At 41.1% G+C, this 144,179-nt stretch overlaps 2 protein-coding genes across 2 annotated transcripts; one reads left to right on the top strand and one right to left on the bottom strand.

The window, feature by feature from the left end:
- Positions 1-33,160: 33,160 nt before the first annotated feature.
- Positions 33,161-88,314, top strand: Stk26 (serine/threonine kinase 26). Its single transcript, XM_048450352.3, has 12 exons — positions 33,161-33,294; positions 33,418-33,568; positions 64,608-64,838; positions 74,497-74,553; positions 80,577-80,685; positions 80,775-80,932; positions 81,747-81,932; positions 82,895-83,043; positions 84,080-84,173; positions 84,687-84,749; positions 84,831-84,967; positions 86,516-88,314. The coding sequence occupies exons 2-12, from the start codon at positions 33,527-33,529 to the stop codon at positions 86,538-86,540; spliced, it is 1,251 nt and encodes a 416-aa protein (XP_048306309.1). The 5' UTR covers positions 33,161-33,294; positions 33,418-33,526; the 3' UTR covers positions 86,541-88,314.
- Positions 88,315-89,577: 1,263 nt separating this feature from the next.
- Frmd7 (FERM domain containing 7) lies at positions 89,578-132,819 on the bottom strand. Its single transcript, XM_085684832.2, has 12 exons — positions 132,748-132,819; positions 108,465-108,569; positions 107,585-107,627; positions 105,732-105,810; positions 102,881-102,978; positions 96,959-97,073; positions 96,614-96,761; positions 95,398-95,493; positions 93,847-94,010; positions 92,560-92,628; positions 92,367-92,442; positions 89,578-91,423 (listed from the first exon to the last, which is right to left on the bottom strand). Exons 1-12 carry the CDS (start codon positions 132,802-132,804, stop codon positions 90,338-90,340), a joined length of 2,136 nt encoding a protein of 711 aa, XP_085540958.2. The 5' UTR covers positions 132,805-132,819; the 3' UTR covers positions 89,578-90,337.
- Positions 132,820-144,179: the final 11,360 nt, after the last annotated feature.

Raw genomic sequence — 144,179 nt, 5'->3', positions numbered from 1 at the left:
GTGCTGACAACAAGCCCTCACCGCTGAGAACTGCTCTACACCGTTCTCCTTCTGTCTGTGTTCATGCTCTTCTATGGCCTGGGAAGCCAGTCATCTTCGTGTCCTGACTTCCGCAATGGCCCCTGTCCTGAGTTCTTGGAGTCTGCCTGAACTGAGTGTCTATGTTATTCTAGCTCACTTAGAGCAACAAGAAATATTTACTTCAGAATACCAGGGACTCTAACCTTGACCAGGCCCCCAAAACTGGTGGTTGTCCCAGAATGAAGATGATAAGGGATTGGAGAGTCCTAACAGGTCACTGTCACCCTGTGTTAGCTAGAAGCCTGATCTTCATTATGTGCCTTTAAATACCAAACTTAACTCATATGTGTTTTGTTTGAATTCATTGAGCACAACAGGATCCCCCCCCCAAACCATTTTAGACAGCATGGAAGAATCCTGCCCTTACCGGTCCATGATAAATTGGCCAGTCTGGCCTGTAAATATAATTTGGCCTTTTTAGTGAGTCTCAGTTGCCTGTAGAGACATGTAGCCTCACAGGCCAACAGACACAGCCCAGAGAAGAAACTGGCAGGAAGACAGCATTGACATGGAATGTGCACCTCCACACACAGAGCTCTATTTGAAGGTGAGACTGACCTTTCTTTTTCCCCCGGGGCATGGTCTCATGTATCCCCACTTCCCTAGTGCTGTGATTCCTGGCATATGCCTTTGTACGTGGTTTATGAGACTAGACCCGTAGAGAGAGTCTTGTTGACTCTCGGAAGAAGAGTAGTGATGTGGTATGCTTAAACGAGCTGGCCCTGGGTTAGTTAGAAAACCTACTTGCTACTTGTTTGAACTATGCCAGCTCTTAGCATACACGGCAGACAGTTTTTACACTCTTGTCCTTCATTATCTTCAGAAAACTGACCACACCTTTGACAGATATATATATATATATATATATATATATATATATATATATATCCTTATGCGTTTGTCTGAGGTTCATTTTCACTCCCAGATGAAACATCCCCTTCTTGTTACAATTGTCCCTTCAGCTTGAAATTTGAGCTGCAGGTGGTCAGAAGCCTCTCTCTCTCTGCTAATGGGCTAGCCTAGCCCAGGAGTGGATCTCCTTCACATTATAGTGTCCTTGCAGAAATACATGTCATCACTTGCCTGGCCATTGTTGCTTTATGATTGCCTGATCGACCATCATCTGATGTCTTCCCAAACTCCTCTTCAACCCCAGGGAGTCCTCATCACCATCCAGGCTCCCCTCCATTCTGTTGAAATGATGATAACTCATAAGTAACAGTTGCTTTCAGTCCTATAAAAACATTTCTACAAGCAAAAGGTAGCTAGCCTGTTGATTTCATTGGCTTCCAATATGTTGGCATTTTTATTCAATGCAATCGAATCACATTTGTTAATGTAGCATGACTCTATGGATCGGCCGCAGCAGGGATCCGTGTTGCCTAAAGCATCGCTTCACAGAGTAAAGGGCAATTCAAATTGGATTGGTTTCCTTAGCAAAGGTGTCCATGTTCTCCAGACAGCAGGGCCTGTGAGGAGTCCCCTCCCATTTTGAAGGCACTGTTTGAAAGAAAGGAAAGAAACCTTTGAATAATCTGAAATGTGTGAAATAAGGCTAGTCACCGGATTTCCTGCCCTCAGAGCACACAAACAAACTTTCTTCACTTCCTCTTTTGTTCAATTTAGGCTCACTGACATCGCTGCTTTTGCTCCAGTGGTAACTCTCTTCACCCTGTTACCAAAGGTTACCCAGGGTTGACAGCGCCTGAAGCTCTCCCTCCTTCTCACCACCGCACACAGCACTTACTTTAAAATGCCAGAAACTCTATTATGAATTTACACCCAGGGGACTTGGTTTCCTGCAGGTTTGAGTATTTGCTTTTCTGTGTCTGCTTTAGTCTCCTTATCTTAAACTGCGTCTCCTCCAGCCCTGGCTCTTCCCTCATGGTCCTTTCCCACCTCCTCCGTGGCTGCGAATCCTACCCTCTCAAGGACCTTGTCTTTACCCACTTACACCTTCTCACCCTGGGCTCAGGTTAACCTTGGCCTTGTGTATATGGATGAGGGTTTAGAGATATGCTCATTCCCTAATGTTGTCCCAGGTCCTCAGTGTTTGTTTAATGAATGGAAATAGAAAGTAGATTAATTATTATTCCTTCCAGGTGACGGTATTTCAGGTTACTGGGAATGGGTTTTTCCACAAGGCAAGGGAAGATTAAATCTAGTGGTCTGAGGTTTCAACCCATGAGGAATGGTCTCTGTGCGGCCGTGCAGTTCAGCCCTTAAGATCTATGTGTGATTGTACTGGAGGTATTCTTATTCCGGGTTGTGGGTGACTTTATCCGTGCATTCGCTACTCACATTCCTTTAGTTCCCTTGTCTTCTTTATTTTATTTGCCTAACATCCACTTTGTCTGTGGAGAATTAGCAAAGCAATTTGGCTTTCTCAGAAGACGTTCCTGCGAAACAAAGGAATTCCAAACTGTATACTATGTAACCAGTAAAGGCTCCTTTCCCAGACACATTTCACATGACTGCACAGCTAGAGGCCCCTGGTGGAATCTACTGGGATTCTATCTGCTAAGCATTCCAGTTTAACCACGTGCCTTAGAGGGATGAGGATTCTGGTTGGTTCACCTTTTTTTTACCCTCTACTCCAGGGTGAAACTCCTCTCTTTGATTCTAATATTGGTTCCTGGAGGGGGAAGGCTGTTTTGTTTCACCCCTACATGGGAAACAATGGCTTCTATCTGAACCCAGTTTGAACTTTGCCTTTAATCCCTTCACTACCAATACAACAGCACATTCTCACCACAGGGCCCTGGGAATTTGGCTCTTCACCTTCCTGCTCTAGCTCAAACCATGCTTTACGAACTCTCTCCTGTATCAGGCATCTTCTATCTACAAAGACCCTGCTGTGCATTGTCTGCTGGTAGATACCTAGGCTCTTGCTGTGGATTCTTGTTTTTTTTCCTCCTTGCTTTGCTCTCAAGCAGTCTTTGCCCACCAGCCACAGTCTCTGCCTGCATCTTGCTTGCTCTGTTAGTTTTAGGCTGACGGTAGTGTGAGCCAGGGGAGAGATTTTAGCTCTCACAGGTCACCAGACCATTTTGTAGAAGAGATTGGAGCTGAGGAAGAGACGCTTAATAGGATTTCATTTTATTTTATTTTATTTTATTTCATTTTTGATTTTTCCAGAAAGTTTTTCTCTGTGTGTAGCGCTGACTGTCCTCAAACTCAGTCTGTAGACTAGGCTGGCCTCAAACTCACACACCCTCCTGCCTTTGACTCTCAGGTACTTGGATTAAAGGCATGTGCTACCACTGCCTGACTGCTTAAAAAGATTTTAAATCAACAACAATGGCGAAGAAAAAAATCAATACAGATATTTCAAAAATGGAATCATTTCCCACATGATTAATCATAGAAACTGGATCCAGAAATGACTTGGCTTCCCAAGCAAGACATCTAGGAACTACTTTCATTTATTCCTTGAATTCTATCGTGTACCCCAATGGAAATACTCTGCAAAGGCTGTCTATGTTACCACTTCCAATATTAAGTAAGTATCCCTCCTGATCAACCCCAGATCTGCCACCCATGGACACAACCTCCTCATCCTGCCCAATGAGCACAATAGTCAGATTGGTTTGCATTCCTTATCCCCATCTCTCTTCATTCTCACCAGTCTCCACAGGCCATTGGAGAGGCTTTGGGGAATATGAATGGACATGGTACTCCCCTGCTCAATGTTAGTCCATGAACTTAGGCTACAGAATTTTCAATTCTCCTTTTAGTAGGTATGCTATCATGCAAATGCAGGCTTGAATGTTGGAACACACACAACTGTGTGTGCTTGTGTAGGATGCTACTGCTGTGGCTTCTTAAATATGATGGGAAGACCAAAGCGCTCTGATTTAAAGATCATAATTTTGTCAAGCTGGATTAGGTTCCTGAGAGCTGATTTTGTCTAACATACATATATATTTCTATATAAAAGCAAATTCATCAGACAAAAGCAACACACAAGAACATTCACGATATTAATTTGTAGAGAAAGCAAAATGGTTAAGCAAGTATTCTTGACCTTTTCCTGCCTGTTACATGAATCTGCTAATGTCTCTTCTCTTCTGTCTGTATTCAAGGTTTCTTTCCATTCACTAAATTTAAAAGCTTAGTGACAGGATTTTCCACTCCAAACAAAGCTTCCTTTTCAAGATACAAATGTTACACATTAGCATACATAATAAATCCTTAACACTTAATATATTATTGAGGGAGCTTTTTTCTACAGAATTTGAAAACATAAATTATATACTAAATGTTTATTAAAAGTCTGAAATTGCTAAATATTGGGCATTTATCTTATTTAAAGAATAAATAGAAGAAGAGAATTATTTAAAGAATAAATAAAAGAAGAGAATTATTCTGTGTTTATTCTTTTATTACTGCCTTATTTCACTTAGTATAATGTGTTGAAGTTTTATCCTTGTGACAAATGGCAAGATTCTAGTCTTTTATGGCTAAATAATATTCCATTTCTATATCTATGGGTGTTTAGTTTGTTTTTGTAGTATGAGGAGTGGGCTGCATCCTGCCACCAGGCTGGCTTACACCCCGGCTGGCGGGCTGCTTGTCATCCTGCTTGTTGTCCCAGCCACCCAGCTAGCTTATGCCCGAAATAATCACACGGAGATCTGTATTAATTAAACCACTGCCTGGCCCATTAGCTCTAGCCTCTTATTGGCTAACTCTCACATCTTGACTTCAACCCATTTCTAGTAATCTGTATGTCACCACGAGGCCGTGGCTTACCGGGAAAGATTCAGCATGTCTGACCTGGCGACTTCATGGCGGCTCTCTCTGCCTGCCTTCTTTCTCCCAGAATTCTGTTCTGTTTACTCCGCCCACCTAAGGGCTGCCCTATTAAAAGGCCAAGGCAGCTTCTTTATTCAACCAATGAAATCAACACAAATACAGAAGGACCTCCTACACCATGTTTTCATATCTCAGTGATTGTGGATGCTCACCTCACTTTGAGAAAAGGGGTTTGACTTTCCAGACAGACCCCTGGTAATAGAAAGAAGCATTAAAAGAGACCATGCCCCATTCTTACAGGGGACAATAGGGAAGAACAGAACAATCAATGGGCTATAGAACATAAATGTGTTGGCAGTGTTATACTATACTCTGCTCAGTAGGTAGCATTAAATCCCCACTCTCTTTTCCTCAAACTGCTTGGTTAAATGTAAATCCGGCAAGCTTTAGTCTGCCCATCAGAGGGAATAAGTACGAATGCTCTTAATGAAGATATTCTGATCATACCACATCCCTACTAGCTAGCAACCTCTCTCCCAGCACCAGGAGGCACTTAGTCTTTATTTCTACAAACTTTCCTTTACTCACTCTCTTGAGGGGTGAGTTTCTCCCTAAATAGCACAGAGTACTTTCTCCATTAAAAAACCTTGGGTTTATTAAATCTGATTTACAATGAGTACCATGACAGTTGCCAGATTGTCAATATTCAATTGTTGTTGACTGGTCATAAGTAATCGCTGTGTCTGAAGTTGCATCTCTAGTTTCCAATCTTCTGAAATACTATAGACTTTCTCAGTTCCACACAGTCCGTCAATTATAAAATGTTTTATGTGGTTTCTTAGCAAAACAAATTGTGCAATTCTTTTTCAGTAAAGCTTGGCCCTAGTACCTCACTAAATTTCATGAGGCTGGCATATAGCACATCTTGATTGCTGGTTCGATTTGAAGTAGTTGATACAGTTTTTTCCCTAACTATTGTGTTGCAAGCACAGTGCTAGGCAAAAACCACTGTACTTTGCATGAAATATGATTTTCACTATTATCTCAGTCTAGTGAGGCAAAGGAAGATGTAAGTCAGTAATTACAATTAAATCTGTTAAGTACACTGCAGGAGTTTAATGCAGATAAATGCAAGCTCTATATTTCAAGGTGACAGAAAAATCTTACTGAGGAAGTACACATTAGGCTGTTCCTACATAATAAGGTAGAACACAGGAGGAAGAACCTTCTCCCATCAAATGAACAGAAAAAAAAAACATGAGATGTTCAGGGACAGGAGTATAAGTTCTTATCAACATAGGGCACAGAAGAAGAAGAAAGGGGGAAAGGACCAATGGGGCCATGCTCAGGATTTTGAGCCTCATCCAGAAAGCACTAGAGAGTCACTGAGACGTTTTCAGCAAGGCAGCATCATGCTCTCATTTGCATTGCTAAATAGGCCATGGTAGCAGGCTCAAGGAGCACAGATCCAAATACCACCAACAGACCAATAGCAGGCTGTTACTACCAAAGGTAGCCTACACTAGGGTTCCCTAAGATACTGGAAACTTAATAATAGTTATGAAAACCATGATAGAAGCATTATAGATAGCATCTAGTGATCAACAGAAGAATGCACTTTCTGCACCAGCTTGAGGAATTGAGTTTGAGTCGCAGTACCTGGAAGCCCAACAGCGTAACCCCAAGCACTGTGGCATGCGGAGATACACAGGGGACCGCTGGAGCTTACCGATCATATACCAGTGACCTCTGTGACTTCAAGGTGTGGTAGTACACCCCTTTAATCCAATGCCTGGGAGGCAGAGACAGAAGGATCTCTGTGAGTTCAAGGTGTGGTAGCAAACACCTTTGAGCCAGCACTAGGGATGCAGAGACAGGGGGATCTCTGTGAGTTCAAGGACAGCCTGGTCTACAGAGTTATTCCAGGACAAAGATATACAGAGAACCTGTCTCAAAAAGGAAAAGTAAAAATAAAAGAAATAGAGGTTAAAATAAAGCTGCATAAAGATGGAAAATACACAGAAAATCTTGATACTGTATGCTATTATGCTCTTTTTGAATTGTTTGAATGCTGAGGAAGGAGCAACAGCTGCTAAAAGACTTTTGTTTATAAATGCTGCTGAACTAACCCAAGATAGGTATTTTGAAAATACCTTGGCTTCAAAACTGAAGTCAACAGGTGTGTTACTTAGGAGAAGAGATTTTGCTTGTGTTTCCACAGAAAATGAGAGGCTGTGGATTCATTCTGAGTTAAGAAAAATCAGGTTCGATAAAGAAAGACCACCTGAGAAATCTCCAATAGGAACAGATGGCCCAGATGACAGAATTCTACATCCAGAACTGATTCAAGACTGCTGCCTGACATGATCGAGACTCACAGGATACTCCAGTCAGGACATGATTATAACTCTAAATTTTCCTTAGGTCCCCATAAGATTATCAGCGCCCCCAACCAGCAGGAAGTAGCCTGAAATACTATGCCTACATTCCCAACAAATGGACTATGGGTATTTTCCTTTGTTTTTTAAAAAAAAGAGGGAAATGGTGCGGGAGAATTATCTGTATTCTGTCAATCATGTATTTTAATAAAATGCTGATTGGCCAGGCAGGCAGGATAGGCGGGAAAGCCAGACAGGAAGTAGAGGTGGAGCAAAGAGACTGGGAGTATTCTGGGAAGCAGGAAGCTCCCTCCGCAGTTCTGCCCAGACCACCGGAGAGGAAAGATGTAAGTTGCCCAGCTGAGAAAGGTACTGAGCCGTGTGGCTAACGTAGATAAGGATAATGGGGTAATATGTGTTATAAGAGCTAATAAGTAGCCAGAGCTAATGGGCCAATCAGTTTATAACTTTATGGAATCCTGTGTGTGATTTTCCTTGGGAGTTGCTGGGTGTGGGGTACCGGGTGGGACAGAAACCCCAACAAGCCGGCCCTCATGTTACATGCCAGTGCTCCATGTTTCAAAGGAATGGGGAAGAGATTGATAGAGCAGGACACCTGAGGATCTCCTCTGGCTTCCACAAGTATGTGCACTACACACACACACACACACACACACACACACACACACACACACCACTCACACACAGAGAGAGAATAAATTAAGTCAATTTTAAAATGTTAGACTGGAAATTCTGATCAATGGCAATAATGTCAATCAACATTAGGTGTGCTATCAAGAGCCTAGAATTTTGAATCCAGGCTGGAATGTTCACCGTTAATTAGTCATGAAGCTTGGGGCATGTCTTCTTAACCCTGAAAATACTCTGTAGGTAAAATCCAGATAGCATGACCTACCACAAGAGGTCTGGTGTAGGAACTGAACACATGCACATAACTGTATATTATATGTTAGAAGGCGCTGAATGCAAGTGTTGACCATTATTCCTTTGACTTGAAGAGTTGCCCTGCCTCCCCCCACCCATGCGCGTACATGTGTGCACACACACAGGCACAAGTGTGTGGTACTGGGAATGCAACCTGGGACCACACACATGCTAAGCTTCTTTAACTGGCCTAGCCTCAAATCCCTACAACCTCAAATTTCTTGAATTTCCTTAGAATCTGTCTTTAGCAACTAAATTAAATAGCACTTGCATAGGACAGCAAGGCAGAAAGGGTAACAAGGAGTCGAAATGCCAAGTCAATCACCCACACTCCCCAGCTGCCTCCCTACACTGCTGAGCAGGAAATGTCTATCGGGAATTATTGTGCAGGTGACAGTGAACAGCAAACTTTCAACAGTTCATCAAAACTGGGAGTTTGGCCTGTTTTAAGTCACTGACGTAAGGCCTCACTGCGGCAGTGTGACTCGGTGATTTGAGCTTTGTTTATGCCTGCGAATCAACAGACTTGTGGCAAGAAAAATGCTCTCCGGCTCATGGACGGAAAGAGATATGGTATTTTTGCTAAAGTTTTACAGAAATAAAGATGAATATGATCGTTTTGAATTGTTTATCAGGGAGGCCTTGCCCTCAGACCCGTAGCTTGAAGGAACCACACACTTTATCCACTTCCACTGAAGTAGTTTTCTGAAGGACACTACATGCTGGTTTGCACAGTCTGATAAAAAAAATCAGACCTCAGGGTGTAGGTAATGTTTGCTTCTGCTTCCAGCTCTGTTCCATCTGTAGATGCATCTGGAGGCTGTTTGTTGGGCTCATGAACCTTCGCTGCACTATTTTCCCTTCTAACCACACCAGTCAGATGTTTTCTGTGGGGGTATCTTTTAAATTGAACTTTTAGTTGGAAGGGGTGGGATGCATTAATTCTTACTTCTATGTTAAAGACTGATTATTTGCTGTTCCTTTCAAAGATATTTGCATATTAACAATGAGTTTGTCTAAGTCTTAGAAGAAATAAGCAGAGACCTGAAAATTCCAGGTAAGAGTCTTTTCAGGTAACTTGCAATGCCAACTGTATAATAAGTTTGAGCCTGATACTCACCAAATGTCTGCCTATGAGAAAGCTGGTGTAAACCAGACAATGCTGCTTTATTCTTTCAATAGAGAATGTAGAAATTAATAAGCAAAATTGTTTAGTGTTTATCTGAAACTACATTATTGTTAATTAAGTTTTAAGTACCAAAGGACACATTATTAAATTACAATTTCCTGACTAGAAACCCACTCCTATATTTGATATGTATTTGTAGGGTCCTCAGAGAAGCATTCTGAAGAACTCTATGTTATTTTTTTCTGTATACAATCATTACTAAAAACCTCTTTGGGGAGTTTCACATGCAGAAACCAAATAGAAACCTGAGGACCTAGCACTTTATTTGCAATTTTGAATAATAAGGGTCAAGTCACGGAATGGATTTATCTTTAGTCCTCCATACGAATTCCACTGAGTCCTGCAGTTGTGAAAGAGCTGACTGAGGTTAGGGTTACAGGTTATGGCCCTGAAACTCGATGAAGCTAAGTTAAACAAATGGGAATTGACCCACCAACTTTGACCTCAGCCACTGCGTGGTCTAAACAACCGAGCCGTGCTAGCGTCGGAATGAGACCTAATGACTAAATTCTCTGGCACTGAAAGTTTGATTTTGTTTTGCTTTTAGAATTGATCAAACACGTTTCATTTTTAAAATCACATCTGTCTTGTACACGGTTTACCATCTGCTATAGCTAAAAGGTACACAGTCCTCAAATACAGAAACAAAATGGTATGTAAGCCATTTAGTTTTAGTAAAACCTTCATATTAGCTATGAAGCTATTCTAAAGTGCAATCCACATGCACAAGACTACTACTGTTCTCAGTAGAAAAATATATATCATAGGAAATCCTTTCATGTACGCGACAGGAAAAAGGCTAAGCAGGACAGTCCCATGATCAATTCAGCATCCGCAAAGCTTCCAGTGCTGGGGGTATAGAGGATGGATTGGCAGAGGGTGAGAGGCCTGAAACAGTGTCAAAGGGAAGAACTTAAGGCAGGCCCCTAGTTTTTCAGAGACCATGACAAACACTTCTAAAAACTAAAGATGGATTCAAGGGATATGTGAATAGAGTTTAGGGTCTTTCTCAGTTGGTCAAGTATTTTCCTCGCAAGTGTAATGCCCTCAGTGCATAGCCTGCACTTCACAAATCACCCGTGGTAGCACACACGTTTTATAATCTTGACAGTCTAGAGGTAGAGCTAGGAGGATCAGAAGTTCAAGGTTATCTTTAGCTACACACGAAGTTCAAGGCTATCCTGGACCACATAAGACTCTGTTTGAAAAGAAAATAAAAAAGATATATGGACAACATAATCACTATGTCATGGTCATTAATCAATGGGGGTTTTGCTGGGGAGAGTTGTATAGGAAGAGGGTTAAATAATAATAATTTTTCCAATTGAAGAAGTAAAAAGTACTAAATACTATATGTATTTATTTGTTTTTAGAATGTGCAGGATTTCTATGTGCATATAGACCCTAAGTCAGGCGGAGCAGCCCGTGTAAAAGTGTTTCATCGCAGGGTAAAGACCATTTCTTCTGGACTATTCTCCCATGGGTGAAAGCAGTGTAACCAGGCAGGGATTGGTGATTGGCCCAAGAGAGTTGCACAAGGTTCAAGTCAAAGAAGTAATCGCAAGTGCTGGGTCCTAGGGTGAGGTAAGAGAGTCGAAAGAAAAATGAGTCACACTGTCAGAAACTTTAAGAGGCGGCGGGAGTTAGGAATTGGAGTCTGAGATAAGCTGGGGTGAATGGTTCAGGATAGAAGTCATGAATTCTGGAAGAATGAGGGGGGGCTGTTTTCATGCAGCGTGGGCAGGTTGGTACAGGCAAGTACCTGATAGCTTAACAGCACTGAGCAGGCCCAGACACCCCGTGTGGAATCCCTAAGCCAAATTGTCTCTGCCTGCGGAGCTGAAAAAAAAAAGTACATTCTTATAATTAGAGCCGAGTTTCATGTGTGTGCTTCAGTTTCCCAAGATTTGCCGTGGAAATATCTAACCTCATTAAGAGGCAAGATTCCCCAAATCCTCTCCACCCCCTTGAAATGCATGGGACAGATGAGTTCCGATCCTGAAGTTTAAATCCAAGACCATCTTTCTCCTTCTATTTAATGACTGTTTCCAAAAGAGAAATCCCCGAAGCTGTAAACACAGGCTGCTGCACTGATTGTGTTTAGCAGGTAGCAGATAGGCTATCAACAACTGCCAGGCAGTGGCTTAGAATGCAGCCTTTTCTCTGTGAGTTTGCTGTCATGTGATACACAGGACACACTTGACCTCCAGAGAGATGGCTAGTTTAGGACGATTTTTATTTTTGGTCAGACAGCCATCATCTATGCTATTGTCTCGGGCTCCCCACAAAGTACATAGTGGCCTTGTGCTGGGAACAGACAAGAGCACAGGGAGAACTCCAACGTACAGTGGCTTTTGCCTGTATCCATCGCCAAATTTAGTCGTAGGAAAAAAGCAGAAAAGGGTTAAGGAGGAAAAAGCTTGGGAGAGGAAATCCAAGGTAGGAAAGGGTCGTAATCCCAGCTGTCTCTTGCCATTTCCAGTCCTGGATTGACGCTGACCTTCATTCTCGCCCAAGCCCTCTCCCAAGCCTTCCTGCCATCATCAACCCTGACTGCCTATAGTCCTGTGAGTGCCCTAATGCTTGTGGACTGGTTATAGGCAGCAATACTCTTTGTTCTACCAATATAACACGAGGATTTTCCAAGCAGATTCTTATAGATGAAGGACTATACAAAGGCAAGGAAATTCTGTTGGCTGGGACTGAAACCCTAAGATTTTTGGTTCTGAGACTAGATTTCAAAGAACACTTAAGAGATAGAGCACCAGCTGCAGCAAGCAGAGACAAATCCTTAGGCTCCACCCTAGACACACTGAGTCTGAATTTCTGGCCTAGGTTCTAGCCATCTTTGGCCCCATGGGACTCTGATGTTTGCTCTAGTTTGAGAACAAGCAACTTGACTGGTCTCCTCCCACAATCCCCATGACTTTCTCCCCTCTCTGTCAGCCATGTTTGGTTCAGCTTGCCTTGTGGCAGTTACAAGTGACCTCCTCTACATCTGGCCCAGTGGACTCCATGTCCTAGAGTAGCATCCGTACCAAGTGCTACCACTAGCAGTCTTTCTAGTAACTGGCACATGCTTACCTGGTTTCCATTGTACCTGCAACACTCCCATTCTTCCCGTGCATAAGCCCTCTGGCGCTTACTGCTTGGTTCAAGACCTCTGCCTTATAAATGAGGCAGTCATTTCAGTTCACCCTTTGGTTCACAACCCTTACAGTCTGTCTAACATCCCTCCTACCACCGCCTACCTTACTGTTCAGGACCTAAAAGATGCCTTCTTTACTGTCCCTTTACACCCTGACTCATACTTCCTCTTTGCCTTCACCTGGGAGGACCCTGACTCCCGGTCCTTCAGACAGCTTACATGAACTGTTCTCCCTCAGGGTTTCCAGGACAGCCCCCATTTCTTCGGCCAAGCTCTTGGTGTAGGAGGTCCTTCTGTTTATGTGTTGTTTTCATTAGTTAATGAATAAAGAAACTGCCTTGGCCTTTTGATAGGGCAGAACTTAGGTAGGTGTGGGAAACAGAACTGAATGCTGGGAGGAAGAAAACAGAGTCAGAGAGAAGCCATGGATCCTCCACCTGAGACAGACACCCATTAGAATCTTTCCTGGTAAGGTACCTCCACACGGCCATATACAGATTAATAGAAATGGGTTAAATCAAGAAGTGAGAGTTAGCCAATAAGAGGCTAGAGATAATGGGCCAGGCAGTGATTTAATTTATACAGTTTCTGTGTGGTTATTTCGGGTATAAGCTAGTCAGGTGGCTGGGTAGAACAAGGGGGCCCTCTTCCTGTAACAAGCTCTGGCTCGAGATCTCTCAAACTTTGATGCAGGTTTTAGCACGCACCTCTAGTATGTGGATGGCCTACTTCTCTGTAGTCCTACATTGTCTCTGTCCCAACAGGCCAGCTCTGTGCCCCTAAACTTCCTCGGATCCCTGGGATATCGAGTCTCACCAACTACAGCTCAACTGCACTCTCCTACAGTGGTATTTTTGGGCATTTAAGTCAACCCAGGGTCTAAAACCCTCACCTCTGACAGGGTTCAAGCATTGCAGGATTTACAGCCTCCAACCACAGGGGCTCCGATCCTCTCAGTTTTGGGTTTGTTGGGGTTCTTTTACCATTGGATCCCTAACTTTTCCATTACAGCCAAGTCTCTGTACCAGGCAGCCAGAGAGACACCCACAGGGCCTCTCACCCACCCGGCCAACCGCCACTTCTCTCTACTGTGGGATACCCTTGTAACAGCTCCTGCCCTTGCTCTTCCAGACCCCACAAAGTTTTACCATCTCTATACAGATCAGGAGTAGCCACAGGAGTCCTGATGCAACAGGCTGGGCCTTCAAATCAGGCGTCACCTTTTTATGCAAACAGCTGGACCTAACCATCTTTGGATGGCAACCAGGCCTGAGAGCCCTGGCAGCAGCAGCTGAACTCACTTGGGAGGCTCTCAAGATCATCTTGTCTGTACCAATTATGGCATATTCCACCCACTGCCTCTCAGACCTTCTGAGTCCTCTCTCTCTCTCTCCTTAGGCCTTCTTGAGTCCAGGCTTTTCACTTACTGTTTCTAGAAAACCCCCAAATTACTTTGGCTTCTAGTTCTGCCCTAAATCCCACAACTCTCCTTCCTGTCCCCTCCCCCTCTGGTACCTCCTCTCACTCTTGCCCAGAGGCTATAGAGGCTTTAGCCTCACCCTGGCTGGGTCTTATAGACCAGCCACTTACAGATCCCCAACTCACCCTGTTTGTTGATGGAAGTGCCCTTATAGATAAATCAGGAAACCGCCAGGCAGCGTATACAGTGTTGAAGCAGCCCGTCTGCCAATGGGAACCTCCTCACAAAAGGCCGAATTAATTGCCTTAACTAGGGCACTCCAAATAGTCATGGGCCAAAAGGCTAATATCTACACTGACTCTCAATATGCCTTCTTAATAGCCCATACCCATTCTGCACTCTGGAAGGAAAGGGGCTTCCTTACTACCAAGGTCACAACCATAGTTAACAGACCCATTATAGCCAACCTTTTGGAGGCTCTCCAGCTCCCTGCAGAAGTAGCCATTATTCACTGTCAGGGACACCAGTACTCCAAGGGCCCAGTGGCCTTAGGCAATGCCAAGGCTGACTCAGTGGCCCGGGGGCTGGCCTCCAGCTCCTCAGACTCCACAGAACGTAGTTTGTTCTTAACTCCCTCCTATTAGCCCTGTTACCAACCTGAAGAGACGAGCTTATAAAAAGGGGGGCCACAAAAACAAAGGATGGATGATTCTATTTAAATAACCATCTCATCCTTCCTCAAGACCAGGCATTGTCAATCATTTCAGACATCCACCAGACCTTACACATAGACCCCAAAGCTTTGGTCCACTGCTTGGAGCCCCTTTTTGACCCCACCCATCTCCGAGATTCTATTTTACAGGTTCACTCCTCCTGCCAGACATGTGTTTAGGCCAACCCACAAGGGACTCTCCACATACGTCAGTCTCTACACCAGCTTTGCAGACACCAACCTGGCGAAGATTGACAGGTTAATTTCATCCATATGCCTACTCATAAAATACTCTGTTATCTCCTAACACTTGCGGACACGTTTACAGGATGGATAGAAGCGTTTCCAGCCTCCAGGGAAAGAGCAGATGTGGTGGCTCAGGTACTCCTGGACCACATCATTCCTCGGCTTGGTGTCCCACGGACCATCCAGATGGACAATGGGCTAGCCTTCACTTCCAGGGTCATGGAGCTCATGTAAGAAGTTCTCAACATCTTCTAGAAACTCCACATCCCCTACCATCCATAGTCCTCGGGAAAGGTGGAGGGGGCCAGTGGACTCATCAAACAGCAGCTAACCAAGCTCTCCATTGAACTCAGGTTATCTTGACTTTCTCTTCTTCCCATGGCCCTGACTTGCCTCAGGGCCACCCCACATTCCCCTACAGGTCTGAGCCCTTTAAGCTGTTTTATGGCAGGCCCTTTCTCCTTAACCATCACCTCCCAGTCCAAACTCCTCCACTGGTGGGGTGCCTACCGTATCTCTCCCTTCTGAGGTCCCCTTTCCATTCACATGCTGACAGCTGTCTACCTGCCTCACACCAGTGGACCCTAATACCCTTCCTGAACCTGCCTCGCTCTCCCCAGGGGACAGAGTACTCCCCAAACAACTAACTCCTAGGTCTCCTGAACTTCGATGGACAGGACCTCACATGGTAATTCTCACCACCCCCTCAGCTGTCAAGCTCCTGGGACATCCATGCTAGTACCATCTTGGAAAACCGGAGGGTGGAAGGTCCTAACTGCTGGACAGACCAAGTATCCAAGATGCCACAATAAAGAGCTTACCTGATCTTCGTCTTGGCACACTCATCTCTGGTGATAAAAACAAGACGGGTAATAACAATATTTTTTCTCCTAGATACCTGCCTTTTACCTCCCTCAAGAAACAGATGCCTGGCATCTCTGGGATGAGAGTGAACAGGATGCCTTTCCAGTCACACCTCTCGCTGAGCGTGAACCCACCAACACCCAGCTCTTCCCTCCCCCACATCACCCCATGCCCCCAGGAAGTAGCCAGAAGTGAGGCGACACCCCTTTTTCCAAAGAGAGCCTAAATGTTGGTCATAAATATCACCTCAGGCTGGGTGGTGGTGGTGCACACCTTTAATCCCAGCACTCAGGAGGCAGAGGCAGGTGGATCTCTGTGAGTTCGAGGCCAGCCTGGTCTACAAGAGCTAGTTCCAGGCCAGCTCTAAAACTACAGAGAAACCCTGTCTCGGAAAACAAACAAACAAACAAATAAATATCACCTCATCTTCCTGTCACCCCTTATACAAACAGTCTGGAATGTAAATTCCCCAGCCTCTGGCCTCCATCTTAGGAGCCTCCTCCCTTGTGCCCCTCGAACCTTGACCCCTCTCCAAGGAGGGTAAGGTGGCTCATCAACCTTGATTCCTCCCCAGGAAAAGTCAAGACAACTCCCTCAGGCTAGTTAAACTGCTCCCCAAAATATAAACACGTAGTTTTCCCTTTTCCTCTCTGGTGGTCGCCTTGGCAACTTTCTGTTTCCCTCGGGGGCAGGAGCTCAGGTGTCTAATTAAACCTGGATATCTTTTAATCTGGTCTGATTTGGCTTGATTGGGATTATTTTGCACCTGTGGAGAGGCTCGGTTAGGAAAATATTCCTAACATCCATATGCTCTGATTTTTACTGGACACATAATACTCATCATTTCACTTTATCCTCATATGAACTCAACAAAGTGACCTTCTTGTTGGTTAGTTTTTTAATATAAAATATTAGTTTTTGAGAAGTTTACGCAATATATTTTGAGCATATTCACCTCCCCCTCCCTCAAACTCCTTCCTGCAGTGTCATAAGTACCTACTACAGAGTTCTGGCTGCTCTTAGCGCTTTTCACTCCCTACCCTTTCCTACACGACTCCAGTCTCTGAGCTTCCATTCCCCTTCCCCAGCCTCTCTTTCCTATAGAACTCCCATCTGCTCTGTTGGTCCTTTCGGCCTCCTCCTTTCTCTTCTCTCTTCCTGTCTCGCTCTCACTTCTCTCTCCCCTCTCGTGGCTGCTCTGTTCTGCTGGCCATGCTCAGTCTTCCAGATGTCTCTAGTTACTCTCTCCCTCATAAAAATAAAACCTCCACAACCATACCTTTGAGCAGTCACGTGCTCATTTTCATTCACTTCCATATCTACCCCCACTTCTCTACCCCGTAGCCACCCTCCCTAACTTTGTGTTCCCTCTTCTGCCTTTCACTTGAGTCCAGTTTGTGCTGTCCATATGCTCCTGGCGGTGGGACCATCCACTGGAGTGTTAAACACACCAGAAAACACACCCTAAAAGTCATCAAGTGTACTTAGTTCCTCAGCTAGGATCAGGGACTCGTGAGCCCCTCCCACATCAACGCTGGAGTGTTGACTGGCTTGGTTTTGTGCAGGTATTATGCAGGCCGCCACAGCTGCTGGGACTTCATTTAGGGCAGTGATCTTGTCATTTCTAAAAGGCGTCGTTTCACTTTTTTCCTTTCTGACCTTTTCAGAGACTGACTCTGAACCTTGAAGGTGGGGGTGATCTAAATATCCCATTTGTGCCTGAACCCTCTTCAGTCACTTCTTTCCACTGTGATCAGCTGTGAGTTGCTGTCTGAACTACTGTTCATTGCATAAAGAAAATTCTCTGATGAGGTTTGGGAGCTACATGAATCCATTGGCAAGGAGATACGTATTAACAGGCAGTTTGATACTATGTCCATTTAACAGAATAATTATAGTAGTTTGGCTTCTGGGTCTTGTGAGCACCCCAAACCTGAGTTTGTGACCAGATTTTACAGTCATGAGTTTCCTCCCATGGAAAGGGCCTTAAATTCAACCGGAAAGTGTTTGCTATCCTCATAACATGTCTGTCACTATTGTGCCCATGGGAGTACCTTGCCATGCTGAGTATTATTGCAGTGTGCAGGAGTTCCATCTGGGCAAGATTACTGATGAGCTATTCCCCCGAAGCCTACATAACACTTTCTGGTACTAGAAAAGTTAGGCAACTTGATTCCTCCATGTCCTGTGACCTAAACGTGTGGTGTTAAAGCAACGTAATTATCCTCATGTTCCAAATGAGGAAATGTAGTCTGAAGAGGAAGGTTTGCACAGCGTATCCAGACTCAGGATTCCTACCTAGATTTCTGGGGCTCCAACATACTCCATGAAGCCAATGGTTTATGTGCCAGGCACCGTGACTCTGTCAGCTTCTCTAGATCTATGCCAACTCAACATCTTGAAGGAACAACTCTCCTCATAACTGGCCTTTTGTAGGTTATCGCAAGGAAAGATTTTAAATCTTCAAGAGCGTCAATTCTTTTGCCTGTAAAATGGGAGACATAATTACCACTGAGAGTGATTTCAAGAGTTAAATAGATGGACATACACCCAAGGATTCTAAACTATGTTTTTTGTTATTATTGCTTTTGAGGCGATATCTCATGTTGTTTGAATTGGCTATATATCAAGGGATGACTCTGAACTTCTGATCTTGCCTCTTCCATCTCCCACTTTCTGATATTATAGGAACATGCTACAATGCCGGGTTTTTTTTGGTTTGTTTGTTTGTTTGTTTTGTTTTTTGAGACAGGGTTTCTCTGTAGCTTTTGAGGCTGTCCTGGAACTAGCTCTTGTAGATCAGGCTGGCCCCGAACTAACAGAGATTTGCCTGCCTCTGCCTCCCGAGTGCTGGGATTAAAGGTGTGCACCATCACCGCCCAGCTACAATGCCTAATTTTTATGTGACGCTGGGAGTCTAACCCAAGGCTTCATGTATGTTAGGCAAGCACTCTACCAACTGAGCTACATTCCCAGCCCCTAAGCTCTAAGGAAAATAAAAGGCATTGTCTACAGTTTTACAGATGAGGAAATACGAGTTCGAAGTGGTGAGCTGCCAGACAAAACTGTTCACTTGGCTTATATGAGAGCCAGAAGAGATTACTGCCCCCGTGCTATCGCTACTTGCAACTTCAAAGAAGATACAATATTCAGTAAGTATTAACTTTTAAAAAATGATGATGGAAAGGTTCTTAGGTCAAGGTCACAAACAGGAGGAACATAGATACATTTTGATCAAATCAAGGAATGAGAATGGTCTACAGTCAGACTAAGAACTTACTGGCTTCCATGTGGGCTGGGAGAAGTTGACGAGGTCATAGAATAACATCAGTTAGCTTCATTTGTTTCTGCTTGTGGCCCAGATACCTATCCCAGCATTTGAATCTACGTTTAGTTAGTTACCATCTCTCTTTTAAAGCAATTGAAAATGTTTAAGTATAAATATCTTTATAGAACGAGACTGTCTTCACTTGTTCCTTTGTTTCTCAGCTCTCCTCGTTGTTTCTTTGCATACTTCCTGCCCATTGATAGGAGAAGCTGTCTGTGAACTTGGTGGTCACTGCCAATCTGTCTTCTCTTCTTTGCTCACATGCATGGTGTACCCAGAGCATATACAGTGTTGCAATTAGGGTAGAGGTCATAAAAGTCAAGGAAGGATTCTGGGACATTTTTTTTCAAAACCAGCAGTGTCAGACTTATGGAACAGAAGACCTTGTGAATGAGGGCTGGTGCAACGGAAAAGCCACTATGTAAGTTTTTTATGGGAGACACTTTCTTTTAAGATTATTTCCTGATGTTCACTTGAAATTATTTCCTTTCAATGGATTTTTTTTGTTTTAAAAATCTAGACACAAAACAAACCCAAATAACTGTTGACTTAGACATTAGATGCTAAAGGAAAAATATGCCTCTACTTCTTCTTTGGGGGACAATGCACCTTCAGTAGGTTGTCTTTACAGAGGATTACATGTCTACAGGGTGTAGAGCTTTGTTGGAAATTGGAGTTTGTGTGGTTTATGCTATCAATTAAAACAGAATCAGGCATAATATAAATGACAATCACCCTGATTACAAGAAATTGCTGTGCCATTTCATCACTTACGTCATAGTTTAAGAAGAAAAGCCACCATGTGGCCAGAATTTGGATCCACATAGCCCAAAAGTTTTAAATGGAGCTGAGGGGATGTATTGATCATAGCAGCAGGGAGTCAGCCTCAGTGACAATCTCATAGGTTGATAACAATTTACAAGATTCTCTTATTAGCATGTTCTGGGTTTTAGTTTCTACAAATGTAAAAATAGCAAATGTAGTCCAAATCCTTCTTGTATCATGATCTACCCAACTTCTGCTGTTGCTGGATGTGGTGAGCCCAACAGGTTTTACTGCCCACTGTATAAAGTCTCACTTCCTTTTGTTTGTCTTGGATTTGACTCTTTCGAGTTTAAAGGTCTGTGCTGAGCTCTTGCCTGTTGATAGCTTTGATCCTTATTTACTCTGACCATATCCTTCATGATGCCTTTACTATGAAGTCAGCTGTGGAATCTCCTTCATAAAGTGAATAGATACTGAACGATCCCGTGTCTGTTAGGTGCTTAGATGTCTGGGACACACAGAGCATGTCCTAAGTATGTGGTCACTCTTAGTGGTTCTGGGAGCCACATTAACTTTGACATTTCTTGTATGTCTGTCTTTTTGCGGGTAGTGAATGGCAATACTTAGTTGCGGTCTCTATATAGCTTCTCCTTAGCCAGTCTTTGCCACCACCCATCTGCTCGCCACTTCACACTTGATTTGTGACTCCATGAACCAAACATTATGTTCCAGACACTGCAATGGAGTCTTAATTTTTTCCCCCCAAATTAGATAACATGCAATTTTATTTCTAGTTTATTTTCTATCATTGCACAGAGTTTTCTTGGGCTTCCTGGCCAATCCAGCCTAGTGGGCTGAATTTATTCCAGAAGTAGCTTTCTCTTCCTAGACGGCTCTCCAGATTCATAGTTAACAGGAAATTCAGTTGCTACTATTGTGTGGGCTTTGCTTTTCTAAATGCTTTACCTTAGTTGAGTTTGGTCCGCACATCTGTAATCCTAGCACTGGGGAGAAGGTGCAGGAGGGTCACAAGTTTAAGGGCAACCTGGCTGCACACTGAAGACCTGGCTAAAACAGTGTTTTCCCTTCCTGAGATAACACATTGTTTTTTCAACTCCCCCTACTTTGAGACATTTTCTTGTCATTTACCCCACAACAGCCTTGCATTTCATTACTGAGAAGAGCTTAGTGCAAGCTACAAACACAGAAATACCACTGTGTATACTGCATTGCACACCGATTATTATATTTAGTAGGTATGGGTCTGGGAGAATCTTGGCTCTGACACACCCTCACCCAGAGAAGCACCCACTTTTCCCTATCCTCTAGTTAGTTCTGCTAGTTAGCTTCCCTTCCTCCTGAATCCCATAGGGACTCATTTAAAAATAACAAAAAAAATCAACAAAAGGGGATCTTGCCAAGGGCTTTTTAAAAAGTCTTTATAAATTCCGTCCACGGCTTTCTCCTGTCCCTCCGGTATTTGCTCTCTCTAGGAGCACTGATAGACCTGCCAGACGTGATTTCCTCTCCCAGAAATCCCTCTTTCTTTGGAGAAGACATGTTGGTCTGTGACTCTGGGTTTACTAATCAACTATACAATAATCTTTGGAAAATTTCAGATTCTGCTTCTTTGTTTCAGTAATGTTGTCAGGAGTCAGCCAGTTAGCTCCGAGGCTAATGGTGATTGCGGCTAAGCCTGATGACCTGAGATTAAGCTTCAGGACCCAAATGGTGGAAGGGGAGAATCAATAGGTTGTCCTTTGACCTTCACATGAATGCTGAGGCATGCGCACACACAAATACACAAACACACGCACACACACGCTTGCATGAATGTGCCAAATTATTAATTAATATGGAAAAGAAATATTTTCATAGAGCCATTAAATGTCGCAGGCGGCACATGCAGTCTCATTAATATGTTAGTCTAGACAAGACTTGCACTAGGACAGCACCTGCTGATATGTCAACAGGTATGGAGAACATCTCAAAAAGCCCCACCTCCAGATGAAGAGCTAGAGGCAACCAACGGCTGTTGAGAGTGGGGCAATCAATCTTCTCTGGGGACAGATCCCCTAATAGATTCTCCAATCCCAAGTGGCCAGTCCTGAACACATACACAGAAGAGCAGCGCTAAATGAACACAGCAGGCTGTGTATGTAGGGGTAACAAAAATAATTAAAGAAGAAATTGTGGATCTGCCAGGTCGTGGAGGGGCGTGAAAGGAGGTGGAGGGAGGAATGGGAAGGGTGGAAATGATACCAGTATAGAACACACATACGGAATTCTCCAAAACAACAAAAAAAATAAATTTAAGAAAAAGTCAGTGTTGGGAATTGCATTTGAGATAGCCGAATTCTCTTTGTTCTGAAGCGAGAAAACTGAGGCCCCTGCTAAACTTATTTTTTAATCTCTCACTGAGTTAACAATTTCAGAAAAGTGCTTGCCCTGGTTATGTTGAAATGTTTTGTAAGATACAATGGGTGTATTTTTTCATTGAATAAACAATGAATATTATTTATGGAAGGAAATTTGGAAAACTCCAGCCTACAAGAGGCTTCTCACACTTAGCTTTATTGTCAGATACATTGCTCTCACCTCACAAAGTTTGCTGTTTGTTTTCTTATCCTTTTCACAATTCTATCCAAGCCGTAGGATTTTTCTTATCAAAAGCCAGCTGCCAACTTTATTTAGTGTCCACTGTGTGCCAAACCCTGTCCTTGGCCTTTTGTTGTAGAAAATTCAAGTGTGGATTTACAAACTTTGGAGGTGAAGAGAGCAGCTTTGGGCCGAGGTGACAGTACTTGGATAAAGATGGCAGCTAATTATAGGTAGACTGCTTCCTGTTGACCTGAATGATAAATCACAGGACGATTGACTTTGTAAAAATTCTGAGCTATCGAACACTTTAGATGTGTGGAGCTTTCGGTAGGCATGTCACAATTTAATGAATGTTTAAAGAAAAAAGAATCTTCATTTGTAACTCTAAATCAATTTGAATATATATATACACATACATACATACAAATATGTATATATATATATATTTGAAAATTATAAAACCATATCACAAGCTAAAAATACTTAGTTGAAGACCACAGAATGCACATAAAAAACAAACTAAGATTACCACTAAGTAGCGTGGTTCCAGAATCTTTGCTCTAAACTTGTATCAAATATACCACCTCTCGGAATTGATTCCTTTCTTTGTAGTAACTTCTCACTGTCTACTCCTGTGCTAACCTTTTATCTGACTCTTTCTGAATCTGCTTCTGTATAATCCCACATCGTATATCATCAGCCCTCAATTAAATACAAATGGACGTTTGGAAAACAAAATGAAAAGGGAAAACGCTTTAATGACATCAGTTCCCTGACCTTGTCGTCTTCTTTGCTGTCCATTAAAAGAAAATAAGCTACATAAACCTAAATTGCAACTCTAAGAACATTTTCTATGGCTTCTAAAAGCCACTCTAAAAATCCTTGCAACCTACCTCTAAGAGCGGAAATTACACTGTAGAATCTTCTCTATCCTAATCATGACACGAATTCAGAAAATCACACAAGGCAATGGAGTTGAGTTAACTTGACCCTTGATTTTTATGTGACTTTGGGCCAGGCAAACTTTGATAAATAAGGATTATCCTCTTAAAGACTCCTGGGGGCTTGCTAAGAGTAGTAGAGAGAAGCTCAGGAGAAGGAACAAATGAACAGAAAAGTAGAATAGTACTTTTATGAGTTTTCAATTCTTTATCAGATTTTATGTTGCAGCAGATTATGTTACTTATCTCATTTGGCCTCCACAATTGGATGTGGCTAGTAATCATCTCCATATTGCACAAGAAGAAAACAAGACTCAGACATTAAGTTCAGACAACTAAAAAGGTCCAGCAGGCCCTCCAAAGATGGTCATTTTTTTTTCCTTTGGAAATTATACTACCTTTCATCGAGTGAGTATTTCTGTAGTCTATTTTAGAGTAGAAAGATCAGAAGAAAATAAGATGGCATAATACTTTCTATCGGCAGTACAAAGCTACACTCTGTTAGAAGCAGAAGGTGATTTGAACAACAGTACCGACTAGCTAATTCTGTTCATTACAGTGGATCATGAAGGTCAATCACACTTATTATTTTAATCTCTCCATTAGAGAACACAGAAGGAAAAAAGTTAATTAATAGTATAGACCTTATCACCTTGGAAACAAAAAATCACACTAAAATGTTGTTATTAAAAGATACTAATAATTACAGTAAATTCTAATAAAATGAAAGTTATTTCAAACTCTTGATCCTATGAGGCTTATCTATTAGTTACAATTGTTTTTGGTACTCCACATAAAGGCAGTGCGGCCCTCTGCCCTCTATTCTTGTAACCAGTTTAAATGAATGTAGTGGGATAAAGTTTGAATTCTGATGCCTTATTCCTTGGCTCCAATTCTCATTTCACATCTTAATAACTATTTGACCTTGGTTTATAAGACTGTCTAATGTGCAAATAAAAGTTATAGTTGAGTTTCAGGTAGATGGTATTTTTCCAGTATAAATATGTATCATACAGAATTATGCATCATTGATTTAAAATTCAAATTGAATTGTCATTCTATATTTGTCTTAGATAAGTGATTTAATGTGTTCATTTTTTTGCTTTCTTCATCTGTAAACTGTGAATCGTATTCCTACTGGCAGTGCCTAATTCATGGAGTGCTGATCAGGATTAAGCAGAATTTTGTTGAAATTATAGTCCTGTCTGATAAAGAGTAAGGGCCTCAGAAATGACATCTATTATAATTAATTCCCTCTAGTTACATTAATTTAAGCTTGGCTTGGGCTTCTGCTTTATGAACAGTGGAAGAATTACTCTAGGCAAAGTAGAAGATTGAGCGTGTAACATTTGCTTATGCACACTCACTTTGGATAGCTTACATTTTGCTGGGAAATATATTCACTAACCCAGCACTTTACAATCCAGACACAGTTTCTTCTGCTATTGGTCATATAAATGACCTTTCCATACAGCAATAATCTTTTATGCTTTTAGAGTCTGGAAATTTTTCTTTAAAAAAATCTATATACTTCATAAACTATATCCATTCTTCATAAGCATCTATTTCAATATTTGCATGGCAGGAATCTGTGTGTTGTCAGATGCAAAAGAAACATTAAAATTTAAGAGCTGGTATACTTGAGTTTCTTGTAACATGGAGAAAAAGCCCAAACACATAATAAAATGTGGTATACAAAACATTTAAAATACAATCTATTTGTATCTGCTTTCATGATCTCATCTTGTAAATGTCTACCACTATTTTCACAATTTATATGGGAAGTGTGATTTATCTATGTTAATTTCGAGCTGGCAGCCAGCCATCTGAATGCTTACCTTCCTATATTGTAAACTACAGGAATGTGTGAAGTCTCACATAAGGTCACTAGCACAGAAAGTATGAAAAAGCCAAAAGACTATGAATGATTCTGAAAAATTGAAGAAACGCTAATAAGTCACCAGCCACTTTCAAAGCAAGCAAATGTGATTTTGCCTGTAATCTGTGCTTTAGATTGCAATAAATTGTTCCTGTTTTTCTTTCCATTGTGGAAGACACTAACTTGGCTTCATGAAACCAGACACGCATGTCATCTCCCACCTCATTTTCTTTTGAGTGTAGGAGGGGAAATATAATACAAACTGTTCTGGTGCACAATAATCTATTTTACAGTTGCATGCAAGAAAACCATCCCAGAAATTCTGGCAACATAACATTTAGATCTCTTTACATTAGTTCTCTCTTACTTCTCTTGTTTATTATCAATACTATGTACTCAAAAAACAATTTATCTATGCAAGCACATGGTAGAAATATTTAATAACAGCCCTATACACATGATATTAACAAATTTCTATTTGAAGAAAATAGTATGTTTTCTGCAGATATGATGATATATAGATGTGACGTCAGTAGGCACAGACAGCATTTGACTGTCCCCAAACATAGACCAATTGTTTAAGAAGTGGTTTTCTAAATGGGAAGTGAATGTGGTTTCTATTTTTTATGCTCTTTATTGACACTTTGCCATAGGGTTATACAAGATTTATCTCTACAATCATCAAATCTATATTTGCAATCTGATTCCTTGGTATTTTCAGCAGTATTCTGGATCTTTCTTTCCACTTAGGTGCCTTATAGGTACCTCAGATTCATGGATCCCAAACTGATTCCCTTATCTTTTCTCCAATCTTGGTGTCTCTTTTATGTTTTCAGGCATCATTTATCCAGTCCCTTAAGCTCTATGTTTCTGGCACATTAAATCTCTTCCCTGGTAATGTCCATGTCGAATCAATTGAATGCTGCTTATTTCACCTTCAAATTGTTTCTGGAATCTATCCCCTCTTCTTTATTGTATCAGCCATTAATTTAGTCCATTCACTCTCTATACTTTTATGATGATAACCTAATGGTCTCTTAATAGGTTCCTTTCCTTCAACTTTATTCTATATCCAATTCTTTATTTGTGGTTTTCTTTTGGAAAAAAAAAATCTGGTTCAAGTCTCTCACTTCCTTAAAACACTTTGGGCCTTGTACGAGCCTCTGGAATCAAGTCTAAATGGCAGAAAGGCAAACCAAGCCCACAGTCTGCCCCTAACTTCTCCCACCCAGCCTTCTTGCTGGGATGCCTCATAGACTCTGTTTCTGCCTGCCCAAAAGTAAACCCACAGCTAGACCACAAGGACAGTGTGTCATTTCTCTAAGCTAGCTGTTCTTAATAGAGTACATATAAACAGAACCTCAGAAAAAAATATACAAGTGTTCTTTCTCTATTTGAAACCTAAAAATTCACAACCTGTATTCATGGATGACATGATCTATATTTATCTAGAACAGAGGTGATGTGGGATGTGTGTGCCTGACTTATGAGTTTCTTCATGGCTTCCCTTCTTTTTTGAATGCCCCCTTTGCTCTACTCTCTCTCCTCAGTTCTCTCCTGCTTACTGACCACTCAATTTTCAAGGTTTTACTGAAGTTTTTCCTCTATCTATCCTTCCAGGACTTACACAGGTAAAATCAATTGCATGGTACTTGCTGCTCTCCTTTACTTTTTGTTTCCTTTAAGACAGAATCTCACTGTGTAGTCCACACTGGCCTCAAACTGGTGGTGATCCTCCTGCCTCAGCCTCCCAAGTGATGATGTTACAGGCTTGTAGAGGTGTGCCTGGATTCTAGCATTTTTAATGGATTGCTATTAAAATCACTCATTCCCTTGAATGAGTTTTGTTTGTGACATTCTGCTGAGAGAAAGCAAACCTTTTGTTTATCTTGGTATTGAGTACACTGCCTGGCTTTGTGTTCAAGAAATATGTCAGAAGAGGAGGGCAAAGAAGAAAGGCAAAGTCGTGCAACGTGGGCAGTATCTAGGGTCAAAGTGAAAGTACAAATGAGCATGGCGTCTGGTTCTTAGCACCAGTTCTCTCTCAAGCAACTGGAGTCTTCTCAGCAGCTGTTATCGATGGCACATGGACTCTTAAAACATCCAAGTGGCCTTAGGGAAAAGGTTGTGGAATAGGAGATTTACTTGTTTTCAATGTTGAGTTTCTGTCCCTCAGATACTTCAGCGTGTTTCTGATAATAGCCTTGCAACTACATCTGTCATTACTGTACTCTGTTCATGACCTCTTAAGTATAGCCGTAACAGAACCATGGACGTTTTTCTACCACAATGTGACAGAACCTCAGCTGAGCCAGTTAAAGGTTGGTGATTTTACACAACTGCCTTTCTTAGAGGTCCTGGCAACAACTTCCTTTTCCTCAGTGTGAGCTGAGGGCATAGTCACTTCCTATTTGGTTTCAACTGCCAGTTTTTTTCCTGTTTTTAACTGCCACCTTTGACTAGAGCTGTTCACTTGAGAAGACTATGAATTAAAGAACAAGTGGCCAATTTAATACATTTTAAAAAGTCAACTCAGAAGGGAAAATATCACCTAGAATGTCAGTTGAGCATCACTTCACGGTGACACATGAAAAGGCTCTCCTGTACCTAAAGTCTGCACTCCAAGGAGCAGAGAAGCTACCCGAGCTAATGACAAAGAGCCCAGCTTCCCAAATCAGTCCTCCCAGGAAATGCCCTTCAACATTCTTCACAGAAATCTCTCCTCTACCCCTATCAAGGCAACACTGCCATTACGAGGTGACCTGTGCAGCAACCAGTGTTTCTTTTTGGCACCAGGAGAGCTGTGAGTGCTCCTGTCCAGGTATCTGCAACTCTCCAGCATGATTTTGCCACCGAGGAGGGAGAAGGTAGCCAAACGGGAACCAGGGAAGAAGCTATTCTACCTTTGGATTCAGAAATACACACGTGTGTGCAATGGTCCAGACTGCATTGCCCTCTCTCAGCTCTGGAACCAACTGATGCAAGCAGTGAGCTCTTTACGTTTGGTGCCCAAGTGAAAGCATTTCAAAGGGCTTCAGCACGCACGTAAAGAATGCTACAAGCCGGAAGCTGCTTAAACAACATCTGCTTCCACCCACCTAGTCTGTTGCTTTAGTCCCCTCGGTAGCATCAGGAAGTAACGCTGCTGACAATATTCTGCTGTGCAGAGTCTTGCATACTTTGCTTTTCTGTTACGAATGATACCGTGGCAGACTACTGTGCAAGCCCCCAAAGGTCAAAGGCTATTCTGGAGAATTCAGCAATTACACAGACTTAACATTCTCTGACTCAGAATGGATTCCTTAGGGTTTTGCTCAGGACACTTGTAAGAACAAAGGTTAGAGCTATTATAACATGCTTTCCAATCTGCTACCCACAGAGAGCAGAGAGAAGATTGGAGATATCAAACATGCTTTTACAAAAAAAAAAAAAAGCCTGCTGGATATGGTGTTGCATGCTTTTAATTTTAGCACTTGGGAGGCAGAGACAGGCAGATCTCTGTGAGTTTGAGGCTAGCCTGATCTACACAGTGAGTTCCATGCTACCCAAGACTACACAGTGAGACAATGTCTCCAAAACACTCAAACAATCACAACAACAAAAACAGAAAGATCCTTGAATACTTTACTTCAAAATATCAACTCAGTAGCTTATAGCATGAATCCAAATATTCATATCACACTGATTGTAAACTTCAAAAATAACCCAAGTAATTTCCTTAGGTTGAATATATTTCAATCATTGAATAAAATCCAGACAATTGTATCGTCTGTCATTACACTTTGCACATTTTAAATAGTTCAACATATACATTAGGCTTAAAATATGAATATTCATAATGTGAGGCCCTTTTTAAAAATTTTGTGGACTAAAGGCTCACATTTGTCTTGATAAATTATTGTGTTTTAAAGCTGTTAGATAATGCCTGACATATTAAAATATGCTCAATGACTATGTTTAAAGCAAACCAATATTTTCTTTAACCTTTTCTGTTTGACATTATTTTGAAGTAAAATATGCAAGTTTTGTGTGTGAGGGAGAGTGGGTAGCAAACATTGTATTTCTTGCCATTATGTTCACATTTTGGGGAAAGGTGTTTTGTGGTACAATGATGACATAAATAGCATTGTTTTGTTTATAGGGCTCACTTGACATGGTTTCATATGATTTTTTTTATTACAGACAGCACACTGGGCCAAAATACCCAAAGAACACGGATTCCCAAGTGTCTCACTTGATTAGTAGTGCCTCTAATAAAGACTGTAGGACGTGGTTTCTTAAGTTTTGGTACCACCGACATTTCAAAGGAGATAATTCTTTGTTATCCACCCCTTGCCTCTACCAACTAGAAAGTGGTAGAATTTCCTCATTATTTATTATACCCAAATATTTTCTGTCAGAGGTAAAAATTGACCCTAGTTGAGAACCTATATATTTGCTATGAATCAGTCCATCACCTAAATATTTATAAACATGAATAAAGTTAAATATTTAATATTGAAAGTATGATAAATATCAGCAAATTCAATCCCTAGATGTTACATTTTATTTAGTTATTTATTTGTGCGTCTTTGTGCGCATGCATATGTGTAGGCCTGCCCTTGCCATGCCATGCAAGTGGAGATCAGACGCCAACTTTCTCAAGTTGGTTTCTCTTTTCACCATATAGGTCCTAGGGGTTGAACTAATGTCCTCAGCCTTGTTGGCAAGTATCTTTAGTTGCTAATCCATCTCTCTGGGGCAGATAGATGTTCAATTATTTTATTTTTAATTTTGGAGGGATCATGGATACTGACATGAAATTTATTTGCTTCACTAATTCGTCACATAATCTTCATTTAGCATAGAAATAAGGTCATATGTATCAAGCAAGCACTAATTTCTGTCTAAGGTGCTCTGTTATAACCTATGAGGCTACCAAAAATCATCACATCTTTTGTCTGTCCTCACATGGAACATTTTCCATTGAACTGTGGTAATACATTGTAACATACAGGCTGCTGAGGGGCCCTAATCTGAAATCCAAAATGCTCTGAAATTTTGAATATCAATCTGATGCTTGTGTAAACAGCCCCATATTTGAAAAACTGGATCTGAGACACTCCTTGCAAGCACTCTGATGAGAGACGTTCAACCTGTATTATTAGATTCTGGACAGACATCTTGAAATAAAAGTCAAACATTGTGTGTGTGTGTGTGTGTGTGTGTGCATGTAGATGTGTGATATTGAAAGCAAATTTTAATTTGCCATTTTACTTTAAAATCATGAGAAATAGTGTTATGTGTGTGAGGGAGGTGTCCTCGTACTCATGATAATTGGATTATTTTCAAACATACCTTCAAAATGTTTTATGCACATGTTCACATATAGCACACATGTAATATAAGAAAAAACATAAATAGCACCATAAGAAACTCTAAGGAAATTCCCAAATGTTCTTTATCAATAACAGCCATAACGAATGGCTTCTTCATCAAGCTCCGCACACCTAAAGTAAAAACACTCATCAGTGTCATTCAGAAACTGTCTCCGTAGTCTAGATCTCAAAGTTTAGTGTTAATTGTCCCGTATTACTACATCATTCTAGGCTAGCATGATGTCATTTCTCTGATACGTTTAGAGTTCACTTGTTTACTAGAATCACATGATATTCTCTTAGGTAGTTATGAAATTTAAGGAATGAGAGAGAACACAGTAGGCCAAAATTGAATGGTACAACATATAAAAAAGTGACCAACTTCAAATTTAACCAAGAGCAGTGCCTACGAGTTTACCCTGACAACAATATAATAAAATACAGTGTCCCCAGAATGTGCCTAACAACACCAGCAAAGCATTCTAAGGAGTGCATTCCCCCAATCAACAAATATTAGTGAGGACCTACTCTGTGCCATAGAGCATTCTAGGCTCTGGGAATACAGCAGTAAACAACAACAAAGAGGCATCATTCTTCTTGGATAATTTTCATAGACGAGAAATTGGATCTCTAGGGTTGGTGGGCAAATAAAAGGCCTTCAATGCCTGACATACGACGAAACAGCAACAATGTTAGCATTGCTTCCATGCACACACAGTAGGAGTTTGAATGTTCGCACAGAGCAGTCATGAAGATTGGAAGGCGGGTCTAAAAAAGTTCAGTGGACTTACTTGAGGTGGGTCTTTAGTGATGGAGCTGGAGTCACATGACTAACTCGAAACCTGATCTAAGAATCTCACCTGTGCCATCTCACAGTCTCAGATCTTGCCAACAGTGCAAATTCTTGGGCTAACTCTAAACTTGCAGATTCGAAACCTTTACTTTAAAATAGCAGTGCACACCTTTAATCCCGACTTTCAGGAGGCAGAGACAGGTGGTTCTCTGTGAGTTTGAGGTCAGTCTGGCCTATATAGGGAGTTCCAGGACCGCCAGGACTACACAGTGGGACCTTGTCACAAAAAAAAAAAAGACAAAAAGTAAACCAAGAAGGAAACTCCTTTGAGATCTCTATGGACGTTAAAGTTTAGGTGGCATTGCATGCTGCTGGGTAGGCTATTAGAAAGTGTGTGTAAGACTAGTGAGAAATAGACACTAGATTAGGGGCCTACCATTGGGTAGAAATAAAGAACACTTAGACTCGGAGAACTGTGAGTGAGGAAGCGGCAATGCTATTGTTTAACAATCTTCCAAGTAAACAGAAACTACACAGAAGGTAGTAAGTAGTCAGGGGGGACCGCGACTGGAATTCTCTGATGCATCACTTTTTAATTGCATTATCGGAGCCAAATATTTACTTGGCTGAGCCTTTTGCTCTATTTGTTCAATGGGGGAGAAAACAATGTGACCCAGGTGAGCTCTTGGCACAGTAACTCATTCCAAAACTCCAAGCCTGAACTTTAGTGGTCTCTGGCCCAAACCGAATGAACTCATTAGTAATAGCTGTGTTAGTAGTAAGCAGCTACTTTCCTTAGAGAAAAGTTATAAACGAAGGTTAGCATTTGTGGGGCGTCTACTTAGAGCTTCTGCCCAGTGCGTTGGATACACAACCTCGTAACAAACTGGAAGGTGTGTCCTCATTTTAGTCTGGCACTTGACTGTTAGCCCCTCCTATGTACACAAAAGAGCTTCCCTGGATTGCTGTGAGGGCTACTATTAGCAGTCACTGTTGATTTGGGGTTCCCGAAAAGGGGCTTGCCTTGCTGCTGGAGTTGAGCTTAAGTTGGAAAAGAGGCAAGAGCTGCAGAAGTCACTGCTGTGTGTGCTGAATTCAACTGTCTGCACTGCCAAAGATCTAATCTCATGCCCCTAGCCTCTGTTATCCTCATTAATTTTCCTGCCAATAGGTGATCCGTTTTCCAATCGCCTCTCTTTTACACATGCAGAAATTGTGAGAAGTTTCAGCCAGGTCATTCCTCAACTGATAGCCTAAGGGAGGGGCAGGCTCAGGTTAAAGTAGGGGTAAGAAAACTGGAGAGCGAGAGGGAAGGAACCTATGGCAAGAAGGAGCAGGTGTCTGGCTTGGCGGCCCCTCCCTCGTCCAGGTGGGGGAGCCAAGCAAAACTTTTGCAACTCCAGACCTCTGGGAGGCTACACGCACCCCAGCTCTGCAACGTGGCCGCGTTCATCCGGGTCGCCCTCGTATCCCCCACCCCACTCCCTCTCTCTCAAACTCTTCTGTTCTTTCTCCAGGCCCAGTCGTATTCCAGGTTTCTCTATTCAGGGCTTCTGTTGCTCCCCCCAAATTCGGAGAGCCTCCTGCTTCTCTGACTCTAGCTACTTTAGCCAAACCCCTTTGCAGCCTGAAGCCTCCTCTCCCCCGACACCGCCCGGCAGCGGGGTGGAGGCAGGGCCAACTGGGGAACCGCCCCCAACCGCCTCCCAGGCTAAGCGATCGGGCGGGTTGCTGGGGCGCCTCCACCTCCTCTTCCTAAAGCGGCGAGGCGCAGCCGAGCGGCATCACTGGAGCCCAGGTCCCAGCCACTGCCTCACGTACAGCCCTGCATTCAGGAAGAGGAGCAGCACCGCAGTTGGCCACGACCTCGGCAGGCGGGCATCTAAGAGGTAAACTGAGTCCCGGGGAGCAGTGCCGCGAACCGCTCACCTCCCAGGAAGGGTGGGGGGCGGTGGGAGAGTGGAGGCTGCAAGCCACCAACCCACTAACTCCACTTCTCTGCGTTCTTCCAGGCCCCGATCGAGAAGCCTGGGAGAGCAGCCGAGCTACCCCCGTAGGAGGAGCCAGTCTGAGCCCAAGGCGCCACCACCGCAGAAGCAGCGCAAAGTAGCACTCGCCTCCATGGCCCACTCACCGGTGGCTGTCCAAGTGCCCGGGATGCAGGTGAGAAAGCCCAGGCCTCCTCTGCCATCCACGTGACGGCTCCGGAGCCCCGCTCTGGGCACCAGGGACCAGGGGAAGCCACCGGGTAAACCTGAAGGCAGGGCCGGATCCCTCTCCAGGTGACCCCGAAGTAAAGTCCGAGGTGTTTCCTGGCGTCCGGGCTAGAAGGTGCTTTGCACGGGAGAGATTGGGACGACTGGGGCGCGACCGTAAATGGGGACTGGGGTTGTGGGGAGGGGGGCACGATTAAAAACAAGCCAGAAGATTAGGCACCTGTGCTTGTTGGCACTTTGATTGTAGCATGGTTGGGGACTGAGGGTGGGGGGGGGGGGGGTGGCCCAGAACTTAACCTAGATGAGACGGAGGCATCTTGGGATGCGTGGGCTAAAACACCCCAGCGTTGCCCCCCGCACGACACACACACACAGAAGTTGGGGCGGAGCAAGACCAGGAGTGGTGGTGGCATTGAATCGGGTTCTTCCTGTGTGCAGAGAGAGAAGAGCTAAAAGACTTTTTTCCTCTCTTGTGCCACTTAAAGGCAAACGTGTATCTCGCTCCCCCACCTGGCCCAGGGGATAGTGCTGAGAGGAACGCAGGAGCCTATTCTGAGTACCTAGGTGATGACTTCCCAGGCCCATCTCCCTGTCTCTGAGAAAGTGCTGAGCACATGTGTTGAAGCTTTTGTCCAGTGCAAAGGACTGCTACTGAGTGGGACCCAACTTCGTATTCGAAGTCTGTGCAGTTTCCCCCATTATATTATAATTTTATTAGACAAAAGCCTTGTCAACAAACTTTCTACACATCTTGTTTATTTTTCAAACCACTATAATATTTTAAACCATTTACATTTGACCCCCGCCACCTGGTAGCCTAAACAACCCCTTCATGAATAATAGGTCAGAGGCTAAAAACACTGAAACGGATTCCTTGTGATCTTCTAAATATGCTAAGCCAAACAAACAAACTTTTTTTTCAAGTTAGAAAATGTCTGGAACTTTTGCATAGCTTATGCTTCTAGTAGGAATCAAAACTTTGGGAACTGGAGATTCATTTTACTGCCTGCTGCATGCGATTCAGCTTTTGCCTTGGAAATTGGTCTCGTTTTATCCATGATCACAAAGGTGATTAAAAAAAAATCCTTTCTCCTCAAAGAGGCCATTTGTGTAGGACATACAGCTACCCTGAATTTAGACCAGGTCTCGGTCGAGACTCAGGAAGTTTGCCTATATTTAATAAAATTACAGAAGGGGAGGGAAAGAAATGTGAAATAGGAAATAGTAGGGCCTTTTATGGTATTAATCCATTTAAGCTTTTCCCAGGGCCCCCAACTTTTTTCTCATGGTTCTCCTTCCCTAGCTCTCTTTCCCCTAACTACTCTGCCCCACACCCATTCATTCAGTTCTACCTTTGCTTGTTTCTGGAGAAGCAGACATTTGCAATAGGAGCTACGGTTTTTCTCTGTTTGGTCTGGAACACAGTGTGAACTTTCCCCTGCATGCTCTTCTTGCTATGATGTGGAGAAAGTAGAGCTTTACATCCGTAATGTTTGTCGCTCAGGGACTCCATGCTTCTCTATCCATTGTGTGCAGGCGCCTGCCAGCGCGCATCCTTACTGGTGCCTCTCATTCATCAACTCTATGATTCTGGGGGACTCTGTGTGCTCAGGAGAAAATGGTTTCTGGTCTTTATTTCATTTGTCTTGACTTTATTTGATTTATGTGGTTTCTGGTCTTTATTTAATTTGTCTTGACTTTATTTGATTTAGATGGTTTGCAAACTGCTTGCTGTTCAGCATTTTTGTATTGCTCCTTGCTTTGTTTAATTATCTAAGCTGGCTTTTTCTTGGGTTTTCAGTTCTTACTTAAGGTGGGTTAAAATGGGAATCACATATTTGAAATGATCAACTTTGCCTCGCATGGTATGCCTACTCAAAGTTGCTGTTATTTTGTCAAACTGTGGTTGCATAGGGCAGGCATCCCATTTCTAGCCAAGACACAATGATTGTTGATTTGCTACTTTCTCCATCTAAATGAAACAGTGGATTCTTCAATTATTTTCATTTTTCTTTCTAGATGTGGTTCTGAAGTACTTGCTGTAACATAAAAAACAACAAAACTTTTTCCATACTTGAAATTATACAGTGACCTAAAAAATTTCACAGCATTCAGCATGACCCTTTAGCCTAGAGTATTTTTGTTTTCTTTTGCAAAAATATGATGTGGAAATATATCCTGGGATCATAATAGTCTCCTAGAGTTTTGATAGAGTTAGGAACAAGCAACTTTTAGGTTGTTTAAGTAGTCAGAAGACTTGATTTTTCCATGTGTTCTTTAAATTAGTGTGGAATATTTCCCCAAATCAGGGTGAAGTGACTGACCAGCCTGTACGTTTTTAACTGTTTATGTTGGAGAGTTATGAAGATTGATGGGAAAAATGAGTTTTCCAGAAATTAAACGCAAAATTACTTTCTCCACGATGTTTTTCTCCCTCTGAGGAGTGACGAGGAGCAGAAGCCAAGCTACCTGCTCTGTCACTTAAGATTCAGCATTGCAAACTTTTCAAACAAAGACATTTCTGTTGCCACTGGTTTAAAATAGAAAAGAAACTTGGAGTGAAGGAAGAAAACTCAGGATTTGGTCCAATTCAAACTCATCCTTTATGAAATTAGTTCCTCAAAATTTAGATTGTTATTTCTCAGTACTGTAGTAATAAACAGTTTTGTTCTATTACACCCAATGCCTATGATATGACTTTTCGTATTTGACTTGTGCACTTTTTTAGGTTTTGTAACTAAAGAAATTTTCCATTCCAGGAACTGTACTCTTGAACCACATTTAAAGTACAACCTTAAAAAAAAACCCAATAAACCTGTTTCTTTCCACCCAAATATTTACTCTTCCGTGATTTAAAACCTGTTTTTGTCTTTAAAGTTGTCAGTTAAAAAATGACATTTGAAAGTATAAGATATTTCCCTTAAAGCTTGCATTAGTGTTTTTAACGAACTATGGAAATGATCCTTGAAAGTATAGTCTTGCAGTAGTGTTTTTAAACAAATATGCAAAAGCCATTTTCAGCCTTTCATAATGTTTAGGGGAGAGGAAAAAAGTTAGATGTTCAACTGAGCATGAGTTACTATGTTATGCTTTGTGCTATGTCTCTCACTAGCAAAACAAATTTGCTTACTTATAGAACTCTAAAATCAGCTCTTATATACCTTTACATGTGAAAGGGATACTGCAGCTTAACAGTGGCTGCTTGAGATACCAATGGAAATGAAATTTTAGTATTAATGACTACTTGGAGAACTCTTAACTAGGGAGTAAAAAGCATTACCTGTCACTGGTGAACTTAGTAGTGGCCTCTAGGAAGCACCAATATAGAAACACATGACCTACCGTTAAAGAACTATCAAGCAATACGAATTCTGTAATTTTACCTCTCTACGTATAAAAAGGGGTTATGAATAGAAGAGTTGAAGGCTCAATTGAAGGTCAATTGACCCTACAGTATTGTTAGGACTTAGGATAGACATTTCCAAATGTCTTATAGCTTACCTCTTAGCTAAGGTATACCCTGACATATAGCCAAGGGCCTGCCTGCATGTTTAAACAGACGTGCACACATACACATACACCTTCTGTGAATGTGGAATAAAATCATTGGGGTGAGATGAAGCTTTTCTCTAAAGAAATAATAAATGATAATTTTGGAAAACTGGAGTGGGACCGGATCGTGGTGGCCTTTGAATGCTATGGAAAGATGTAAGCATTTAAAATAGCCCTTGAGCATTTCTTTATAATGGTACTTAACAACCACAGCTATGTATAGGGGAGAGAACTCCATACTGGATGAACGAATGTACTGGGGAGTTACAATATTTAAGTCCGTTTGATCTGCAGAGGCTCTTTTGGTAGGACAGTCATAACTCTGCAGTTAAAATGGGCCTTGTATTAACAGGTTGCCTTGCATATCTCTGGGTGACTTAAAGAAAAGAAGACATCGCCTGACTTAGTAATTAGTTACAGGAGGAGAAGTGATATACGTACAGCACAGCTGGAGGAAATAAGGATGTAATGCAGACGAGGCAGACCTGGCAGGAAGCCGGTGATTTCTGTTCCATGCTTGTGAATTTTGAAGTAGCAAAAAGGATGGCACCATACGACGTCCAGCATAGGGTTGGAGATGCAGAACTGGAGCCTTAGCTCTTCAGTAATTATTTACTGAGCATCTGCCATGTGACCCAACATTTTACTTAAAGATAGAAAGACGGAGAACCTTTGCGATGAAAGCGGGTCATAACTTCAGTGAGACTGTGGAAATGAAGGCCCTCGTGAGACAGGAAACACAGGTTGTAAGTGAAAGTGCACAAGAGGATGAGAAACTCTGGCAAGATAAAGAGGGAGTGATTAGTTGGGACAAAATCTTTATTAGCTGTCACCCAGAAGCCTGAAGTGACGGGATGACTTGTGGCATCAGATTCCAGTATGCGGTGTTGCTGTCTCCTCATTTCTTTCTCATTGGTCAGTCAGGTTTGCTGTGCGATGTAGCAAGAGGTTGGAAGCATTACCTTGAACTTGGGAACCCTGTGTTGAGTGGTTGAAACTGAAGCATTAGATAGAATAACAATAGCTGGAACAAAATAATCCGAGCCAACTTTATCTTGGAGGAGCAAGAGTAGGTGCAGTTTGAAGGCTCGACACTAGGGTCTGTAGGCTGGGGGATACTGGGATGTTGGGGGAAAACAAGTGGGAATTGGGCAGAGCATAGCGTGTGATGTGAATGGTAAGGAGGCTCTAGAAATGGTACTTGAAGAAAAGAAGATTCCCCCACGCACTTCCCATTCTTGAGCCGTAGGAAATGCGAGCTTATAATTTGCCTGGTGCTTAGGAGCCCGTGAGCATTGTGGTGCTGGAGTTTTTTATTCTTCCTTTTTTTTTCGATTTAAGGTCATCTTTATTTATGCAATTATGCTCTCATGCTTTTAAAATGCCAAAGATTACATAAATGTTCACATATGCATAAAATGGCTGAAAACTACACAAAGCTGTTAACACTGTTACCTCTGAGAAGTTGTTAAGGGGCTGGGAGTAGAGAAACTTATTTAAAAACCTCCTGTCCTCGCTTCTTTTTTTTCCCTGAGAATTACTTGCTTTTGCTTCTCTTTGCTTTGTGGGGGGAGTCGCTCAACTCACTGTGGTTCACAGAGTAGGATTAGCTACTCTGATTTTGTGCGACTCCCTTAATTTTACACATTAGGAAATGGATCCAGAAAAATGGAATGGCTTATTCAGACACAGCCTGTGCTAGTCTGAATCTGCCTCTCTTTCACTCAACAGCCTTGTACAAATTGTCTCCAACACTGGGAATAATGAAAGCTGCATTTCTTTTGCCTTGAGAGCTTGTTATGATGGAGCTATCTGTGGAGTATACTTGGAGCTCTCTTTGGCTTGATACCCCAATTTTTTTTTCAGTGAAACCAAATCCTGACCACTCCACTGCTCCCAGTCAGATTCAAGCCCTATGCTCCGTTTCCCTTCTTTTCTACCTTGGGCTACTCTCGATAATAGCTCTAAACTCAGTTTAACTACTTCCCACCAAGCAATCCTATTTGATCTGCTGTGTTAGTTCCAATTCATTAATCACCGCTTGACCAAACCTTACCTGACTTTTCAGGTCCCAATCTTACTTTCTCTATGGACTTCCTGAAAATGTACCAAGCTGAAGAACCTTCCATTTTCACACAATTTGTGTCTACTGTCAGAAGCAGACAGTGTCCAATTTATATCCTGTCTTCGATTTTCTTTAAATGTGTTTGTTAGAGCTAGAGAGATGTTTCAGACAGTGGGCAAAGTCTTTGTCACCAGAGGACTTCAGGTCACAGCCCAGCCCCACATAAATACCTGGTGGGTCTGACTGTGAGGTCAAAAGTGTTTGGGACGGGCATACATACACATATGGAAAAATAAGCTGTGTATGTCTCCAAAACTAGGTTGTAGATTGTTGAAGTTCTGGACCATTCCTTTTACTTTTGTTTATACTATTATCTAGGAGCTTTTAAATAGATAAAATTAAAATATAAATGATAGTTATTAAAAATACATCCACGAGTCTTTATACATAGAGTTGGCAACGAACATACTATAGACTATTCCTGCCTTTTAACCTTCTGACTGATTTTGAAGTAAGTTGTGGAATGCTTATGTTGTGTGGACCATAAAGACAAATTTATATGTGTACAATAGAGACTTTGCACTTGTTGAAATAATTTATTGAATAATATGCTGTGTAAGCATGATGTAGTTCAGAACAATTCAGCTATCCACACTCCGACACTGGCATCCACTTGTCTTCCTTGTCTTTGTGAGTAAATGAGAGTCTCACGGATTTCCTTCTAAGTGGGACTGTTTTCATGCAAACTTTTGTCTTTGGGGAAAATGACTTCCTCTGTCCTCATCTCTTCGCTTTGCCTTTTCGTTTGAGCTGCCTTTCCATTGCCCCTGTCAGATTGTTTGGTGATTGGGACCTCCCACCCTCTTTGTGTCTTTGTTCTGTTCTCCTGTTGCCCTATGCTACTTTCTGAGGCCTCTTTATTTCCTAAAACCAGCTATCACAATGGAATTTGATGGTTTCATCCATATCAATGTATTTTTAAAAATATTTATTTTTATGTATGTGAATGTTGGCCTGCATGTATGTAAACATGTGTGTACCACATGTGTACCTGGTGTTCAGAGATGGTAGATTACCTGAAGTTAAAGTTGGCTGCAGAGCCTCCACATAGGTGTTGGGAACCAAACTGAAACAGGGTTCTCTGAAAGAGTAGCAAGTGTTCCTAAGTGCTGAGTACTTTCTTCCTCCTGTATTAAGGTCGTTTTGACTGAGAGTTCAGTGTGTGGATTCTCTTGTAATAGTTACATTTTACAGGGACTCATAACAACTAAATGGAAATTTCATAGTAGAATTTCAAGCATCTTGGTGCTACTTTTTGATTGAGTTGTGCCTTCTGAAAGAGTGGTGGTATAGCTGATTCTATTTGTTGCTAGAAAAGGGAATTCAGAGAATTAAAAATAACATCATTATTAGGTGTGATGCAACAAACTCCATTTCATTTCTCATAATTATGACTCAAAGTCTTCCTATACACATATAAAACAATGTCTTTGGAGGAATGTCATGAATTTTATTAGTATGTCATGAATTTTATTAGTATTTATATATTCATTTAATTTCTACAGCACTTGTGATAGAATCCATGGTCTTCTGCATGATGTCTGCTCTAGAACTGAGCTACATTGCCAGCTCCTAATTTTAAAATAAACAATAATTAATAAAGTACCCACGGCTAAAATTTACAATCCGTGTTAGATACATATTTCTTACTTGGTCATCTGCCTCTTTAAGTAAAGTATTGTGGTCATAGAAATCAGATATTTAAGATAATAACTAATTCCCATCAAAACTCTTATGAAATAAAAGGAGTGCTTGAAGGAAAATGCATTCAAAATGGAATTTAAATGTAGAAGGCTGTCATCATAGCCCTGGCTGAAGGTCTTCCCCAACCTTCATTACAACAGGCAAATCACCTGATACGAATGTTTAGAAAAACAGGCAGGCTTATTTCCACAGCAAGTCCTGCCCTCTATTCCTGCCTGCCTCTTCATAACACCTCAGCAACATATTCCTACTGGGGCTGGAGAGAGAGGTGCAGGATGCTGCCAAGAACGCTCCTTGGCCTGCTCTGGACTTGTTCCAGCATTCCCCTGGGAGCATCCTACTGACTTTTCTTCTCCTTCATTTCTCCTAAGATCATGAATTTGAATGATTCAATATCCCCACATATCAGATTAGCCATTAGAATGGCATACTTTTGGATACTCTGGCAAAATTAGAACACAATTGTGGCTCATACTTCCTGAGCCTTAAGGGAAAAACTGCAGACAGCTTAGATAAAAGAGATGAAAGATTTGTAAACATGTGTGTGTATTCCCCATCCCCATCCCCCCCCTCCCAGTATCAGTCACAGTGCCTAGTAGGTGCTAGACAAGGGTTACACCAAGGAGCTACATTCCCAGCCTCTGATTATGTTTTCACTGCTAGACTTTTACCTATATGATCAAGTTCCTTTCCTAATGTGTTGTTGAAAAAACAAGGCGCCATGATTTTGTGCTTTCATCATAGAAAATGTCTACAGAAAAAAAGAAAAAAAAACTTTTCAACTCTTTCTCTGTGGCCCTTGGAATAGGGATTGTGTGTCGATGGTGTTTTCCCTTTCGGTGCACCACCTGTTAAGGAGAAAGTTAGGGGGATCTGTAAGACCTTTCTGAATTAAAATTCAAAGTACTGAAATAAGTGAGGTTAAAATCAACCATGATGACTTTAAAAATGTGTTTATTAAAGAACAATAGGGTGTCTATCCGAAGAATAACCATTGCTTTGGATTATAGGAGCAGCTTCCTAGCATCAACGTAATGAAGTTTCAGGGGAATTTGAAATGTAAACTGCACTGGATGTGTTCAGTCATTTCAAAGTATGCTGGTGAATTACTCTACCAGATTTCAACAGTGCCTGGTAACATAATCCTAGGAGTGAATTTTTGGCAGGTGGAGGAAATGCTTCAAGGACATCTAGAAGCATCCAGAGTTTTCTTTGAAAATGCATTTTTGAGCTGCTCTGTTCCAGCATTTTTTTTTTAAAAAAAAATCCCTCCCCTAGATTTCCATTAAACCACTGGATTTGGGACATATCAGTTTACAGCATGTCTATTAAGCTAAGCTTAGCTATTTGATGCAGTAGCGTTTGAATAACAGAGTAACAGGTGATGGGGGAGGGGTGAGCCACATAGATAATCAGGTGGGGTGTGGGGCGGGTGTGATTAGTGCAAGGATATTGGAAGAAGCTGAACCAGTCGAAACCATTAAGTCAGAATTTCTTCCCAAACCCTCTGCCCGCTAGAGCTGGGAAAGTTCTTGGATTCCTCCGTCTCAATTTCCTGCTGCCTGCCTTAACTTTAAGCAGAAGCACAAAAGAAACCAACCAGGAAAGCATGCACACATGCTACTAAGTATGGCGATAGCAAGTAGAACTTTGACCTCTTGTGGTTAAAAGAGACTATAGTCAGAGTGTCTAGCCGCCCTGGGGAAAGAAACATTTTTCAGATGTATGCTTTTAAATGCTACTGACCCCGTGGGGAAAAGGGTTAGCAAACTCATTAGCTCAGTCCTATTTACTTCTCCAGTTTACATCCAAATCCTTTGTTTGAAATGAGCTCAGAGCCTTCCTATGTGCCACCCAGTAAATGGTAACATATCAGACTTTCCCGTGCTGGGCTCTGCTGCCCCAGGTTTAATGTTTTTCTATTCTCTTCAAGACCTAACTGGTTCTGAACTCAGGTAGAACGGCGTTATCAGCTCTTTCCAAAGCTTTTGATTAGGGCATAGGACTTTGTGCTCATCTTTTGAGACAGCAAACACAAGAGATTTTCTGACTTCAAGAAGTTCATAAACTAGAATGACTTTGAGAAATTTGACAGGGCAGATTGAAACCAATGCATCTTAAATGATATAGATTCTGCTACAGACGCATCCCAGAGAAGATAGGTTATGTTGAATACTGCCATTTAGAAAAAAAGAAGTTTACCAAAGAAGAAATGAGTACATCAGAGGTTTGAGGTAGGTACTAGTTAGAATGAACTGTTTGGGACACATTATACAAAGCCTTGAATGGCAGACTGAGACATTTATTTACTTGGTTAATCTTTAGTCAGCTATCAGAAGTTATTTAGCAAGATGAGTGTTTGTTTGGAAGTTCGCTTAAAACTTCAGAAATATGCAAGAGGCTGGATGGAGATAGGAAAGGTCTGAAGGCTTTAGTTGAAAAGTGTTTGTTCTAGGGCAGTGGTTTTCAACCTTCCTAATGTTGTAACCCTGTAATGCAGTTCCTGGTGTTATGATGATCCCCAACCATAAAATTATTTTCGTTGCTAATTCATAACTGTAATTTTGATGCTGTTATAAATCACAATATTGGATATGCAGGATATCTGATATGCGACCCCCATGAAAGGATCATTTGATCCCCCTCCCCACTAAGGGGCCAAGACCCACAGGTTGAGAACCACTCATCTAGGGCAAATTCCAGCCTGCTTCAAAAGCACCTGTAGGGATTGTTAAAACCGAGGCTGGTTCCATCCCCTTCGTTTCTGATTCTGGAGGTCCGAGTCTGGGAATTTGCATGTCTAATAATTTCCCAGCTGTTCTGTTGGTTTGGGGACTCTTCTGAGCACCACTCAAGGTATTTACAGACCTTGGTGACTAATTGAATGTGGGAATTGGAGAAGCATGATGAGAGGGTCAAGAATCAGATGTCCAGCTGAGTCTTGAAGAGAATCCGCAGACGGCCAGACTTGAAGTGCTGGTTCACACAGCCAAGCAGAAGCAATCAGTAGCCGGCTTGTTCAGGAGAGAAAATGGAAACAGGGAGGGAGCTAATAGAAGATAAATGTGTGGGAGATGAAAATAACAAGATTTCCAGTTATCCCTCCAAGGAAGGGAACACAACGGTGTCTGAGTCCTACACCTTCAGAACAAACCAACGAACCAAACAACAACAACCTCTCACTCCATCTATGATTCGTTTCCTCTCTCGAGGTACGTTTGCATCTTAGAGAATGCTCATTGTCATTTGTATTGATCATTGACTCATGCATGCTCTAAGTAAAAAAATTCTGTTTTTAATCTATCAATTGATAATTTAGATTTTGTTATGTAATATATATGTATATATACATATACATATATATATAAAACTTTTATATGGGAAAATTTTTTCACTTAGTGACAGTTTTTAATGAGGCCTGGTGTCAACCTAACTGGTTTCAATGGTGCCATGTCACAGAACACTCTTGCTCGGGGTAATTCTTTAGGTGGGAGATTCTTGCAAATAGAAACTTTCTGTTGAATTGTGATAGCATGCCCAACTTGGTTCTGTACTCTCTGTAGTAAATAGCTCAGCAGATTCTCTTAGTTAGGACGCAAGCACTTATTAAGAACATAAAATCTGGCTAAAATGAGGTAGAATGCCATGATTATAAATGCCAATATTTTCCCCTAAATAGGAGATTTTTAAAGCCCTTCCACAATTTTCATAAACTGCATCACTTTTCGTTATCCTCCTCCGGCTTGCTGTTGTACACCTTTCTACCTACATGAACCTCAACAATCAAACAGACTGAATCTAATGTATCTAGGCTGCTATTAGAAAAATGTTTATTCATAATCATGCCACTCTGAAGCCAACTTGTGATTAAATATGTAAATTTCCGGAAGGGAGAGGAAGTTAATTCTGAATCATTAAGGAAATATCAAAGCACTTCCTAAATGGCCTTTCTGCTTTGTAACACATTCCCTAGACCTGCCAGGTTAGTATGTTAGCACTTGCCAACAGGTACCATGTAGGAAAACCAGAGTCAAGTTCAAACAGAGTATTAGAACTGAAAACAAGGGAAGCAAATATTTAATGAGTTTGCCGGCTCCAAACAATGTGAACAAACGCGACTACCCGCTGTACCAGTTTTGTATTAGATCATTTTCCAATTTTTAAAATGAAAGCAAGTTAACAACAACAACAAAAGAATCCATCCTTCAGAAATAAAAATTGACCACCCATGATATCCCAAACAGCACATACAGCAATTTCTCTTAAAGTATTTTAATCTATGTTTATTCATCATTAGAATATAATCAACTGTTGTCCCTTTATATAATACTGTTTCTTAAGCTGTCAAAGTCTAGTTAACCCTATCTATACCCCATGCTTTAGGGAACATCCATTAATTAGAGTAAAGATTGTTAACTTTAATTTGTGTTGGTGAAAATGATTGAGGGATGCAGCATACATGGGTGTACACACACATATATACATATGTATATATATTTACATGTACAAGGGTACTGCACAGGAAATACAGTTTTGCCTTTGAAAACACTCTATTTACAAAGGAGGCTCAGCCTAAAGTGGACAGAAGATGACTTGGTTCCTAAGTTCAAGAAACAAACAAATATGACTGATAATGACATTTAAGAAGGTCTGCATGGAATGGAAGGGAATGAAGGTTATGGCAAAGTTGTGTATGTGTGAAAATTTGTGGCATTCCTGGTGTTAGCAAATGTTTCTGTCATTTGAAAATATCTAGAGAATACAGACTGTCATTTAGAATGTTCCCTGTAAGGTAGGGCATATGTGTATACATATTTCTGCTGAAATGCTGGACACTTCATTGTGACGCATGTTAGTTACACTTCGATCATGGCTGGTTCTCCCTTCCTCATTTTGTTCTCTTGCTATTTAAACTCCCATGATTCTTAAAGAAATTGCGCTCACAGCAGTCCATTCCATACAGATCATGAGAATTGACTTTGAAGGAAATTCAATGCCAGTGTTAAGCAGTTTTAGAGAATTCGAATTGAACATTACGTGGGATTACATTTATCAAGATTTCCAATATTCTGCTTAATTTCTCCCATAGAACAGTCTTACAGAGAATCGCTACATCGAAGGAACTGCCTTTGATAAACACAAATCTGTCACCTGTTAGTAAAATCAGAGATCCTGGGCAGTATGCAAATGATTTGTAGTTGTCACTGTCCAAGCTAATTCTGAAGCTAAATGTATTACAGATGTTTCGATGTTTCACACTATGGATTCTAAGGTGAAGGTGACTGGGAATGGAGGGAACCAGATACTGGAGTCTGACTCAGTCACGAACAGAATCTTGAACCAGGAAGCTGCTTTTTCTTCCAACTATTTATTTCTTTATGAAAAATAGTGACTGTCACTGAAAGATTTTTTTTTAAACTCTGCCACCACCTTCCCAAAGGGCACATAAAATGAAAATGTGGGTTTCAAGTAGTTAAGAATGACTCAGTTTTGAGAGTTTAGTATAGATGACACCTCCATGGTTGTCTTTTTAGACTGTGATCTCTGATAATAACACGTGGAAAGGCTATTCCCTTTCTTGCACTGGGTTGCCTATCTTCTGAGGTTCAGGCATCGTTTTTGGAAGCCCTGCTTGGGGAAGGTAGCATTTCCTAATACCAGAGGATTACTGCTGTCTCCTGAGCAAACAGAAAATATAGGTGAAGTAAAACGGTGCTGGAGTCGGGGAGCTCAGAAAGACAGTGTTTCCAAGGAGGGGAAAAGTAGTCTTTTGCTTCAAAGACTGAGAATTTTGTCTATCTATTTTTTTAAGAATGGGAAATTTCCCTCCTTTCTGCAGAGTGGAGAAAAAGCTAACAGAAAAGGAGATTGAGGAGGTAATAGTAATTGTTTTTCTAATTGTTGCTATGACTTCTATGATGAAAGTTATATTTGCAGAATTGATTTGTAATGACAAGAAAATAGCTGTAAAGAGGATTTTGGGGGGCTTGAGAGAAAGCTTGTGAGAGACTGGGGGGATAAGTGAGGACAATAGGGTGGCGATTTTAGCTGCTTTCTAATTAAGGTGTGCAAGTTTAGGTGTATGCATATCGATCTAAATAATTGCTTCTAGATACTTGTAATCATTTCAGGTGGTCCTGTCCTCATGTCATATTCTCTGCAGACCCACTATCCGCACCTAAAGGCATACTTTCTATTTAAGCAAGGAAAGATGCCAGAATAGGATGGATTTTATTTAACTCATTCGGACTGCTGTTTTGTGTGGAGGAAGGACAAAAGAATGAGTCTCACTTTCAAATGATTGGGCTTAATGTAATGGTTACATTTTCAATAGGCTCTGACATTTAAGGTCTCCCTGGAGAAGGGATTAGAATAGTTATTTGGCGTGCTTCAAGACGGAAAACCATCTTTAATTTACTTTGAAATAAGTTTGCATAATGACTGTTTGATTCGTGTTTTGGCTGAGAAAAGAGTTCACACTAGTCATCCAGGTTTTGTTTGGGGTTTTTTGTTTGTTTGTTTGTTTCTGGATTTTTTTTCTCCCTAGGAACTCCTAATGGATATTGAATATTCTATTGTTTTTATTACTGATTTAAGTCTGTAATGGTTTAGAAGGTATAAATGTCTTCATTCTTTGCAGAAATAAAAAGATAAAGAAAGAATTGAGCCCACTTGTTTCTCCTAGGGGTTTCAGTGCCGGCTTCAGTTCTGGTACAGGGAAACTTCTCTCCTGTTGCTCACCTACATTCCTCTCTCAAGCTGGATAGCAAGAAGCATTTTAATCTGATTGCTTGGCTGTACATTTTTTTTTTGATGACAGTTTGACATCCAATTACAATGTCAGGGATCAAATTCTAGTTGATAGGTAAGGCACAGTTTTAGATTTGCTAAAGTACTCTGTTAGCTGAAAAGATGTGTTCATTGTGAAAAGATATTCTTGGTTAACATAACCAAATATTTCCCAAGCTTGAAAATTGGATTTTTTTTAACCTCAGGAGGTTAATAGGTTGTTTCCTCTTAACCATGAGGCTGGAGAATGCAGTGCATTCTGTTTCCCTATGCTCTAGCATCTGCTAAACTACGATATGAGGAGACTACCCGAGTGACTCTCCAGGTACGAGTTTGGGGGGAGTAGGAAATAGGACCGAGGCATTGTTGTTGTTGGTTCATCTTAGTGGGTTTTGTTTAGTTTCTTCTGCTTTAGTTAATTTGGTTGTGACACAGAATCTTGAAACCTAACTCGGAATGGCCTGGGACCTGTAGCATGTCTCCTGCCTTAGCTTTCCAAGAGCTGGGATTACATGCCTGATGCACCGTGTCTGGCTTAGTTTTTATTTGTACAGCAGAGGCATATTCAAGTATTTAGATATTGGAGAGTCTGTATACCCATTCCAAACAAACTTTGAATGAGATGTGAGATATTTTCTGTGAAAGCAGTTTATGTACAGTTTATGTCTTGACTGAGAAATCAGCTTTCTTCTAAGAGGTATATAACGTTTGACTAGCAGTTGAGACAAAGGAAAGGGGCTTGAAATTGGACAATTTTACATTCTCCCTTGGTAAATATTTAGGAATGACTGTGTATTTGGTTTTGTATTTTTGAGGCAAGGTCTAGCACTATAGCCCAAGCTGGCCTCTCATTCACAATTCCCGTGTCTACACCTCCTGAGTGCCCTACCATGCCCCAGTCCTTGACTGTATTTTTAAAACATTTATCATTCACCTTACAGTGGAGCTTTTGGAACTTTCTCAAGAAGGACTTTGTTATCTGAATCATGAAACAAGAAAGGTCCCGATTCTCCTTTGAAGGACACATGACTAAGGCTAATTCTCTTTGCACTCTAGAGCAGTTATGACTGAGTGTGTGTGTATGTGTGTGGGCGCGCGCACACGCCCGCACACACACACACTTAACATATAGTGGATTCCTGATGGCAACAATTAGCACACTATAGCTGAGAGCCAAATTCTGCCTGCAAACTAAAATAATATTAATACTTGCAATAGTAATAATAATGAATATAGCCATGCTGAGGTTGGAACCAAGCACATTCCTTGGGAAGCATTTTAACACTGAACTCTGGCCCCAAGAAGGAAGAAAAAAATGATCCTTGTTATGTTTTTAGAAAATAGTTTATAAATATGACACTCAGGGACTGCAGTCTTCATTTGATTCACAAAGTCCCTTTTAAGAAAATGGTTCCCAGCTCTATCTTAGGACCTTGACCCCACTAAGAATTGCTGATCTAGAGAAAGTAGGGTTTTATATCGTTTCCTATAAAGGTAGATGTATAGTGTGAAAACTGAAATTTTCTCTTTGCCAGACACCTGATTTATATGCAGCCCTATTATTAAAATAAATCCAAGGAAATGCCTCAGATTATAGTAAATGTAAACTTATTTTTCTTCACTTCTTAAAGATAAATTTTAGCCATCGAAGAATATAGAAAGTTGGATTGATAGGAATAATGAACATAAAACATGTGTGGTTTTTTAATGGACACATTTAAATTTTTTCTCAATTATAACACGGAAAATAAAGGAATGTAATGGAGGGCAGAAGATAGCATTACTTGCGTTTATTTGTATTTTAAATTAAACAGCTATATCTATTCAAGAAGGGAATTGAATAGCGAGTGTTAAGTGTCAGAAATAATCACATTTGTTTCTTCCTTGTACTGCGTAAGTGTCCTCTCCCTACAATTAACATCTCAGGGTCCTCGTCAGCAGGACGGAGAAGAATACTTAATCAAAAATGCATTAAAATTATTAGATCATAGCATGTGAAATAATCAGGCTCTATCAAAAGCCACTTAACCGCTTGATTTTGTGGGGGAGGTGACATCAGCCATAAAACATGTATTGGCGAATCACAAAATGATCGAGACCAGCAGGCATTATGTATAACCTGCTGCAGATTTCCTTTCTCTCCCCATTTCGTTAATCACGAGGCTCTATCAGCATTTTCCCCCCTGGAAAGTGTCGGATATCATCCTTGCTTTTTATCATGCCCTTCTGGATTTTGTCAGTAACTCGACTCAAGGCTGTGTGCAGACATGATGGAATTACCTGAACTACAACATTTATTTTAGCCTTCATCTGCTGAAAACTGTCAGTGGCTCCCTACCAGCCCAATCAGAAATTCCGAGGAAGGCTAAGCCAGTCCAAACTGTTGAAATGATCAGGAAATCATTTCGCCATAGCTGAGCTGCCATTAAGGTTGGGTATGAAGAAGGGAAAGAAAAAGGAAGAAAGAACTTACCTAAGGCAAGGAAGATCAAAGAGACTTCTTCCATTTTATTTCTAAATGATTTTTTTCCAGTCTTTTTGGGATGGGCAGTGAGATTCCCTTGGTGAATGGCACTTTCTGGCTAGGGCTCCAAAGTGAAAAGCTGAAATTCAGCTAAAATTGGAAATCGCCGATCTGAAAGCATTTTAATTGCTTTGAGTCAACCTTTCAAGATTATGTTGATGACAGCAGAGATGAGAACTGATTAAGGAACTTGATCATCGGTGTTCAACCTGGGATCACTTGTTTGTGAAAACCCACTACACCATCCTCCCACCTAGAAACTCACTATGAAATCAAAGGGGCAAGTGCTTTTCAATGTTCATGTCTGTTTTCAATTCCTGCCCCTTTTCAAAAGCTATAAATAGACCATATGGCAGTTTCTGAAGGGAGAAATTTTTGATTCCTATGTATATAAAGCTTTGGTACTGGCTATTGCTTATTCTAATTGGAGAATGACAGTTCTGTTGGATTGATTGTTAAATAGACCAGGACTACAAGTCTACAAACATAAAATGGCTTGCATTTACATTAGTATATATAAGTCATATTTGTAGAGAAAACACGGAAACAACTTCTTGCTTATAATATTTGTAAAAAATTTAAAAAATCAACTCATTATTATGTAACTCAGAACTTAGTGATATTTTCCCTTTTATTTTTGACATTTAATCTATCCACAGATTTAAATTGTGCTTTGGCAGTAGGTACCAATTTTGGTTATGTCAGCAAGACCCATGAGTCTAAACACTGGTGAATCTGTACCTGTGGGGAGAGACATTTGATGTCTGAAATGCTAATTACAACTGGGATAACAATGGGGGTTTTGAGTGGGATTAAGATAAGTTTGAAAATTTTCAGTTCAGGAAATGTTGGTGAACTCACAGCGGAGATTAATTTAAAAGAAAAGGTAGAAGAGCTTTCCTAGCCCCCTTTCTTTGGGAAGAGGTTTAATATTTTTCTTAATCAATATCATTCCATGTGTTGAGAAAATGACAGTAGTAAAGTCATCATTAGAGAGGATGCTGGCATCTAGCCAGCCCTGTCCCCGTAAAGCAACAACTTATACACGTTACATGCGTGACATGCTGAGTGCACACATGTTTAGTTCAGTTCTACTAGTACTTAGTCTGGATTTTCAGGCATAGCCCATTTATTTTACTTGGTTTCTGAGTGTATTCTTTTTCGAAATCATTTTTATTGTTGTTTTTTTTGAATTTCATATATGAGCACAATGTATCTTCATCATATTCATACCTTCCCCATCCAACTCCTGCCGTGTCACCTCACATTCTTCTCAAATTTATTTTCTCTTCTTCCATAATCATTTTTGTTATATATCTGCATTTATATATCTGCATATAGGCATGTGTTTATCTGCATATAGACATCTGTATGTAAAACCTATGGAGTCCACTCTAAACTTATATATACAGAGGCTCCAGTGGTATTTGTAACTTTCGAGAAGTGAAAATGAATTGCCTATCATATTGGAAGACTATTCTATTTTAGTTTACTATAATCTCCCCCTCGACTCCATTAGTAGTGTTTCCCATGATTAAAATCATTTGTTGTTGATGTCCTCAGCCATCAGCATCATTTTCTTCTGATGGTAGAATGTTAAATCCAGCAGGACCCAAGAGATCATTTTCCTGAGTCCTAAGATTCCTTTGGGCAACTCCTTGCAAATACTATTTGATTAAATTCATTCCAAGGATAGATTTGATTAAGGAAGAAAATGTTGGCAGGGAATTATTCTACAGCACTTTTTCATTAAGAATGAAAAGGTAAGGCTACAGAAAATTCCACTTTTTCAATCAGTGTTAATTTTCTAAAAGAACTCACGGTGTTAATAATTTAGTGCTGTGCTTACAAGCTTCAAATCTATTGATTTTAATTGGAATTCTGTATCTAAAAGGAAGCCAGGGCATGAGCAAATCAATTTTGTTTTAATTCAATGCATTTTAATAAGTGTGCTAAAGATTCATCATAACATTACCCAAGACAGCTCAATATCTGCTCTAACGGGCTGCTGCCCTAGGTGCTGAGCAAAGATGCCCATCTCTGGAAGTACTAGAATGACATCCTTTTATTTAACTCTGATATGGATGACAGAATGAGCCTCTCATTGTCCGTCACTTTAAAGTGCACTGTGTGGGTTTGATGAAATAATAGCCTGAATATATCAGGCTATCTATTTGACCATTTATATATTAACAGATCCCTGTCTTTCCTTCACTGTGTGGCCCTTTCCTCCTTTTTGAATGAATATTTCATAGTTAGGGTTTATTGTCAATCCCAGGCTATATTTATGTAACATCCTGTCTAGTCAGTAATAATGCCTTTCATTTTAACATTAATGCTCATGATTCAGCCTGACCCTAGCTGAATTCTGTATTTTTATGTGTTTAGCCAGGCTTAATTAGAAGAGATGCACAGCACAGTGATAAACCAAGTCCTGGTTCTTGAAGCCTCCAATCTTTACATTATAGTATAAAATGGCAAGACAGCCCCAGGACATGCAGGAGTCATGAGCTTTGCCTAATTGCTGTGGCAGATGGGCTCACAGAATCAGATTTATGTATTCTACTGATAGGAACCCTGGTGTTTGTGGCTACTCCCAACTCTTCCTTGGCTGTAGATTCATACTCTTTTCCAAACTACTGTTTTCCAAGTCTAATGATGTCTCCCATTGAAGAAAAAACTCAACCTTTAGGGAAAAGTTAATCATATATGAGCACAGGGAGTACCTGAAAATTCCATACCTATTTTAATACCCTTCAACTTATTAAATGTAATCTCCCTTGTACCAAAACCAGCAATACAACTGCAAATGAGGGGATAATCTGATGCCAAGGATTTCTTCCCTAGGTGGTCCTTAAATGAAACACTTTGTAAACAGTCAAGGACTACAATGTAGGAAATATTGTACTGGGGTCCTGCAAAGCATCGCTGGCACCAAGGGAAAGAGAGCCCTACCCTTTAAATTAACTTAGAGATGGAATCAAAAGGTCCTGGCAATGAACGGGAATGCAAGCAAAATACAATGCATGCTCTAATTGAGGCACAAAGAAAGGGTACGAGAGGACAGAGGATGAAACAGCGGCTTCCGCTCGGAAATTGTGAGTTGGGAGAAAGTATTGTCTTTATTAAAGATAGGTGATATCCAGAGACAGAAGAATGGCAGGATATTGTTCATTGAGAAAACTGCATGGTTCAAAGCCTCGAAAATAAAAAAGTAGAATCATAGGCTACTGGAGCATTGCAGTGAAATTTGTCTGTCTAAGCGACTAACACTGGCCTTGAGATATGGTAAACTATCCCGGGAACTTTCCCCTTGGTGCTTGGTTTTGTTGGATGTTACTGTTCTATTTCTGGTCAGTATAGCTGTGTTACCTTTTTGAATCCTTTTGAATGAATGTTCTTCACAATTAAGAGAGAAGTTACTTTTAGGTTCTATATTTTTTCCAGTCCTGGATGTCTTGATGTCTTTGGGGACAGTCATTTATATATAATGGTGAGGGGCAGAAGTCAGTATGCATAGTGATTCACTGTATTGCTCTTTCTCTATCCTTAGCTCTGGGGTCTGCATCACTGCGCTGCTCGGGAGTTGGGACTTTGGTACAGTTGGCTAGTGATACTGGTCTTCTTACTGGCACATAGTAGTGCATGCTTTTCATTTCACTCACTATGTACTACTATGTGATTAATGCCAGTTTATCCCTTACTTATTTGTGTTTAGAAACCATGGTTGGTGACTGCTAGTGAGAAAGGGAAAACAAAGGAACTTAGCTTCTAATACTTCACAGTTACCCAGCATCTGAACAGTACGGAATCTAAAGATCACTGAATCCACCCACTCTTCCTCACCAGACAGATGGACAAGCTGACATTTAATTGTGGATATCTTGTAATTTGCAGGATAAGCAAAATTAAGCCAATTTTACCTGACCTCGCTGCACTCTTTACCTCTAGAATGCTAGGAGACCCCAGACCCCCTTTTTCCTTCAGAATGGAGTTAAGGTCAGAGAGAAATGAGCTAAATGATGCAATGGAATTTGCATCCAGCGTTTCTTGTGATGATAGCCTTGGCTTTTGGTTTATCGAGAAAAGAATGTGATTGTTTGCAGAATCCCTCTTTCCCCTTCCCTATGGCTATAATTAAAGGTTTCAGGAACCTTGGATCCCACAGTTCGGAAAAAAAAAAAAAAGACAAAATTAGTTATTTCCTTTCATTTACAACCACTTTAGGCCCACAGATGATTAACTTGGCTGGACAAAATAATCTGAGACATGTCCATTAGAGTAACAGGGACGCAGAGACCGCTCTATCTGGGAAATGGAGCGAATAAAAGTGCTGCTTCTTGGCTTTGCTTGCTGTGTGAGCAACTCAAAGGTGGGATAAGTGTGGTAAAGTGCTGCCCATTATTTCTGCATTTCATCTTTCCTTTAAAACACATGGAAATGTGACAGGAGACTACAAGGTTTCACTCTTCCTCCCCCCACCTTTGCAAATTGATCCGTCTCACAAACATATGGAAAGAAGCTCATTTTTCACATCTCTGAACGTGTGTCCCACTCACTTTTCCTTTTTGTGATCTGAGCCCTGGGGAAAGAGCAGAATGCAAGTTACGGGTAGAGGAAGCTCTTCTCTTTCCTATCCTCTCTTGAGTAGGCGGAATTAAGATGAAGGAATAATATCAATTATTCTTTTGTTCTTAAAAGATAAAGTAGACTCAGAATTACTGATCACGGGAAACTCCTCCAACTGCTGTGGTATGCATGCAACTATGTGCAAACCTTTTTAAAATAATTTTCATGAAGTTATCTTTACCAATGTATTTACACTCTCACTAGTTTTGCTAATGAGATGCACTTAAAAATGGGAATAATAAAATAAGAGGGAGATGAAAAAGTACTTAAGAATTTAATTGTATTTCTGCTTTATGAACGCATTTTTCTTGTTGCTAAGCACAGAATTGCTGAAAGTTAGTGCTTCCTTAAGAGTACAAAACAGGGCTGCTCAGACCTCTGACTCCATGCTTTGCCACTAAGACCAAGGTTTCCGTGCTGGCCTCATCCATCTCTACACTGGCTTTTAAGTGGGTGTACAAAGAAAGGGCCTGGCCTGTGAGTGATTAAATGCTTTCTAATGACCACGGGGAGGCTCGGAGTTGTTGGAGCTGCATTTCTGACTACATTCCATTTATCTCATTGCACACCCGTGAAAGATGGCGATTGAAGCCCTGCTTTATTTTGCAGAGGCAAGTTTAATAACCTTTGAGAGAGACATAAAAATGTAAGTACACTATAAAAATAGATAAACTAAGAACATTTTCTTTATATACCTACATAAATATTTTGAAGTCTTCTAAACGTGGAAATGCAAACTTCAGCAACTGACCACCTAAAGGAATCTGACCTCGAGCCAAATTCCTTATGTTTAATTAGAAACATACTTAATTTTGATTTCAGTTCTTATTCTGTCATATGTAAAATATAGTCAGGCTAAGTATTTTACTTCAGAAATATAAATCACGGAAATCTCTTAAGGTTTCCATAAAATTTTATCAGATCCTTGTAATATGATCCCGAGGTTGTGCACAGTAGAAAAATGTTCCACTCACAGCACATTCTTCAAGAGTTTAGCAAAATTTATGGAGCGTTTGTTTACGCTTTTCTCATTACTGAAGTGATCTGAAAACTTACACAGTCATTTAGACCATTCTAGACCTACACAGTACTTAGCACCAGCTTAATAATGGATAGTAAATATTTTAATCTTGGATCAATTCATCAGTTTGTGGGGACTGTTTATGAACTGAGCTGAAATCCGCAGTAAATCACTGATTTGTGCTGTTGGCACGCTGACATTGGATCCTACGGGAGTCATGAGAGAGACTGTCACCATTACTTTGCCTTCCACACTCTGGAGGTTAGCTGCTTTCAGCCTCATTATTGCCATGGGAAAAAAGCAACCAAGTGTAGTAACCTTGACAGAAAGTCAAGATTATGGGATCATCCCCCCCCTTTTTTTATAGATTCTAAATCGGAACATATGGTAGTTGCATATATGTATAGGAGTTGGTCAGGGTCCGGCGGATTGGTTCAGAGATTAATATAATAATATAAGAATAATAAAAGAATTTATATTGTTAACAATATCTCCTTGATAGCTACCTCTACCCTCACCAACTCTCCCAGTCCCCAGTAACCATTCCTCTCCACACTGATTCTGTGAGATCAGTTTTTTAAAGTTCCACATATGAATGAGGTATTTTTGTCTTTAGCTTTATTTCACTAATGTCCTCTAGGCTTTGCCATGCAGTGAAAGTAATTGATGAAAGGCTACACAATTTTAGTTAGCTATAAGGAATAAGTTTATGAAATCTATTATACAGTGTGTTGACTGTTAGGATCAGGCGTCTGTACTTACCCTCCCTTGGGGTTCTGACAGGATACATACTCAGCTGCTGCCATAAGAGTCCCTCCTGTCCACATTCACTGTGTCCCTTTTAAAAGGGCCCTGCCCACCTCCCATCTTTCTCTCTTTCTCTATGTTTCATGTTTCTCTCTCTCTCTCTCTCTCTCTCTCTCTCTCTCTCTCTCTCTCTCTCTCTGTCTCTTTCTTCTGCCATTCTTGTCCCCAAGGACCAGTCTCTGCCCCCCCTCTGCCCTCCTCTCTGCCCCTTCTCTCTCTCCTTCCAACAAACCTCCCATCTTAGCCCTGTTGCATGGCATGACTTCTTCCACAATGTTTTTTTAAATTACAATATTGACTCTAGTTATCAACTATACATTGTAGTCTTGAAAGTTGCTGAGTAGACATTACATGTTCTCTGCACAGAAATTATAGCTGTGGGAGGTGGTACATGTTCATTATATAGATTTAATCATTCTAAAACATATATGCTTTAAAACATTTTAAATACATGATAAATGTGAAATTTTATCAATTTAAAATAAAAATTTATAATATGAAATTTCTGTGTTAAAAATTGAAAACTCTTTTGTTTAATTTTTTAATCTCTTTAAATGATGAGTTATTACAAAACTGACATTGGCCACTTGTTTGATCTATTCATAGTGGAAATAATTTCTGGCTTTATGGCAAAAAGGGAATACTGTTTAAGTTTCATGTAAACTCAAGCTGTAGAAAGAAAACTTTGGACTTAATAGTCAGGAACTCTGGGTTTAAGTTTGACCTTTGCCACTAGCAAAACATCTTGTATACTTAACAATTTATCATCCATCTAGGCTGTGGTTTGCTGCACTACAGAGAGGTTTTGGCTAAGGCGTCTTACTAACTTCCTATTTATCTCAAAGGTCTTTTCATTCTTTTCATCCCAGGATTTTGTATAGCCTTTGGACTCTCACTGTCGCTGCCACACCTTAGACAGTAGTTTAGGACACAGCAGACACAGCACAATCCCCCCCGCCATAGTGTAGATGGCGGTGATAGGAGGAAAGGTTTTGTGACCTTTGCATTTCCTGCTGGCCCCAAAAGCCTGGGACTGAAGCAGAAGCCAGTTGTATTTGCATATGTTCAGTCCTGGCAAAAGATGGTGATCTCTGAGGCCTATGCCTGATCGTCTTCAACCAGTTCTTATCAGTGTCTTGTATAGGAAATCCACTACAAACTTTTTTCTTTCACAATGTTCACAGAGAAAATGAAACATTTTAGCATGAGGGAATAGTAATTTAATTGAAGGCTCACAAAGCCAGTGGAGAATGGTTTTTATTTCTGTGCACCTTGCTTGTTAGGTGACAGGTAGCAGCTATAGACATGAGAGTAATGCAGAAAAGCCCGTCACTTTTAACTTAGAAGAGATCATCTAGTAACTGTGAGTTGTTGGGCTTTAACATATTGTTAGGTGCTGTAAACACAGATGCCCCTGTTGGCTGCACACCACTTGAGGCAATAAAAGGTGTCTTTACTTATCATCCTATTGGGGAGACCAGTGCCAAACCTCCTAATGCTGTGACCCTTTAACACAGGTCCTCATGTTGTGCTGACCCCAACCATAAAATCATTTTGTTGCTACATTGCAATTGTAATTTTGCTACTGTTATGAATCATAATGTCAAGGCTACCGCTGTGGGGTCAGGATCCCCAGGTTGAGAACCACTGCCTTAAGTGGTCAACATTACTCGGCCTGGTTATTGAAGACTCTTTAGAACACGCAAACTTAGCCATTCCTACCCCACAACTGAGAAATCTACCCAATTTACTTAAACTTCTTATGATTTCACTCTTTTCCCCATAATGGCAATCTTATTTAGCTACCTCATTTTAGCTACTGCATATTCAAAGAAGTAGATAATATTTGATTTTTTTTCTTTTTTTTTCCTTCTAGATTTCTGTTCTGCTAGGACCCAAAGAATATTTCTAATTCTTTCTACAGTTTTTTTTTTGCACCCATTCTCAGTATCCCTCTTTAAGAAATTGGAGCCATTTTCTACTGCCTTCTAGATCAAAATTTTATTCCTCATTGTTGGATTTTTAATGCAAATACTATCATCAATTACAAATCAAATTACTGTGCATCCCAGAGACGAGGTCAGGTAAAAATGATGTTTGAGAAGAATTACAGGAAAATGGTGGTCTGTGCTGGACAAATACTTTGATGTTGGTAGTCCTCAGGGAAAAGTACTGATTTTTGAGCTGCGTCCTTAGAAGTGTTTCAGACTTCATTTTAAAGTCTAGGTACATGCATGTAAGCAACTCAGTGCTCTTGCTTTTGTTTTTGTTTTCTTATGGTGGTGAAGATGGAGCCTCAGTGTACACATGCTAAAAATATCTATCACTGAGTTACACATAAACCTCCTCAGTTTTAATCTCTGAGTTGTTCCCTTTAGTGTGCATAAGTTGATGAGACCTATATGCTGGCCCAAAAAACTAGGGACAATGAGTTCTCTGTACCCAGTGATGTAAGCTTCGCTTCTTTGTGCTCAGTAGTTCCCAAATTCTGGTCTCAAGACTCATGCCAAAGTGTCTTTGCAAGAATCATTTAGGATACTTAAATATATATATTGATGGCAAAGTCCTAGTATCAGGCACTTTGAATCAGAAGCTCTGGGATGTGTCCTAGGTGTCTGCATTTCTTAAGGCTGTACAGATGATCATGGTGTATAGCCAAGATTGGAGCACATTCCAAGAGATTTTCCAAATTGGACTAGCCCTCTGTCTCTATAGCTTGGGAATTCAAAAAGCCTTCTTCCACATATCATTGTGAAGGTGGGTTTTCATTGCATTGATTTAAATGCTTGCTATTTATTTATTTGACTTTGCCTACATTCTAAAGACAAGAAAGAGTTGGATATGATTGCCTACTCCCCCAGTCTCAACACTCAGTGGGCTGAGGCCGCAGAATCCCTGTAAGTGGAGGACATCTTGGGAAACAGAGATTCCAATCCTGGTCAAGATAACATTGCAAACCTCTATCTAAGAAAGAAAAAAAAAGGAAAGAATAAAAATAAAATGATGATAGAGAAAGGCCTCTGTGAAAGAAAGAATGAAAGAAAGAAAGATGTAGAGAAAATGATGATAATGAAAACAAAACCAAGCAAATTGTCAAGAAGGAAATCTGTCTTTGTACGCTTGGAAATCAATATGGTGATTTCTCAGAAAACTGGGACTCAATCTACCGTAAGATCCAGCGATACCCCTCTTAGGCATATACCCAAAGAATGCTCAGTCATACCACAAGGACACTTGCTCAACTGTGTTCATAGCAGCATTATTTGTAATAGCCAGAACCCGGAAACAACCTAGATGCCCCTCAACTGAAGCATGAATAAAGAGAAATTTAGAAATTGGGTGTTGATCCAGAGGGCCTTCCGAGTGATCCTGCATCTGACGAAGGATAGCGATACAGTCGGAAACCCACATTGCAGCACGGGACTGAGCCCCCCGAGGTCCAAATGAGGAGCAGAAGGAGGAAGAACATGAAAAACGAAGTCAGTACTGCGAGGGATGCCATCACCCACTGATACAAGGGAACGGATCTGATGAGAGTTTACCAAGGCCAGTTGGACTGGGACTGAAAGAGGACGTGATCTAACCAGACTCTCCGAATTTGGCCGGATTCTCTGACTGTGGCTGACCCGAAGTCTTTCTGAAAAGCCATTGACTATGACACTGGGACCTGTTTCCTCTACATATAATGGATTTTGGGGATCCAGTCTGTTTGGACACTCACCTTCCTGGACCTGGAGGGAGGGGGAAGGAACTGGAACTTCCCACAGGGCAGGAAACCCTGACTGCCCTGGGGGACGAAGAGGGAGGAGGAGGGGGAGTAGGGGGAGTGGGAGGGTGTTGGGAGGGGGGGTGGAAATGGAAACTTTTATAATTTAATAAAATTTACTAAAAAAAAAAAAAAAAAAAAAAGAAAGAAAAAAAAAAAAAAGAAATTGGGTGTTATTTATCGAAGATTCAGGAAGTGGCAGTGAGACAAAGGTCTCTACCTTCCAGATAGTTAGGAGAGAGAGGTTACATACAGTAGAGAAAACCCTTTGTTTCAGTTTTCTTCCACTCTGAAACTCAATGTTTTGCAGAAATTGTAAGCCCAGAATTAGAGTTGAAGGATAATTACTCTGTAAATGACAGCTCTGTCTGTTTCTCTGTCTCCAACTTGCTATTCCTCAGTTGAAATTCTTAAGCTATATGGATAAGTTAGGATTCATTGCATAGCCTCCTTAACATGTGAAATGTGACTTGGTTTTAAATCTATGATTTACATATTTGCAGGAGCCCATTTATTATAGAAAGCAGTGAACAGCTGTGTCCTCCCTAGGGTTAATAGCTTCACTTAAAGCCCCTTAAAACACCAATTAAGAAGAGTAGAATTTAATTTCTGTTTCTTATTAAGTTCTTATTAGGAAGTTAGTTATTAGTATACTCCTCAGAATGTATTATGAGACAGTACATCCAATATGTAACCAAGTCTGTGTTTTCCAAAGTTCGGATTTCTTTTGTAAGTATATATAAAAAAAGACCCAAGGGGTTGGGAAGACGGCTTTATTAAAGTGCTTGCACTGCAAGCATGAGGAACCAAGTTTGATCCCCAGAACTAGGGTGAGGTGGGTGAGGTGAACACATACTTGTAATCCTTGTGCTGGGAGGTAGAGACAGGCAGACAGATTCTTGGGGCTTTGCTGGCCAGACTGCCTAGCCTACTAAATTAGCCTCATGTTCCAGTAAGAGACCGTGTTTGGTTATTTTTGTTGTTGTTTTATTTTGCTTTTTTGAAAAGGGTTTCTTTGTGTAACAGCCCTAGCTGTCCTGAAACTCACTCTGTAGACCAAGCTGGCCTCGAACTCACAGGGATCTGCCTGCTTCTGCCTCCTGAGTGCTGGGATTAAAGGAGTAACACCCAGCTGAGAGACTTAAAATACAAGGTAGGGAACAGTGAGATGGCTCACCAAGGTAAGATGCTTGCCACATAAGCCTGGTGATCTCAGTTTAGTCCTTGGAAGTCACATAAAAATGAAAGGAGAGACTACTCTACAAAGGATGTTTTTACACATATGTACTGTGGCACTTATACCAAATAATAATAATAATAATAATAATATTTTTTTAACTTAAAAACACAAAACAATTTGGGCAGTTCGTGAAGACTGACACCCAAGGTTGACTTCTAGCCTTCCCATGCAAGTACACACACATGCACATGTACCTGTACTCAAATGTGAACTGTCACACCCATTCACATACATGTACCCATATACACCTAAAAGAAAGAAAGCAAAAACTTGACATCAAATCTTTTTCTAAGTTCTCTAAATTTAAGAAGTTATAGTGAGGTAAAATCATCCGCATATTGTTTCATGACTATTTTCAACACAAGCTACTACAATGAGAAAAATTAGCACACAAACTAGGAGGAGGTAGCTGTGGGTTAGCCACCATACATATGGTAGTAATCACAGCACGGTGCTGGCAAAAGGCTGCTCCAAAGGAGTTGTGCCCGGTTGTTCACACCTCTAATCCCAGTACTGAAGAGGTCAGAGGCAGAGGATCGCCAGTTCCAGGGCAGCCTGGGCAATGGGTGGGAACAACCACAAACAAAAGCAAACCAAAAACAAGAGAAAACACCAGTGCTCCAAAGAATCTGTAATTGTGGCAATCGAGTTGTTGGGAAGAAATGCTAACAAAATGTGAGCTTTGGAGCATCACTTATAGCCACTAGAAGTGTGTTACAGCTCCTTCAAGAAGCCCTATGGGAATTTCCAGGTGTATTGGTTGGTTCCATGTAGAGATGCACATTGGAGATGGTCACTAAAGGTGGGTAGGGACTCACACTAATCTTGAAATGGAAAAAAAAATACCCCGAAATGGAGAGTGCATCTCCGAGAAAAAGAAAGTTAAACCTCATCGAGGAGAATATGTGAAGACTGGAAGGTCAATAGATCATGCGCTTAGCTTTATTTTTGGGTAAGATGACAAAGAGAAGTTCAAATCAAAGAACTTGGTAGGAAAACTTCAGCGGCTTCTTTGTCTAATGAAGTGACACACAAACGACATGCAGACTTTAACTGTCTCCTGATGTAAAAAGGAGCGGCGGGCTGTGTCTCGCCACCTGGCTCCCGGCAGACTCTCCTACATCATCCTGAAATCCATGTTGAGATGAAACTTGGGGAAATGATAGCAAATGAACTCACAGTAGATTTAGGTTTAGTTTGCAGATTTGATTGAGTGACTAGAACTAGGTACTGTCCTTTTAGGTTTTGAAGAAGCTCAAAGTAAAGTTTTGGACTAACAGGTCCCTCAAGTATACTTTAATAATGTCCCGTTTGAAAGGTTTGAAAATCTTCATTTTCAACTTGATCAGCAGCATCTCTTTAGCCATAGCAATAAGAATATAGAATGGTTATCTCATGGGACCAATTTTGCATATTTTAATGCAAAACTGTTTCTGTATCAAGAAAGGTCAGTATGTTTATGCATTTAGGTTTTGCTAATGTACATATTTATGCTTAGTTCTAGATTGTATCGTGTTGTCTAATTCTAGTTCCCTTCTGTAAGATGACTTGAAAAATATTTTATATTTTTCTTTAAAATTATTGTAATTATGTACATGATGTGATAATTATATTCATTATGTGATAATTCGATCCACACAGAACAGTGTGTAACAATCACCTGGGGTAGTTAATATTGATACCTCCTTAAACATAAAAAATTAAAGACACATAACAGTAGTGCATATTTATGTGGTGTGATATAGTATTTCATGTGTATACTCTATGTGCAGAGCATATCAAGGTGAATGGCATCCCTATCTATTTATCATTACCTTGTGTTTGAGTTCTCATTCATAGAACATATTAGTTTATTGTGAGCTATACTCCCTGCACACACACACACACACTGTATACTGGAACTTATAAACTCCTCTCTGCTGTGTTTGGCCACCTGTCCTCCAACCTCCCCCATGCACTCCTCCCACACTCCAGAACCTTTAGTAATCATTATTATATATATCAATTGCCTTCTTACAGCATTCTTATGTGAAAGAGTATGCAGAATCTGTCTTTTTGCAACTGTCTTACTTTATGTAACACCCTCTACCTCCTTCCATTTCCCTGTAAAGGATACTATACTAATCTTTTGATAGCTGAATAGTATTTTATTTGTGTGCATGTGTCTCTATGTCCCATTTTTCATATCTAGTCATCTCTTGATGATCCCTAGACTAATTCCCTATCTTAGTTATTGTGAGTAGTGCCTAACTATTGTAAAAAAGCATGAGAGTACACATGTCTCTGATACAGTTACTTCTTTTCCTCAAAAGACAAACTCTAATGTGTGATACCTGGATCAAATGGTAGGTCTCTTTTTGATTTTCTGACCCTACTATTCTCTATAGTGGTTATATTCATTCACTTTCCTATTAACTGTATGTAACAATTCCTTTTTCTCTATATCCTTAGCAACATTTGATATATATTGGGGGGATAAAAAGTGAAAACTTACATGAAGTGGTCTATATTTAATCTGATTCATTTTTCTCTATTTAGAAAGTTTGATTCATGCAGCTGGAGAGATGGCTCAGCGGTTAAGAGCACTGGCTGTTCTTGCTGAGGACCCAGATTCAATTCTTAGCACCCACATGACAGCTCACAACTGTCATTAACTTCAGTTGTGGAGAATCAAATCCCCTGTTCAGTTCTCCATAGGTACCAGGCACATGTGTGGTACACTCACATACCTGCAGGCGAATAAAAAGAAACACACATAAAATAAAAATAAGCCTAAAAGAAAAATTGATTCAAAGCATTTGTGTTTCCTCTCTACTTTCTTCCCCTTAGAATAATATAGCTGATCCAGAAGAACTGTTCACAAAATTAGAGCGCATTGGAAAAGGCTCCTTTGGAGAAGTTTTCAAAGGAATCGACAACCGTACCCAGCAAGTGGTTGCAATTAAAATCATTGACCTTGAGGAAGCCGAAGATGAAATAGAAGACATTCAACAAGAAATAACTGTTCTGAGTCAGTGTGACAGCTCATATGTAACGAAATACTATGGGTCCTATTTAAAGGTAATGTCCTCATTATGTATTATATTATATACTATTTCATATTGTGTTCATGATATATTATTTCATAATGTGTTCATGATATATTATTTTATAACGTGTTTTCATTATATACTGTTTTTTGTTTTCTTTTAGTTCTAATTTTGAGAGGCAGTATCTTTTTTTCCTTTTTTTTCTTTTTGAGACAGGGTCTCACTGTGTAGCCTGACTCTCCTAGAACTCACAATGTAGATAGAACAGACCGGCCTTGATCTTATAGAGATCTACCTGCTAGAATTAAAGGTGTGCACCACCACACCCAACTCAAAAGGCAGGCTCTTAAATTAGCACTTGGTAATCTTTACCGTCTAGGCAGAATCCAGCTCCATTTATGATGTCAACTAAACCACTGTTAGAGTTAACAGCAGCTTCTTGCAAGTATTCCAGAGCTCAGCTGCTCTCTTCCATCCCTGAACTTTTGGGACAGGGGAAGAGGAAAAAGGTCTCTGGTCTTTAGGCCACATTGCCACATAATAGCTGTACCCCTGGCTTTCCATGTGCTATTCTTAATAGTCTAATCGTTCTCAAACTCAGAGTGGAGGGTGCATATAGATAGCATCGAGCTATGGTTGTTACCTATGCATTTCTCTCCCAAGGTTGTGAGCACATTGATGACAGCTTAGCTTAATTTTTCCCCGTTTTTATATCCCTTAGTTCAGCTTATGATTCATACTAAGCTTATGACATAGTTTACCTGAACCATCCCCAGGTTCTTGCTTTCTTCCTCTACAACACTAAGATCTATGTGATCAAATCCTTCACTCACGTAAGATGGTGCAATATTTGTAGAGACACTTCCCAGCCCACCTAGAATGATGTGTTCTACCCCAAAGCGATAGATGTCAAGTGTGTTCATTTATTCAGTAACTCACAGATGGAGTCTTTAATAAATAAATCCTTTTCTTATTGTCAAAAAATAAAAAAAAATAAAATAAAAGATAAATACAAAAGAAAGAAAAGGAACTACTCCCAGCCCAGTATGAGCCCGATAGCTATGGCGGTAGTATAAAATCTGAGTTATGATTGGCTACATTGCCATGGTATAATGGATTCACTGCATGGCTTTACTGCCATGGCATAACTTTGCGTTAGAGACAGGAGTGCATGTCTGGAGCACAGACACGTGCAGAAAGGTTTCCGGCTCTGTGCATATGAAAGTCCTGGTTTGGTATGGTGATGCCTGGGTTGTCGGAGATATGGTGAAGACAACATAGCCATTAAGACATCTAGCCTCCAGAGTGCTTGCTTTTCCTTGTGGCCACCAGGCTAGTTAGTGTGTGCAGCCCAGGTGCACACACAGAAATTTCAGTTTCACCCGAGTGTGAGCTAGGGGTCTGAGGCAGTGACCCCACTTGGCAGTGACATGTGGTTGGATCCGGTACAGCTACAGAACCCAGGTCTGGACTGTGGACTCTCACGGAGCAGCCATTAATCCAAGGCTGAGGAACTGGCATGGTTTGGGAGAATAGAGAGTCCTTTTCCCACTGCCTCAGCAACTTTTGGCTTCAGGAGCAAGGTTGTGTTACTGTGCCTGCCCTCCCTGGAGCTCCCTAGGAAGTCTAGCTGTTGAGCACTTCAGCAGTTACAATGTCAGTATCCTCTGGAATAGTTCATTTGGAACCGCGGTGGTTCCTACTGCATGGCGATATTGATAGCCTTCCTCTTTCTTCTTCATTCATGGCCATCTCTCGGCTGCATGGGTATGCCATTCTCGCCAGTGACCCTTTCTGTGGAGAGATCCTGTTTCCTTTGTGTCTCCTGTGTTGCTACAGTTAGGGCTAGTGAGTTATTTTGGTTTGTGGTATGTTCTCTCTCATCTTCTCTCCTTCCATCCCACCATGTGCACCCGTCATGTGTGCGTGCATGTGTGTGTATGTGTGTGTGTGTGTGTGTGTGTGTGTGAGAGAGAGAGAGAGAGAGAGAGAGAGAGAGAAAGAGAGAGAGAGAGAGAGGAAGACTTGTGTCTTCTATGCCTCCATCTTGGTGACCTAGGTGTCATTGCTTTCTTGATCTTTATGTATTTATATTAGTTTATGTTGATATGAATCATCAATTTTACCGACTTTACAAAACTTATTTTATTTGCATATTGCATACATTAGATTGAATAGGGAGTGAATTTGCTATAGAGTCATTCGACAGCTAGACACTGTGTCATACGGTGTACCAGGTGCTGGAGATAGAAAATGAATAGCATACTCCTGTAGTCAGGGAGCACTCAGTCCAGCATTACATAAAAGTACTAATTTTATGATAAAAATATATAGATACTTATTATATTTTATAATATCATACTGAGTATCTACATAGAGCAGATTACAGATGAAATCTGTAATTTCAGGCAGGAGTGTAGCTCATTGACAGGGAGTTTGCCTGGCATGCTTGTCTTACTGGGTTCCAGTCATAGGACTGCAAAAATTAAAATCAAACAAAAGCTACATATTAATAACTGCAAATAAGCAAGTGCTTACTTGTGTATTTTTCATCAAGAATAACTCAAAGAAGTTGCCTCAAGGAAGAGGTGATGAGAATGGAAAATTCCATCTAATTTCAGCATTTATTCCTAAGAGTTAGCTGTCATCGTGTTTTACTGCATATGAAAACTTCTGGTTCTTTGTAGCATAATATTTTCTTTCATATTCATCCCTAAAATATCTAACTTAGAAGTTCATATAGTTGTATGAAATTCTTTGGAGTGATTGCTCCATCTCAGTGCCTGTACGTTCTCCTCCTAATTCCTATGGTGGGCCTTGTTGTAGGCAGCCCTGGGAAATTTCTGATCATATGTATTATTGCTCTTTCTGGATTGAGTAGTGGTAATTCCAGACTCTCTCTAGAGCAAACCTGAACCCTTGTTATTTTTAGGCACCTAGATCAGATAAGCTATTTTCGGTGGCTGACTTAAAATATTCAATAGACTCTATTTAAAATATTTTTGAATACTTTCTTCTAGCTCAGCAGTAGCGTGGCAGTGAGGATTTCAGTAGTTGCTAAGAACCTTTGTTTCCTCATGGTTTTTCCACGGACGAATGTGCTGCAACTGCGTGGGTTTCTATTTGTAAGAGATTATATTTCAAAAATACTGCCTTCAAACCCAGCCTAGTAGGATCTACATACTAGTCTAGTAATTACTTCAGCTGTTAATAAGTACAAACTAATGCTTTATTTTGTTCCAAATATTGACTGTGGAATTCTTTAGAGCATTCCATGGTAGAACACTAATATCCAAAATATTTGTTAAAATATAAAGCTGAAATATTTTCATCTCCTTCAGCAATCATTAGTGGAAGTCCTGGAAAAGAGTATTTGAAGAACCTTTTTCCTTCATGATAAACTCTATAAATACAGTTAGGGGTAAATGGCTATACATACAAAATGTAGGATTCTTATCTGATTTGAAGTCACTTCCTCTCTGAGTCGTGTGTGTGTGTGTGTGTGTGTGTGTGTGTGCATGTGTGTGCGTGTGTGTGTGTAAGGATGAAAGCCAGAGCCTTGCTCATGGTTGATGTTTATTAACACTAAGCTAAATTCTAGGCCTAAAAGTATAATCCACGCTGGCCCTGAACACATGGTCCTCCTGCCCTTACCCTGTGCAGCTTTTGGATTACTATTGTTCACTTCCATGGTGGGCTAAGTATTTTACTGAAATTAACCAACTCATTATTTTCCATTATACTCTCATATTGTGATTGCATAGGCATGCGTTTTTTTATCATAAACTAAAACCACATCAAATCTAACAGCGTTCTGTTTAAAGCAGTCAGCGTAACTTGAGACCACGTCCTGTTAGAATCATGAGGGAATGACTTTGTCAATTGACTTGGATACATATTGGGGGGCTGTCCATGCATCTCAGATGGCAGTGGAGTTTGTGAGTCAGCTGAGTTGAGCAACATAGGATCTGGGATTTACACAGGCTATCATACATAACCAAGACTTTACTGTAAGCTGGGGTAAAAAGTGACTTTACTGTAAGCTAGCATAAAAAAAAATGACTGCATTTGAGAGAAAATTATATGTTCTCTCAAACTGTGTGCAGTTGTAGCGATTTCCTTCAGACATGCAAAAATGTACTAGGTATTCATTTTGACTGAGCTCACTGTACAATTCCATCTTTAAAAACAAGAGTAAAAAAACCAGACAAACACATCAGTGTGACCACAGTGTTTTCCTTTCGTTTTCGTTCACTGCTGTTTGACAAAGTTAGTCTTCATGAAGAGTACTGGGAGTGCACAGACTTTCCTTTTCATCTCCTAATAGTGCTAGAATCTTTTATAATCTTTAAATATTTTGTTAGTTCAATGTAATTTTTTAAAAATGAAACTCATTCAGGCATTGAACAGAATTTGAGTCATGCCTTTCTTTGCTGCTGAAAGTGCCTTTAGATTTCTGTTTATGTTAAGGGAATGTGGTCCCTCCCATAGGTTCGCGTAGACTACAACCAGCATCTGTTTAAAAATTGAGTGAATGAAGTGAAATATTCCAGAGCAAAATCTATAGTTGTTTGATCTTCGTGCTATTTTTCATCAAACTTTGTGGTTTTTTCTAGAGTATATTCAATGCTTCTGGAATATTTTTTATTTGAAAATGTGTATCATGTTTTCTTATAAAGCTTGAAGTCCATTTCTTTCTCCTTTGTAAAATGCTCTTTTCTCAAAATGAAGTGGTTTTAGGCTTAACATAATCCATCTCTAAGAATCCCCATCTTTCAACAGACATGTATTCATTGAATGCCTACTGTGTGCATTCATCTCATTTTGCTTAATTTGTCCAGTCAGTCTCATCCACTTTATTCTGTCAGCTTCAAAATCCAGCCTCCCTCCTCAGCTCCAGGTATGTTTCAAATTTGTTTCCTCTTACCTACTTAACTAGAGTATATAGAGGGCAGGAACACTAACACTGGGGAGCAGCATTTGAACTCCTGGAGGTATGACTTTGTGAGCATGGGCTATGGACAAAAGATTCCCAACTGGAGCAGAACCCTGTAGAGGGCATAAAGTTTCTGGCCCCATTCTGCATGAAGCTATCTCTACTCTCCTTTGTAATTAATTCTATAAAATCGTTCATGCTACGTTTTAAAATCATGGCAAAAAAGAATATAACTTTACTATTTTAGCCATTTTCTGTATTCATTTTAATAATGTTTTTATTTTTTATATTTTCCTGTCCCCATAAGTCCTTCCCCACCTCCTTATCCCTAACCAACTTCATGTTCTTTCTCATAAAAATAAAAACAAAACATGGAGTCCAATTTGTGTTGGCAGACTGTTCCTGGGCATGGACTCTGCCCAGGAGAGTAGTTGATATGCTCAGTATCCATTTTAAGTGTGCCATTTTTGCGTTGTTGTTCAACCATGACCGCTATTCATTTCTAGAATGTGTTTACCAATTGAAATTCTGTACCAGGATATAATAATTCCCTGTAGCTAGCTTCCTTGACATCCACCAACCTAGGGCCTACTTCTATGATCTTGACTGCTCTAGGTACCTTATACAATGGAACCATACATTAGTTACCCTTTTGTGACTGGCTAATTACAACTCTACATTCTAGTTTATGTCGTTAGTGTAACAGGCTATTGGAGTAGACCACCCACTTGTGTTGACTTGTATACAGCATAAATAATGCTTGTGTGTGTGTGCGTGTGTGTGCGTGTGTGTGTGTGTGTGTGTGTGTGTGTAGTGGGTATCTTGAGTACTTTTTGTATGAACAGACAAATTCTAACTTTATAGTTGCATTTCTCCCCACTTTGCCCAAGTATCTGCTTTAGTAGGAGCACAAATTAGGGTCCACAAACCTCAAGGGGTAACCGAATTGATACTTCAGACACCAGTAATTTGATAATACTAACTTTTTCCCACTAACTAGTACAACTCTACAGTAGCCCCTTATTTTCCACTAACTAGTACAACTCTACAATAGTCCCTTATTTTTACAGTTGTTTATTTATTTTGTAAGGGTGTAGGTGAGTGGTGTCTGTGTGTGTGTGTGTGTGTGTGTGTGTGTGTGTGTGTGTGTGTGTATGCCATGGTGTGCATGTGCAGGTCAGAGAACAGCTTGTGAGAGTCAGTTTTCTTCTGCCATGTAGATTTGGGAGATCAAACTGAGGTCTTTGGACTTGCAAGAAAGCGTCCTTACCACCCTCTGAGCCGTTTTGTTGGTCTTGGAGTCGTTTCTTTTCGTGTGTTCTAAATTTGGGGACAGTTTCCTATAACAAATTTTCTCCTTGAAACCATCATTCAAATGCATGGCTTCTTTTATAAGGGAAGTGGAGGTTTTCCTACAGAGATTTCCTGCCCTTAACAGTGATAGGTGTATGGTTATGGATAATAATCACTTGGCACTTTTGGAGTTGTAAACCAATATATGGACAGCATTTTAATTTAGCACATTTATTTGCATTCTGCAACACTAACCTCTGTTATCAGAAATCAAATGCAAAATCTGTCTTACCCCCCCAAAAAATATTATTTAGGTTATTTGGGCTTCCGTTATTTGTGATTGACTTTTTTTACGGACCCTTTGGGCCCAGCTGTAGACAGCAGATTCCCTGTGGGACAAGCTTCCTTGGGCAAGCTTGCTTTTTTTTTTTTTCTTTTTGATGGTGCTCCTTCAGACCTTTCCCTGGCTCATGCCTTCTTAGCAGGAAATTCAGATGTCCCCCAAACCCTCCTGTAAAGCTTAACTCTAGAAATGGACAGATCTAAGGTAACTGCAAAAACGTATCAAGTCCCCTGGTTGTTTCAAAGTTCCAGTGAAGCAGCTTACTTACTGGTAGGAAGCCTTATTTTCAGATGTAGAAGTTACTTAGTTGGGACTTGAGACATCTCAGCCATATAGCCTGTTCTGGAAGGTCACCGCTGAAGCTTTCTGTGCATCCATTTTGGTGACAGTTGGAAAGCTTCTATTTAGAACTGGTGCAAATAAAATGTCACACGTTGTTTTTTAACTTGAAAAACAGGTGCTTTTGTTCATGCAGAACAGCAAAATAGAAACATATTTTATAGGGACTTTCTTGTAAATGTCAGGCACACAAGAAGCATTCTGAGTTCATGTGGTAGAGAGAGTATAGTTACTTATTAGGAACAAGTTTGTGGCAAATGAACAAATCTTAATGTATCTGTTAGAGGAGGGCCGCTTGTTGGTTCCCTGCGCTAGCTTACACCTGAAATAATCACATAGAAACTGTATTAATTAAATCACTGCTTGACTGATTAGCTCTAGCTACTTATTGGCTAACTCTTATATTAATTCAACCCATTTCTATTAATCTGTATATCGCCATGTGGCTGTGGCACATCTGTCTCCAGAAGCTTCATGACTTCTCTCTAACTCAGCCTTCCTCCTCCCGTGCTATAGGCCAAGCCAGTTCCTTTACTCATTATCCAATAAAAGCAACACATAGACAGAAGGACCTCCCATACCATTTATCAGTAATTATAAGAACTTTTTCTTCCTCATGAAAACACTTAAAGATGCATCACATTCGCCGTTGTCGCTGTCTCAGTGCCCAATTGCTCTACATAAAAGCAAGTTGCATGAACCATTCCTAGATCTCTACTTTCTCCCCTACTATTGTGGGCACTCATATCTTCTTTTCTAATGTAGACATAGGGCTCCAGGTGCTTTGCTTCCTCAGTTCAAGCTGGACTGCTATAGCAGAACAGAATGGATGTCAAGATTACTGGAGGGGCGTGAAGAGGATAGGAAAAGCTTTCTTTTACATAGCCCACATAGAAACAAAATCAAGAAAAGGATTAACAGGGTTAGGGAGGTGGTTTACAGGTAAAATGCTTGACTTGCAAGCAGCGGGACCAGAGTTCAAATCCCCACAGCCCATGTACAAGTTCTGCAAGTGCATCTGGCCTATAATCCTAGCCTGTAAGAAGCACAGACAGAGAATCCCTAGAGCAAGCTGGACTAGCCAAGACTAGCCAAGACGGTATGTTCAAAGTTCAGTGGAAAGAAACCAAAAAACCTGCCTCTGTATATAACGTAGAAAGCAATGCTGGAAGCCATTCAACTTCAGGCCTCTATATGCATTCACACACATGAAAACAGGAATATACATATGCATATCATACATATACATATGCAAGAGAAAAGACATCCTTTGTGTCCCATATTGATATAATGTGAATATTCTCTCCCTAATTCTTAACTCTAAGCTACATCCCAGTTTTCCTCCTACAGTGTTCACCCAACTCTTGATTCGTTAGCCTTCTGTCATGAGTGTTTGTATCTCTGGAGTCCGTTTCCTGCCATAATAAAGCTCCAGGCTCATGGGAATATTGCAAATTTTAAATGAAACTCCTGAACACTCCTGAGGGCGTTTAAGAGTATGAGGGCTAGTAGCAGTGGCTTGAGAACTTTCATCTCGCAACTGGGCCTTCAAGTGACAAAAGTAGGACTTGTGTCATAAGTTGAAGCACAGCAATGACTGTATTTTCCCCTAGAAAAAAAATGGTTAATGTATAAAACTGTAGGCCGTGTCTCTACCGCACTTCATGCTTGCTACTGTGGATGCACTTATGTTGAAGTTGTCTTTGGAAGCATCTATCCACCGCCTGCCTTCCCCTGGAACCTAGGTATTATTTTAATGAAGAAATGCAGGTTTCAAAAACTTAAATATTTTACTTGGAAATGGGCTCACAGAACACAAATCATTCACGGTGTGACCTGCTGTCAGCCTTGTTAAACCTGCCTTTCCACCTCGAGTCGGTTCTGTGGTCTCACAAAGTTTCAGCAAATACCTTTCATGAAGTACTGGAGAGAAAGGAGTGTTTCAAGCTATGTCTGAAAGAAAGAGGAAGTTGGTGATTTATTTTTAAAAGGTTTTATTGGGAGGGGGAGGCGTTTGGTGCCTCATAGGGTCTAGGCAAGCACTCTGCTGTTGAGCTGTGTTCCTAGTCATCCAGTGTTGATCCAATAGAGCTACATGATGTGCGTGTGTGCGTGCATGCATGCGTGCATGTGCATTTTATGGTGCATTTCTTTATATCTCCCCTATAAAATGTTTTCTTTTCTTGTTCAGCTCACAATGAAGTCCTAGGTTTGGAACTTAACTATCTGCAGTGGTCATATTAAACTATATACTCTCTCCCCCTTTTTTGGAGGGGGATAGTTGCTTTTTTCCTGGATTCCATGTGTGTGCAAAAATATCTATTAATCATGGCTGGAAAAGGCTCTAAAATGTCTTAAAACAAATGGAACAATGCAAAATGTCTAGTGTCTTCGAACTCTAAAATTACACAGAAAACATTCAAAATTGTCCACTTGCTCTTTAGTTTTTAATGTCATTGTACTTTTCCTTCAATATTATTCAAATAATGACTTCAAGTGATTGTTCATTTTGTGGATTTTATAAAAATTGGTAATAGTTAAAGTGACACGTGGTGCTTGTATGTGGTTAGCTGTATTTAAGTAGTTTTACAAGAAGTACAGGATGAGAATCTGACTTTAATTTTCTATGAAAAACAGTCTATGGTCTGGATCCCAAAGAACCATGTTAAAGTCTGTATTTATAATCAGTAGACTAGTTACTCTGCAAGTTTTAATTTTTTTCTAGTGGGTTATTTGGGGCCAGGCATGTAATTATTAAATTGTTTTGTGTCTTTACAGGGTTCAAAACTATGGATAATAATGGAATACCTAGGGGGAGGTTCAGCTTTGGATCTTGTGAGTATTTTAAAGCAGTTATATACACATACAGAAACTTACTTAACTCTTTGAAATTATGTAAGCAGTAGCTTTGGGGCAAGCTAAGTTATTCAGGTAAGACTTAGCTTTTAATCTTGTGTGCACAAACTGCATTGTAGATTTGTTGTGCTGCTGAGAGTCTTAAGGTATATAATAAGTGCAAATATCCCAGAAGACAAAGTCCTGACGTTTAGAGTGATTGTTTGCCAATTGCTGTCAGTTTGACATTTTTATGCATGTCTTAATACTGAATATACTTGGACTTAAAAAAATACATTATGGGGGGATGGAGAGATGGCTCACTGTTTAAGAACACTGGCTGCTCTCTTCCAGAGAACCCAAATTCGATGCCTAACACCCACATAGCCGCTCACAGCTGTTTGTAATTCCACTTCCAGAGGATCTGATGTCTTTTTCTGGCCTTCACAGGCTCCAAACACATAAGTGGCACAGGGGCCTACATGTATACACACAAAATAATAAAGAAAAACTTTAAAATACTTCGTTGAGATAGCTGTCACTAACAGTGATTATGAACCAAAGGTCTGAGTCTTTGAAAACTCGTGTGTCACTACCCTGCCTCCCAACACGATGGTATTAGGAAAGGTAATGAAGGCATGCGAGTGAAGACTTCAGGGATGACAATGGTGTTCTTGTCAAGGTGGCCCTGGAGGACTTTCTAGCTTTCCTTCTGTTATATGAGGATACAATGAGAAGGACTATCTGGAAACCAGGAAGGTGGTCTCAGGCGATACCCATCTGCTTAGACTCCCCAGAACTGAGAATCGGTGTTTAATATTTAATTCACTTTGTCTGGGATGCTTTGTTACAGCAGCCTGAGGTGTAGGAACGTGTTACTCTCATTGTTTTATTTAAATTTTGTAAATTGTCTTTTATTTGTGTTTCTTATGAGGGTGGAGAAGGGGTGTATATAGCCCATGCTACACGTAAGAAAGTCAGAGGACAAGTTCCTCAAGTCTCTTCTCTCCTCCTACCATGTGGATTCTGGGAAGCAAATTTAGGTCATCAAGTTTGATGGCAAGAGCCTTTACTCGCTGAACCTTCTGCTGGCCCCTTTTCTTAGGCAAATATTACAGTGCTAAAATCTGGTGCTGTGTAGGAAAAGTTCCTCCCAATGAAGACATGTTCACATGGAAAACACCTCTGAGAAAAACTGATCGTTTTTTCCTGTGTTGCTGTGATGGTATCAAAGTTGATCCCTCCCTTGAAAAATTATGAATGTGCATTTCTACTTAAAATTCAATACAAGTTATAATAGTCGACTTGTTCTAGATTGACCACTGGGTGACCATATAGCTGTTTGAGGTTCTCCAGCTGGCTCTAGTCATCAAGGTCTATGACTTTGAAGCTTTGGACTTGAATATCCTATAGCACACAGAACTTATACTAAGTGCTTCGAAGTTCTCTTACAGCTTTAATAGTATGTGATTTGATGGATTTGGGGGTTTTGTTTTATTTTTGAGGCCCAGGATAACCTGGAACTCATAATCTTCCTGCCTCAGCCTCCTGAGTGTTCCATCCTTGTTTTGAGGCAGGATCTTCAAACCCTCCCATATATCCCTTCTTGCTCTCTTTCAGATTCATGACCTCTTTTTTCATTAATTTTGTACATGTATATACATATATATCCCTTAACTATAAGCTCCATCTTCTACCATTGTCCGTTCCTTTCTTCAATATTTAAAAAATTTAACTGTAGAATTCTTTTACACCCTAAGTTAGGTATATAAATTTCAAAGTATTTTATGTCTTTGAAACAATTGTGAATGAGATGACTTCTCTAGTTTCTCTCTCAGCATGTTTGCTATGGTATATAGAAAGGATGTTTATTTTTGCATGTTAAATTTGTAGCCTGCCACAAAAGTGGTAGGGCTGGAGAGATGGCTAGGTGATTAGGAACACTGATTGCTCTTCCAAAGGACCTAGGTTTGATTCTCAGCACCCACTTGGCAGCCACATGGGGACCAAATGTCCTCAGTTCCAGGGGATCCAATACCCTTACACAAACATACATGTAGGCGAAACACTAATGCACATTAAACATAAAACAAAACAAAACAAAAAGGCCTTAGCCCTGACTGCAGATGACTTCAAATTTCAGCGAATTTGATGACTAGGAAAGTATCTGAGAGATTTTCCTTGGTGGAGTAGGTGGTCCATACATAAACTATTCCAAAGAAATGGCGATTAAGCCAAGAAAACCAGCCTACAAACCACAATCCCAGAGAACCTAGACAACGATGAGGACACTAAGAGAGACTTACATAGATCTAATCTACATGGGAAATAGAAAAAACAAGATCTCCTGAGTAAATTGGGAGCATGGGGACCTTGGGGGAGGGCTGAAGGTGGGAGGGGAGAGTCATAGAGTGGAGCAGAGAAAAATGTAAAGCTCAAAAAAAATCAATAATAATAATAATAAAGAAGTGACAATTAATCTCAATGGAGAGCCTCACCTAGGAATTCATGGCTAATTCTTCCTTGACTTTTCTCTTTTATCTCAAGTTCAGTCTTTATGTCTCTCTCTCTCTTTTCCAGTGAGGCAATTTCTTATAGAAAAATCTTCATGCATGTGAGTTTAATCTCTGTTCTTTTCTCAAACTGAAATGAGCTTATTTCTATAGCACAGGGTCTCACAGCTGCTCTAGTCTACCTCTTCCATTCCTTCAACAGTGATAGCCCTTTACAGATTCACCACTTACTACGTCACTAATAGTAATGGAGCCATTGACTGCTGACATACTTCCAGCTAGCAACCCTAATCTGTATCTGATACCAGTAGTTTGTCCAGTTTAATGTAATGTCTGAGTCAAACAAACATATTTCCTTTACCTCTTTTTGCCACCCACCTCATCATAATAAGACAAATGGCAATTAATGTAAACTTAATAAGTTAAAATGTCAGCACTCTATTGGTTAAAAGTCTAGTCACCTAATCCCAGCTCTACTGAATGGCTCAGGGATACTGAGCATGCCAGTCACTCTGTAACTTAATTTCCTCACATGTTAAATCAAATGAAAAAAAAAATGGGTTAGAAATGTCTAGTTCTGCTTTTCTAGCTAAAAATAAAATTGACACTGCTGTGGCTTAATTATGCAGCCCAGAAGATACTGAGAAAACATCTTGCTCCTTTTCAATGTATAGTCATCGACAGATGAGTGCGATTGATTTTGGTTAAGAATTTGTCGTATTAAGAGAAAGCAAGATGGCTTCTGGGCAGAATGTTTCTCAACTCAAACTGGCACTAACTGACTAACACGAGACTATGAATTCTGGTTTATAGTCAGGATTATACACTGTACACCTCAAGAGTCTTATTCCAAGAAAATCATTCATTACAGTTGAACAGACTTTGACCATTTTAGATGCGATGTTATGAAATTTATTGTTTACTGCTTCTTTCTAAAACAGTTACGTTGTCTTGCACAAAGACATCTGATAAGTAAATAGTATAATGCATGAGCACTATAGAGAGAAGCCTGGAGCCGTGCACTAGTTAGAAAAGAAGGCCTACTGTAGTAGGCAGCCTTGCGGACTGGCAGGAAGTAAAAGGAATGTAGGGAAAACCCATAAACCCACAAGTGCAGAGTCTTTAAAAGAGCAATTGTCCCTCTTCTGCATATCCTTATGTTCAAAACCCAGGCAGGTTATACAAGGCAGGTATGTTGCCCTGGGCAGAGGCTTAGAACTTTGCAGAGAAGTTTCAGTTAAGCATTCCAAAACCTTGGCATTTTATCTCCCAAGGTTGTATTTGAAATTTTAAAAAAGCAAAACAAACACTTCCTCTTATATTGCATCTTTGCGACATTCCCTTGGTTCCCCGTATGCTTTGTCCTCTTTTTCTCACGACTGCCAGCGCACTGTAGGAAACATGTGTACTACAAGGTTTGAGGCCATTTTTGATATGGTAATGGTCCAGAAAAATCCACCCACACCCACCGTCCCATATCCACTCCCTCCCCCCTCCCGCCACCACCACAAAATAGTCCCTCCCGTCCCTTTTCAGCTTCTAGCTGAATTTTTACTTTGAATTTTCAACTAATCCTAAAATGCATCATATGGTAATGGACCTTCAAGACCCTTTTTGTTGTTCGTACTGACCTGTTTTAAAAGTTCTATATTAGGAAGTGGATTGAGCTATCTATCCCACACTTAGAAACCCTTCAAAATGATAGTGGGTGCCCTGAAATTGCCCTTGCCCAATTTCTTAAGTAAGCAAGAGTATGCCTCTGGCCCTACCAATGCTTTATGATCATGTACTAAATTCTAGTCTTTGCTCATATGATGTATGTCCTTCGGTTATTTGGTAGTTCCACGGAATTTCTTTGCCAGCCATCAATAAAATAATGTCTCATTTTCACCTTTAGAATCACGTTAATCACTAACCTTTAAATTAAAAAGAAATTGAGGTGGAAGTTGATAGATTTGGAAGTTAATAGATAATGTTACCTAGGAATGGGATCTATTGAATTACAGGCATCCCTAGAGGATACAGTAAGACCACTCTTAATAGCGAATGGTGAAACCAAAGTACAAGGTCTATTTTAAGCTGTTAAATTTTGACATAAAAGTGCCCTTTATTCGGTATAAATATGGCATTCATGCAAAGATGAAATACACAAGGTGCCAAAGAGCTGTGAATCCCTCCCAGTGAGGCAGAATAGGCACCTCCCCCTCCTTCCAGCAAACGGAGCTCTGCCTCCCTGTGCCTCCAGCTTCCCACCCTTCCTGTAATAACACTGTTTGTGCTTTATGAGGTACCAGAATTTTAAAATGACCATTTATTTTAAAGGGATTTTTGGGTGTTCCATTACAAGTTCTCCTGAAACCTAATGATTGCTTTCCTTGTCTTCCAGTTGGAATGACTGGCTTTGGTACAGGGGTGGGGAAAGAAAGGGAAGTGTGTTACATTTATTTGAAAAATATTATTCCTCCATGATCTGAATTTTTTACAATGAGAGTCTGAATGGTTGAGTTATTATATTTCTGGCTGAATTTAGATTAGGGGTGTCTGATTAAAAAACCAGTTCAGTGTTAATATGCAGTGACTGTTTAAAAGCAAGTGCATTCTGTCTTTATCTTGTCATTGTACATGGTCTAGTGTGACCTAAGGACACTGCCATGCACACACATATATTATACTCTAACTCTATTCCCTTCATGCCCTAAACCCCTGCTTCTTAGTCTTCCTGTTAGTCCGTCGTTCCCTTGGAGAGGTTTACTCCCCAAGTAACAGATTCCTTCCCCCCTTGGCCCGTGTGGCAAAAATTCCACTGCCCTTTGCATAGTTTTGTTAAATCTTGGATGTAAATTTTAGAGCCCTCAGAATTTGGAGCTAGTATCTAGGTAAAAAAATGCTTAGCTGAGCTTTCAAGATAAATCATTTGTTTATGTGTATATGGGTGGCTTGTGTTTAGGCAGGATCTCATAGAGCCCCAGCCGGCTCTCTTGTGGCTCAGGCTAGCTCCAAGCTGTGCTTGTAGCCAGAGATGAACTTAAACTTTTGACCCTCCTGCACCCATCTCCCAAGTGCTAGAATTACAGGCATGTGCCTCCTTGCCCAGTCGATGAGTGCTGGAGTTTTAACTCAGGGAGAGCTAACTCATGTGCCTCCGTGCCCAGTCTATGGGTGCTGGAGATCTAACTCAGGGAGAGCTAACTCATGTGCCTCCGCACCCAGTCTATGGGTGCTGGAGATCTAACTCGTGTCTCCGCACCCAGGATTGTGTGTGTTAGTCACATGCTCTGCCAGCTGAGCTAGATCCGCATCCTGCAATCTAATTGTCTAAAACCCTGCACAGCCATTTGAAATGACTTTTACTACCTTTTCTCCCTTTAAAGGCTTTTTCCTCATTTGTTCAAATGTTGGTTTAATAAGCTATTTCAGATAACTAAGTGATCCAAAATGTCAAAAATACCAATTTTGCATTTTCCCCCAACCTTTTAAAGTGTGTGAGTGTACATGTGTTTTCTTCTTAAGCTGCGCGCTGGTCCATTTGATGAATTCCAGATTGCCACCATGCTCAAGGAGATTTTGAAAGGTCTGGACTACCTACATTCTGAAAAGAAAATTCACCGAGACATTAAAGGTATACAAAAGTCAAATAGAAACCTGAGAAAAACAGATTCATTTTGGAGAAGCTGAGAGATATTCATTTTGTTTTTCTTTGCCCTCTAGCCGCCAATGTCTTGCTTTCAGAACAAGGCGATGTTAAACTTGCTGACTTTGGAGTTGCTGGCCAGCTGACAGATACACAAATTAAAAGAAACACCTTTGTGGGAACTCCATTTTGGATGGCTCCTGAAGTTATTCAACAGTCAGCTTATGACTCTAAAGTAAAGTATTCACTGTCCAGATGGAATTCATTGGATATAGCCTTGTCGATAAGCTTTTTAATTTCTCCTTCCTTCACAAGTGTTTCTAAAAGAAATTATGTTCCATTGTGTTCCTTAATCATTTGTCTCATCAGTGTTGGAAATATTTGATCCCTATTTATTTCAATAGCTTTCCATCCCACTTGGAATCAAATCTAGAGTCCTTCTAGTCACCCATAAGGCCATTGGTGATCTGGCCATTGTTTGTCTGTCTGCCCCGATCTTCTACCCCTGTCATTTGTACTCTCTTTGCTCCAGCCATTATGGCCTCATTGTTCCTCAAACACAAGAACATTTTGACCTCAGGATTTTTCCTTGCTTTCCCCTTTGTGTGGAACAACCTATCTCTAAGCTGTCTCCCCTGCACAGAGATGTCTCTCCCAACCATCCCGCAGACACCTGTAGCTCCTTTCCCTACGTTGGTCATCATTCCCTTTTCTGCGCTTTGCTTCCCCACAGAACTTGGTCCCATCTCACATAATGTTACTCCTTCATCTGTCCCTCTTAGTAGAATGTAAGCCTCTTCAAGGCAAGGACTTTCATCTGGTTTATTTAGCATTCAAGTAGTATTGTGCCTGTACAAAACATGAGATTTAAATTTTGAATTCATGAGTTCCATTAATTAAAAATATTTTAATTATTATATGTTATATAATACTATTATATTATTATAATTCACCATATTTATTGATATGCCATTGCAGGGATTTTTGGGCAGCATCCTAGAATGGAGTTTCAAGGTGATAAACAGTTTTTGTTATTGTTTCCTTTTCAGGCTGACATTTGGTCACTGGGAATTACTGCTATTGAACTTGCCAAGGGAGAGCCTCCAAATTCTGACATGCATCCAATGAGAGTTCTGTTTCTTATTCCAAAAAACAACCCCCCAACTCTTGTTGGAGACTTTACTAAGTCTTTCAAGGAGTTTATTGATGCTTGCCTGAATAAGGATCCATCGTTTGTGAGTATATGGCATTACCGCTGTTGGTTTCCTATTGTTCCATCTACTTCTAACTGAGACAGTGTTTCCTATGGCGGAGAATACAGTGTGTGTGAAAACGTCTGTGATCCATTTGTACTGCTAATTCCACTCTGTTCTTAACCAGATCCTTAGTCCTTTTTCTCCTCCCTGACATCATCTTCTTAGTCCCCAGCTACCCAATCATTTCCTATTTCAAGGTTTGGAGAAATAATTAATTTTCTATTACATATTCCTTAAAGTACATGTGTACCTGCTAGTGATGGAATTGACTAAATTTATTATACGTTGTAGTGTTGTTAAAATAACCCTCCTTTCCACTCCTGATGATTAGAAACCCATGAGCACTTTTCTAAGCTAGATGTAGCTATGTTTATGTCGACAGTAAATATTCCAATAGTAATGAAATAATGAAAGCACTTGGTGTTTGCGTTCATATACGATAAGAATTAATGTTTGAGAGAAAAGCATATGCTACAATGTGGGCAGATAATGACAAAATCAGGGATTCATAAGATGTGCAGATAGCAAAATTACAACAATCTTGCTCATTTGGATGATTTTTAAAAAAATTACAGTCAGTGTAATAAAGTGTCTTAAAGTGTTGTTTTGACATTTTAGATGCTTGCTTTCTAAGTCCCACTCTTTCTGAGAAGGCTTTGTTGGCTGGCATGCTGGTGAGGTAGACCAGTATCAGCTTACTGTTGCTCTTTAACAAAGGAAGCTGTTAAAGCAGCGAATTTAATGTGCTTACCTTGACCCACCTCAAATAATCAAATCGTCAGCTTTCCTGTTACATTTTAACCGTCCTTGTGTCCGTAGATATTATTTTGTAGATTACAATTTAATAATTCATATGACGTTTTACCACCTACCTCTCTCCAAAAGATCCTCAAAATAGTCATGAGTCCTTCTTTCTTTGTGTGTGTGTGTCTGTTCCTTAGCGCCCTACAGCTAAAGAACTTTTAAAACACAAGTTCATTGTGAAAAATTCCAAGAAGACTTCGTATCTGACTGAACTGATCGATCGATTTAAGAGATGGAAGGCAGAAGGCCACAGTGATGATGAATCTGACTCCGAGGGCTCTGACTCGTAAGTACACATCGCTGCTGTTTTTATGTGGGCAACCCGTTCTCGTATGCTCTGCCTTTTTGCAATGACCTACCCTGCTTGCTTTAGACTAAGTTAAAAATCGCATTCTGAGGGCTCACTTCAGCCCCTCTTTACAGTCTGTGGGATACAATGAATTTGGATATATGCTTTGGAAGTGAAAAACCCTGCTTTTAAATGGTCTCGGTCTAACCCCTAGTGGATACTTGAGTACATTACAAAATTTTGGAATACGATTTGATTAAAGGTGTTCTATTAGTTCACAAAAAAAAAAAAAAAAAAAAAAAGCAGTAAGGAACTATGTTTTATCGTACTGCCGTGGCAACCTGTAGAACCCTTTGGAGAATTGTTCTCATGACCTTTCCTACCTCCTGGTCTCCAATCAAACTGATCAGACTGATCTGTGAACTGCTATACCTAGTTACTTAGGTATGATTTTTACCCTGTGGACAAGTTAGTCTTTTTGAAAAAAGACAGTGTTTGCATTAATAGTTCTGCTTCTTAACTTGTGCTCGTCTTAACTTGAGTAGAGGAATCCAAGGTAGGTAAACCTCTACAAAGGTAGTACCGAGTAGAGGAATCCAAGGTAGGTAAACCTCTACAAAGGTTTACCCCGTGTCTTCACACAAGATTCTCAAGCACCTGCATTTAGGAGAAATTGCCCAACATTGAAATGAATAAAATATATCAGGATAGTTTATACCAAATCTAAGGCTTGTTAACCCTAACTGCCCATGAAAACCTCTTGATGGAACTTTAAAAACACAAGGCATTCTGCTAGGGAGCCTGGTTCAGGCACAGGGGATGGCAGTATTAGCATATAGGGCTGTGCACATAGGATTTGGGTGGTCAATTAGAGCTGAGAAATGCTGCTGGTCTTGAATAAAAGAGTATCCACCTGAAACTGAGGTCAGATGCGGTATTGTATGGCGACTTTGTAAACACTGACACCGTAAGCTCTTCAGATTTGGTGTGTTTTGCCATGTCAAATTACTTAGTATCTTTGGTATTTCTTTAGGGAATCCACCAGCAGGGAAAGTAATACTCACCCTGAGTGGAGTTTCACCACTGTGCGCAAGAAGCCTGATCCAAAGAAACTCCAGAATGGGGAGGTATGTATATGGAGCTAATCATATAATTTAGAATAGTAGATTGCATCATATCATCTTCATATACATATCATCGTAAGTTTTTCTCATCTGATCATATCCTCCTTATAGGGTTTTTAAAAATAGTGTGATGAGATTATAATGTGCAAAACTTTGAGAATTTAATACTGTTGCATGCTTGTCTGCCTCCCTCTCTGCATAATAATGTTCATTTATCATTAATTGTGACCTAATTTAGTCATAAAAATCATTTAAATGGCCACTGTTACTTTTAAAATTCATTTCCATGTAGAGATGTAAACCCAGGGAATCAGATGTCTATTGGAGTCATAGACATTAGGGGGCTTCCACTGATGGTTGCGAATCTGTGACAGAAAGGAAATATGGGGACTAGTCTTATCTTGGGTCTTTTGAAGGGAAAACTCAAATTGATTCACATTTGCTATCAAATAAGTAAGAAAAGCCATGAATGATTATTTTAATTCCGTGTGTGTAATCTGTATCATTTCTTCAAAGGAGCAAGATCTTGTGCAAACCCTGAGCTGTTTGTCTATGATAATCACACCTGCATTTGCCGAAGTAAGTGTGGGTTATTTAGCATCCGCTATCGGTCTCGAGTGGCAGGATAGTCTAAATGTTATAGCTATCATTCTTTTCCAGCTTAAACAACAGGATGAGAATAATGCGAGCCGAAACCAGGCAATTGAAGAACTTGAGAAAAGCATCGCGGTGGCTGAAGCTGCCTGTCCTGGCATCACAGATAAAATGGTGAAGAAATTAATTGAAAAATTTCAAAAGTAAGTTTTAAGTATCGTTTTCAAAATTATGTTAACATTTCAGGTGTTAATTTATGGTGGAATATGGGTGCATTGATGCAGTCATTTATATTTTCCCCTATAGAATCACTTCTGAAGAGTTGTATACTTGAAAACAGCTTTGTTTCTTGTTTCTTGCCCATCTTAAACATTGCCTTTTGTGTGTGGGGTGGAGAATGGAGGGAGAGTGCTGCATATGCCTATCCACATGGGTATGTGGGTGAACTGTTTTGCACACGGACCTGTGTTGGAAATACATCAATATCAGATTTGTAACCCTATCAGTCTCCACCTTACTTTTTGAGGCAGGGCCTCTCACTGAACATGGAGTTTGCCCTTTTAGTAAGGCAATCTATCCAGTGATGCCCTGGAATACTCCTCTCTGTCCTCCAATGCTGAAGTCATGGGGCTGAGTCACACCTGACAACAACACGGGCACTAAAAATCTGAATTCAGGTCCTTGTTCTTGGACCTCAAGCACTTTACCCACTGAGCCAGTCCAGTAGTGCCCTTGAACTATTATATTTAGATATGGAAAGGCAGTTTTCTACCGAACCGAACAGCCTAGGTTTTTGCCCTCTTTTCTTCCATTAGCATTGAAATTTGGGCACATGTAACATTATGCATGTTTCCATTCCTAACAGTACTCTTAATATTTGCAGAAACACCACTAATCTGATTATTTCCAGTAACAAAGTTCTTCCGCTTGAGCCCTTATGAAATGTTGATTAAAAGGTGCAGAGAAGACAGTCCACATCAGGGGATCTCAACCTTCCTAACATGTGCGACCCTTTAATAAAGTTCCCCACGTTGTGCTGGCCTCTAACCATAAAATTACTTTCATTGCTACTTCATAACTGTAATTTTGCTACAGCTATGAATAGTGATGCAAATACCTGGGTTTTCTAATGGTCTTAGGTGACACCTGTGGAAGGGGCCATGACCCACAGGTTGAGAACTACTGCTAGAGCCAGTAATAGAGGCTTTGCTTGTGTTCAGTTTCTGCCTTGTTGCCTATTAACTTGATTTTGTTCAAAAAAGTTCTTACAGTTAATTTGAAATTTCTTTTCTTAAACAAGACTTTTGTATGTATACATACATATTCATAGCTTACGTGAGTTCAAACGTGATTGTACAGATCATAACTTTAAACCCATCATATCTCTTCTGCTTCCATCTTTAGATTTCCCTGTTCAACTGAGTTCAAGGTGAAACTAAATATGTGGCCTATAAGATCCCTCTTAATTGTCTTTCCATCCAATAAAGCCTACTGCTGAGGATTAAGGAGCTAGAGTAGTCTTAAAATCCCCCAGATTCTAAAAAAAAAAAAAAAAAAAAAACCCTCCCATCTCTTTTCCTGTTTACAACCAGATCCATTGCAAGTTAGGAGAGCAGATGCAGAGGAATTTTGGACCATCTTTGTATCTTTTAATATCCATCTACATAAGAGTCAAAGAAAAGAATTTGTCTCCATTTGTTGTAGAGTTCATGAGTGCGAAATATTGATTTATACTGTTCTTAATTTTACAGATGTTCTGCCAATGAGTCCTCTTAAAAATGTGTTGTTGCTATTGCTGGCTTCGGTTTCATACGGACCCAGAGAAACCCACCAAAGCTATGTCAACCTTAATAATGCTTAACCCATGAGCTCCAGGTGCCTTTGGATCTTTGCGACATTGAAGATTTAGGAGAAGCTTTCAAGTATTTTGTGATGGTGGCTATCATTTTGTATTTTAAAGAGATTATTTTGTAAGGAATAATTTTAATACTATAGTTTCACCTGTATTGTAGTAAATGTTGAGATACAGTTGTTTTTTTTTTAACGTTAGGTACCATTATTTCTTATGTTACTAGAATGAATACTATTTGGTTTTCAATCTTTAGTTAACTGTACACTCATGAAACATACAGGTCTTTCAAAGTCATCCTAAATATTGAACGTCTGTAAATCATCAAGCTTCAAAAAGTATTCCTTTTTTTTATGCGAACATTCGAAAAATGACTATGTGTAGGGAGGTAGAAATAAGTCATACCTTCTTAAAACAAATATTTGTAATAAGCTCTTGGAAAAAACACCTAGAAAAGTATTAATTTTTCTAGCAAGGTGTTCTGGATTCCAGGCAGCTCCATGTTTATCATACTTGAGAACCTTGTGTTTGAAGCACCATTTCCAGGCAACATGTAGCAGAAGAAGTACCTCTTGGTATTTTTATCTTCTCTTTAAGATGGAAGAAGCGGTTAACCCTTATTTACCATGGTTAGACGTTTAAAGTAATCTCACTTAGCCAAGGATGAGGGTTTGGTTAAACTGGAGGAATTAGTCTGGCTTCAACCTTCAAATCTTCAGCTCAAATAATATTGTACATGCTTGGATTTAGAAAAGTTTTAGAGACCTTGTTGTCTTGTGAGTAAATACCTGATTCATAGTTATGAACATAATGACACCAGCATCTTTTGTCATGGTAACTCAATTTTCGTAGAACTATTTATATATTTTTTCTTTATAATTATCCACACATAAGCATAGTGTGTTCAGTTTTGAAAAGGTATTTAAGTGAACATTGTCTAGCTCATATGAAAATACCATAGGGCATGAACATTTCTCCTCATACAAAGGTAAGATAGACTGTACAGTTAATTTTCAGTTCTATTTATGGTACTGTTAAGTGGGTAATATCCTTTTTTAGCCCTATATATATATATATACTATGTTTGCCTAAGTGCTGAACTGGGGCTATAGTTTCATAGCTGTAGGCTTGTTGGCACTGATTAATTTTGACAGTTATGATTTTCGTGTTTGTATCTGCACATTTGATTTTTGCACAAATGATTTTTAAAATGTCTGGACAACTGCCAAATATTAAGAGAAAGATGTTGTGTAAGTAAACAATAGAGTTTTTAGTTGAAGTGGCCATTACATGCCTTCTTTCAAAAAAGAAATTCAAACACTTGAGAAGGTATAGTGTTATATGTCATGAAAATTCTTTGCATTGGTGCCTGTGCGCTAACAGTTGCTCTTACTTGATTATATTTTGAAGTCATGATTCGGTTAGAGTTTTCATCAGTTCTGTAACTGAAACTCAATTACACTTTGTTCTCCACAGTGCTCTACAAATACTTGTGTGACTTGAATCATGGATTACATTCGTATTTTTGTCAAAATAAAATCTACCAGTTCATAAATTGATTATGTAAAACCTTACCACATAACTGCATCCCAAATACAGCTTGTATTGCTTGCTCATTGGAGCTTTTGTCCTATAGACTGTTTCTAGGTAAAGCATACTTCAGTGTTTGGGGGATTTTAAAAAATAAATATTTAAATGTTATGATCCTTGATGCTTGTTCTCTTGAGGGTAGGTCTGATATGTTATTCTAATTGTTTTAAAATAGTTCTCCTTTTCCTTCTATTATTGGAACATAACCAAGGTTTCCATTGAAACTAAAAATTACCAAGAATTGATTCCACTTACAGCTGAACACATATATCCTGCCTCCTCCCTTAACAACATTATTAAGTCCTTTCAAAAATGTCTTCAGACAACCAACTCAATGATCTCCCTAGTTACTATTTTAAATAAAAATCACATACAGATTTGAAATTTATAGTTCTGAAGGAAACTGTACATTTAGCCAAAGTGTTTAGAAATGAAGATGAGATAAGAAAAACCGTATAAAACATAAAATTTTAAATTTCTTGTGGGGAAAAGATTACAGGTAATTTTAAAAAATAATAAAGATCTATATAAATTACACCTAGGTGGTCAAGCTTCTGTATATTCATAGTTTTCAATAACTACTGTACACTTGTGACTTAGTGGATTTGTGTCCAGGAATAGAAGAAAAGGGGTGGGTTGAAGCACATAAAAGCTGTTTTTGCTGAGGTAGAGAATAAAGAAATGTGTTATCTAGCTTTTCACTTATTAAATCACATATAAAATTGTTTATTCTATCACTTCACTTCCTTGAGGATTGGTAGACAAATATTGAATGAGTCAAGAATAGAATTTTGAGGGTTGGAGAAATTGCCCGGTGCTTAAGAACACTGGCTGCTTCAGCAAAGGACCTAGGTTGGGTTCCTAGCACCAACATGGTGGTTCACAAGTGTCTGTAACTCCCATTCCAGGGGATCCCACCCCATCTTCTGGCCTCTACAGGCAGCAGGCACACACATGGTATGCTTACTCATACACATGACGTTTTTGAAAAAGCAGTCAAATTGAGCTTAACACCATGTTACATCGCTGTAACCTCTAGCACACTGCAGGCTGGGGCAAGAGGACCAGGAGTTGGAGACCACCCTCAGCTTCTTGAGGAAATTAAGAAACAATCACACAACAGAATTTTTGGTCCCTTTCAAAGCCTGGTGGTGGTGCTCTCTCTTTTGATCTCAGTCAGTCTTTGTCTCCACATCACCCCAGACATTCATTTCTTCCTGTCTCTATTCTTTTTCCATCTTCTAACTATCCTATTCTATAGATATAGGCCACAACCATCTACTTCTGAATTTTATTAAAACAAAAAGAAAGTCATACGTCTAACTTCTGTTTGAGTGGATCTTCCATTGCTCTTTATTAAAATAACACCTCAGATCTTTGCCTACATGCATGCAACCAAGGTATGGCAAAAATGTACTCCAGCAGGAGAAATTAATAAACAAACTTGCTTGTTAACATTGATTTCCACCATATATCATAAGTAGTTATGAAGAGAGAAATTAGAAGTCAACACCATAATGTCTTCATCAGGCACACATCTGACATGAGACATGGGCCTAATCCAAGAACCTCCAGCATTGAGAATTCTGTTAAATCCTCTATTAATTCTCTACATGTTCTGCTGAGGGGAACTATGCCACTCAATTACATATATTGAGATTCTTAGTATGTAACAAGACTGTTCACTGGGTCCCGAACAAGTCATCAGGAGAGAAACCATAGTTTAGTGTTACATAAGCACACACACACAAACCCAACATAATCATGGACTACTAAATCACCACGCGACATTAGGAGCCAGTCCCATACACCAACCCACATCATTGTTCTTCAGCTTTGAAGATGGTCTTCATTGATAATATCTGCTCAAAGAAATGTAGAATGGTGATGGTGTACACCTCCCTCTCACTGCCATAGGAGAAGGCATGTTCCAGAGTCTGCTCAGAGGAAATAAAAGAACGAAGTTCATAGATGGAGACAGTGACTTAATCTTTCATAAACTGAGTGCCTGCAATGAGCAGACTCCATTAGCATCAATTGAGATGACTAAGGAGAAGGTGTACGGAAAGGCTCTTAGGTCTTACCTAAGGCGGTAACAGGGAACAGACCAGGAACATTCACAGAGTTCACTCTTCTAAGCTAAGAAATAGTTGCACGGTTTTAGCAAAGTCCTATCTTCAGCATCTGGCATGGTGAAAGAAATATCTTCATCTTCTTCATCTAGCTGCAGACTACCAGAAGACAAGCGGATTCGGGCCCTGGGTGACTTTGTTCCTTTGCCATACAAAGAGTAGTAGTCTGGTTTAAGAATCTCTGATTCTGAATCACTGGACTCACTAACTACGTATCTTTCTGCCGAGCTCTGATCCATTAGAACTGTGGGGAACCCCTGCTCTGCGAATGTACATGTAAAGGGATCTGTTTTACGAGTCAAAGCAGGACAGGGCCCTAAAGGTCTAAATTCTGACCCAAAAGGAAAACGGATAGTTTTCATGTCTGAATGGCTCTGAGATCTTTTAGGAGTTTGCTCTTGAAGGTTATATGCAAAAGCATCATCCAAATGTGGGTCTTCCTCCTCTAGGTCTACATTGATATTGCTCCTCCCACTAGTTCTAGCCATAGCTTCTTGGAGTTCTTGAAGGTCTTGCTGTAAACTTTTTATCCTGATATTCCTGGGGCTCCTTTTGACTGGTTTTACTGCACCAGGATCTAGATAGCTGTCTGGTCTGACACTTTCCTCTGCCATGATTGGAGACCGCCTGGGTACCTGGGGTGGCTTGTCCACATAAAAAAAGACTTGAGGAGGCATGATATCTACCTGCTGGCTAGTACAAGGAATATAGGGCACATCGGTGTATGTGAGCTGCCTTGCTGGACTCACTTTGCTTGTGAAAGCAGGAGATGTGCTGCTTATGTGATTGTCCACACACTTCGAGCTTGTCTGGAAGGAGCTTAGAGGGCTCCGTTCCTCAAAAAAGTCTATGGGATCAGGGTCAGTGTTGAAGACAGGATCTGCGTAAACAAAGGTGAAAGAGGAACTGCTTTGGGATGGATGGAGTGATGTGGGATCTGCCTCTGGTTTGGACCGCTCCAGCTCGGCTGCAAATGTCACCTCAACCGCTGAGTTTCTCCTTCTCTTGTCTAGCATAGGCTCAGATGTGTGCGCGCCATCCACGTTTCGGTAGTAGCCACTGCCATAGGGAAGTCTCAGGTCTTCCACCTTGAAAACCCAGATACGTTGATGTCAGATGGGTTAGGTTAGATATGTAAAGAAAGGTAATGCCTTACACCATGTCCCAAGTTATAGGTGAGAAAATACATGTGGCACTCTTCATTCTCAGTGACATCTCATTTATAGACTCCACGTTTCATGGGTCCTTCAGGTACCCTTCTATTTCAAGCAGTTCATTTCAGTAGCTATGTCAGAGAAGTAGCAATCCTACCCCTATCTGCCTTTGACTAGCATGTTCACCTTAGACACCACAGTCTAGCATGTGCACCTTAGACACCACAGTCTTACGTTCCTACTCCAGCCTCCTCCATATTTTGTAGAAAAGAGAGCTGTGGATGGCCTGAGAGATTCATAATCTCCATGATCCCTTTCACCAGTCTACATCTGATGCCTTTTGGATAAATGCCATCTGTGATTTGAGTGAAGGCATGGGAGTTTATGGCGCCTGCAATTAACTTTTGTAGACAGAAAAATGATCAACAATTTTCCTGACCTAAGTCTCAAATGAGGCGATCATTTTACAGTTCCAGGGGTGTTACTGTATCTAGAAATCATGTTATCCAATTAAGCAACACCGTATGCCTTTCTTGAAGTCTTATGGTTTCCACTGTTTTTTTTAAAAGACCTTTTAAATTTAAAATATGAAGCCTTACAACTGTATTATTATCTTATTTTTAAAGATGTTGATAGTACAGATTGCAATTTGAAGGTACACCAGGGATTTCACTTATACACAGTACACAGTTAGTTGTAGTTTACAAAATGGCCTATTAGCAGGAAGGGCTGGCTGTGCCAAGACCTCCCCAAGGGACTAACCCTAGACGGAGTGACCTTGGGACACAGTAGGTAGATCTGGCAAAATCAACTCTTGGAAGCATTTGAAGACTGGATGACTTATACCTAAAGAAGTAGGGCTTTTCCGAAACCTTACTTGTTTGGACACGTCTGAGAGGATGTCTGGGGATGACCTGCAGTGCCGTTCGTGATACTGAGATGGGTACTGTTTCCTGCAAGCCCCAAACAGAGAAGTCATTGAAATGCCCGTTATGCAAATTATAGGCTGCATAGACATTTCTATAGTCAACTTCCAATCGGCATGAGAAGAGAGAAGGAAAAGGGTGCACCTTTCAAATGGCAGGCTCTTTAACCTCCCCTTTTTCCCATATTCCAAAAGTTGCCTTTGAGTTCTTCCACTATCGTAAAGAAAAGACAAAAAAATCATTAATTCTGTCATAAGCCTATATGCCAATAAAGCCCGACACCCTCACCTTTGACCCTTAAACTGTCTGGATGAGTGGCATACATTGTGACTCTCAGTCATGTTGATTCTATACCTACTTCTCTGGACACCAAGAAGAGAGCGATTTCATCTACCCAAAAAATAGGCTTAAAAAAAACCTGTAAAATACAAATACCAAGTGACTCTTACTCTACATACTCGTTCTATGGAGGCTAATTAGATTCCCAACCCAAGGTGGATGCAAAGCAGCTAACAAAACAGTAAAATAATGCTGCAGGTAGGCTCATACCAGTAAAGATATCCAGCTGAGTGCTGGGAGGAACACAAGAGACAGGAAGAAGTCACAAGAATAAGAAAACCCAAAATTTCATTTAGCAAAGGGCAAGGCCTACCATTCCATCCCTACCTAAGGCTATCACTGCACAACGGCCTGCAAAGGCTAAGAAGGGAGTTTTATAAGAAGTCGGGTCATTAAGAAAGAGCAAAATGCGCTCAATATCATCTGTTTAAGAACACAGGGATTTGTAGAGTACACTTTGGAAACATTCCAACAAAAATATGTTTTTTTAATATCTCTATTCTTACAAGGCAGGTTTCCAGGGTCTGAAAAATTCCTTATGTGGAAACATTGTGATTAGAATTATTTTTGTAATCACTAGAGTTTTGTAAGCCTCTCCCTGTGGATTTCAAGGCTATGTGTGTTCAAACAGAAACAAGATCTCAAGTCTACCTCTCTTCAATTCCCCTAAGGTGGTAACTGTATTGAGAAGCCTCTAGTGCAGGATTGCTCCATCTTTCAAACCTCTTGATCCCCGTCCAGTGTTTTCTCACTCTATCTTTTCCCTAAATGCCATTAATGGATATGGTTGACCTTTCCTTCCACATCCTGCATATAAGCTGCCTTTCAGGGAGACAGTAAGTTTATTGAATACAATTTTTCAAGTACCCTCTGCTACCCTACATCTTCACTGTAATTCTGACCCAACCCCTTTGGTTAGTAAATACTGACCTAATGCAATGCACCAAGAATGAACAGTAAGGAATATTTATAATCTTTCAAGTGACTTAAATGGATTCTTTATTACTTCTGGAATTCTGACTCCTCCCACTGTTTCCCATGGATTGAAAAGAAGCAGTGTGCATGGTCTTCCCATGCACAGTGTGTAATTACCTGTAGCGGAAACTGGAGCCCTTGCTGCAGAGAAGGGTCTTGGGCTTTGACTTGGGCTCTTCGGAAAGCCTGAAGAAAGCATGGTACTCCACACAAGTCTTCCAGAAAGCCTTGCACGCGTCTCGGCTAGCCATGGTAAACTCCAAAGTGTCTTTGCACAACACCTGTATAAACCATTTTCTATCAAGCAAAACATCCTGCGAGAATACCAGAGACCTTCCGACCTTCAAAACTGACAGTCCAGCAGCCCATGAAGTGTCTGGTTTTCTGTTTGGCTCCCCATAGGCTCCATAGTCACTGGAACCAAAGGAGTAGCAACCTCCCAAAGATCAGACACTGCATCCACTCATACGGTAAGCCTTGTCTCAGAAGCCAGGCTTGCTTCACACACTCCCCTCCCTTTAAATGCTGTTCTGCCTTGCCTCTTTGCTGCCAGAAACATTTCAGGAAGCTGTAAATTAGGTTAAAATGAATATCAAAAGGCTTCTTTTTCAAGGTGGCAAGAAGGTATAAATGACCAAAAGGCAAGGGGAAGGGGGGAGATTTCATTCCCACTGTAAGGATGATTGAATGAATAGGAGTGTTTTCAATGACCCAGCTAGAAATACACCTTCCTCTATATACTTTCTCATACTGCAGCGCCTTGTATTTCTCTCTTGGCGTAGTCCGTATTTTAATGTGTCCTAAGGGAACTTCGATTTACAGTTCTAAAGTACAAGCTTTTCCTATCTTGAGTCACCGTGTACACCCATTGGCCCAAGGCTCTATGGAGGATCCCAGCTGTCTTTTCACCAGCTCCACCAGCAGTCAGAACTGACTGCCCGCTCCTCTCATTCCTTGTCAGGTTCCTGCATATAGCCCCTGAGGCTTCCCATGAAGTTCACACTGGTTGCATGAACTATTCAAATGAACGCCTTTACATAACACCAAGATCTAGGCAGTGTAATCCAAACTTGATCTTCTGTAGGTCCAAATTAGTTGTTCTTCTATAGGCCCAAATTAGTTGATACACATATAGTTTTTCCCCTCATGGTCAGTCATTAAAACATCCTTCCTAACACCTTTTTTCTTACCCCATGCAGTGAAAAATAACCTAAGAATGACTTATTTTGCTTATATGAACACCTACTTCTCACATTCTGCTCAGCCCAAGCATGTAGTTGATATTTGATAATTTTCGCTTAAGGGAAGTGTGTGAAGATACTTTATAAAATATAAAAGAGAAGGTCAAACAATTACTTCTGTCTTAGATCTGGTGGCCCCCATTTAACTCATCAGATCCTCAACGACGCTATCCACAGAGACTTGCCTTTCAGCCCAGCTGCCTCATTTTCCTATTGCATCATTTGTTCTGAAGTGCAAATCAGATGTCATAGTGTTTTGCCTTTAGTTAAAGCATCATTAAATCTCTGCTCAGTTTATATAGAAGACAAAGAGGGACCCATGACCCCTCAGGACCAGGCACCTTTCACCATTTATATTCAAACCATTTCTAGAGCAACAGCAAAACTCCAAGTGAACAGAAATGCAATGTATTAGAAACCTACTCACCAAAATATTAGCATGAAGTTTGATGAGAAAATGCTTTCTCTTAAAACTCAACTTGCGGATCTTAGCCCAGTTGAAAGTATTAATCTTTGTATTTCCCTATAAGGAAACACATAGCCAGTTTCAGAACATACTTGCATGCGTTGGGTTGTGCCACAGTAAAAGTACGATGGAAAGTACTGTTCATGAATAAGAGCCTGCGGAACTTAAGCATTGCAGGTAGGGAACACGTTCCTCCAGTATATAAGCAAGAAGGAGCAACAGGGAGACTTTTAAGGCAGTACAGTGAGATCACAGCAGAACGGATTGCTATAATGCCTTCTGCGATCTCACCCCTCCCTGTCTCCACATAACACGTGCTAAGAGAAAAAGCCCGTTTATCCTGCCGCCTCATTTATTCTAATAAATCTTCAGCAGTTCGTTGCTGGCCACATCATCAAATGTGGGCGGGGTTTTGTTGCTCAATATACAATCATCTCTCCTACTGCTTGTTACTTCAAACTTCCGTCTATACCTGTACCATCATTCTTGTGACCTCTTCATTCTCCCTTGCCCCAAATGCCTCTACCAGTGCAGATAGCTCACTCTCTGGGACATTCTGACAGTAGCTCATTTCTAGCTCCTCTAAGGAATTTTCGTTTTAAGCAGAGCAGGAAAACCAAAATTGTCTAGCGGAGTTGGGGGGGGGGGGCGTGATGGTAGAAGACAATGGCACTTCAAGTTGATTTCTAACTTGAAATCCCAAATCCCAGGGAAACAATGGTGTGGGAAATGGCAACAGTGGCTAGTAAGATTCAACATTAATGCCCTACCAGCTGACACCGGTCACACCCAATGCAGAGTTCTAAGAAAGAGCACATCACAGTTTGGATCACTCGGGGTGACTCTTAACCATTTGGCAAATACTAAAGCCTAAGGTTTTGAGTATCTGAATCTACAGTCAAAGAGTCCCTAGGAGCCTCTTGATTTTTCTCACTTCACCATGCTTGCCTAATCTGAAGTGTGATGGTCTCAAAGCCCAGACAGTACATTACTGATCGCACACAGAGGCAAATCACATTGTGGGGAGAGGGCTTTTGTACACCATTTATTAGCTCTACTTCCCTTGTAGTTGGTGGTATGACAAAGCCCTATAACCCTCTGGGGAACAGATATTCAAGTTGAAGTCACGATAACCACTCCCAGCACACTGAAGGGCACTCAAGGGAAGAGTTGTTACCCGTAACACCAGTACTCCCATGTGAGCAACCGCCAGGTGGATCTGCATCCCTTCACCATCGCTGGCAGGCTGAGGTCTGATGCCATACATATCCAGCTTCCTAGCTATGTCCAGTAGCAGAATGTCTGATTCAGCTGGGCTCCGGCCACTGCAACGGGAAGGGATTCATGAGCCCATCAAATGCAGCAAAACTTACCCCGTCCCTCAACCTTTTCACCAAGAGATGCACACGGACTGAGCGTGTTCTTGGGACTGAAGCTTCTCAAATGTAAAGCCTGCTCTCAAGAGTCTGTCCTAACTTTAGTGTCCTCCACTGGGAAAGCAGGGGCCAGGGAACGTACTTACATGTGCTGCTGATGAAAGTGCATGATCTTGCTCTCTAAACAGTCTTGGCTTGGTAAATACTGGGTTTGTACCAGGTGCTTCCTAACTGTTTCTTCATGAAAGTCTCCTAATTCTGCTGTACAATAGAAAAGTGACAGTTTTCACATTTCCATTAAGAAATTAATGTACAACCTAAGAAACCTCCCGTTCGGCCCCCAAAAGCCTTTTCTCCGCAGCTAGTTTGGCCTAATCCTCCATCACGCCCCATACTTTGAGTATATTTCTGTCTGTACAGGGGGAAGTAATGGACTTGTTCTCGCGTCGCAAGCAGTGGGTTTCTGTGAGCTCTCAGCTTGTATTGCGGGTTACACACCCAGAACAGACATTAAAAGCTCCAAAATCCATTTTAAAAGAGGAAAGCCAGGCACACAGGGATTCTCAGATGAGTACACAGGAAAAAAGATGACATGGGGACACAGAATGAAGACTGCCTTCATCAAGATGATGAGAGAGGCTTCGAGCTGAAGGAAACCTTCCAAGGCCTTCATCTTAGACTCCAGCCTCCAGGACGGTGAGGAGTCATCTGTCTCATTAAACTTCCCAGTCTTCGAGATTTCCCTGTTAGGAACCTAGTAAAGACTAAGATATCCCAAATTTCCTTCTACTATGACTAGCCATTGTCATAAGCAGAGAAGAAAAAAATATTAACTAGAGTGCACGCTAACTACAGCCTAGTCATCAGTCGGTCCTTGGGGAATTTAGTAAATCCCCAACAATTTGAGTCCCTGATAGACAATTCATCCTTTCCAAATCACTGGAAGTTTATCTATGAGGCTGATTTACTCTTTTTCAGACATTTCCAGTCTTGTTAGAGACAACTACTACAGGATAAAGTCTGCCCTGGCAGCTGCACACTTACGATTCTCTGCCCCTACTGTAAATGCCCTTTGTCTTTTTTGTTTTCTTTCGAATTGTTATGTTTTCTGTGTCTAAGATTCATATGAGTTGTTTTCTGATTATTTTTTCTCCTAAAGTCAACGTTTAAAACACTTTGTTCTCCACTGTTGCTTTTAATCTAAGATAACTGGACAAGAAGAGATATAGCCACACTTGTTATTCACATGTTCTCTCTCTCTCTCTCTCTCTCTCTCTCTCTCTCTCTCTCTCTCTCTCTCTCTCTCCTTATAACTTAACCACAACATTTCTCCCTTCCATGTCCTCCCTCCAAAGCCTTACATGTACCCTTCCCCACTGTCCTTCCAATTATGGCCTCCTTTTTCATTAATTGTTATTGCATGCATATATGTATATACATACATACTGTAGGCCATATATAGTGCTTAAGAGTAACACACTCTTTGTGGAATCCTGTGATATTCTCATTTTGAGTAAAATACATGTACTTGGCTAAGAACACTATATAAATAAGGAACTAAAGAAACCATATTCAATCTGATAAAAAGTTCTCTATGAAAATAATCTGTGGCTAACAATATATTCCATATCACATAGCGAGAGAATAAAGATTTTCCCTTAAAGGCAGGAATAAGATAAAGAAGCTTGCTTTGGCCACATCATCCAGAATTGTACTTATGAGCATAGTAAGTGCAAACAGACCAGAAAAAGATACTTGAAAGTTTTGTAACGTAAATGAAAAGATAAAATTGTCTTCTGGAGATATAAAGATTTACAAATTTCCAGTTTTTACAGAGTTACAATATTTACAGATTTCCAAGAAACAAATAGAGAACAATGAAGCTTAAATGAAAAGTCAAGAACTAAACTCTCAGAGTTCTTTTTTACAAAGCTGTCAAGATAATGCAGTGAAGAAATAAAAATCTTTTTAATGAATTGTTCCAGGACAAAGGGAAATCCATCTGAAAAAATACAATACAAACCAGTTACAGTTAAATCATCACTCTGTCTGTCAAGAATCTAGCATATACCCAGCAATGCTACCTGAATTTCTTCCAGAAGAACCCTTCTGACCTTTCTAAATAGTTGGCCGTTTATCTGTGACCTCATGCAACACACCACACAAGTGCACTGGAAGTGAACTCAAAATAGATCAGAGGCCTACACCTAAGGGGGTAGGTAACCTAGGAAAGAACTAGAAGAAAACTAAGGAGAAGATTGTCTTGTGGCTATCAGAATTTTTTTAAAAAAGAAACCATTTTAAAATTCAATGGTAAGATAAAACGTTTCAAAACAGGCAAAAATATTTCAATGAGCATGGATCAATCTCATTCTCTCTCTCTCTCTCTCTCTCTCTCTCTCTCTGAATAATCACATGAAAAGGTGTTCAAAACAATTGGTTGGTCATTAGAACGATGCTAGTTACAATTCTTATGTTTGTACCCACAGTCCTGGCCTCTTAACCTTGACCAGAGAGGCCTCCTTTTGCATTGGACTGCTGTCAATACATTTAGAGACTCCTAATTGGTCAAAGTACTGTAAATAGGAGATTAAGCGTTCAGCCCTAAATGGAATAGCCTCACCACCAAGCATAGTTCAGGAAACAGAAAAATAGGGGCAAGGAGGCAGAGAGAATAACAGGGCTGGAGGATGGGAAGGATTGCTGTGAGATGCTGTCCTCTGAACATAAGCCAGTGCACTATGAACTCACAGCAGCTGTGATTACCTGCACAATTCAAAGGAGCCAAAATTCTGGTATAGATAGGGGAGGTGGTCTCTGGGCCCCAGGCTTTAGTGTGGAGCTACTGGCAGTTCGTAGCTGCTGGAGAAGGGAGAAAATCGCTCTTCTTTGAGTGGGTAACCACTGGTAGATTTCCTGTGTTCCAGGGAATGGTCCCATAACAATGCACATGGGGGCAGTACTAACTGGACTTAATGGGTTATCAAAAACAAAACAAAACAAAATAGAAGGTATGAAGTTGGGAGGGGCATATATTGGGGGATACAGAGGGAACTGGACTGGAAAACCAGCGGGGTCTGACCATATTTCATTGTAGGAAATATCAAAGAATGAGAATAAAGAAAAAAGCTAGTTATGCAAGTAATAAGATATTTCTTTCTACCTACTAGGACAGTCATAATTCCAAGTTATATCCCCATCCCTGAGAGGTTTCTGTTCACATTATAGAAGTGTTCTAAACTGGACTGTAGTCATAGCTGGATGGGCATGAATTTACTAAAACCCATTGGTTTGTGCATTAGAAATGGGCAAACTTTACAGCATGTAAATTATACAATTGAGTCACTTTTTTTTAGAATACAGCACACACTCACACACATCATATATGAACATCTTTCAGGTTCCTTAAGAACAAAACCCTTTAACGACCATCAGGAAAATGTAAGAACACAAGACACTGTTAATTTCCTCTCCATGTACTTCTGTGACAATTTCACAGGAAAAGTGGTATCATCAGTGGCAGAAACTGTCAGCTGCTCTGTTCAAGTGTTAGGCCTTTCTGGCCCAACTCCTATCACCTTTCCTTAAGCTCTCCTCTTATGGTTCTGCCTACTACCACCATTCTCTGCTAAGAGCAAGAGTTCACCAAAGCAGTCAATATGGTTTCCTTAAAACTTAATTCAGATTGTGTTCTTATATTTAAAACAGCGGCCAAGAATTCCTTCTGATGGAAGTGCTTCTGATGATGAAAAGGAAAAATGGTCTTTTTTCTCCTACCTCGGTCTTCTGTCCCATGGTTCCTGTCTCATTTAGAGTTGTGTTCTAGATCTTCAATGTACTTGGAACTCTCCTCTACTTACTCACTAAGGATGCAGACATTCACAAAGCCTTCTTGATGTTTTTTAAACACACCAGGCATGTCCTCCCCTCTGGCCTTTTCCACAGAGTTTTCCCTATGTGTGGTCCTCTCTGTCACTGGACTTGGCTCCTTGGCTTACTTTTGTGTCTCCTACAAACTATTGTTCAGTTGTCACCTTCATGCTAGGCTTAACCTCCCCACTTTATTGAAATGCCTAGCACCCACACCTAGAATCCCCCATCTCCCTTCTATGCCCTATTTTTCTTCATTGCTCTCATCCCCTCCGAGCATTCATATGATTTTTTTGTTGTTATTATTTTGGCCATTGTCTGACTCTCTTGCACTGCTAAAATGTGAGGTCCATGAAGACAAGGGCTGTGTCATAGCTCACTACTGTGCTCTTGATGCTTATAATAGGATCTAGCAAGGTGGCACTTAGCCCATATTTTTGTTGTTTAATGAATGATGAAGAAAGATCATACTATGTGTTTCTAAGAAGGACTATTCATCTAAATTATGCAAAGAATGTTTGGTAGGGACTATCTGGCTACAGGTGCATAAAAGAGATATAAGTACTAAAATGCCAATTCCATATGTTTGGGCTCTTGAATGTCTAGCCTAAAGCAGGGACTCAGCAAGTACTGGACCAGTGAGAAAATAGGCAGATAAATAAGCAATTGGGCTGTGATTCTGTGTGTGACCTTGAGTCTTCTGAGTCTGACTGGGATTGACTGAAATGCTAACTCGCTAGACCCACACCTTTTGCTCCACAAAATCAATGTCTTTTGACCACATACCTTCTGGAAAAGCCTAAGTAGTCTGTACTTCACGTGAAATGGTCATTGGGCAATGCCCAACTCTACATGGAAGAACTGTTAAGAATAAAATTGGGCTCCCCCTGCCCGCAGAGATCACCTGGAGCCCGACCCTCTCAACTGCTTTCTAAAGAGGTAACTGATGGATAGGAAGCTCCTCCTTGCTGCTCTATGCCATGCATCATATGTCAGTGCCAAGAATGACACTGGGCACGTGGCTCGTGGCTTCATTTGTCACCATGTCTCCTAGATAAAAGCTATTCTTGAGTTATGTGTGGTCATTCTTCATGCCCTGTATACAATGCTTCTTGTGCCATCACCAATTTTATGCTGTTTTCTCAGCCCATCTTCACATTCAATTCCCGTGTGTTCCTTTCCTTTAAGCCCAGTACAGAATCCACCTCCTCCATCAACTTTCCGTGATGCCTATGGCATTTTCCATCTGCTGCCTCTTTGAGAGTCCGGAGCTCTCTTTTCCTAGCTGGGAGTCCCTTGACACACTGCCTAGGATGTAGTGCCGATCCAAGCACTTCACTGTGTTGCTCTTAGCAAAATCCGAAGTCTACCATTTATGGACTGGTAGAAAGGTAATGAACAAAGGTCAGAAATGAACTTACGAAATAAACAAAAAATAAACCCCGAAGTTATGATTCTGCAGGATTATCAAGGAACATTGTATTCTTGGGAGGCTTCTTCAAAATAGAGAAAGTCCAGCTGGCCTTTGAAAAGATGTTATCTCACACCGCCTAGACCCTACCCTCCAGACTGAGGGAACAGCATGGCCTGGCCTGTGTAATTTCCTCCCAGGCAGGCCCCCACGCTTCCCCAGGCTCCTCCATTCTACCTTCACTGTTATTGCTAGTCCAACTGCTAGGCTGCTGACATGCTAGGAACACTGGCCTAAGCCTGGTGACTTTCAGTCTCTTTCCACCTTCCCCACTCCACGATTTACTCTCTGCAGAAAACATGGAGATATAGCCTAGGGCAAGCAGAGGGAGCAGGGACTCCTCCGTTAAATCCATGGCAAGAATTATTCAACCCAGTTCCTGGACAGCAAGTCAAGGGATGGTGACAGCAGGGTAGGTAGACTGAAGTAGGATCAAACCAGCACTTACTTTTACCCATCAAAAGCACCTCCATGAGATGGCATTCTTGTCGCTACTTTAAATACAAGAATGTCAGGCTCAGAGAAATAAGGGAGCTTGCTTCACAGTAATGACAAGGGACAAGATTTCATTCGGATCTCAATGAATGTGATGAAGAGCCACTTCACTGTCTCTGAACAAGGTCTTCTTTCCTCTTAAGGCTGAATGAATACAGTGTCAAGCAGGCAAACTGGAGGTATTTAGCTCTGTCCCTGGTGAATGGGAAAGACGTAGAGTTTTGGTACTTACATTGTAAGATGTGCGACACCATTAATGCTGTACAGTTGTCACTGCATGGAAGCCTTCCCAGAGCCAAGTCCTTCTTGATTTGAAGAGTAAACAGATACCTGTAAAGGATTGGAGGAAGAGATCTCGACAAAGAAGCAGGAATACAGAAGGAAATTTTCCTTTCTCCAGACCCAAGCTAATTCTAAGAATGAACAGCATCAGAGGCCTTTGGGCGGGGGGTGAATCATACATAGGCTTTGCTTCAGAACCAACCCAATCCCAGCCCACAGCTGGCTGACCCAGCACATTGGCAGGTTCCGCAACTGTTAAGAATTGCCCTGACTGTAGCCTGCCACCAGCTTGAGGGGCTCGGCCAATCCTCTGCTAGTGCTTTCTACCAGGGAAACCACCACATCCGGAGCTAGAGAAGCGGGAGCCCCAGGAAGCACGAACAGACTCTGGGGGACACCGAGAGCAGCCAGGTAGGTAGGGCCAGGGGAGCAGGAGCAATCACCCTATTTTAAAATGACACCAAGCTCTTATGAGCAGGCTGTAGCGCTAGGATACTGGAACCCGTGCTGGAACCTAACATCTGCCGCGGAATGTAGGCTACCTACCCAAAGAGCAGATCTCAGGAGTCAAGGCAATCAAGCCAGGTCTGTGCCCACCTTATTCCCTTGTCTAGATTGCCATGGTACCGCCAATCAGAGCCCATCTGAGTACATTACAAACAGTAGGTGTACAACTAATGGCTGATGAACTCGGCGATGTGGAACCTTAATCAAGGACCATAAAATGCAGGTTTGTGTGTAGGGTTCTGCCGAATTGGACTTAAGGCTTTAGGAAAGAAGAACTCACTTTTGTGTTTGCACATGCGTGCATGTGTGTGTATGTGTGTGTATGTGCTTGTTCATATGTGTGTGTACAGAGGTCAGAGGACAACTTTGGTTATCAGTCCCTGCCCTCCATCTTATGTAAAATAAGATTTTGTACATTAATTTTGCTGGCTTACCAGCTTCTAGGCATGCCTCTCCTCTCAGTGTAAAAACACTGGGATTATGCCCCATGCCCAGCTTTATTTGGGTTTCAGGGATTTGAACTCAGGGATTCACTCTTGTGTGGCAAGTGCTTTTCTACATAACTGTACTCCAGTCCCAGGGCCCATTTTTTTGGTGAATAAGTGTATAAGAAAGACTCCACTGCTTTCTTGTCCAGAGCAAAAATCAGTACAATATTGTCTTTTATGTGCAAGCATTACCTATTGTATTTCCCTATATAAAATAAAATATCCTAGATTAAATTCTATGTGAATTTTTCAGTGACTAATGCCCTGAAGGCAATGTAATACAAGATAACTAGTTGCAGATGATAAATGAAAATCTGGTCTGAAGAATCTTGACAAGTGATCATTTAGTCCATGGAAGCTTTAACTATTATGCCCCTTCAAATTGTAGTGCCTCTAATGCCCTAGAAATGATTCAGTCAAAACAGTTATTTTTATATAATATTCTCAGAAGTCCATGCATTGGTCCCAAACAATAAGGTATACTTTTAATCTCTACAACATGTAGGTTTTATTCCTTTTAGTTATCACTGCCGGGTTGTGTGTCTCTTTGTTTGTTCTGACAGGTTCCACTTTGTAGACCAGGCCGGTCTAAAATTTCCTACATATCCCAGGCTACCCTTGAATTCACAGCAATCCTCCTGTCTCAACTTGTGGAGTGCTGCAATTACCAGCATGAGTGATCACAGCCAGCTAAGTTAGGCAGTCTTAAATGGAACAACAAGGAAAACCTAAAGGAACCCTAACATTTACCATTGCCTGTTTTCAAATATAGTTGGCTATGCTATTAATCAGTCACTATGCAAAAGCGAGAGGGAACTGAAGTTTGTTCTTAGCGAGGAGAAAGAAAACCTTTTGTCGTTTGATTACCCCTCATTGGGACGAAGGCAACACGCTGCTTCAGTAGCAACAGGTGCCACCCATGAAGGCAGCTGCCTGCTACAGATCCTTACTCTGAATAATTGATGAAATATTTATCATCACATTAGTTTTTCTCGTATTTTTGAGAAAGTTCATCCCCATCAAAATTGGTCATAGTGTAAAACCCGGCTACCAAGATTTAGTGAATGCAAGCTAGTGTACACAGCAAGAAAGCGAGAGTGGTGGACAACAACGAAATGTGGAGAGAAGCAGAGCAGGGAAGGCAAGCAACTGTGCAAAGAGCCCACACCAAAGCAGCAAGTCAGTCGGCCCCCTGTGGAAGGGAAAGGCGCTAGGGATATGAACGCTCAACAACCTGCAGTTTTTAACTCAGTCAGCTTTAGCTTTCGGGACGTGCTTCTTATTTGTAATCAAAAAGACCTCGTTCCTTTCTATGAGTAGTGTCAGTGTAGAAAGCAGACTGTGTTTTGGGGGAGTGTTATAGTGGCAATGTCATTTTGCCGAAGTAGGTTTTCACTGCAATTACCAAGAGCATTTCTCATAAGTATATATCGTCATTACAGAATGTTTCCCTTTCTGCCTATGGGATACCGCCATTCATTTCCAATGATCACAAGCATTGACTGGCTCCAAAGCTATGCTGATTGAAACACAGATGGCATAAAACAGCATACTATTGTGGCACTTAACAAATTAAGCCTTGAATGCCACACAGGTTTACCACTCATCTATTCTTAGTTCTGAAATTTAGAGAGATTAACATTTGGAGGGTCAGCCAGATCTTCCCTCTTTCTAGCCCTTCACCTTGTCTCACAGAGTGACTTAAACCCAAGCCATGCAAAAGGGAACCAGAGTCCCTTCTCAATAGCTGGAGAATGGATATTCTCAAGTAGCATCCTTCAGCATGCACACAGTTAAACACTTTACCTTGTGAGTTCTTCCCGAAGGTGTCCAGGGTCCACTGGGAAAAATTTCACCATAAATTTGAAAACAACCTCCTTAGGATCTTAAAACACAATATCTCCATAAGTTTTCTTAAATGTTCATTACAACAGTTAAGATTCTCTCTCTCTCTCTCTCTCTCTCTCTCTCTCTCTCTCTCTCACACACACACACACACACACACACACACACTCATGCATACACACACACACACACACACACACACACACACACAGAGTGTTCTATTTCCCTCCCCTCTCCATTACCCCTTCCCATAGACTTAGTTTATATTTCGGGTTTTCACATGTATCTTGTTATCATTTCTGGATTGTCTGGATTGTGACCCCCATGTGTACAGCAGTTGAGAAAGTCCTCCAAATCAGCCCCCCTTCACACCCTTTCTCCCTTTGGGTTTCTTTTATAAAGATATGTCCACTGGGGGCCTACTTTGTCTTTTCTTAAGAAGTGAGTTATTCAGAAGACTATTTACAGCTCACTGTCTGTGACTGTCCAGCCACGCATGAGAAAAGGGCCCAGGTTCAGCTCAAGCACATGAATGGATGTCCTAAGGGTTTTGTAAAAGGAATGAGAAACAATGCGGGCCAGTGTCTCTATCTATCTTAAAATATACCCCTGAGAAACCTCATTTGCATATTTTCACACCTACTTGCATTTGAAAATGAGAAACTTGAGGCTGGGGTGAGCTCACTGGTAGGATACTTTGCTAGCATATACAAGGTCCAGGGTTCCATCCCCAGTACCAGAAGAAAAAGAATAAAGTTTGTTAGATCAAAAGTAACCCCACACAAGTAGGAACAGTGCCATCCATTCAATACATCACTTCTGGGTGCTCTTCACTGAGGGATACTATTCTAAGCAGATACTGTGGGTATTAAAAGATACTCAAGTTCTCCCAGTCTTGATGGAGAGACAAATAATTAAACAGACCAATTTGAGTACCACACAGCCTCGGATGAGGAAGCCTTCCTGGAGGAACTGACAACTAAGAGAAACGCTAAGTGGAAGGGACAAAGCGCTTACTATAGAGTCTAGAACTTTGTGTACCATGTTAAAAAGGTTGGACTTCAGAGGTAATTAGGGAGCCATGAAAGCATTTTAAGTAGAAGGGAGATGTGGTCAGGGTTCTATATTTCAGTTGATCCCTTGAAGAGTGATATAGATGATTTAATTGGAGAAAATCAGCTCAGAAGCTACTGGAACTGGGTGACATAAATCACAGAATTGGGGGAAGCAGAGTCACAGGAGGCATCAATGTGTGAAGAGCGGAGTGGACCAAGGAACCAGGAAGAGACTGAAGCAAGGTTTCCCAAAGTGCTAAGATCCACTTGCAAAAAGAAAAATGCTTGTGCAATTAGTTAACCGGCCATGCCCCTGAACCCTTGTCCCACGAATGAGGTTCAGTGTGAGATACAGGAATCATCTGAACATAACGTGAAGCGAATGGCAAGGCTGGCAATGGCGGGAAAGGAAAGACTCTTCAGGCAGAAGATGAACATTCTCACAGATTGACACTAAGGGTGCTTGAGGCTCCACAGCGTGCTGGGTGAGATACGCTTCCCACGCGCCATCCACAGGTGGCATAATTACCAGAACCCTTCAGATGTACTCTAAGACCAACCGCATGAGCTTCTTCAGCTCAGACTAAATTAAGGCAATTTTCTCTATTGCTAAACTTACTGGACAGGTGAGGGGGCTGATGCAACCCATCTAAAGCCCTCTTCCCCATTTCAGTAGGGTGAGGAATTGTGTGGGGCTATAGGATCAGTTTCCCAGTGTGAGCTGAGGACTGCATTCCTTGAGTGATCTTCCATACTTACTTTTTACTTGCTTTGTTATGGGCTTCAGCAGTTCCAACCAAACCTGCAATAGCATCAGTGAGACAATTGGTAGAACACAGCAGCAGTGAGCAGAGGTTTTTTGTTTTTTTTGTTTGTTTGTTTGTTTTTTTTTTTTTTTTTGGTACCAGATAAAGGTCAACATCAAACTGGGAATCAACGATTTAGATTCCCAGAGATAGTTGGAAACAAACAGCCATGTCAATGAGATGATATACCTTCCCCATTCTCAGAAAGCCCCCTTGTAGTTCCCCAGTGACAGCGAACACTGTTAATCCATAAACTCTGCATTGTTGATGGTTCAATCACCGCTTCCCTGCTTGGGTAGGATGATAGAGGTAAGGCTCATCCCTGGCTACGAGGACTCATAAAAACATTCAGCTTCACATTTGAGTCCAGCCTTCCCCCTTGCCAATGCTCACTTAAGAATGAGCCTTTCTGGGAAGGCGCCAGTTACAGATATGCCAAGGTTAGATGCAGCAGAAGAACCTTCTGAAAGTTAAGGCCCCGGAAACTGGGAAGGAAATCTCCCTAAACAGTCCTGAGGTCAGGAGTCTTAATTCTGGAGACTAAGGTCCAACCATTCAAAACAGATAAGACTCTGATAGATGGTCAAAGAGTAACAGAAGAGGGTCATGAGACAGAAGAATTTGTTTGGCAAACCAAGATAGCTTAAAAAACAAAGCAGGGGTAGGGAAGACAGTTTTAAATACAGTGATTTTGTAAGGTATAAATAGGTTTGGCATTTTTAGTATGGGATTGAGCCTTGTATACCTAGGAGCAAACTGCATCCTGAAGCATTTCTAGACACACAGAATCCTGTAAAAAAAAAAAACAAAAAAAAAAAACAAAAAAAACTTACATTATTTCCAGAATGACTGCAGAATTCTAATCCAAAATACTCCTTTTCCGAAAGATTGAGGTGACTGCAACTCAGGTTAAACAGTGCCTTTCCGGATGATTTTTGCTAAACAAAACAGATTATAGCACAGTGTGAGTTCCTAGCATGGACTGCATGGTAAGGGGGAGAAGCAATGCCTTTCTTCAAGCCTCTCTGTTTAGAGGACCTGCGCACTGCATAAAGATGTTGGGAACTTTACAGATACAGGCAGGTCTCCCTACAGATACTCTAGCCACATCCCTGAGAACTCCTCAGACGAATGACAAGCCCTCTTGGAAGAGATAACCTTGCACTTAGCAGTCACTAGATCTGCACATTTATTCTTCACATTAAAAAAAAACACCTTAATTCATTTATTTCCCCCAAACCAACAGACGGTTTAATCAAGATGTAAATCTGACCCTACCATAGCCCTACTTCAAGTCCTCCTTTGGGAAGAGCTTGACTGCTCAGCCAGGGAGGATGCTGTCTCCCTTCTCTCACTCTGCTGTGTTTCTTGCCCCATCTCCCGGACGCATGGCTCTCTACTGATCTCAGCTTGCCTGCAGCTCTCCTGACATGTCAAGTCTTTTCATGCCTCCGTGCCTCGGCTCATGCCATTCCTTCTCCACAGCCTTCCTGCCCTTCCCACCTCTCTTTGGTTTGGCTTACTCCTATTTAGTTCAGCTAGCATTGCCCTAGGAAAGCTTTCCAGATGCTCCCTGAGTTCCCATTCACCCTGGCTTACCTCAGGAAGGACACATCTTACCCTGCTTGTCTGCCTTCCCCCTTATTTGAAAAAAAAATCCCTCCATAGCAAGGAACAGCCTTTGTTTTCGTTGTGACTCCCCAAGTCTAGCTCAGAGCTTGATGTACAGTAGAGGTTCTTAAGGGGTTGCTGTCCTAACAGGAAGTTGATCAAATTCATCAGATGTGTTTTCTTAGTAAATTTCATTTTGCAGCTTTGCCCACAAAAATCTCCATACAACATATTCCGTTCACTCAAGTCCCACATATTTCTTCCTAAAGCCCCCACACACTGTGAGCCCAAAGCGGTGCCACTTTCTTAGGCTTCCCTGGGAACCGGCACTCTGAAGAGGAATGGCTCCGTGCAAATCCCATCGAGCTCAGCGTGGCCTTAAGGGTCACCATCACCGAGCCCAAGTGTCATGCTGCTGCAGGAAAGATGGCGATGAGAAAATTGGACCCTGGCTGATCGTCACAAACACATGCCGCTGAAAACCCCTAGCTAAAGCTAAGTCAGAGGGCGCCCAGCATGCTGAGAAAGAAGCCAGGTGTGGGGGCATGGAAGTGGAGTTGCAAGTCGCTGAGCCATGGAATTAAGAGCAGCTATGAGAGAGCAGGGGTCACCCTAAGGCAGTGGCACACTGAACAGTCTACATCTGGGATTTAATAGCTTCCAGGAAGGTAGCCCACCTCCCCACCACTTCCCCCACTGACCAAAACTATGCTGTTCACCCCCTTCCCTTTCCTCCTTTGGTTACACTGCCCAGAGCTCCAATTTAAGATTCATTTAGGTTAACCAGGGCCCTATTTTTAAACTCAGATAGGCCACAAAGGGCAAAAGAGATTGCACCCCCCGCACCTGGCGAGAAGGCTGAGGAAAGCTGAGTGTGATTTGATGTGGGAGACCGGGTTGAAGTTACTGGCCAAGAAAAAGGAGTCAGGCCTGGAGCTGGAAGTGGGGGTGCAAAGGGCATGGGGGTGTCTAGTGGGAGAGGAAAGCGCTGGCTAGGGGGATGGGAGTGGGGGTGTTTCAGGCCTATGTGGCAACCTTGCCTAGGGCAAGTGCTGACACAGACCATTCCAGACAGATGAAATCGCTCCTATTTTTAAAGTCCTCCAGACAAGGAGCTGCCACGGGATTTTTATTATGAAGGGGAAAAAAAGAATTTCTAAAGGGAGAAGGATGGCAGCAATACTTTTTCCAACACCATTTCTGTCATGAGGACTAAATCCCAGCATAGACTCCAGTTTCTTCTCTCTCTCTCTCTCCCTTCTTCCCTCCCTCCCTCTTCCCTCCCTCCCTCTCTCACTCTTCCCTTTCTCCCTCTCTCCTCCCCCCTTCTTCCTACCTCTCTCCATTTTTTTGTCTGATTTTTCCATCATGGTACTTATACCCTGCCAACATTGCCATACTCTGTATGTTTGTATCCATGTATTTACTTAAAAGCTTCTGCAGTCACTGAAATACAAAGACAGTCACAGAAAGGTATTAAGTAAGCTTTCTTTTGGCCCCTTTCCTTCAGACCCCACCATGTTTATGACTATAATCCACCAATTCTTCCATCCCTGCAAATGTTGCCAAGTGGTTCTTGAAGCCTTTAGCATTTTTGCAGTTGGAGTCTGGGCACTGCTGTGGCTCAAGTACTCCACCCCCATCTCGGGACAGGCATTTCCCTTCCTAGTGTACGTTGAAATTGGCCAGCCTTGTGGAATGTGTTACATAATAGGTACGATTTTGGTTCCGTCTCAACATGCAACCTTTAATTTTTTTTCTACCATTTATGATCCAATTCTTCAACGTTTGTATTTCCTTCACAGAATATCTGTTAATATACAGCTTTTTGGTTTTCTCCTTCGGGACTTCTGATTTTCTGTATAATTGTCTGCTCTTGTTTAAGACGGTACATTATGACATTCGAATCAAGCTCCTTTGTAGGTCTAAAGTCTCTGCCATCAGTCAGCCTTCTTACACAAGAAACGGAGACTCCAATCCTGATTCTTGTCCTGGCTTCATCTCCCTTGGATAGCTGTAGAGCACTGCCTGCCTTCTAAACAGAACTTCTAATTGTGATGTATCAGCGGTCAAACTTAGAGTTTCACACATGTTAGACAAGTGCTCTACCACTGGCTACGTCCCTAGTCCTTGTGTTGTTTCAAGCAAATGTTTCAGAACTTAGTTATATAATGTCCAATTTATTGGATCGTAACCACTAGAGCTGATTTCTGGAGCTCCAAACGCATCATCTCACGGAGGTAATATTATTCCAAATGCTAAGTTTTAAAATTCAGGTTACCGAACTTTCTTTGTAACTAGAGTTGTCAGAATCTGTTTGTTAAAATACATCTGGATTATAATCTTTACTCACTTTCTGACTAAATGAATGGGGACAAATGATGTCGCTCACAGATTTATCTACTCATTCCAGGTACCTAAGGGTTTGAATATCTACATGGGCATTCGATAAGCGTTTACTGAGTAAATAGATTACTTGACCCAAACATCAAACTGGACTGGTGTATGTTACTATGACAACCCTCTCATGAGGAAACAAACACTGTATGATCTTGGGGAAATGAATGAACCTACCTGTCTGAGCCTCACTTTATCAGTCTATGAAATGGAGATGGCAACAATTAAATTATATCAGAGTATTATTATCAGGACTAAGCAAGATAATTCACAATGAGATCTTAGTCTGATGCCTGGCACAACATAACATACAAACATATGTAAAGTATGTATAGAAGGTGTGAATAACCTAGAGATAAATACAATGGCATAAGTATGGAATGATACACAGGAAACTTTAACAGATTTATTATACTTTCATACGAAATAGGATTGAGAGCAGTCTTCACGTATTTTTACTGTGTACATGGCTGAGTATTTTTAAATAGGAAAGGCCAGTAGAAATTCTCTTGACCAAATTCCACTATGCAGACCAAGTTTTCCTTTCCCTCTTTAAAACAACTGATAGAATGCTGTGAAAAAGCCCACAGCTAGTATGAGTGTGGGTGCTGCTGTACAACCACGAGCCCCATGCTTATCAATAACTATTCTCTTCACTGTATTTTGGATAGTATGACTGGTTACTCTGCTTGGACAGCTTGACTAGATCATACACACATAGTCATTATTATGAACGGTTAACAGCCATTTCGATGAAGGTTAGAGCAACCCTTATACGGACTACAGAAGGGGCAATTCCATGTGCTGTCAAATTTGTTTTGTCCATGAAAAATGTAAAATATTAGAGAAGAAAATACATTAAAATTCGATAGAATTTTGTCCTCAGCATTGTTTCCCAATCATCTACATTCTCTTGCCATACTTAAATAAAACAATATTGGAAATGATAGATGTATGTGATTTATGGGAAAGGGACAAAGGAGAGCATAGTCCATACCTAACAGGAAGGCTTTGGTCCCACGAGGAATTATTGGGATATGTACATAAATGTGAATTATATTCTTTATTGGCATGTATACATATATAGTTTATTACTGATCTCTGCTTCAGCAAAGTATTATCAGTTAACAGGCTAACAAGTACTTTAGAAAAGATTGAGAAAGGGATTCTCACCTATCACCACTGAGTGCATACTTTGATAATTCAATCACATACAGACTATATAATTAAACTTTCAGAAAGATTGGATTAAAATATAGCATATTAACAGAGTATAATAGGTATTTTTTCTTTTGTGTTTTACTTGTTATATTTTCTAAAGAATTCCAACGGATGTAATAAAAATTAGAAAACCTAATATCAAATGAAGTATCTTGCAGAGATGTGTTCATTTCTACTGCTGACTCTAGCATTCAAACTATTTCTTTTACTCTCCTTTGGAAACTGTTCTTGAAGTCACGAATGAGAATTAATTTGTCCTACTTTATGATCACGGTCATTTTTATCCCCTAATATGACTGTCTTTTGTGTGTTGTGTTGGGCATAACAAAATATCACTCAAACAGAAGAGATTAACTTTCTCACAGTTCTAGAAGCTGACACTCACACAAGGGTACTGGCACAGTGACATGCTGGTAAGATTACCTTTCCATTGTCTCTACACGTGAGAAGAGAGGGAGAAGGCAAGAGGGAAGAAGGGGTGGAGATTTCTCGCCTACTACTCATAAAGGCCAGCAACCATATGGATAATTGCTTCACCCTTATGATTTCAACTTTATCTTTTAAAAGCTATATCATCTAATATAGTCCCATCATGGATGAAAGTTTCAACGTAGGAATTTTGCAAGGATACAAGCCAGCTATGACCACTTTAGCTATTTATTTTTTTATTGAGTATGTGTGTGCCCAAGTGCATGCACATGATGTTTGCACGTGTGAATACATATGCCACAGCGTAGGTATGGAGATGAGAAAACAATTTTGTAGATTTGGGTCTCTCTGTCAAAATTTACATAGTTTCTGGGACTGGAACTCAGGTTGCCCGGCTTGCATGGAGAGCACCTTCACCCACTGAGCCATCTCACTGCCCCACTAAGTCGCCATATTTGGTTTTTATAATTTTTGACTTTGTATTTGTTTGCTGGTTTGATGACATTGTCTACTTATGTGGCCCAGGCGGGTCTTGAACTCACAATCTTCCTGTCTCACTCTCCAGAGGGCTGACTGGGATTAAAGATGTGAGCCACTGTAGCACGCCTCATTCTTTATTTTTTCCAAATGTTAAATGAATTTTCCAACAAGGAAAACTTGCAAGCATTTTGAAAAGAATGCATCGGCAGAGGGCTCAGAAAAGCCTGTGATGAGCGCCCACCTTGCATAGGGGAAGTCAGCACATTGTGGTGACTAAGCATTCAGGTTTGCAGTCCAGACACACCTAAATCTAGCTCTGACTTTCCTCCCAGGAAATGGGGTGTCTTAGGCAGGCTGCTTTATCTATCCTGAACTTCAGTTTCCTTCACTGGAAAAATTAGATGATCAAAAGCCAGACCCCAGGACCAGTTATTATATGTCAATTTAATGCAAAATGTCTAGACTCCGCAAATCTATAGAGATAGAAAACAAATCCAGGGTTTCCAGGGGCTAGGGCCTGGGAGGAATGAAGAAGCAATGACTCTTAATTTGTACCAAATTTCCTTTTGGAGTGGCTAAAATATCCTAGAGTTAGATAGGGTTTGAAGGTTGTGCAACACAGTGAACTGTTACAGACCATTTATCTGTATACGTTCAAATTAGGAATTTGCTAACATTCGAATTATAATCTTAACTTCAAGAAGAATGTTTGTGAGTAGCTCATGAAAATATTCTCCTGAAGTACTTTATGTGGTACCTGGCTCAGAGAAGGCTGCAATAAGTGCTGAGTATTTGTACAGTGACCACATAATTTATCAACCATACTTGGATACTTTTAAGGTTGCCAGGGGCCACTAATAATAACTACAGCTTCACAATAGGTGTAACCCAGGACTGTCTTGAACAAACCCTGGTGTGTGGTCTCAGCATTTGGACTGCTTACAAGGTTTGTTTTCATAGAAGTGGTGTTGCTTTGTATTATCAGAATCGGGAACGTTAGGGCCCACACACATTACTATTATTAGGTTTCTCCTAATAGTGATGAATACCGGTTGATGTTTTGGTCATCATTGCCCTGGGTTTCTATTTCCATGATAATGAGAGGAGAAGTGTTTCACTAGTCTTTCCGGTGTCCTCAACACTTTAACACTTCAAAGGTCCATCTCACCCCGCCTTTAGCACACTCCTCTGCTATTTTTTTTCTCTTCTCCGGGTCCTTTTGATTTGCTTGATCTTCACTCTGCCCATACTCCAAGCTTATTTTTGGCCCCCTTGCTTCTGTCATTCTGTATATACCATTACCCACTATGACCCTTTCCACCTTCTCTTCAATTTGGTACACATCGTTGAGATCCCCACCCTGTGCAAGGTGCGTTCCTACTGTCCAGTGAGGATGGTGTGAGCAGCAGAGAGAGGCACTATTATGATGGAACACAGACTGACGGGCAATGTAGGCACACAGAAAATCACAGCACTGTAAAGGGCCAAGTGCCTTTGTGTAGGAATGTATGCATGGTCGATCTGAGATCCCATCCAAAGTGCGCCTAGCTACCCTCAAATGGGATAGTACAGAGCACAAGGGACTTCTGGCAGAGGGGATGCCCAACCGGACACAGAGCAAGAACTGACAAAAAGGAAAGAAATGAGGGTCTCAGAAGCAAAAAGGATGAGAAAACCTTGTCTAGACAGTGACAAACTGAACAGTTTGCTATTGTTAGGAAAGAAAGTGAAACTCGGTAGCTGCAAAAGTGGGCAGTAGCCATACGGACCAGAGTGTGTGTTTTCTGGCATATGAAGCCAAGCCCCCAGATGTGGGCCTCAAGGAGGGAGCAAAAGACATGAATGATTTTTAAAAAGATATAGACATGGTCAGAATCTTGTTTTAGAAACATAGGGCAGGAAGTAGAGCACAGCTCCCCAAACTATAAATTCCAAGTGAATCCCTTGGGGGGGGGGGGGTCTTGTTCAAAAGTATGCTGATTCAGTACATGTGGCCGAACTCTGAGCATTTGTGTTTCTTGCTGCTCATGAGGCCCTAGGTAGGAGAAATGCTGGCTGGGACTACTTTGAGAAACAAAGGAGGTGAGAATGAACAGAAGATGGGGCAAATGGGGGTCAAGAAGATTCTTTAGGGTACCGTCACGTGTTAAGTGAAGATAATAGATGTGAAGAAAGGCCATAGGCATGACAACAGAGAAAAGCCAGATGTGAGACAGCTCCATAGTGGGCACAAGAGATCAGAGGCAGGGAAGGGGCGAAGCGACTATTACTGCTGGCATTCTATCTGCAGACTATAATCTTACCCCTTCCCAGGGTAAGGGTGTGCAGGCACCACCACTGAACTTGGTCGCACTTTGAAGTCTGTTGGGTCTTTCATTTCGTTCTCTAAACTGGTCTCTAAAAATGTTTATGTGTGTGTTCATGCATGCGTGCGTGTGTGTGTGTGTAATGTATAAATACGTGTATCCATGCCCCTCCTTTGACACTCTATCCTTTGCCCAAGTCTGAAAAGCAAAACAACCTTTGTCGTATCTTACGCCCTCTGCTGGCATAGTGACAAAATAGCCAAACCTCCCATTTATTCCTTCTGCTTTCAAAGTCACTACCTCCACCTGGTGTTTTCTTTCCTGTTTCCTGGGGTGAATTTCAGAGCTTCTTTGTTTCATATCTCTTTTTCAGCTGACCCCACCCACCCCTCTGGAGCTGCTCCAGATCAGCTGTCTCCATAGCAGTACAATCACATTGTATCCTCATGGAGTCTCTTGGGACACTGTTCCTTCTGGACACTCTGCTTGCTCCTCTCCTTTTCTCAAAACCCTTCATTCCTGAACTACAGCAGTGGATCTCAGCCTTCCCTATGCTATGACCCTTTAATACAGTTCTTCATACTGTGCTGACCCCCAGCCATAACATTATTTGGTTGCTACTTCGTAACTGCAATGTTGCTACTGTTAAGATCGTAATGTGTACTGATATGGAGGATATCTGATACGGGACCCACCCCAGAGGGGTCACAACCCACAGATTGAGAATCACTGCCAGAAAACGTTTTTGTGGAACCCAGAGCCAAGCAGAGAACTCTGGGTAAAGGATGGGACAGGTTGTAAGTCGAGCAAGAAGTTTTGGGGTATTTCTACATTTAGTCCTGTTTGCTGCATTTCCAAGTGAAACACTGTTGTCCATGGTGCGGATTTCATTCAGTCTTCTCCTGTATCTTTCGCTTCCATCCATGCCTGTGTTGGGAAACAACACCAGCAAGTACTTCATCCATACTGAGCCTGTCCCCCTGAAGAGAAATCTTTCTCATTTCTTAGCCTCTACTGACCCAGGAACCCAAGGACTCCTTGAGGATTACACTCTGGCACTGCTTCTCAAAACCTATTTTTACTTTTTCATCAAAAATACAAGTGCCCCAAAAGATGACTGAACTGACAACAGCACTTGTTACTAACCCTGGTGACCTGAGCTGGACCTCAGGGACCAACATGGTAGAAGAAGGAATGGATGCCCTAGAGTTGTTGTGCACCATGGCACGCTCTCACACATGCATGTGCACCCTTGTTCACTCTCTCTCTCTCTCTCTCTCTCTCTCTCTCTCTCTCTCTCTCTCTCTCTCTCTCTCATCTATCTATATATCTATCTACCTATCTATCCATCCATCTATCACTGTATGTATATATATATGTGTGTGTGTATATATACAACCAAATAAACCAATTAATTAGTTAATACGTTAATAAGTATTTTTAAAGATATAGAAAGGCTAGGTAGGCAGCCAGAGATAAAAATAATAATTCTGACACTGCAAAAATTGTGGCATGCATCTTACATATTACTATTATCGGATGTAACCTATTTTCTAAGAAGCAAATGGAAAGGGGAAGGGAAATTAGCACTGGGGAAGTTGCCTAGAGATGTAGGCAAGGTGGCTTCTTTAGGGCAGGGCTTCTTGGGGGATCGTTCCTGGTAAGAAGAGCCCGCCCAAAAAAGAGACTAATTAGCAGGCGGTGGCAGCTCTTTCTAAAACCGGCCGCTTCTTAGCAGGCAGGCAATCTTTTAGCTTTTGGTGGGGAGCAAGGTGCAGTTGCACATAAAACAACAAAGACAAAGTAGGAGGTCGACAGAGGCCCTTTCTCCCAGAACCCAACAGATTCAGCCATAAACCCCGGAGGGAAGCAGTTTAACTGGGTACTTAAGATTTCCTCACGGGGTTGCAAGCAGAGAGACCAAACCTTAGAGTTGCTGGTGCATGTGTGAAATTCACACCAAATTACAACCACTTTTCATTTGGTTTCTGAAAACCCAGAAGGGTTCAAAGCTGCATGCGGGTGCATGCGGGGAAAGATGGGAGGCTTCAAATTGCTCAGGATTAACTGCTCAGAGAGAGTTCCAGCCATGTGACTTTCACTGTCCTGGGGGGTCCTGCAGACTCAATTGAGCAGCTGCCTATCACCCCCTTTGCCCTTGGCCATATTGATGCCGAGGGAAAGCAAATTGCAAAGAGAACTCTGGAATTACATAGTGTAGCATCTGATAGGTGATACTTTCTGGCAGACACCCTTTGAAAGTTCCAAGGGAATGAGAATGCCTCGTTGCCTGGGGCTTTCCGGAGGCCTGGCAGTGACCTGGACAGGTTGCCTCGGATTCAAGTTGCTAGATTGGTTGCAAACTGACTCTCACCACTCAGTCACCCTTTATACAAAAAGGGGGGGAAAAAAAAACAACCCACAAGATTACCACCCTAATAGCAGCCATGCCCCCACTCCTGGGACATTGAAATTATCATGCTTGTACTGGAAGGGCTGCTGCAAAGTGACAGGGTAATAACAGCGTTCTCAAGACAGAGCTCCCAAGTCTTCTTGAAATTACTAGCTATTCTGGGTAATTAAAACAATTATAATTGTTTGTTTCCATGAAGTGCTTAGCACTAAATCCATGCAGTGTGCATGAGGCACAACCAGATTCCAAATGGTTGTTGGAGTTTCCTTCTAAACTTGAAATCAGTTCTCTATCGTAATGCGATACAACAGGACCCCCCACGGAAGCCGTTCCAAACTCCACACTCCAAAGCCTTGTTCTACAAAGTTGGAAGCTGACATCCAGCCCAAGTAAGACACTTGTCTGGGGCCTATCAGAAACTGTGTAGCCCACCTAGGAATGAAACCCAGGACTTCTGACCTCCATACTGTCCTAAAATATAAAGGGAAAACCAACAGTTAAGCATAGCTTAGCTCTTAGAAAGAGCAGAAAGAAACAAGCGGGGTCTCAGGAATATGCTTTTCTATTTAGCTGTCCCTACATCCCAACACCTGAATGTTCCTCTTTCGTATTCGGTCTGGCTTCCTCTCCCTGATGAAAAGCATCCTTCCTGATGAAAAGCATCCTTGCTCAGCACCCCACTGTACTCTTGGTTAGCCTTTCTTTTCTCCTGCTTATGACTCTGGGCCTCTTCTTTTCCGTGGCATCCTCCTCATTTGCCCTTCTGGAATCAGCTTTGCTCAGCTTGGCTGAATGGCCTAGCTGGACTGTGACCTGAGTAAAAGTTACTTTGTTCTGACAGGCTGTGAATTCCAACAGAGCCCCATCCCTAACGTATTAGGGGTGCTAGGGAAAATCACCTCCCTTCTTCTCTATCTCTGTCTCTCTGTCTCTCTCTGTCTCTCTCCGTCTCTCTCCGTCTCTCTCTGTCTCTGTCTCTCTGTCTCTGTCTCTGTCTCTCTCTCTCTCTCTCTCTCTCTCTCTCTGTGTGTGTGTGTGTGTGTGTGTGTGTGTAATGGTGAAGGGGGGGCAGAGAATTTGTGGTCTTTAGATAAAGAATGCAGGCTGGTCTTGAACCTTGAACTCACAATTCTCTGACTTCACTCTCCTCACCTGAGTAAAAGTAGTAAAATCTGGGGGAAGAAGTCATGGTTGAATTTTACCTTTTTCTTTTGGATTACTCAAAGTTTTTAAAGGTTTTTTTGGTAATTAGCTTATGTTCTATCATTTCTGGAAACTTAATATGAAATTCTTTTAATTAAGAAAATCCCCTTCAGGGGATTCTGAGTGGCGCAATGACAGATCAGACAAACTATTACTCTCTTTCTGGGACAAAGTGTCTCATTCCTTTATTCTTTCAACACCCTCTCATTAGCCAGGTGTGTTTGCTTGTTGACAACGGAGGACCAAAGGGAAGGGAGCAGTTCCACCCTGGAGCAGGAAGCCCCTGCCTCTGTCTCACTTGGACTCTTTCCAAGTACCCTACTCACAGGAGTCACTTAAGTCCTGCTGGGTCACTCCTTTGCCCTCTGACACATGCGCTTGAGTTCCTGAGCCCAGCACACATCTAGTCTCTTCCTATGGGGTGGGCTATTCGGCACTGACTTTGACCTAATATAGCAGCTACTTAGAATCCAGTTAGCTCTACTTTCCTCTTGACTGGCTGCTGTGTACACAATGCACACAGTAGGTGTTCTATAAAGATCTGCTAAACCTGCAGCACAATGGTATAATTTCACTCCAGGGCCTGCCTGCACTTCCTGCTCCTTTCCTTGTAACTGATACTGGCATGTAATCACCCACGTTCTGAGGACTGTCTCGTGTATTTGAGACTCTTGAAATAATCCAGACTCCAACCAATGCCTCGGGGTACCACATTCTTCTCAGTCTGGGTTTGGCTCCATTGTAGTTACCTTTGCCATTCCCCATCTCGACATTTCGATCTGGAAGCTCTACCATGAGGGGGGGGTGTGCCAGAACTCAAAGCTGCTGGCTAGAATTCTCTAGTCATACCCAGGCGCAAGCACAGTCGTGTCCGGGGCACTTTTAATTCGTCTATTGCCTTTAAACACTGCGCATCAAGAAATCCAGTGCACAAGAAAGAGAAAGCATGATTTGACTTGCAAAATGTGACATTGTGGGGAAGCCAAGAAAAATTTCTAAGTTATGAGCAATGTTCAGTGGGAAACTTGATCCCAATAGATGCTAACCTTCGGGTCTTAAAATTAGTCATTCCCAATACATGTTTCCCAATACCTTCCTCTTTTGATTGCTTAGGTGGAAGTATTTCTGGAGAAGGTTCTGGTTAAGCTGACTCATTGCTATTTATAAGTCAAAGCCAAAGATATTCTTCTCTTCTAAAAGTTAAATTTGACACTAGCTACTCCACCTTGTATCAAATGCAGAAGTGGGCTCCTCGTAGCATCCACACAAAGACTTCAGGGGCGTTTGTGGGCTATTAGGGTCTAGGTGACCTCTCTTCTGTGTCATTCCCTGCAAGAGCCTGAGACAGGGTGCTTCTCACTCCTGGTATATATCCATTTCATAGGACCAGCGAAGGATTACTCAAATCGCACAACCACACATCTGCATAGAAACAAATTGATACTCTTCTATATAAAATAAGTATACTGCATCCTTCTTGCCTCAAGGTCTTGCCTCCTAAAATCAGTAAACTGGCATTTGGTATGCTGACTCACCCATCTGAGCAGGGACTAGTTGCCTAGCAGCCGAGAGCATGAACAAAATGCGCACATTCGTATTTATTGAGCACGTACTACGTCCCAGGTCAAGCAACGTACACGCTTTGCCTTCACAGACTCCATAGATCTCACTTTGCCTGAACTTTATCCTACTCCCTGAGAGAGCTCCCAACAAAACAAGGTCACCTTTGTGTCCCTGTGTGATGCTCAGCTGCCACACACCTTTGCAGTATCTCTGAACTGTTTTCATTGTTCATCTGTCCTCTGAAGGCTCCCTAAGAGTTGAAAGACTGTCCTCAAGCCAATTCCCCCGACCAGCTGCTGACCATTATCTGCCCATCATTCCCTGCACCTGTGACAGTTAACGCAGCAGCTCTAAAATGCCAGGCCTTTAAGAATGGGGAAAGGGGTCAAAGTTACAGGATCTTCCCCCGTACCATCCCATCCAAAGCTTGTTTCTACCCCTTACCTAGGTAACTTCATTTTTAGTGCCAGGAACTGAACACAGGGCCTTGCACACATCTGGCAAGCACTCTACCACCGAGCTATCTTCCTAGTACTTTTCGGATTTGTGTTTTGGGCATGATCTTGCTAGTTTGCCTCGCCTGTCCTTGAACTGTCTCTGTGTTCCCAGGCAGGCCTTGAACTTGTGACCGTTCTTCCCGGGCCACCCAAGCAGCTGGAAGTAGAAGCGTGATTAGTCTGCAAACTTGAGCGCGTCACTTCTACACGCCACCCAGTTGTTAAGTAGGAGTGTTGCTGCCTCCTATTTCCCTGTGGATTTCATTTAGGGAATACATGCAGAATTCCTAGTTTCATGCCTGGAACACAATGGGCATTTTTTAACATTACTAGCTATTATCATTATAATTTAGGTTGGAAAAGAGTCCGAGGGTCCTTGTGGGCTAGTGGGCAAGGGCTTGATATTTAGGGGCAGGGAGCTGGCACATCTGCAGGGCATATGACTTTGCTATAGGCAGCTTTACCACTTTAGGAGGCACTCCCATTTTGAGGCTTAGGCAGAAAAGAACTTTATACTGCAACTGTTTTAAATTTATTATTTGTAAATGAACAGGTAAAAATTACACGTATTTATCATGCGCAGCATGACATTTAAAATATGTATACACTGTGGAATGATTAATTTGAGCTAATTAACATATGCATTACCTCACATATTTATCATTGGGACAGCTTTTTTAAATGAAGCTTCCCTTGTTGTTTAGGTTCTGGTTTTTGGCCTTACTCCAAAGCAATAGGTGCTTATTAAAAAAATGAGGATATTGAGCATGGTGATGCATGCTGGTGCACACTTTTAGTCTCAACTATTTAGAAAGTTCCACCTACTTGGGAGGCTCACCTGAGTCTGAGGATTCCAGATAAGCGCTGGCGATACAGCAAGTTATCGCAAGAGATGGGTAAACAAATAAGTCTGGAATGAACTAGATATGCTAATACATCTGGAGTCTCGGCATTTGGAGTGTGGAGGAAGTAGGAGCATCAAGTGTCCAAGACTAGCCTCGTCTACATGGCGAGTTCATGGAGCTTAGAGGTAACCTGGGGTAGACGAGACCCTGCCTCCAAAAAATGAGGAAATAAGTCAACAGAAAAGAAGAAATTACGCCCTCAAAATCTCATTAGAGTCAGTCAGTCCAAGACCTGACAGTAAAGCTTGTAAAACAGTTTTCAACGAATGTCACCTAAGTCTTTAGTGACAAACTTTTTAAAAGCTTAGTACTGCATGACAAATGCCGTAGGAAAGCACCCTGCTGACCATGTAAGCTGTCTTCTCCTCTTAGCGGTCACAAACAAAATGAAGACAAATACCTTTGCCCAGAAAGAAGTACACACAGCTATAGACACAACCCAACTGCTCCCTGAGGATACATTTTTTTCCCCAGAAATTCAATTTCCTCAGCTAATTTAGGGCGGTTTTGGTTGTTGCTGTTATTGGTTGTTTTAGTATTGCTTGAGACACAGAGCTAAGTAAAACTGACACATTTTAAGATTTATTTTTAAATGCTGAAGTCCAAATACAAGTTGCAAAAAGGAGACAGGCCAGCGAATGACTTTGCTCATTGTGAAACTGTGACAGGATTTTCTACGCCCAAACTGGGCAGTTCTGCAGTCAGCTTGTTACCGTTAGCTTCTGACTCGTCTTTCGATGTAGTTGTACAACCTTGGGCCCATAAGAAACCTTGTCGAACATTAATTACTTTGCATGAACCCCCTCCCCTTAGCTCTTGCTCCTCTCTCCTGTCTCCAATCTCTCAGCACTCCATTTCCTCACCACTCAGATGTAGCCCGCCTGATCTACACACCACAGGCTTACCCTTGCTTCCTCCTTTGTCTCTGGACCATCTTTGCCTTTGTTCCCTCAGCCCCCAACTCCCCAGCACACGCCGAAATAATTAGCACTGGTCGTTTAGGGCTCAGGTCAGAAAGAGCTTCCTTTGAAGGCCCGTATGACCGTCTCCATGGTGCCAGGGGAAGAAGCCTATTATGGTAGATGTCTTGGGAAGATTCCACCGTCACTGTGGTGCCTGGAACTAGTAAGGACTCTTGGGTTCTTGTTTAAAGAAGAACTTATTGTGTGAAATAAGTGGGACCTCCAGGAACATGGGTAGGTGCAGAAACAGTTATCTCCTAACTTCGAAGGCAGCTGACAGGAACTTTGTGAAGTCCTGAGCATGTGGTTCTGGAGAACCTTTGTCTGTCCCTAAGTCTGCTGAAAGGTGACTTTCATCATCACAAAAGGAATCTCAGAGGACAAAGGGCTGCTTGTTTAAGACAGCTAAGCCCTACCATTAACCATGAGGCGCCATGCCTAAATGCTTCCAGGGCGATGGGGGGGGGGTCAGCTCACTCTAGACAAAATCCATTTTCTGACCCCACACCTTGGGCCCAGAAGACAGGGAGGAAGTTGGGGAGAGAGAAAAAGCAGGAATAAAGAAAAGTGGCCTGCAACAAAGACTCTGGTGATGTTGGGGGCAGGGGCGATAGCTGGAGATTCTCATAGCTGCTGTTTTCACAGCCTGCTGTTCTCCCCCAATGCCTGTCACTTTCCAGTTTAGCCTAGATTTGCGGCCTTCAGCAGATCTTATCAGGAGGGCTTTATCCTATTGGCTTGTGACTCTGCACTGCCTGCCTCCTGGGGTACAGAGGAATTCTAAAGGCCAGGCCTCTTTAGTGGGAGAAATGTGCTAACCAAATCGTTTCCAGCTCTGTCAGTCATGGTGTTGTTGAGTGACACCAAGTATCACAAAAGGCTAGCACTGCTCCCTGGCACTTGGCTGGCCGTCTTCATGCCCTTCTAGGAAATAGCTGGGCCTCTCCTGTTACCCCAGTTAGTTCTGCCCCCAGGGCCATTCCCCTTTGACCCCAAGACATTGGATCCCCTTTAGTGACTTTGAAAATCTGCCTTCTCTGGGCCATAGTTGTCAGCTTCGTTGTCTTCATGCACAAGTTAAACCTAAATTCTTAAGACTGGGACATATTTGTGTTCCTGACAGTCCAGACAAACACAGGACTGCTGTCCCGGGAGAAGAGAGAAACATAGTGGACTCTTGCTTGCTAACGACAGAGTGCCTGGCCAAGAGCGGGAACCCTCAGCTGGGAGGATTCCTCAGCACCAGGATGGCAGGAACAGCAGGCAGGGACCCTGTGTTGTGATGAGAGGTCGGAAAGGCCTCAGCCAGCTGAAACTCTTTCATGAGGTTCCCGTAAGTGCAGACGGGAGGAAACATCCAACCATCACCCACCTGACTCCAAACCAGTTCTGAGGTCCTATTCCTACAAAGCTCCCTTCAGATCTTCTTGGGACTGGTTCCTTCCTCCTTTCTGCTGTGGAGAGCAAGGAGGTTGGGGAGGGGCCGGCTGCAGGCCAGGCCTCTCCTCTGGACTCTGGCAGGAAAGCATCCTGGCATCCAGGTGACAGGAGATGAAAGGCCCCCAGTTGAGTGGGGGTGGGGGTGGGGGTGGGGGCGAGCAGCACCCAAACCACATTTGGCCTGCTGGCTGCTTGACAGACAGAACACAAGCGTTTTCTTTCTTTTTCAGTTCAATTTATTTTCCAAATCAACAAACCTTAGGCTTTGAGGGACAGAGAAAACTCAGTTCAAACAAAAGCGTTCTCTGGGCAGCATTGGCCCCCTGTAATGACAAATAAATCCCTGGCAAAGACACTGCTAATATTGGCTAGGCTGGGCTTTATGATTCCCGGCTGATTTTCCATGACCTGACCTTCCAAGTTCCTTCCTTTGGCCTTCTTTCCACAAGTGGGCGAGGAAGTGAGCCGCTCCAGTTCATCTGTTTTTCTATCTGCAAACCCTTGATTTGGGGGATCCAATATGGGGAGGTCTGCACAGATCTACAGGACAGGCTCCAAATTCCTGAAAACTCAGGAAGCTTCATTGCTCACAATGCAATTTCAGAGAAAGCCTCCTGCCTAAATACAGAGTAGCCAAGAGTCTGAAGCTCGAGAGTCTATGACTTGAGTCCTGGTTCACCTATTGAGCAACAGTGGGGTCTTGGGAAACTAAAGCTCTCTATGCATTCATTTCCACGCCTGTGCAAATAGACAAGAACCTATTATTTCTGACCTCAACAGCTTGGGCTGCTGTTGCTGGAACATGAGTCTCAGGATGTCCGTTCGACGTTTAAATCTGGATGGGCCAGTGAAATGGCTCAGGGGGCAAAAACACTTGCCACCAAGCCTGATGACCTGAGTTCAGTCTCTAGGACCCATATGGGAGAAAGAGAGAACTGACCCCCTCAAGTTATCATCTGACCACTACACATGTATCACAGCACACGTGCATCTGCATGCACACAACACACACAAAAGTAATAAGGAAAAGTGTAAGAATAAATTACACTTAGAGTCTCACCCATGGGCCTGAGTGTAGACTTACTGGCTTTGCTTTATTACATATGCTAATTTTTAACAACTCTGTGGAGTGGATACTAATAATCGTTTCTTTTATAGATGAGACAAATTTTGAATCACAGAGAAGTACACTAGTTAATGACACTTGTTTGTTTGATTTGCATGGAATTATGCAAGATGGAGCATGCAAAACATATTTAGTCTATACCATTGATCAACACTATCTATGGCAATTATTCAGCAATATTGTTGCTCTTGTTGACTAGGTTTGCATTACTATGAGTTGTGACCATGGAGTAATTTACAATGTGGTTTGGTTGCTTCCATCTACTTCCTCCAAGGAAACCCTGAGTTATTTTAGGTAATAGTAGACAGTTATTATTGACCCTCATAGGATTAATGACCAAAATCCCAAAGGAAGGGCCAGACAAATTAACCACTCCCTGAAAGCCCCAGAGAAGTGACGAGCTAGGAGAACGCAGCTTTCTCAATGGAGGTAATTGACAAGCTCAAGGATTCTGCAAAGAAATTCCAGCCCGGGAGAAGAAGACTGTTCTGTCACTTTGGAAAGGGTAGAAATGATAGCTCTGTGAGCAAGGAGTGGGAGGTAAACAAACCTGGAGTTCTTGCCATGGGCCAGAAACCTTACGTTTGCTATCCCATTTATTTTTTCCACCGGCCTCCCAAGCTCGGTGATATGGCTGTTAGCATCTGACTGCTAGGAACACAGGTTCAGAGAGGCGCTGTGGCCTTCCTGAAGTCCCACTCAAAACTATAAGAGCTGAGACTAGAATCAAGGCCGAACCATCTCCAGATACATTTCATTCTATAATTCCATCCATAAATCCAAATGGAAAAATTATTATTGTCCCCCTCAGTGCAGTCTGTTCGCTGTGTTTTCAATCTCTATGGCCAAACAGCCAAAAACATGAAGATCACTTGCATTCCTTCTGACTTGATAGCTCCTCAGTTTCCTTCCCTCTCCAAACAGGAGTCATAAAATGGTTCTAGAAATTCTGCCTCCTTTAACATCTCTTGTGTCTGGCCTGTTTCTTGTCTGTAAGCATCGCTGGCTAAATTCACACTTTAAGGGAGAGAGGGAAAGAAGTGTGGGGAACCAGCTACCGTGCTCAGTTCTTGTGTGGTTCCCTTTGACTGGTTACAGAAACCCAATCAGTACACTAGCTGATTTAACTACATTCTATGCCATAGCTTTCTTCATTTTGCATGTACATGGAAATAATCACAACTGTGAATTCTGAAGAAATCATCAAAGCACAGAACACTCGTACTATTTAGACAAAGAACCAAAAAGCTCTGACTTAATTGGTATCTGGACTAGGGTAGTAAATTCTAGGGCCATCCACACAGAGATAGATGGCAGACGGATGTAGTTGCTATCTGAAGATAAGGGTTAAATCAAGGAGCTTGTTTACTCAAGGGTTCTGCAACCTAAACAAGTCTCTTGTGACCAAGGCCATTTCTCAGCTTTGGTATGTGAAGGCCGTCCCTCCGGAGAGAATCATTCTGAATCTGTTGAAAACAGAGGCCAAATGGCCCTTCCCGAAGTTACACGTCCTCAGATTTCAGTTTGAAATATTCAATAGTCCAGCCTGGCTTATTTGAGATTAGATGTCTAGTCCTCTCAGGCTAGAATACTGATGTTCAGGGACATATTTGTTAGAAAGTGCTTTGAGCATGTAAAATTGGAGCCGCTGACCTTGTTATCATCCAGATTCTACCTGCTCTCTCAAGGACCTAGCACACATCTTTTACTAAATATCAGTTGGGCAACTAAACAGATAAGTTAATAAGCCAAGCTTATTCTAACATCTTCACTTTTTGACATGGATAGCCTCCCCAATTCTCCATCACCTTCAGAAGATAGACTGGACTTCGTCACAGGTAGACCGTAGTGCCTGAACAATGGAATCAGTATTGAACCTTGGTTTTTCAGCCAACTCCTGTTTTCCTTGCAATCCAGCCATCCAAATGACCTTTTCCTTTTGTGAAAAGACCACGTTGTGTTCTCTTTTACACAGCGATCTTCATATTGTCTTTTTGAAGATGTCGTCATTGCCCCTTCATTCTAGCTCCCACATCTTACTCTCTCGGTGCCCTCCTACTCAACAACCTAAAGAGCTGTTCTTTGGGGAAAATTTCCTAATGCTTTTAAGTCTTGTTTTTGACGGTTGTGATTCAGCTGAGATTCAGATAAGCTCCTCAAGGCCCCACAGCTTGTAAACGCAGATTCCAATTTATCCTGGTTTATCAGACTCCAGATAAACACTATCACATTTGCGTTACTCCTCACAACTCAAGATCAAAGAGAGTACGTGACTGGCCTAAGATGCCAGGTTTTGCAGCCTGAAATCCAGGTGCGTTTTATTATACCAGAGCAATCCCTGTCACTGGCGTTGGAAAAACCTAGCCTTGTGATGTGGGCCAAGTTATCCAATTCACTGCTGACCAAATTACAAAAGTTCCCCTCTCACTACAAATTGGGAAAAAAAAACCCTCTAGACAAGTATCCATAAAGTAAATTCCACTACTGATTAAAAAATAATCACTGGGCAGTGCTTTGCTTTTCCATTTGCCTTAGATAATGCTCAGTCTAGACACTGCCTATCCTTTGTCTTTGTTAGCAAATGAGAGCCAGTGACCTTTGTTGTGAGCTCCTGAGGGGATCAGGTGAGCTGATTCACCGTTCTCTTACTGGGTAATCACCGGATGGTCAGCAAGATCACCTAGCCATCAGACAAAGGTCAAAGCAGAGATACTTTAACCTCTTGCTTGGACTTTAGCATCTAGAAACTATCAAGTGAAATTGTTGTTTTGATAAATCCAGAAACAATAGCTTTGGTGGAGACAAGAACAGAGCAGAGGAATGGAGTGTGTAGACGTCAGGCCAGTTGTGGTGGTGGGATAACTATTTCCAAAAACTCTCCATCTAAACAGAAGTGGCGCAAACAGCTCAAGTTAAAAGGAAGTTGCGCTGCCATGGTGTGTATATGCGGAGGAATTAGGGATCTATAGTCAATGTCAAAAACTAAGCTCTCCTCTAACAGTCCAGAAAAGTTTAGTGTTAGCCATATCATTTCTTTCTCCTTTCTTTCTACTCCCTTTGTTGAAGGAGCAAAACTGAATTTGCACTAAAACTTGTAATCACTTTTTGAACCATCTGATAGGACTCTATAGCTCCTCTTGCCCACTCAGTCTCAGCATCCAAAAAGCCACCCTTGATCTTCTAAGGATGCTGACAGTGGCCCTAAGGTTGATGCCTGAATTTGACAATGATCAATTTTATAAAATATATATGGGGACTTGAAAACCAAGATGAGATTCTTGCTCCATGGTCCCCCTAGGATCGTACTTCAGCAGACACCTTCGGGCAGTGCTGAAGCTGTCTGCCCTGCCCGTGCTCCCTAAACACTGTTCAAAAGTCGCAGTGGAAAAGGCTGACGAAGATTTTCAGAGGTTTCATCTGTTAAGATCAGCACACATTGCCTTAGAGCAAAGAAACGCCAGGCAAACAGGATGTCTCCTGGAGCCAGATGCTCTTCCGAATAATCTAACTAAAGGGTTTAGCAAGTTAAAGGCAGAATAGGACAAATGTACACTAATCACATGGACAATTCAACAAGAGGAGAAGGAATCGCCCAGGCCAAGCTACTGCCTAGCTAACACGGCTTAGGCTAGAGTACTCCCTTGCTTAAAAGAAATTTACCTACCCCTGTGATAGTCAGCTATGCACAGAACAAGGCCTGGACTTACGAGATCCTCGGTGGTAATTTCTAACTAAATAGATACATTAATCAATGAGTAATTAATAAGTGTCAATAATAGGGCTTTGGTGGCTACAGATGCCTTACCAAACTGTTAAATATTAGAGCTGCATATCAAATTCCTCAGACCTGACTTTCTAGCAACATTTGCCCTTCTCCGTGTTTAATTGGAAGACCCAAGTGTACATAATCCCACTATAAATGGTGACCTTGGCATTGAGGATTTGTAATCAGTCTTTGATTTCAGCTCTTGTGGAGTCTTAACAAATGAGGTTTCTCAATCTACAGGCCTGAGACAGATATTGAATATTGAGAATATCATAAAGATTATGCCACTGGAGTAGAGATTAATGGTTCTGAATTTTTATTACTTTCTTGGAAAACATTATTCTATCTGATAGTATGTGCTTTTTAGATCTATCCTGCTATATGTGCTATACAATTGGCACAGATGCCTAACAGGCCACTATTTTAGCTTGCATAATAAATTACTTTCTTGAACCTTATCTTTAAAGGATAATCTTCCTTGGGAAAGATTCAAACTCCTTCTGACTTCAGTCTGCTATCAGAAACCCTATCATATGGCTTTCCTGGGCTACGAATAAGATCTCCTCATTATAAACCCATGCATTGCTTGAATCTGTTCGAAATATGAGTGCTAATATAAGAGAACTTTCTTCAAGTTTTTTTTGTAGTTGTTGTTGTTTGTTTGTTTATTGATTTGAGCCAGGGTTTCATTTAGCTGAGGCTGGCCTCAAACTGAACATGTAACTGATGACAACCCATAGTCCCAGAACTTTGGAGGTCATAGAGTTATACCATTTCTGTTGCTCTTAGGCATCAGAATTAGTGAACAAATTTTCAGTAGGGTGACCCTGACTTCTAGTGGCCATCTTGCTGCATACATTCTCTTTCATGGGTAAGGAAAGAAGGACCTGCTAATGGCTTACGAAAGCCACAAATGTTCACTGTATGCTAAATTACTTATCCTTAGGGGACAATACAAAATAATGTTCTTGAGCAATGTTTCAGGCCTAGACAACTACTGACAGATGAGTTTTCTAAATGCAGTTGCAAAAGGAAGAGTGTGTGTGGGAGGTTCTGGATTCAAAACCCCCACTCCGTACTCACACACTATGTTGTGATAGTATATAAGTTATCCAGTGGTCCCGCATCCCCTGACTCTGCTCTCACCACCACCACCACCACCACCATCATCACTATGGATATTGTTGGTAAGGAGACACTGTTGTGCTGATGGCCAGATGCTAAGTTCTTTTCCCTCCCAACAAAGCTGCTTATAGTACTGCATCCTGTGCTGTTCCCACTCAGGAAGGCACATGATTGTTACGCGCGGTGCAGCCTTGCACAGAGGAAAAGGGATCGGAGGCTTTGACACCCGAATTGCTGGGTATCAAATCCCTTCCATTATCTTCCCAAGGAACACAATGTGTTGCAGCTGGAAAGAGACACTCTGACTTGAAGCCAAATCAGGCTGGCTTCCAGCTGCTGGAACTGGCTCCTAGGGAGGGGAATTCTGTGCAGCTCCAGTGCTGCGCTCCCCACTCCGCGTATAATTGGATCTGAATTAGAACTGCACATTCATAAAACTCTTCTGTCACTTTCTGTCAAAGATTTCTCTTTGAGATGCCTAAAGTATCTATTAAAAATTTAGCCTCCAGCGGTATCTTTTGAATATAGCTCAGTCATTTGGGTTCCGGAGCACGGCACCAGTCCACCACCAGCTTGCAAATGGACAAATTACTCAAAAGACATTTTCCACCCCTCAAATATACTTCCAAGAAAGAATAGGAAATGCCCCATAACTCTAATGGAATCCATTTGCTACAAAACAAATCATTCAGGTCCGTGGAACTAGAAATGCCTTTTGCGCATAAAACTGAAAGGAAGAGACAGCAAAATAGCAGCTAAAACCAGAAAGTCATCACCAACAAAACACATGATTCAAGTCAAAATGAAATCCTCATTGGAAAAATGGGCTACCGCACATCACGCTGAGCCTAGAGTAGCTGTCACTTTATGTGTGAAAGAGGGAGAAAAAGCATGCAACATTTTTGTATGAATTTCATGGAAAATGGACTGTTTGTTCCTTGTTAGTAGCTTATGTAAATATCACAGGAAACAGCACTTTGCCTTCCAATAAAAAGAAAAGTAGAACGTTTCAGAATGCTCATACATAAATCCTGACATCAAATCGCACAGATGTGAGGGTGTTGGAGCTGGAGCATTAGATGATGTTCTTAATACATTTGTTCTTTCTGGAAGAGATGAGGTATAATTGTATGCAATCATCCTGTAGCTAGGAATTATATTAAGAACTCTGAACTCTAAGTACTAAATCAAACTAAATCGTCTCTTATCCTATTTTCCTCCTTCATTCGTGCCATTGCTTCCTGAAGCTCTCATTAGAACTGTAACTTTACTCCCCATAACCCGTAGTTTTTCCTAAGAAAAGGAAAGCAGTCTTCCCCTCTCATTTCCCTCAGAATCTACCTCAGACTACAGATAAATAATTTCAGTGAACAATAATGCCTTATTGGGTAGAACTGAGTCGTTGCTGCCTTTTCACAAATACTTAGCGTATTTTTCAAATCTGTTTTCAATGTCCCTTGAGAGAAGAGAGCATGTTCTAGAAGAAAGGTTAATGGGAAAACATGAGCCACATCGTGACATTAAATACAGACTTCTTTTCCAAATCTAAAAACCACAGTCCTCCTTCATTCGGTTCTAAAGCAGACATAACATCCCTGGCTAATGGGCTATCCACAAATGACCATTATTGAATGAATAATAAAGGAATCATAGCGACGTGATTTCCACTTACATCAACCACAAAAATCTTCTGGGAATCATCCAAAAACTGCACTTTTAGATGGAGCATCCTTAGCGAGGCCGTTGGGCTGCGAGCAGATTCAGAATGCCGTGGGTGCTGTGACAGGAAGGGGGCTTGCTCCAGGAATCTCACTCTCAGCTGGATGCTGAGCACTCGGGTCCCCCCACCCCCAGCCAGGCATCCCTACTTTCAGCGGGGCCCACTTCTATTTGCTTGAAGTAAAGCACACCCAAGGGCGTTTGCACTGCTGAGTGCTGGGGATCAATAGCATCCGGGCAGCCTCTTCTTTGGTCCACATGAAATCCAACTGGACTTTAAACGCATTGCCTTTCTGCAAAGAAAAAGAAAACAGTGAGGAAACGGTTGTGTTTCTCTTTTCTTCCAAAGAGAGCAATTTGGAAACACTGATGAAACTTGGAGAAGCTGAGACTAGCCATTCTCAGAAGCAGAAAGATTAGAGTTAGTCTCTTTTTATACTAGAGATGCCATAGCTGAGCTTAGAAGCCATGTGAGCTACGCTTTACACTTTAAAAAGACATCTTTTCTTGATTCTTTTAATTGCCCCGATTTACAAACAAAAACTGATATCCCTATCCTTAGATAACCTTTAGCCATATATGTCACATGTATACTTTTCAATTGTTTTGAACGTCCATAACTTAGAAATGAAAACCATACTGCCAAGAACATACAGAAAGCTCTATTTCTAACCCTGTCTGCTTCGTTCTCTGCCACATACCCCATCAACATTCAATTCTACCCGTCTCCTTTCCTGCAGTTGTTTTACATTCAGTGTCTCTACAAATCCCATGCAAGCCAAGCCAAATGCATTTCTCCTATGTAGACTGCAGGCTATTATTATGCTGTTCGCTCCTTGCCTTTCTTACCTCCTAGTCCGTAGATCTCCATCAGCAGTGCCTACAGAACTTCCTCCTCTCTTGACACAGGGCGTTTTGGCTTCTGTAGACAAATCACCACGTACTCTGCTCTGAAATCCTTCTTTCTGCCTCAACGGGGCTGAATTAAATATCGCCGAACATGTCATTTCACGTGACTGTAGGTCTGTCTCTCTAACAGATCTCCAGAAAGCGGGGTTGCTGTTGTTGTCTGAATTGTCACCCAAAATGTGAATAATTCCAGAAATGTGGGGATGGGGTTGGTCTGAAAGAGACTGGAAAAAGTCATTAAATTCAAGCAAGGTTACTGAGGTCTGTTCCGACCCAGACCCATAGGGGAGCACACATTGAGAATTTCAAGATATGGGAAAGAAGATATGGACACCTAGAAGCCTTGGGAAGTCATCTCCCAAGTCCTGTAAACACCTTGAGCTCAGACTTCTACCTCTGATGTTATGAGAATATGAATTGCTATTTATGTCTCCCAGTTTATAGCGCTTCGTCCTGGAGGTGCCGCAAATAATGCAGTGATTGTGTGATGCACAGTCTTCAGCACAATGGGGGAGAGGACAGCAGTTTTTCCACAGTCTAGACAAAACAGTGTGGTATTCAAACTGGAAGATGCCAAGAAAAGAAATCTCAGCATAACCCTAAACTTCAATTAATTTACATAATAATATTTAAAGAGCGTATTAATTCCTTTTAGAGGTGTGAACAATTTGCCTTTTAAAATATCTTCACTCTATCTTTTCTTTTCCACTTCTAGGAACATTTGTTTTTTTAAGTTAAAGAATGTGTGGTTCAGTTACAGAGTGCCTGTCTAACATATGTGAACTTCTGGGCTTGATCCACAGAACGGCAAAATAAATAAATGAGAAAATGAAGAAACCAATAAATACATAAATAAATAAAATCACAAATGCTAGTCATATGCCTTTGGCATTAATTAAAACATTTTCATCCATTTTTCCTCTATTTGTTAATTTTGCTTAAATTGTGGGTCTCATGAGAAACTTTTTATTTTTGTGTAATTAAAGTAATCAATTATTTTATAGATAGTTTCTGGATTTTATATTTTATTTAGTGTGTGTGTGTGTGTCTGTGTGTCTGTGTCTGTATCTGTGTGGGTGCATTTGTGTAAGAGAGAGAGAACTACAGTGAGGGTGTGGAGGTCAGAGGACCAGCAGTGGGAGTTAGCTCTCTCTTTCCACCATACATATTCTGGAGATCAAACTCAGGTCATAAGCTTTGTTTTGTTTGAACAGAAAAGGGGAAATGGTGTAGGAGGTCCTTCTGTCTATGTGTTGCTTTTATTGGTTAATGAATGAAGAACTTCTTTGAGCCTATGGCAGAGAAGAACAGAACTAGGCAGGGAAAGCTTGGCTGTATGCTGGGAGAAAGAAGGGAAGAGTCAGAGAGAAGCCATGAAGCCACCTGAGATAGACACTGGGAACTTTAGCCAGTAAGCCATAGCAATGTGGCAATATACAGATTAATAGAAATGAGTTAAATTAATATGTAAGAGTAAGCCAATAAGAAACTAGAGCTAGTGGACCAAGCAGTGATTTAATTAATACGGTTTCTGTGTGATTATTTGGGGTCTAAGTTAGCCGGACAGTCAGAAACCAACAAGTGACCTCCCTTCAACAGACAATCACTTTAAAGCATGGAGCCATTTTACTGGCCCTAGCATTTGGGTTGTGTATTATAGTTGAAATTACTTTCTTTGCCTCAAAGTTCTGGTAATTGTCTTAGTCAGGGTCCCTATTGCTGTTACAAAACATCATGACCAAAAGGCAAGTCGGGGAGGGAAGGGTTTATTAGGTGTACACTCCAGCATTGCTGTTCACCACTGAAGGAAGTCAAGGACAGGAACTCAAACAGGGCAGTATCCTGGAGACAGGAACTGATGTAGAGACCATGGGGAGGTGCCGCTTACTGACTTGTTTCTCCTAGCTTTCTCAGCCTACTTTCTTATAGAACCCAGGACCAGCAGCTCAGGGATGGCACCATGGTCTGGATTTCCCATCATAAATCAGTAGTTGAGAAAATGCCTTATTGCTGGATCGCATGAGAGCATTTCCTCAACTAAGGCTCCTTCCTCTCTGATGGCTCTACCTTGTGTCAAGCTGACATATAAAACTACCCAATACAGTAATTAAATATTTTTCTTTAAACTTAAATCTTTGATCTGTTTTGGGTTTTGTCCTGATGTATGGTCTGAGGAGTGAATTCAACTTAATCTTTTTCCAAATGACTACTTAGCTTCTCAGACGTTATTAATCAGAAAGTTCACTTCTACTTGTATTGATTTGGGAAGCTTTATTTAGCAAATACAAAAATATGTACTTTGGTCTATTTGAAGTTTTTATTGCCTTTCATCCATTCACAAATATCACAGTTGGTTTTTGAGACTCTAGGGTATGTTTTAATATCTAGTAAGGCTATGACATGCTCCCTTACTTTTCTTTTACACAATTCTCCTGTTTTATCTTTGCTCGCTTATTTTTTTTTCTGTACACTATTACCTTATTCAGTTTCAGGCAACAAATATTGTGTATTATGTTCAAATTATAACTTTGCTTAAGGATAATCCATATCTTTGTAATGATGAGTAGCAGGCTATGTTTTCTATTTGTTCAGGATTACTGTTTAAATTTTTCATATTCATTGTTGTGTTGTATGGGCACACATGTTGATTGTTGTGTTGTATGGGCACACATGTTGATTGTTGTGTTGTATGGGCACACATGTTGACTGTTGTGTTGTATGGGCACACATGTTGATTGTTGTGTTGTATGGGCACACATGTTGATTGTTGTGTTGTATGGGCACACATGTTGAGCTCCAAGGATAAATACCAGCCGTTAGTTCTCTCCTTCCACTGTAGGTTTGGGAAATCAAACTCAGGTCACCAGGTCTTTATCTACTGAGCTGTCTTGCCAGCCTCTTGTTCAAGTCTTAGTTTATTTACTTCTTTCCTGTTATTGTTAATTGTTATTTATTGTTATTGTTAATGTTATTGTATATTATACACATTTTTTGTAAATAAAGAAGAGCAAAGAATTAGTCTTCTCCAAGGATCCAATACCAAGTGGTCAGTCCTACAAACATATACATACAAGTAGACAGACTCAGCAGGTTCTATTTGTACATTTATTCGTACATCTTGTTTTTTTTTCCTTCTGGTCTTTTGAGACAAGGTTTCTCTGTGTAGCTTTGGTGCCTGTCATTGAACTCACTCTGTAGACCAGGCTGGTCGCGCACTCATGTAGATCTGTCTGTCTCTGCAGCTCAAGTGCTGAGATTAAAGGCATGGGCCTCTATGCCTAACTCATCTTTTTTTTTTTTTTAAGAAAAAGAAGGTATGGTTTGGGGGCATACTTAGGAGGGCAGGAAGGAGGGGTGGTATATTACTTTAATTAAAAATAAAATTAAAAAATTGTTTCTCATGTAGGCTTTACATATTTGGTATGAATCACACACGTATGTCGTCTTTGTCGTTGTTTTGTGAGATGGTAATCTTCTCTGCTGTTATATCTTCCGATTAATTGCTGTTTGCATATGTGAAAGGAATCTAATTTGCCTATCTATTTTATATCTTGGGTTTGTAGTAGTTCTTCATTTGACATGTATTTCCAGGTCTAATGTTTGATCTCTTCCTTTTTAATACTTATGACACTATTTTTGCCTTTTGTCTAATTGATTTGGCCAGTGTCCCAATGAGTTGGTAAACAATAATGACAATAGCAAGCCTCTTGTTTCTTCTCTCCTGACCTGTGTGGGAAATCTTCCAGTGCTTTGGAAAAGAGGTGTCTTCAAAAGTGCATTTAGCCAGATTAGGCAAGAAGCCAAATGCACCACCCTTTGTCTATACTGGGCTAACTTCTTCCATGTCACTAAATAAATAGACTGGTAAAATGAGACCAATGAAATGTGGTCCTCTGACGGACAAGAGTGCATACCTCCGTTACTATTCTGCCAGCTCACAGCCCAGTCTCCACAACAACTGTCGCTGCACATGCAGCTGCCTTGCCAGGCTGGTAGCAAAAGCAGTAACTCTGGTGACTGAAAAGTCTGTATTGAACCTTAACCAGCAAAGTCACCTGGTCACTTTCGCTCCCTGAGCCTCAGAGGTCCCTAAAGTTACGTTAAGGAGGTGATCCACACTCACAGGTTTGTTTCAAGGGTGATGGAGATTGGTGCAAAGACATACCCCAGTGGCTGAATCCAGAAGACAACGCAAGAAATGTTGGTTGAGGAGGTGAATGCCGAGAAAATACGTATGATGGAGACATGATCCTTTAGGGCTGAAGTTTTAATGCTCAGTAAAGGGTAGCTTACCTTTTTTCCTCTCCTTTTTTTCCACCTAGACTTTCTCCCTTTGGTTTTTACTGGCATATTTGGGTGAATAAACTGTGATCCCAAACAGGAAACCCTTCTAAAGGACACTCACTTCTACTTCAGAGTGAAACTCCAAAGCTGAGCTCACCCTTGGAAACACGAGCCAATCTGTCCTCACTTAGTCTCTCCACAAGCAGGGAGGTGGAGAGGGAGGGCTGGGCAGACAGCCAGGAGAGGAGCGGAGGACAGAGAGGCTGTGGATTCCCGCCTTAGCAAACTGAGTAGAATTAGTTTGTCAACACAGAGCTTATGATTATTATTTTTAAAAGAAACAAGAACTTCGACAGCAACAACAAAGCACCACACAACCAAGTTGTTACCTAATATCCTGACTGGTCTGCCATGCTCCTTGAACAACTGAAGCTAAGAACTGTAGCCAAAGTTATGCCTCCTCTTGGCATCTCATCATTAGAACCGTATTCCTGTGGGATTAAGGTCTGTTACTTTTAGGATTCTATATTAAGGTGCCAGTGTTCTCGAAAGCATTCAGTCTTACTGCTTATGTATGTGTTTAATAGAGTATCCAAACCTTAAAGAAGTTTTTAACATGGATTGTTGCTCATTTTATGTACCTCATCCAAACAGCTTTTTCCCCCCTGACTTTGAAAAACACATTCATTTTGATTTGGGCATGGTGCTTGTATTAGTGACTTTTCTGTCAAGGCAGCTTGTAGAAGGTAGGGTTTATTTGGTCTTATGTTGCCAGAGGGAAGAATCTATCATGGTGGAGCAGTGAGCTGCAGACATGAGTAGGAAACTAAGAGCTCACATCTTGAGTCACAAGCAGAAAGAGCAATCACAAAGCGGGGAGTGACTTTAAACCCTCAAACCCGGCTGCTAGTAGTGCAATTCCTGACAGGGCTCCACTTCCCCAGAGTTCCACAGCCTTTCCAAAGAGGGCCATCAACTGGAGATGCTGTTTGAATAATCTGAACCTGTGGGGTAATCCCCATCCACACGACCACAGTGGTGTATGATTATAGTGCCGGAATTTAGGAAACAGGGGTAGATAAATTTGAAGCCAGTCTAGCTTACGTATCAACACCTAGGCAAGCCTTGGAGATATATACATATCTCCAAGACTTTTTGAGTCTGTATATGTATCTATATCTTTATCTATATGTATATACATGTACACACATATATACATGCATGTGTGCATATGTATATATGTATACACACACACGTGGATCTCTGTGAGCTCAAGGGCAGCCTGCTCTATAAAGCAAATTCTAAGCCAATCAGGGTCACACAGTGAGACGCCATTGCAAAAAAAAAACCACAAAAACCAGAAAAAAACAATAACATCAACAACAAAAATCCTCAAAGAAAGGGTGCAGGGTCAGCTCATTTATAGAGTGCGTATCTAACAATTGGGCCTGAGAAGCCCTGAGGTCCATCCCCAGCATAAAATAAAAATAAACCAAGAACAAAAGTAAAGAAGGAATTTAGACACCTGAAATTAATCCAAAAAAGCTGAGATGACCTCCATTTCTTCATAGACTCACCACCCCACCCCACCCCAACACAGGAAAGAGTGTCACTAGGCAGGGGGTCAGGGATCAAGGACGAAGGTCAAATGCCCTCATTAAAGTCTACCCTCCTTGATTTTCTCTTAGTAAAGATCAATTGTCCAGTTCTTGTCAATCAACAAGAGGGCATACCTTGCTCTCCATGACCCTCTACTACATCTTTAAAAACACTATCAGCTCAGTGACAAACACCATTATCAAAACAACTTGGGGAGAAATGGTTTTATTTCAGCGTGCAACTAACAGAGCATTATTGAAAGATGCCAAAGCGGGAGCAGAGGACGAGAGTTAGAAGCAGTAGCCACAGACAAACTCTGTTTACTGGCTTGCTGCCAGCTTCAGCTACCTTTCTTATATAGCCAAGGTCAGCCTACTGAGAGTCGGTACTACTCACGGGGGTCTGAGCTAGCCTATGTCGAGTAACAACTGAGAAAATGTCTCAGATATGCCAAAGGCCAGTCTGATGGCGTCAATTCATCAGTTGAAATCCCCCCTTCCAACATGCGTCAAGCTGACAACCAAGATTAGCTGTCATATGGCCAAATGCTTTAAACGAAGCATGCTTAAGACTGCAAATACCTTTTCTAGCCAGGCAGTAGTAGGATATGCCTTTAATCCCAGCACTCAGGAGCCAGAGGAAGGTGGATCTCTGAGTTCGAGGCCAGCCTGGTGTACAGAATGAGTGAGTTCCAGGAGAGCCAAGGCTACACAGGGAAACCCTGTCTCAAAAACAAAGACCTTTTCTACATGTATATGACTATTTCACTACTGGCAATGGAATTGTTTAACTAGCAATCTGCTACACATACACCAACAATTTTAGTTTGACTGACCCACCCATAAATGTACAACAAATAAAAGAAACATCCTAGTCTTCCTCCCTGGCCCTCATTCTCGTTATTGCCCACACTCCTTCTTAGCATAAATGCCTTTACTTCCTAACTTAAATAAAACATCTGCTTGCTGACTTACTATGTCTTTCTATAAATTCTTTCATCAACAAGACTGTGGTAGTTTGAAATGGCCCCCAAAGGGAGTGGCACCATTAGGAGGTGTGGCCTTGTTGGAGGAAGTGTGTCACTGTGGGGATGGGCTTTGAGGTCTCTTTTGCTCAAGCTTCCCTCAGTATGACAGTCAATCGACTTCCTGTGGCCTGTAAGATGTAGCACCCTCAGCTCCAGCACCACGACTGCCTGCACGCAGCCATGCTCCCCTTCATGGTCATAATGGACTGAACCTCTGAAGCTGGAAGCAAGCCACTCTCAATTAAATGTTTTCTTTCTAAGAGTTGCCATGGTCATGGTGTCTCTTCATAGCAATAAAAATCCTCACTAAGACAAGACTGAGCCTAGATTGAAAGGGTTCTACCCTCCTGAATAACCTTACAACATAAACACATTACATTTAAAACCTTTATATGCATGTATATATCTTATATAATACATATGTGCTGTTTATTGTGGATACCAATGCCCTGTGCTCCCTCAGTCTTTCTATGTTTCCAGGTAGGTCATGTGTGTGTGTCCCTTCAAACTCAATTCCGTTCATGGGATTCTGAAGGTTTGGGAAACAGGCAGAGAGCATGAGTGACTTGAACCTCAGTCTTTCTACAGTTCACTTCTACTGGACCAGATTTGGCTTAATTTATTATTATTTTCTGGTACTGAACATGGAACTTAAGTCATTGAACATACTAGTCAGATGTTCTACTACTAAGCCATATTCCAAACCCTATTATTTTTTAATAGTAAGATTTTCACACAAAAATATTTTAATTAAGTAATAACAATACATATTATGCACAAAACGCTCTGTGTGATATTTCAATATAGGTATACATTGGATATTGCTTCCCATAGGCCTATCATTTGGATGTCAGTAACCTTCAAACACAGTTCATCTAGTTCTTCATGAAATCTATTATGCATCATTGCAAAATATTTATCCTGCTGTGCTGTAGAACACAGTTTCTTAAAGTATGGGTCAGGAAACCACAAGGGATCATGCCAATAAATGTAGGAATTGTGGAAAGTTTAGCACTCATGTTATAAATGGCACTACCGTACCTTGGTTCTAAACACTTGTACCTTACACAGTGCTAACAAACAGTTCATGAAACACTTCAGCTCACACTACTGCTGATCGTGAATTGTAGTGTTTAAACCTTTTCAATATATTTATCTGGTAATGGGAGATGGCATATGTGTGCCATGGCTCTCTTGTGGAGGTTAGAGTACAGCTTGTGGGAATCCAGTTCCCCCTTCTGCCATGTGGGGCCTGAAAATCAAAGTCAAGTCACCAGATAGATGGAGCAGCAAGAGCATGTACCTGTTGAGCCATCTTGTTGGCCCTGGAGTGGTATTTTTCTAAATATATTTTCGATGTGTCATTAGTGTGTGTTTGTACATGCTGCATGTGTGTGGACCACATGCTGTGATGCTGGTGTTGGCCACGTGCTTGCGATATCAGTGTGGAGGTCAGAGGACAATTTTGTAGAGTTCGTTTCCTCTCCTGTATTTATGAGTTCCAGGAATTGAATTCAGATGGCCAGGCTTGTCAACAAGTGCTTCTAATCACTGAACCATCTCACTGGCCCAATTGTATTGGCTTTATTGTTCTGCACACATAAAGTTTTCTGCAGCTATTGTTTAATTTTGCTCATAATGATTCAATTATTGGAAGCAAACTTTAATACTTTCAACCTATCATTAATCAGTGTGTTTCAAATTAGCATATATTTGGATTATTCTATTATATTAGAATATCATATTAGAGTGTTTAAATTTAAAAATTGCTGTTTGATTTGCTGTCTTGAGTTTCATTTTGAAAAGTAAGTGAATTTTGGCATGGGATTAGACTAGAATTTCCAACAGTGTCTGAAATAGCCTTGAGCATGCTTCCGCAAAATTGTAATATGTATTTATGCAAAGCAGCATTCTCAGCTGATTAATAAATCAAAATATCAATCAACTCAGAAAAATATTGAATGTGTTCTATAGTCTGCCATGTCTATTATCATCCAAGATTTAATTCTTTACATAAAAATGAACAAGTACATCCGACTTATTAGCGGGTAAATTTGCTTTCATGTTTAAAAAATAGTAAAATGTTTATGTATATGTGTGAGGTTAGTCTTCATTCTCAGCTTTGTTGGATTTGGAATGACCTAGGCATTATGTTTCTTGGTGTATTTGTGAGTGTGTTTTCAGAACACTTTAACTGAGGAGGGAACACACATCCCAGACCGGGACCTCAGACTAAATAACAAGGGATTCCCTGTCTCTGTTTCCTGAGTAGGAGTGAAATTTGACCAGGGGCATCGCCACCCGTCTACCCCCATAATAATGGACTGCATGTCCTCAAACCAGGAATCAAAATAAACCTTAAGTTATCCTTGATACGTATTTATTCATGGAAGTAAGAATAGTAACTAGAACAATAACAAGAATTGTTTAAAAATAAATGTCTGGACAATCTTACCAAAAGCAATCTACAGATTCCATGCAATGCCCATCAAAATCCCAGCAAAATTCTTCAAAGATCTCGAAAGAATGGTACTCAACTTCATATGGAAAAGCAAAAAATCCAGGATAGCCAAAACAATCCTGTACAATAAAAGAACTTCTGGAGGCATCACAATCCCTGACTTCAAACTCTACTACAGAGCTACAGTCCTGAAAACAGCCTGGTACTACCATAAGAACAGACAGGAGGACCAATGGAACTGAATAGAAGACCCGAATATCAATCCACACATCTTGGAACACCGGATTTTTGACAAAGAGGCAAAAAATATCAAATGAAAAAAAAAAGAAAACATATTTAACAAGTAGTGCTGGCATAACTGGATATCAACATGTAGAAGAATGAAAATAGACCTATATCCATCACCATGCACAAAACTCAAGTCCAGATGGATCAAAGACCTCAACATAAAGCCAGCCACACTGAACCTCATAGAGGAGAAAGTGGGAAATACACTTGAACGCATTGGCACAAGAGACCACTTCCTAAATATAACCCCAGCAGTACAAACACTGAGAGAAACAATTAATAAATGGGACCTCCTAAAACTGAAAAGCTTCTGAAAAGCAAAGGATACAGTCAACGAGACAAAGCAACAGCTTACAGAATGGGAAAAGATCTTCACTAACCCCACATCAGACTGAGGTCTGATCTCCAAAATATACAAAGAACTCAAGAAATTGATCATCAAAAGAACAAATAATCCAATAAAAAATGGAGTACAGACCTAAACAGAGAACTCTCAACAGAGGAATCTAAAATGACTGAAAGACCCTTAAGGAAATGTTTAACATCCTTAGTCATCAGAGAAATGCAAATCAAAACAACTCTGAGATTCCCTCTTACAACTGTAAGAATGGCCAAGATCAAAAACACTGATGACAACTTATGCTGGAGAGGTGGCGGGGTAAAGGGAACATTTCTGCATTGCTGGTGGGAATGCAAGCTGGTACAACCTTTTTGGAAGTCAGTGTGGCAATTTCTCAGAAAATTAGGAAACAACCTTCCTCAAGACCCAGTAATACTACTTTTGGGTATATATTCAAAGGATGCTTAATCATGCCAC

The sequence above is a fragment of the Myodes glareolus genome, chromosome X (genome assembly GCF_982192425.1).
Source record: "Myodes glareolus chromosome X, mMyoGla1.1, whole genome shotgun sequence".
Classification (NCBI taxonomy): Eukaryota; Metazoa; Chordata; class Mammalia; order Rodentia; family Cricetidae; genus Myodes; species Myodes glareolus.
Note: the sequence above shows the minus strand (reverse complement) of the source record. Positions and strands in the feature narration are given on the sequence as shown.

What these genes read in the sequence shown, in the direction of transcription:
- Stk26 (XM_048450352.3), top strand. Translation starts at nt 33,527, where the DNA reads ATGGCCCACTCACCGGTGGCTGTCCAAGTGCCCGGGATGCAG. An exon ending in AATTCACCGAGACATTAAAG is followed by an intron (nt 80,686 to 80,774) that starts GTATACAAAAGT and finishes TTTGCCCTCTAG; the next exon opens with CCGCCAATGTCTTGCTTTCA. An exon ending in TGAATAAGGATCCATCGTTT is followed by an intron (nt 81,933 to 82,894) that starts GTGAGTATATGG and finishes TCTGTTCCTTAG; the next exon opens with CGCCCTACAGCTAAAGAACT.
- Frmd7 (XM_085684832.2), bottom strand. Translation starts at nt 132,804, where the DNA reads ATGCTCCATCTAAAAGTGCAGTTTTTGGATGATTCCCAGAAGATTTTT. An exon ending in AACTTCATGCTAATATTTTG is followed by an intron (nt 94,011 to 95,397) that starts GTGAGTAGGTTT and finishes TGGTTTATACAG; the next exon opens with GTGTTGTGCAAAGACACTTT. An exon ending in AAGAGCCTGCCATTTGAAAG is followed by an intron (nt 92,443 to 92,559) that starts GTGCACCCTTTT and finishes TGGGGCTTGCAG; the next exon opens with GAAACAGTACCCATCTCAGT.